Source organism: Rousettus aegyptiacus, unplaced genomic scaffold (genome assembly GCF_014176215.1).
Source record: "Rousettus aegyptiacus isolate mRouAeg1 unplaced genomic scaffold, mRouAeg1.p scaffold_m13_p_3, whole genome shotgun sequence".
Taxonomy (NCBI): domain Eukaryota; kingdom Metazoa; phylum Chordata; class Mammalia; order Chiroptera; family Pteropodidae; genus Rousettus; species Rousettus aegyptiacus.
Genome location: NW_023416306.1, coordinates 169511603 through 169655781, shown reverse-complemented (window position 1 = coordinate 169655781; position 144179 = coordinate 169511603).

Below are 144179 nucleotides of genomic sequence, written 5' to 3'. Positions count from 1 at the left end.
GCACAGTACGACAGAGGCTCGAGACATCGTGGGATTGCTGCTTTCTTGGTTTTTATAGCTACGATAGTTTATTTCTTTATCGTCTTAGGCCTTATATCTTTGGCTTGGAAGGCAGCGTTCGGATTTAAATTAGATCGTCTAAAATCTTGTCAGTAGCAGGAAAAGCAGAAAATAAAGAGGATTCCACAAAACGGTATGACCCAGCCACGCTACTGGGCGTGAATGTGTTTGCGTCGGAGTGTGTGTCTCTGCGCTCGTCAGGGGGCTCCATTTGTGCCGCCTGTGTGTGTGCAAATGTATGTATGCGTGTCACATGCCACACATTTTCGACGCCTTTTATCTCTCCCTTTCCATGAGTGGGGATGATTCAGTGGCTGTGCAGCGCTGCTATCAGCATCGGCGCTTGTCGAACAAAGCACGTTCTGCAACTGCGGCGTGACGTACCCAGAAGGCTGGATCTGCTTACGTACAAACCCGAGCTCCTCTTTCGGCCACAGCCGCTAGGCGCCGTTTACAAAATTAAAAGCATAAATTGCACGACCAACCACAGAGAGCTGCATTTCATAAGTCCTTGGCTGGTACCAGAAATGTGTTCTAACTGATGAATAATAATGAGAAAAAAAAGCAGCTCTGGACTGAAACTCTATGCGGTTGCAGACTTGGGAGCGTCTGTCCCACAAGTGCCCTTTTGCTCCAGTGGACTCTGGTAGCTCTGGGAGAGCCTGATGGTGGCGGGCGTCGCCCTGGGGGCGAGATCTCAGCCTTGGCGTGTTGAGGTCTGTTGTAGGAATGGCTGCCTTTGTGAGATCGGAAGCGGCTTGGGCTCGGACGGCAGGCAGCCCCGAGTCAGATGGCAGCACGCTAGCTCGGTGACTTGGAGTCTTTTTGAGCTTCAGATGTGAAAGAAGGTAAGGCATGGGACTCAATATTGACGATGACGTGTTCAGTGTTAGTGTCTTCAAACGAATGCTTTGCTGACCCGCTCAACCCAGATCTCCTGAGCACCATATGTCAAACGCTGATGACTGGCTGCCCTGCACCCATCCCCCGGCTCCTTTTGCCTCACTTATTCCCAGCCCCGTGCCTCTCCCCTCTGTAGCGAGGAGAAGCCAGGTGTCCAATTATAGATAATAAAACATAAAGGGAAATCTACTTAAGTCTCCTGGGAAGGAGGTTTCTACCCTGATAGAAGGAGAGGGGCTCGTGAGGAGAGGTCTTTTTCGCACTAGTCACACCCTGATTCCCATCCTTGGCTGTGCTCACGTGAGGGTGTGACAATTAGAGCTGTGGCCTGAAGTCCATGCGTGAGAACACTGCTGTGCTAAACAATGTGGAGAAGACAGGTGGAAGGTAGTGGGCTCCTGGCGACCTCAGTAAACTGGCAAACCCATCTCGGCACAGCCTACCTTCGTACTTCCTGATCAATAAAGAGTACATTCCGTTTGGCTCAACTGACTCTCTGTTCCCTGCAGACAGGGGCGTGAACTGACTTAAGCTACTGCACCGCAGGTAGTGCGCTGGGCTTTCAGTGGTAAACGAAGCGTTCGTGTTTCCTGCCCCCATGACGGCTCCAGGCCTGCAGGAGACTCGAACGTCGTGGAGAATGGGGCTGGGTTAAGGTAAGATGGACAGGGGTATCTCCAAGCAGGGCCTGGTGGGTCGCGATGAGAACATGAAAATACATGAACTCGTTAAAAGCAGAGCAGTGGCCTGATTCGATTTTCCACAGGAAGTCAGAGTGTTTTTACGGAAAATGCTACGGCATGTGGACTCCAGTCAGAAAGTGAGTAAACCTCCTCCCCCTAATCGCAGTGCACAGCAAGGGAGAGAGCGCCCCGCCCCCCACGGGCCAGGTCTGCAGGAAGCCAGAGGGTTGTAGCAACATGCGCTCACTCGCAGCACTTCGCCGGAGGGGCCAAAGGTGTCTGAAAAGATCAACGAAACAGGCTCAACACTTAGGGACTGTAAAGAAGCCAGAGCGATCCCTGACACACGCGATCTCAGCTGGGTGATCCAGGTCAGCGTCAACAGTGATGAGTCATGTTGGTGCTGTGCACCCTCCTTTGATATGATGTGATGATAATGACACTTTACCTCTGTGGTCTTCCGCCTCAAACCTGTAACCGATGGTTACAATGAGAAAAACATCAGACGAATCCTTATTTAGGACATTTTACTAAATGGCTGACCAGTACCCTTAAAACTGTCAAAATCATCACAAACAAAGTTTGAGAAACTGTCACCGTTTAGAGAATCCTAAAGAGACATGGAAACTAAACAAACTGTGGTGTTCTGGGCAGGATCCTGGTATATAAAAAGGACATTAGGAAAAATGAGGAAATCTGAATAAAGTATGGACTTTAGTTAATGATAATGTGTCGATATGGGTTCATTAACTGTGATAAATTTACCATTCTAATGTAAGATGTTAATAATAGGAAGAAAAAAACAGGTGTAGGGCATACAGAAGCTCCCTGCACTATCTTTGCAATACTTCTGTAGTTTAAAACTGTTCTAAAATTTTTAAAAAGTCTATTTTAAAGCAGCCTAAGAAAAAGAGCACTTTACATACAAAGAAGCACATTTAAAAATAAGCGTGGAGTTCCTTGTCAGAAATTATTCAAGCCAGAAGACAATTGAATGACATATTTAAATCCTGAAAGGAAAAATAAATCAACCTAAAAATTTAATATCTGTAGAAAAGACCCTTCAAAAATGAAGGCAAAATAAAGATGTACAGATAAACATCTAGGTCAATGGAACAGTACAGACAAACTGAAACTAAACCCATACATACTTTGTCAAATAATTTTTAACAAAGGATGGGGCGGAGAAAGGATCTTCTTTTCAACAGAAGATATTGGAACAACTTTGGAATTGTGAGGGAGAGTAAAACCTCGATGCTTATCTCAGACTATAAATATTAAATTGGAACAGATCACAGAAATTGATGTAAACTACGACACTATAAAACTTCAGAATAAACACAGAAAAAGTATTTGCAAACAAGGTAGGCAAAGATTTGTTGACAAATCAATAGAAAAAACAAGTGATAACTGAAAAAACCCCTGCCCTTTGAAAGAAATCATTAAGAAAATGAAAAGACAAGGTACACACTAGGGGAAAATATATTTATATGAAGAACACCTACATCTAAGTTATAATAAAATGACCAACTCACTTTTAAAATGAGCACAAGTTTTGAACAGATAGTTCACATAAAAAGATATAGAGAAATCCAGTATCCTTATGAAAAAGCATCTCGACAACATGAGTCATCAGGAAAATACAAATTAAAACTACAAGGAGATACTGTGACACATCCATTAATATGTATTTGTTGAAAGCATGAGTTGAGTTAGTGAATGAATTGCTGGAGGAAAGACTGTTGATGCGAGGGTTTTGAACTCTCGTTGCAAATTTAGACCCCTTTTCTAGGGTTGTGGAGTAACATGATCAGATTGTGTTTCCCACGTGGGTCATGGATGGTTATGTGGCAGGTGGATTTTAGTCAGTATCAGTGAAATGGGCAAGACCAGGTAAAGGCTATCAATCATAGCAGTCCAGCTGAGAACATGGGGGCTGTCCACCTTAGTAACACCATGCTATTTTCTCTTTGAAAAAGGATCGTGGAAGTACGGGCTTTTATTATGACAGGGAAAAACAAAACAAAACAACAACTACATGGTCCTTTTATGTCCTGTCTTGTGAGGATGCTTCCTAAAACTGAACGGAAGAGGATGTCAGTGTGGAAGAGAAGGCATGGGAAACTCACTCCTTCAAATTCTAAATGAACTGTAAACATGATCTTCACCTTCAGCCTGGGTCTTGAGTAATGTAATCAGGAGCGTGATGACTGTGGAAGAACATGACCCTTGTAGAGGCGATCATCCATTCTCCATTTCTCTCTCTCTCTCTCTCTCCCTCTCTCTCTCTCTCTCTCTCTCTCTCTCTCTCTCTCTCTCTCTCTCTCTCTCTCTCATTAAACTAAAACATGTTACAGAACTTTCTAACAAATGCAAATTCAGAACTTTGGGCTACTCATCTTCACCTTTAAGAGGAACCGTGTTATTGCATTCATAACCGGAAGCAGCAAATCAGAAATTAGAAAGAAAGTACGTTGACAGTGATTGATGCCCAAGGCTTTCTCCTGATTCGCTGATTAAACTCATCAATCTATATGCGGAAGACACGTCCGAGGCAAATGGACGCAACCAGCCTTAACGGATCTGGTTGTCAGAACTAAGGGGGAAAGGAGAGTCTCGGCTTGGTGGTGTGCAGAAAACACAGGAAAAAAGAGAGGTCTACCAGGAGGCTGTTTACCTCCAAGTGGGAGAAGCTCTAGGGACAGAGGGTGCCCCCAGGAGGAGCCATGAGTGTGCTTGCCGAAGGGGCAGAGAAGTGAGGAATGAATGATACCCCAGAGAGTCCAAGGAGTTGCCGAGTTTCTCATTGGGAACCTGCAAGGTCTCTAGAGAATCTAGAGCCAGGGACAAACCTTTTCCTTCCTCTTTGATGATTAACTCTTTCTTGGCTTATTAGATACAAACTAAGACGTCACCTGAAGGTGCCTTGCTGCTGTCCTTCCCTCGGTCCCGCCACCCCTGTCCCTCACAAGGTGGGATTAGGGGAGCCTTCTCTCTGCTGGCACTGGGACCTGTGTGGCTTCTCCTGCAGCTCTGCCCCCCCTTATGCTGGAGCTTTCTGGTCTCGTGTTTGTCTAACCTCTAGATGCCGAGTTTTGTTCTGTTTCTTACTTCATTGCAAGTACCTATTATGGTGGTTGGCACAATGTGCAAATTTGGTGTTGATGCGGAGAGCGAATTGGTTTTGAGTTGGTGCTCAGTAGTTTGCATCCATTGGTAGGTCTTGAGTGGGTCGTCCCTGAATACTTCTCCAGTGTCCATTACCAATGCGGTCCTCCCTCCCCACATTAGTTTCCCAAGGTTGCTATAATGAGTTACCACAAACCGGGGGGCTTAAACCAACAGAAATTTATTTCCTCACAGAGCTGGAGGCCAGATGCTTGAAATCGAGGAGGCGGCAAGGTCATGCTCCCTCCAGGGGCTCCAGGGCTGAGCCCTTCCCCGCCTGGCGGCTCCAGCGTTCCTCTCAGCTTGTGGCAGTGCCACCCCAATCTCCGCCTCCGTCTTCGCGTGGACTTCTCTTCTGTGGGTCTGTGTCTTCTCTTTTTCCATCTCTTACGAGGACGACTTGTCATTGGATTTAGGGCCCACCCTAACACGAGAGGATCTCATTCAAGATCTGCACCTTAATTACATTTGCAAAGGCCCTTATTTCAAATGAGAGTCACATTCTGGGATGCTGAGGCGACCATTCAACCCGGTACATCGCCTTATCCCCAGTCCGTGAGTGTCACGTTTTTCTCAGCCAAGTGGGTTGGCCAGTCTAGACTCCGCCCTCACTTCCAGAGGTGTGCTCAAGACACCCGGCATGTCTAGTCCTGTGGCCATAGGGTTTAGTCCATTCAGAGAGGGTCACATGACCCTGCTCGGACCAAACCGGGCCATTGAGACTAGATTTCAATTGATCTTGATGGGAAGCAGATTTTTGAGTTTTCTTTGGAAATGTATCGGCCACACAAGGACATGAAGAGAGAAAGCCTGTGGGAGAGCAGACCAGGATGCAGAGCCTCAAAATGGAGGGATGGGGGGGGCGGGGCGGGGCGGGAAGAGAGAAGAAATGGAGGGAGAGAGCGTGAGAGTGAAGAAGCCGGGTACTGGTCACTTCCTTCCCAGAGGCCCAGGTGAAAGCCACATCTGACTGGTCACTAATCGGGTTACCTGAGTTATCTGGCTCGTAATCCCTTTCTGTGCTTAGCCAGTTCTGGCGAAGTGTTCCGTTACTTGCAACGAAAGGTTTTTAATTTATTTGTACCAATGTGTGGGGAAAAGCTAGCTCAACATGTGAACTATGGCAGAAAGTTGTATCGAAATCCGATACGTCCGTACGTTAGCTGTCTTCTTTCACACCCCTGACCGCGGACCTAGTGTTACGAATTAATGCTAACAGCTTTACGTGAGCTGCAAACCCTAAGGTGATGCCACTAATAACTTGTATCTGTGTTTCTTTCATTTTTTTGCCGTTTGTTCCTGGCATTGACAGCAGCTTTAAGACCTACATCATTTGAAAAGTTTCCCCCCCGCCCCCCTGAGGTAAGCGAAACCAACATTTAAGGAGTTTTTACCATGTGTCACGCACATGGCTGGGCATCTTCAATAGACACTCTCAGGTGTTCTCCAAAGCCGCCTTGGGCATCAGGCACAACTGCTCGTGTTGGCAGGTGTAGCAACGGATGCTGAGAATGTGCCTTCTTGACGTGCTCACGACTACCCAGCTGATGTCCGATGGACCTAGGACTCCGAATCAGGTCTACGGCACTTCCAGTCCCATCAGCCAATAGGCCAGGAGCCAAGTAGTAAAAGCCACCTCCTAGTTCCCAGGGAGCCTCACGTTTAATCAAGGCTGTAACACCAACATACACAGCACGGCCTATTCGACGAAAGAGCAGGAGCCTGGAAGTTGGGAAACGTGCTGTCTCGACTCGGTGAAGGATCTGTAGTTGAGATTCTGGGGTCGGTCTTGAAATCTTATAAAATCGTACCTAAATTTTGTGAGTGAGTATAAATGTACATTTTTCTAGGGAGATAGTTTATGGCTTTTCTGTGTACTCATTTTTAAAGTTTCCAGAACTCCGAAATATTACAGACCAATATAGTCTTTAAGGAGTGGCTGAGTTCAAGTACGATTCCAATTGAGAGATGGATTGTGGAGAATGTTCTTATGTGCACTGACATCTCACAGAAGGTGGAATTCAGGTGAGCTGAAACAGGTTAGGGTGGCTTGCATGACACAGGGCTGGCCGGGACGAGGGAGCCTTGAGGGTGGGAGTGAGGGGGTGGCAGCCAAGAGAGTCTTGTCACATGGCTACTCCTGAAGCTCAAGATTAAATTTCCCAGGTCAAACCAAAGAGAAGGAAGGTTTTGAGTTGCTAAGATAGCAAATAATTCCTGTGGGCAAGGGAAGAATCTTTATAATTCACGGAAAGCTGAATTGTTATCACTAGTGGTAAAGGTCCAAAAGAGCATTGGCTTAAACCGCAAGGGAGATTTGGTAGGTGGAAAAGGAAGAGTTAAAATGGTTAAACCTAAAGTAATTTTTTTTTGAGTGAAAATATGTTTTAATAGGAAAGCTTGTTCTCCTTTATTCGTTTTAATGCATAACTGACACGCGTATAAATCACAATGACGCATTGTCATGTCTTCCTCCAAAATGTCTTCTTCATGTGCCCACTGCTGACACAGTCTCTAGACCCTCATCTTCTCTTGTGGAGGCCAGGGGTCCCCAACCCCCGGGCCGAGACTGGTATTGGTCCGTGGCCTGTTAGGAACCGGGCCACACAGCAGGAGGTGAGCGGTGGGTGGGCGAGTGAAGCTTCCTCTGTATCTGCAGCCGCTCCCCAGCTCCGCCTCAGAGCATCAGGCATTAGATTCTCATAGGAGCACTGGTGCTGAAAAGTTTGGGGACCTCTGGAGAGGCTATTTCAACAAGCTTCCTGCCTTTCTCCCCACTTTTTTTCTCTTTCCCCAACTCAAGTGGTGGAACATAGGTGACCTAAGGCCACAAGTGAGTATACAAAGGATTGCAACTTCCACAGACACGGAAGACATAGACTTCCCTGAAGCTTGCGTTTTAGAATCTTCTCTCTGTGTCAATCCTAATTCAAGCAAGCTATTCCCTCCTGGGCCTCGCGTGGCCTGTCCTTGCTGCCCTCAGCTTTCTCCTCTCAGCTCTCTCACACTGAGGGGGACCCTCTGTGCCCTGAGCACTCCCCAAAAGGTTAGGGGCGGATGGAGTGGAATGCCACCTGGAGGGGACGGCATCTGACTCACAGGAGGCACCGGACATGTACTTGCTTCTTTGCTTCCTACCCTCAGAACTCAGGGGACACAAAGGTGACTCCTCTCTGCCCTGGCCATTTATTTGTGTTATTTTATTATTATCACTGTTACAGTTACCAATACTACTACTACTATTATTTTAGGTTTAAGTGATTTATTTTATCTCCTTTTTGTTATTTTCAGCAATTTGTGTCGCACAGCAAAAGAAATAATTGCCTGTCCTATGACTATACCATGACTAAGGTTCAAAGGGTACTTTTTGCCGGCAGTCTCGAGCCACCATTGTCATAGCTGTGCTTACGAAGGCTGGCGATGAATTCGAAGACAATTCAGTAAGCAACGGAAACGACGAAGCTCATGAGAAGACGTTACGGAGAGAATATAAAACACACACTCGGCACTCGGTGAGCAGCTGCTCTCCATTAGGTACAAAACACACACAGTTCATTGTCAGAACCGTGCCCCCAGGTCACAATATCATTATTACACATGTCTCACCGATGATAAGACAGAGGTTTAAAGGTGGGTGGGTGGCTTGGAGGGCCCAAGGGAGAAACGCACAGACAGAAGGCACCCGCGTCGGTCAGCGCTCACGCTCGGACGCGGCATCGCACACGCGGGAGGCGCTCCCGCGCCAGCCTGGGAGGCTGCGTGCCGCAGCCGGAGCCATTAACACGTGCTCCAACCACACGGTCAGGTGACGCCGGCCTCCCCCGCGGTGTCCTAACCTGGCGGCCTGCTGGTCCGTCCTCTGGTTTATGCTCGCCCACGCCCACCGGGGCCCACCCCCTCTCTGCCCTATCGAGCTGCCTTAGAGCCACCGCACTGACAGGAAGATCTTCTGGGGGCCTCGGTTTTACTACCGAACTCATTTCTACCGTCAAGGCTGATCTGTCAAGCTCAAGGGATGGCGGGAAAGCGACTCGGCGACTTCGTGCGGCTGGGGGTGACCGTACTGGACGGGGGGCAACGCAGAGCCTTTCATCGCGGCAGGACGTTCTAGGGGATCAGCGCTGTCCTAAAAAGCGCTTACGGGTTTCTGGCTTCTACTTAGCGGGAGCCTCTGGAACGACAGTGCGGTGCGATCATCAACATTTACAGCTCCAAGTTCGGTTTGCTCGGCATGACCGTGGGAGCTTTGCTCTTGGCTTATGAACTAAATTTCTAGTCTCATTTGAGTTAAAATTATAGACTTTGGAAGGGGCTAATTTGAGGGCACAGTGGGAGACGTGTGGATTCCACAGGTATCTCTCCTGCTCTTCGGGCGCCCACCGCTGGCTCGAGCATCTCTCACACGTCTTCACTCGTGCACCTGCTTCCACAGTTATTTTGAAACCTGGTCAAATCGTACCACCTTCGCTCAGAAAACAGAAAAACAATTTTGTATGACATAGGTTTATTTTTGTTTTTCCTCCCCGATCGGCCATAAGCTCTGCCTCAGCCACTCACCTCCGGTCCCCCAGTTCGCTTTCATTTTCTTTTCCGTGGATGAACCTCTTAGATGATCTCATTCCTGAAGGTGGCCTGTCGTGCCCTCGGAAAATCATATCTATTTATAGATGCGGTATAATTTCATCTCCTCCCCTTCTACGAAAATCATCTGTTCATTCATTTCTGCATTCGTTCAATTCGCCTATCAACAAATAATTATCTCTACTGTGCCATCGACCAAGCAAGTACCTGCGGGGTTTTCTGCACTCACCACAGTCGTCCTCCGGGGAAGAAGACCGTGGATGTTGGATACTTATAAAAATTAGTGTCTTATTCAAGTGTGGTGAGTGCTAAGAATAAGAACAATGAGGGAAATATGTAATAGGGAAACCTACCTGGCTGTGGAAGTTTCACTCCAGAGGCTGCCTGCCCGGAAGGGATACTTCTTGGGGGGGAGGGGAGGGGTAAGCGGGGAAGAACACCGGGGCCAAGAGGGAGCATGTGGCTTCTACCGCCCTTGCAGAAGACCAGGGTGTCTGCGGGACAGAGGCCATAGCGCAGGGAGCAGGGGGAGTGAAGGGTAAGCACAGCAAGGTCATCGAACAGGAACTGGGATGATCATAACATTCATCCTTCCAGCAGGGATGGCGGAAGCAGGTGCTGTTAATGAGCATGCTGAGATGATCCTGGCAAGTGGAGGTGTGTGGTCACCCCACTTTATCTAACGAGAAATAGGAAGCCTGAGTTTTTCAAAGCTAGGAGAGATGGCCTGATCGGATCTGGATTTTTAAATGATCTCTGGCTCTGATGCATTGCTGGATCAGATGGCAGTAAGAATAAACAGAGAGAGAAGACTGGGTTCGGGCTGGGGTGGTGGGCGTGGAGATAGAGGGGGGCTGGTTCAGGGTACAGGAAAGAGGTGGGAGGGCACAATGACGTCTTTGGCATCTGATGGGTAGGGGTCCAAGAGAAGAGATTGATTCAGGAGGCCTCTGCTAGAGCCCTTGGGAGCAGATGGGCCATGCTGGAGGAGAGCCAACAGGTCAAGGAGTTCGAGGTGAATATTTGAGATATCAGTGATCCTGGCACCTCAACCTCGAGGTCGGCCTGCGGCTTTCGGCACCTCCTCTACGCAGGCGACCCCCAGCCTGCGTCTCCAGCACCAGAGACGCTCTCTGACTAGTCCTCCAAGCTTCACTGCCTTCCACATGCACGGTTAGGATTCGTAATATATGTTAAACATGCAACTCCTACCCGAGCCATTTAATAGACTGAACATCTGTTCACATTTTTCGAAATAGGAAAATCAATAATAAATCGATAGAAGAGTAGCTGTTTTTCTCCTGGACAGGGTATTAGATGGCATTAAAGTGGGCAGAATTAACATTCTCGCGATGGCATCTTGAATTATAGAGTACTCAGCAGCCCGTGCAGCGGTACCTTGTAATTTAGAGTTCTTTGTATGTCAGGATTGTGTTTGGTTCTGGTTTCTAGTTTTCTTTTATTCTGAGTTAGTCACCACGTTTACTGTCTTGCCTGGCATTGTTTATAAGGGCACCGGCTTCTCGCCGGGAGCGGATTCGGGCCGCACACTATATTTGGGTCTTAAATCAATCACAGACTGAGAAGCTGCACAGTGTTCCAAGCAATTCATTTAATATTTTATCAAGAAAATGCAATTAGGACTTCCTGAAAACAAGTTTTTAGATGATTGTAGGAGCCAGCCACCACCAATTCGTGAGATTGGTTGTGGGTAGAACTTCTTGGGCAGGGAGGCCAAGACCATAAACCCTTTTTATTTTAATTAAATGTGTCCTATGACTCTCTTCTAGTGACCTGCTCATGTGAACGTGATCTGCTGACATGTGTGAAGGCGATCTGAGAGATAACAAGCAGCAGACGGGCATGCTTTAATGGCCTACCTTTAATTAAATTCAATTTATAAAGCAATCTTATTTCGAGACTTACTATGCACGGTTTGCTGAATGGACGCCTGGTCGAAGGAGATGAAGATGAATAAAGGCGTGTGGCCGCCTTCCCAGTGCACATCGTGGAGGCGGGGGCAGGGGCGAGGCCAAGACGGAGTCCTTCTAGCCGGCGGCCTACATAAGCCACTCGAGAGATGCCCTTTGAGCTTCATCCTCAGGAAGCGGCGTGGCCCCGCCCATGTCCGGGTCGGACAGCGCGCGCGTCCATGGCGTGGTCGTCGGGGGGCGGGGTCCGGACACCATCCCGTATTCATCCACACCTGCGTCCACCTCCGTGTGGGCATCCCGCTGGTCCTCATCTCACTTCCTGCTCTCTCCGTGGTTAGGGTGGCCTTGTGACCGGGGCTAGCCTATGGGATGCGAGCAAAAAGGATGGGTACCACTTCCAGGTGGGGCCCACTGGAGCCTCTTCTCCGTCCTTACCCTCTGCATCAGGGGTAGGCGGACGAAGGCGCCAGGGCCAAATCCAGTCCGCTCCCTGGTTTTGTACGGCCGGAGGCGAAGGATGGGCTTTTCCCTTTTTCAGGAATGAAAGAAACATGAAAAACGGACACATTTTGTGATACATGAACATTGTATGAAATTCAAAATGTGCCGGCTATAAATAAGTTTTCATTGGAACACAGCCAGGTGCATCTGTTCATAAGTCGTCTACTGTTGCTTTCGCATTCCAATGGCAGGGTCGAGTAGTTGCGGGGTGCCGAGCCCTTCCTCCTTAGAAATACGTGTGCATATGTATATACACAAATTAAAAATATGTATTTATGTGATATGTTATTAATAATAATACTTGATACATTATTTGTTTTTATTATATTATAAATATATAATATGTACTTCATTGCATATATTGTCTTATATATTGTATAAAAATATAAACAAAATATATATGGATAGACCTATAATATACAACATATATAATATGTATTATATATGGTATATTATGTTAGAGATATTTTATATATTATCTATTTTAAATTATGTGAAATATAGGTCTATAAACATATAATAAATATGTGCTTATATATTTTTCTGGAATTTCTCGTATTATCACATGTTGTCTTCTGAAAGGATGTGTCTTACGGGCCCCTAGCAGCGTCCGAGGCGCCGAGCCTGCTGTGCGTGGGGAAGCTGCCTCTGGCTGTAGGAGCGTCTCACTCCTGACAAGGGAGCGGTCAGATTCCATATCTTGGACTTCCAACAGTGGAACTCGGGGTGACTATTCTCTCACGCTTCTTTTCTCTTTATTTTCAAGAGTCATCAACACTAACAGTGTGTTCTGATTAAGAAAAGAACAGGCCGGGGCTTTCGCAGACGCAGGCCAGGCCGGCAGCGTGCGGCTCCCCTCCCGGGGACCCCGCTCCTGCCTCTGCACGTCCTCCGGTGTGCTGCAGCGGCCACTGCGTCAGAAACGCTTCGCGTTAGGTCTCGCGGTTACGTTTTTAATCCATTTCAAGTCAATTTCGTGAGCGTTGTAAGACAGGGTCCAATTTCGTCTTTTCGCACGTGGATCTATCTTAACATTTAACAGACTAGATCTTAATTGTTCCTAGTCTAGAAGAAGAAATAATAATTATGTGACATGTTAGAAGAGTTAGCTGAAACTTCCGTGGCAATTGTATCTCAATATATGGATGTATGAAATCAACGGGTGTGCGCCTTAAACTCACGCAATGTCATGTGTCGGTTATAACTGGAGTAACGAATCGAAACAGGGTGCTCAGCAGGCGTGTGAACGGCATACCACAGGGTGGTGGCTTAGTTCCGCTCCTGCGTCTCGGGAGCTGGGACCTCGGAATTTGCATTCGTCACTCCTTGGTGGTTCTTGTTCAGAGAAAAATGGGAGAACGGTGGCCTTCGGGGCAAAGCGCCAAATCTATTAGACTTCAGAGTAGTCTTCAGAACCTGCCCTTGCCTACGCGCACAGGCCGAGGCCGGCCTTCTCCCAACACTTGGCTCCGTCTCCCCCTCACTCCCCAGCCTCTTTCTCCCCTTCACCTCCAGCGAGTAGCGAAAGGGGGGGGGGCAATGGACACTTCACCCCAAGGCAATGGATTTTTAAAAGGGAACACGTAAACTTAAAAATATTGGATTTAAAAGATAGAAGAAATTTAGTTCTTTGCCACAGCCTTGTGACCAGCTCTCCCGTTTCTTGAACTCACCGAAAGACTTGGGGTCTGACTCCTGGATGCGTCTCTGTGCAAGGATGGGGAGACCCTGCCTCTATGTCCCCTTAGTCCCCTTCTATCACCCTGTACTGCCCCACTGATCTGGAGGACGTGTTTCTGTTTCGTGCCTAGAAGGTGCACACCTGTGTCCACAGCCCCCTCACACACACACATGCACACAGACACACACACAGACACACGCAGAGACACACACCCCTTTGTTACACCTCTGTGCTTTCAAGACTTTTCTTTCAACCCGGAATGCTGCTACTTGACCTTCCGGTCCCAACCAGAATGTCTAGTTCTTTGCGCCATAGCGGGACACGTTTCCACGGCTGTCTACAGCTACTTCATCTGTATTATGATTTCGTTTTCACGTAGGTATGTTTATTTTCAAAGGAACCCTAAACAGAAGGTAACCGCAGACACAAACATGAAGCAAACAAAAGCTCCCTGTCAGCATGACGACCTTAGAGATGGGCTAAGGACGACAGCAGGGGCTTTGTCCTTTTTTTTACCACAGGATGAAGGAGGCTGAAAAGCATGCCCCTTGCCCCCAGGTCACTGTTGTTGCTCGACACCGATCCGTGCATCACTGAAGGTCACATTTAGGAAACGTAGGTGCGGTGGAAGGAGCAGAGGACAAGACAGAGTCACATCCCGACATTTCCAGACCTCCAGAATGCAGTTTCTTCATCTGATGAATGGGAACAAAGACATCAGCTTTGCCCGTCTCACTGGGATTTTCCCTAGGGACACAGGACATCAGTGTGTATAAAACTGTTTGTTATATTGAACTTTCAGGGGCTGAGACAGGAATTTCAGAAATCTAGGTGTCCTGTGTTGATTGTCATCTTGTTTGGAGGAAACCGAGCACTCCTAGAAGTTAGTAGACAGGGACCAGAGAGGCCAGACAGTCTGCAAATGAGGTGAGGTGCCGACAAGCAAATGATATATCCTCCTGCAGTCTGCAGACTCTTAATGTCCCCCGACATTTGTTCAGGTGAGTTACCTGTTTATCAGGTGAGTTACCTGTTTGTCAGGTGAGTTACCTGCTTGGCATGTCTTGAGCTTAAACCAGAGCTTCGCTTTATGTATCAACCAAGTCCTTCCTTGCCTCCTTTCTTTCTCCTCCCCTACTCCCCTCCTTCCTTCTTTTTTCCCTTCCTTTCTTTTTTGCTTTCCTCTTCATTTTTTTAAAAAAATATTTTATTTTAAAATAATTTTAGATTCACGTAGAAATTGCAAAAATTGGACAGGTTTCCTCTATACCTTTCACTCCGTTTCCTGCAATGGTGGCATCTTGCATAAACATGGTTTAATGATCAGAACAAGGAAATTGACATTGGCATAATACAAACAGAATTGCAGAGCTTATTCTTATTTTACGAGTTTTTTCCATGCACGCATTTATTTTTGGTGTTTAGTTCTATGAGATTTGACCCCATCTACAGATCCTTGAGTCCTCCACCACAATCTGGGCAGAGAACTGTTCCCTCGCGCCAAACAAATGCCCTCATAATGGTACCACCAAGTCTCATCCACTTTTAAGACATTCTTTTAGCTAGTATATGTTGGTCGAACACATTAACAAAACAACGAATTCACACAGACAAGGCCTCATTTCCTGGATCGTCGGGAAGGTCAATGTCGCCACCTCATAGCCTGAACAAGTGACAGCCAAGGACAGAGCACAGCCTGGCGAACGATGCCAACCCGGCGATGAAAACCAGAGGTCAAATCGAGACGATCGCCACTTCGCACAACGTCCGTGGCTCTCCAATACTAGTTTCGAGTCAAATCAACTTACTTAACTAACAAAGGTAGTCGTTATGGCAACAATGCTACTAATCTTCTTCAGCAAATACTCAGTATATGATTGACCTGTTGCCAGGCAACAGCCAATAGTTCCAACGACAGATGATGACAAATTTCCCTTGGCGCAGATGTTGCTGTCCAGTCACAGATTAGGCCTCTGGTCAAGAAGAACTCGACTGAGAGCATGACTGAGATACTGATACGATAGCATCGCAGGAACACCCATAAAAACGTGGCTTTATAGGTTGAAGTTCCAGCGAAGTAGATGTTATGAAAATTAGGACCGAGATGCATATCTCCAGCATGACTCATTTAAAATAATAGTTATTTTTTATTTTTATAGAACCACTCAATATCTCCCCCAAATAGTCCCTTTATCACTCTGCATAAAAATGAGATATACTCATGTAGAAATATTCCCTATGTATGAAAAATAAATCAGTTTAGTCAGAGTTATTAAGAGTAATGCAAATAAAATTATTTCCTTCACAAATTAAACATCCTTGGAGAGCTCGCCTCACCTTCTCTCTATCTCCCTTTTGATATTCTGTCATTTAAGATAGCCCATTCTTCACAATTTTGAACTTTATTTGCTCTCATTTGGAGTAACAAGTTAACTATTTCTCAGATTGCTAGATAAGAGGCATGTCTTTCATTGTCTGCCTCTTTTAGGCTTTAAATTTAAGGGGTGTAGTCAAATGAGGTCCAGAAGAAATATAAGCGAAGGAATAATTTTTTAAAAACAACACACTGCCCCTTTAACCCATGCATGTTGCACCGAGCCGCCGAAGGGGGCCTGCTTGCCGGCTGGGTGTCCTCGGTGGAGATGTTGAATGTTTGCTGCAAAAGGGAAGCTACATTTTCTAGCATGAAATTCTATCACGCCATGGTGGACACACAGCTTAGGACTCTAATGAATGGGGTCAGGCTTGTTACTGATGCTCTTACCTGCACGGCCCTGGGCAAGTCCCTTCTTCACCTGGGCTCTGGTGGGAAGGCCTCCCCAGGCCTTGAGAACTAACTGTGTGGTTCCGATGAGGCAGTCTGTGTCCCTGGTCCCAGGGGACTTAGTGGGAGAGTTCAAGAAAGACTCTGTGCAGCCCGCTCCGGTCCCCCGCCCCTCACAGGAAGGATGGCGGGAGAGGCCCGCTTTGCAGGCTTTGAACTTCGGTGAGGCTTTCTAGAAAGGCCAGCATGAGAATCACGCGGGTGCTAGTGCTAAATAAATACTTCTGGGATGAGGATTCGTGAGAGTGGTTGTTCTTTAGAACTCTGCCTGGGAGATAAAAGCTGCCTCTCTGATGCAGAAAGTGAGAAGTCCAGACAGTATTGTAATTAAGTCAAAAGAGGAGGGGCATGAGAAAGTGGAGGAGGAGAAAAGGGGAGACCGAGAAGAGAAAGGAAGGGAGGGAGGGAGAAGGAGGGAAAAAAGGAGACTGAGGAAGAAAGGGAAACTCTGTTATTTGTTGGGAGTGTAATTTAGATATATTTAAAACATATATCAAAGTGTCCTCTTTTGATAATGTGTATCCATGCTATTTGTCCAGTATTTGAATATATATACAGATATGTGTGTAGTGTATGTGTGTGTATATATATATATATATATATGTAGTGTCTTTTGCAGCAATTCAATGCCATCAACTAAAAATTATTGCATAAGGGGAAGCTAATTTGGGAGGAGCAATTTTCTCAGAACTGATTGCAGAAACAGCCATACAATTATCTCAACAGAGCACTTAGAACAGGGCTACAAGGGCTGTGCCTTCTGATTTACCCCCATCGCGTGCATCATGGCTTAATTGTGTGCGTCCAATCACTCCTGGAACGAGACAGACGGAAGGTTCCCCTCCTGAGAACGACCGCCGACCAGGAGTGTCCAGGGCGTGGGGTGTGAAGCTCTGCTGGCTTTCCCTTCACATCCTTCGCCTCCGTTTGCAGACCAGTCTCTGAAGCAGGTGCCTGAGTGGAATGCTGATACCGCACAGCCTGTTTTCGTGTAGGGGGAGCTTGGGGCCCCACTTTTCTGAGCTTCCAGGTATTTGACGTTTCCGATGGGAAATATTTGTGAGCCTGCTTTGTACAATGCTGGGTAGATATGAGACGGCAGTAGAAGTCGTGGTAGAAATAACAGGAGAGAGATTTAGACATGCTCTTCTTTGGCTTGAACTTTAGAGACCAGGGGAGTGTGCACGTACATGTTCTAGGCACCAGAGTCTAGGCAAGGCAAAATAATAGATCAGGGCGTGTGCTCTGGGCTCCAATGGCCAGGGCGTGAATGCCAGTCTGGCGAGTCTCTAGCTGTGAGACCTTGGGCAAGATGCTAGATTCCCCTAATCTTCAGGTTACACTCGTGTAAACTGAGGGAAGCAACAGTGCCCCCCCGTACAGGGTCAAGGCCAGCATTCGATGCCGAAGTCCCGGTGGCGTGCCGGGTCACGATTTCTGTCCCAGAACCCTCGGTCATTATTACTGTTAGTGTCATTAAGCTCTCCTGCCAATAATCCCATGAGGCTGGCATCCTTCCCATTTTCCCAGATGAGGAAAATGAGTCTGAAAGACGTGAAATGGCTTTCCCAGTGTTGGCCCCCGATAAGGGAGGTGGGGGCCCAGACCCGGGCTGCTTCCAAAGCCTCCCCTCCAACCCCCCCGCAGCTTAATGAGGGTTTCGGCTTCACGCTTCTCTTCCCTTGATTAGGTGATAAATATTTACCATCTCGCCTTTCTTACCCTCCTTAAAAACGGTTTAATTAAAATCATTCGTTGAGCTCATGATAAAAATATGTAAATGTGATGATTTTTGTGAAATGAATCTATTGTTTCCTTTTCATTCCCAGAGGAATGGGGATCAGAGGGGCTAGATAGCCCAGGCTGCCAGCGAGTTTGAAGAAGCATTCGATAAGACGTCGCATCACCGATTTCAAGGTCTGGTGGCCGCAGGACCCAGCGGTTCACTTACATGAAGCATGACTAAACTCACGGGCAGGGGTGGGGTGTGGGGGGAGCTGCTGCCTCAGTATTTCCGGGAAGACCGAGAGGATGGAGTCGGAAGAGGCAGAGCTGGGAGGAGAGCACGCTTGCTCCTCACTCCTGCAGCAGGGCTGAGCCCTTCTCTTCCTTCAGCCTCTCCCCCAAATCCCCCGCTGGAAGGCAACCTGCTAGTTTTTGCCTCCTTCTTTGAGGCTGATGCCCACCCCACCCCCCCGCCATGGTCCTGCCTGGTACATGCCCTCAGTGAAACTCAATGCATTTTTCGTTGTTGTTGTTGTTATGGTTCGCTGAGCATACGATCTGGGGTTCAAGTTCTTGCATTCGACACATATGCGCCTATTGAGAGAGTCAGTGAGCCAGGCAGCGGGCTGGGTGAGTGCCCCTTCTGTGAAGCTTTCAACCAATCTCGATGTGGTCATCTAGACTTCAGAGCTGTTGTCCTAGTCTGCGTCAGGGAGGGACAGTCTCTTACAGAAGCACCTTAGGCATTTCTGTGCTCCCTGGCCAATCATTTAAAAAAAAAAAAGCCTCCAAAGGTTCCTCCCCAGTCTAGGAGAGCTGGTTTGGGAGCCTTTTTGAGTGACCCCCCTAACCCCCAGTATTAGACAGATCAGGTCACTATGACACACAACCCGCGCATCTCAATGGCTCAGCACAAGGAATTTGACTTCTCACTTACTGATTAAGAACGGAGACTGGGCAACTGTTGGGGGATCTCTGGTTGGTGCAGTTATCCGGGGACCAAGGCCTCTTCCATCTTGTGACTCTACCTTCCTCTGGTTCTCTCAGTTAACAAGGACCGCGTGGGAAGGCCTTTACAGGGCAGGAAGTGGTTCCCACTTCTGGTCCCATTCGGTAGTTCAGCCACATGGCCGCACTGCAAGGGACTCTGGGGAATGGAGTCCAGCCCTGTGCCCAAGAAGAAGCAGGGCATACAGGCTACTCGTGAGGGCCACATCTGCATCTTTCGGTTCCCTTACAAGGTGAGGTCTTCGAGCACAGGGACGATGACACCCAACTGCACACGCTGAGCACATTGCCCAGTGCCGGGTGCTGCTGTGTGAATGTGTAAATGGTAAACACCTCCTTGGATGAAAACAAGTGAATAAGTGAATGAACAACCTGTCACCATAACGTCATGGTCAACGAGGACGTTTAACTCAAACCATTAATAAAACTATAGTGCATTCGCACAGTTTGGTTCTAACATTTGCTTTATTCTCCTTCTCTCTGTCGGACGACGCAGGAGAGAAGCGGGCATAACCTGGGCGTTTCCCACTCTTTCTCGAACTTTTTGATTTTTTTTTTTTTATTGGCATGTCTGTCATCTCACACTCTTCTCTGGACGAAGATTTGAGCGGCGGAAGTTTCAGATCATTAGAAGGTGTTCTCACCGCGGTTTCATTCTCTCCTACTCGCTCCAGCTCTTTCCGACTGCACCAAAGTTTCATCTCCCTACCCAGACTGAGAAAAGATGACCCACGGCCATGCTTCGCCGTCCACCGAACAGCTCCTACTAAATCTCTCCCCTCACACCTCTGAACGTCGTGTTCCATATAGAAACAGACTTTTGTTTTTCTATTTGAATTTATCAGATTCTTTTCTAGCGCAAAACATTCACACATTCAAGGACGTTATTTTTCTTTAAACACGAAATGTCTAATTAGAACCTCAAGGTCGAGCCCGTCGTTCTCACGGTCTCTTTCCTCTGAGGATGGCTGAGGGTCTCCCCGGTGGACAGCGCAGGCCCATGGGATGCACAGGGAATGAGAAGCATGCTGCTTTGACGGCTCGGAGTGCTGTTCTCTGAAAATGAAGGTTGACACACAGCCCTGTTCTTCCGGGTCCCATCCTTCCCGTCTTCCTTGCCCCTCGACTCCACAACACAGGGTCGCCAGGCAACCTCAAAGGGATCCTGTGACGGTTCATTTTATGCGTCGACTTGCCTGGGCCATGGTGCCCAGATATTTGGTCAAACACGATTCTGCATGTTTCTGTGAGGGTGTTTTCAGACGAGATGAACACTTAAATAAATGAACTTTGAGTAAAAGAAACTACCCTTCATCATGGGTGTGGGCATCATCCAATCAGATGAAAGTCTTAAAAGAAAACATATTGAAATTCTCTCTGAAAGAGGGAATTCTGCCTTCAGTCTGAAGACTTGAGAATGCAACATCAGCTCTTCCTTGGGTCTCCAACCAGCTAGCCTGCCCTACAAACTTAGGATTTACCAGCCCAACAATCTCATGAGCCGATTCCATTCTCTCTCTCTCCCTCTTTCCCTATCTCTCTCTCTCTCGATCTCTTTGTGTATATACACATACATATGTATATTTGGGTGTATATGTATACATATGTGTATATATGCACAAATATCTGGTAAAACATTAACTCCAAATATTCCTTTTTTTCCCAATGAAGAGATCCAAATAAAATGTTTCTGTCAACTTGAAAATATAAGCTTTTAAGAATGAATACAAAATAGTCAAATGTCTACTTATATTTATTCCATTAATTCATTTACACATGCATATTTAAAATAACCAAAAAAACACAGTACTTACATTAATACAGTAAATGAAATTTAAAAAAATAAATTAAACATAGACTACTTGGAATTTACCAATCACTTTTCAATTTGCATGTTTTTGGGAGGTTTTAATTTGTTTGTTTTGAATTTTACAAAATCAAGAATTTTTGAAAAGGTATCACATCAATAGTACTTACGTTACTAGTTCAGCTCAAGAATTATCCCCTTGAGAATTCTTAAGGAAAATGAATGTTTTGAGAATCTTGTTTCTTAAGAATTTCTCTCTACTCCCCCCTGATTTTAAGAAACACAACTTTTTGGATAATGAAAGCAATCATTTAAAAACTTGAGAATTCTTGATTTCTGTTTATACCAAGAAAACGATTTTCAGAAAAAGAAACTTTCAGATGCCATAATAATTGCAGTTAAAAATAACTCTTTAGCTTCAGGAAATTTATGGTGATTTTAAGAGATTACTAACCATACTGTTAAGGAGTAAAAAACAAAAGAACCCCTTTGAGACAGTCAAACCAGGGTAGAACATGAGCAAAGTACCTAAAATTTGTCTTAAACTAATTTTTTTTTTGCTCTGCATTAAATAAGGGAGAGATTTTCTAGGTACAAAAGCCCATGAGTGGAGTTATTCATTCTTTTCTGAAGGTCACTTTGGGGAAAACACATCATTTTATACTCGGGCATATGTAAGAGTGACCAGGAGATTTTTCGCCCAGTATGTTGATGGGTTGTGGGGAGAGGGACACATTTGGGGACACTTTAGAACACCTTCCCCTTCTCCCCAGCAATGTTCCCAGTTTCCTTAACCCAGGGTGGTGGGGGGAGAGGGACACATTGTTTTAGATCCTCCAGACATGACATACTCCCATGGGAGCAATTTCTGCCAAGCTGCATGACTAAATTTTTATGTTGGGGAAGGACTTGGTCCAAAGTGACAAGAGCCGTGTTTGGGTCCTGGCCTTTCCCTGCCACTTCTCCATGGCTTTGGGAAAACCACACATTTGGCTTCTTCCTCCCCCGAAAAACGGAACAATGCAGCCCACCTCACATGGGGATTCATTCATGCAGCTTGGGCATCGAAGCAGGCCACAGCTTAATTAAAAGCATGAAAACTAGAAGTAACCTAATTGTTTATTAATAGCAGGATAATGTAAATAAAATAAAAGTGTGTCGCATATTACGACCAGATGATTAAATACTATATAGTCATTAAAAGTCAAGTTTCTAAGGAATATTAAAAGTTTACACTCTGGTTGCAATGTTAAGTAAATTTTTTTAAAGTATGAAAAATAATGTGTACCATGCGATCCTAATTTGCTAATTCGCAGAGGCATACATGAGCTCTTAGGAAAAAAAACAGTGCTGCCAAAAATTACATTTACTGTGGTTATCCTTGGGTTATAATTACAAGTGTTTTTTTTTTATAGAGTGCACTTGTGTACATTCCAAAATTTTTATGATTTCTCTTCTTTAATAAGAAAAAATGTATTTCTAAGTGGCATCTCTAGTTCTTAGGAAAAGTTCACTTTTAATGAAGACCATTTGATTCATCAAATAAAGTTTTCTACCTCCTACACTTAATGAACTATTTTAAGTCTCCTCTTTCCAGAGACACCTACTGTTCCTATTAATTCTAATACACTATCAGCTCTCATTATAACACCCCTGAGAGGCTGTGAGGACAAGTGCATTTTCCAACAGGTATAAAGTGAAGTCATGGGCAAAGTAAGGGAAACCGGTGACCGTCCAGTTCCCCTGTGACCAGAGAGGCTTTTTCTAAGCCAGGCTTTCTTGAGTTCCCATGTATATATCATAACACGGGAACTCGATGAAGAAGTTGATTTTTTTTATATAATAATAATTTTCTGCTTAGTTAGAAAGCTTTCCAGAGGGGGAGATCGATATGCCTAGCAAAACCTGGAGGCTCTCTGAGGTGGAGAGACCCCGACTGTGTTTGTGGAAGGCGTGAGTTTGGTTCTTACATTGCCCCTGTCAATGTCAAACTGAGCTAACCTCCCAGGGACCTTGGTCTGTGAAAGGGCCCTGGGATTTTCCCTCTCATGCAGGTGAAACGGGGCACCTGCTGACACTCTGCCTCAGTGAGGGTGCCTTTGCTCCCCAAATGTTGGCTCCTGACTTCTCTCTCTATGGGGAAGCTCTGCCCACACTTCTTCCAGTCAGAACTAAAAGGACGTCGCTCAAATTGGAACCAAGTATGAAGGTCCCTTGGTGCTTGTAGGGAGGCCGGTGTAGAGCAGAGGATTATGAAGTCAGGAATACCAGCAGGGCAGTAGTCTTGCCCGGAGTCTGACAATCACTGCATCTTGGAGGTTGGGCGATGCTTGTGTGGTTGTGTGTGTGTGTGTGTGTGTGTGTGTGTGTGTGTGTGTTTCTGTTCGAGTGAATAATTGAGCCGAAAAACTATATTCTTAAAGGCGATGTTTCTCTAGGGATGGGGATTACTTATGGAACAGGGGTCAGTATGTAATTGATGGACACTGAATTTCAAGTCAGAAGGATGGGGTTCAAGGTCTGTCTTTTCTATGCACAGGCTGAGGGACCCGTGTCAAGTCCCTTCACCTCTCCAACCTCAAGTCCTCTTCTGGAGAGAAGAAATGAGACCATCTTCCTCGCCCCGTTGTGACAAGGATAAACGGACAGTGGATACATTGCAGATATGCAATGGGTTATGATTATTACACTCTAGTTAATAGACAGACTCTTTTTCTACCTGATACAGCAAAAGATAACATGTTATGTCCACAGTCTTTGAGTGCAGACTCGAGTTTGAAAAGTGTTCTGATACATACTTTCTCATTTATGGTCGGTCACGAGGAGAATTGCTAATGGCGATCGCATTTGAACGTGCGGGATGGATCAGCCTTCGGATCGCGTCTGAGGGTCCCGGGCGCCTGCCTGTCTCCCGGGTGCTCCCTAACTTCTTGCCAGATGCAGGGCGGATGGAACAGCAAGTTCAGATCTGTACTTTCCCTTCAACTTTTTTTCTGACACACTTGCTCCCTCGCTGCAGACGCCTAGAGGAAGTTTTATGAGGGAATTGAGAAATTCTTTTCGTGTCTCAAGAAAGTTTTTTTTTAGGGGGGGGTAAGGGGGAGTCGGGGGAGGAACTTTATAGGCCAACATGAAATAAAAAAGGTCCTTTTATGAAAGCTATCCATCAAATGTCAAGGATAATAATCAATTTTCTGTCACAATGAACTGATAAAAGCTTTCAGTAATAATGTCGTGGGGGGAAAAATTTGTGTTGGAACTTGAAATGCACAGCCCTGATATCAAACGAATTCATAAAAGCTCAGAGCCGCTGTAACCCTCCGAGGCATGACAAAATACAATTTCTCATCCACGGGATATGGAATAATCCACCCCCCCTTTCTTTTTTTTTTTATTTTTTATTTTTATACTGAGAGAAGCAAAAGGGAATCTGAATTTCAAAAAAAAAAAAAATGACACAATCCCGTTTTTGCAGGTGAACATTAGTGATCATTTTGGCCGCTGATATCAGAAACCGTTCTGGTGATTTCTCTCGCATCATGCAAATGGCTGCATAATGCCTGCTCCTCTTGGAATGTAAAATCAAATCAGCATTCTAATGCTACAAGCCGGTGATGAGCTCGGGGATAAACATGCAGGAGCGCGTAAAAAAAATCAAGGCAATCAAGGGGAGCCAGCGTCCTCGCTCGGCCTATAAATCTTTGTCTATTTCAATCGTAGGGCTGGCCACATCAGTGTAAAATTCCAGCGGGGATGTCATCAATTTCTGTTAACCTCTCTATTCCTCTTTGTGTTGGCTCTGGGGTGATGGATTGGTTTTGTCACTTGTGCTCCGTTCACAGTATGTTAACATGGCAGGGTGCAGGCAGGTTATGGGAAAAGGTTATTGTCGTCCCAGCCTTGACCCTCACGTACTCTCTTCTGTGGGACCCTTCCCATCCGGGGGAGCGCGGGGTCTCCTTCTGAGTCCCGGACGCTCGGCGCACAGACCACACGTTGGCGGGTCCCGTGTGCGCTCACGAGGCATGATTGCGAAGCGAAAGCGGGCCTAGCCATTCGACTGACAGAGGCACAGTTGGCAGTGCATTAAGATGAGGAAATCGAAGCGTGAGGAACCGACTCAGACGCTGAGTCACCACACGGGCTGAGGTATCGGTGCGCCTCTGCTGACATCACTTTCCTAAGTTCAACCGGCTTTTTTCCAGACGTAACGCTGAGGGTCCCTCCAATAATTCTCGTGGAGTATTGGATGTCTCTGCCCCCACCCCCAGGAGGTGCATTTTAACACAGGACAAGACTTGCCCTGAACAACATATGAAAAATTGACCGATAAGCCCAGTACACTCAGTCCGTATCATCACAGCACACACAGGCCGTGGCTTCGAGATTGCAGGCCCGGTTCTTTTAAATGTCGTCGCTGCTGTTAACACAGTAGCCGCTAGTCTCATGTGGCTATTTACATTTTAAATTCATTAGAATAAAATTAAATTAAAAATTCTGTTCTTTGGTTTTGTAACCTACATTGCAAGAGCGTCATAGTCACCTGCGACTCACGGCTACTCTATTGGATAGTTGGATGTGGAACGTTTCCATCATCATAGAAAATTCTATAGGATGGAGCTGCCTCGGATTGTATTTATCTAAGTGAATCTGTGCCTTTTAAGGTATTCTCCAAGGGGAGCCTTATACTTATTTCAATAAGGTTGCCATTGTTGAAACGTGGAGCTTAGTTACGCACCTGTTAATCAAAGGTGAGGCATACCCATAAGGTAATGGTTCGAAGGGAAACTGACGATGAAGGAATTCCAAGGACGTTCCAAGCTCGTGTCGAGTGATGGCAAAGGTATTGAAATGAGTATGATAGGGAGAGCCTACGGCTAGGTGTTTCAGACTAATCTAAATCCCAGACACGAATCTGACACTTCCTAGTGCTGAGACCGTGGAAATTTTACTGAACCTCACTGAACCTCCATTTTCTTCTCATGCATAACAGAAGAAATAATATCTACATCATATTTTTTTTCTGAAGTTTAAATGAGATAACATTACAATACCTATCATATGGATGAAGGAACCGTGTTTCAGGGAGGCGAAGTGACCTACCTTCAAGACCACAAAGGCAGGAGCCCGACAGCTCAGTTATTTCAAGTCCACAGCATTTAAATAGTGACTTCGTCTAGACAATTAGGCCTCAAAGGGAAGGTCTGACCCAGAAACCGAAATGAGAGATTAAATCTAAGACCTGAATATAAACCCTGAGACAATAAATTGCATAGAAGAAAACATAGGTACTAAACTCATGGAAATAGAGAAGATTTTATGAATTCGATCTCAAAAGCAAGGGAAGTAAGAGCAAAAATAAATGAATGGGACTATATCAAACTAAAAAGCTTCTGCACAGCAAAAGAAACCAACCATCAACAAGACAAAAAGGCAACCATCTGAACGCGAGAAGATATTTGCAAACGATGCCTCCAAAAAAGGCTTAGTATACAAAATATATAAAGAACTCGTACAACTCCACAATAAAAAACAAACAAACAAACAAGAAGACATACAAATAGCCAACAAACATATGAAAAGACCCTCAACTTCACTAGCTATTAGAGAAATGCAAGTCAAAATCACAATGAGATACCACCTCGCACCTGTTAGAACAGATATAATCAACAGGGCAAGTAAGAACAAATGTTGGAGAGATCGTGGGAAAAAAGGAACCCTCATACACTGCTGGTGGGACTGCAAATTGATACAGCCACTATAGAAAACAGCATGGAGGTTCCTCAGAAAACTAAGAATAGAATTGCCATATGACCCAGAGATCTCTTTTCTGGGTATTTACCCAACAAAACTAGAAAATATTTATCTGCAAAGATATTTGCACACTGACGTTCATAGCAGCATTATTCCTGGTGGCCAGGACATGGAAGCAACCGAAGTGTCCTACAATAGATGATTAGATAAAGAAGATGTGGTGCATATATACAATGAAATATTACTCAGCCATAAGAAGAGATGAAATACTGCCATTTGTGACAACGTGGATGGACTGCGAGATAATCATGCTAAGCGAAATAATCCAGACAGAAAAAGTTGAAAATCACATGATATCACGTACATGTGAGACGTAAAACTGAAAGCCACGAACAAACATGACAAACAACCGGAGACTCTTGGACACGGACAGTGGATTAATGGTTAACTGAGGAAGGGAGAAGGTAGATCACAGTGGGGGAGGGGCATCAAATATTTGGTGACTGAAGGAAATTTAACTTTGGGTGATGAACACACACTGCAGTATATCTATGATGTATTACTGGATTGTACATTTGATATCTATTTGATTTCATTAAACAATCTCCCAATAATTTTAATGGTCTGGTCAAAGTGGCACTTTGACCTGTGTATATACATGTGACTGAATAGTTGTGTGTAGGGATTTAGAAAAAATTGACTTCGAGGTGATGGTAGTGGAGAATAGGGGAAAAGTCAGACGCTGGGGGGAAGGCAAGTGAGAGACACCCCCATCTGAGTATCTGGGGTGAACCTGTTTCCTTCGAAATACGTAGTCGACGTCTGATATGGTTAGTGGATAGAAGAATAGTGAACGAAGGAATGGCACATTGAATGAGTGAAGCCAGAAGGGAAATCACACACTAACTAGTTACTACTTAGTCGTTCTCTATAGAATCATTTGGAGAACGTTTTACACAAGATCCGATGCCTGGACCCCATCCCAGGCCAATAGAGTCAAAACCTCTTGAGCAAGCGAATGTTTCACGGCGCTTTGGTGAGCTAATGTTCAGGCAGGAGTGAGGGCCACCGATCTAGTGCCATGCATTAATTTTGCAGATGAAAAGCTGAGGACCCACCAGCAGGATGGATTCCCCAGAGGGCTTGATGGAAATCAGTGGTTCTTCCGAAGCTAGAGGCTTTGCGTGAGTGTGTGTGTGTGTAGCTGCATCCCATAATTTCTATAACATTACTTCTTCACCTGTGCACATGGACCTTCCGCTCCCTGAAGACCTTTCTCCATTAGTCCTCTTGCGCATCTCCTCCCGTGTCAGCCTTCTTTCTAGGGTTTTTACCTTTTAGAGGCTTCCAGTGGCCTCTCCCATCCACGGGCCAGCTAACCTTCCTTCACTCCGTGCTCTTGGGGTCCCCTGAGTCTCCCAAAGTCACTGGGTTCCAAAGTATCGTTCTTGCAAATCCCTGCACTTGCATCCTTCATAGCAGGATGATTTCAAGGGCAAAAAGAATGTCTTTTTCAGCTACTTGTCTCCAGGGCCTGACACACGAGCTCAATTAATAGATAATGGATAAATGTGGGCCAGTTGCTCAACGTTTATGAAAGTAATTTGTACATGCATACACGTGTCTGTGTGAGTGCAGATCATTCATGCAGAATTTGTTTAAAAATGCGTTATTTTGAATGTAGAAATGATTAAATGTAAATGAGATCATTTAGTCTAACCCGACAGAATTTATTGAGCACCTATTATAACTAAAGTGCTTTATAGAAACAGGACACTAATGGGGGTTTGGACACAAGCCTCGGGCGGGCTAGTGCCTCGGCCTTACGCTTTCTTGAAAACACAGTTCATTCTTCAGAGCGTGTTGACTGTGGTGACAGGTCAACAAGCAAAGCTCTGACGGAGCGAAAAGAAGCAGAAAGAAAACCGCGAATGGAACATTAGCCTGGAGGTTCTTAAACTTCCGTGGGAGGTCCTTCCTGACAAGTCGACGAAAACTTCTGTGGATAGTCTTCCCCAAAATGCGCACGAGACGCCCACTGGCAGATAAATTCAGGACCACCCACGGGCCCTTTAGCTGATGCAGAGTGAGTTGTGGGCTTTGGCGGCTACTCACTGGGGGTCAATGCCACCTCACCCTTGTCTTTAGAATTGGGAAGGAGTCATGTTCGTGCCAGCAGACGCAAGTTTTCCAGAATTCTACTATTCACTAGAAAGCTCTGACTTTATTATTGGCAACAGATACGATCGATTATATTTTTCAAGTGAAAACTTCAAGTTCATTCAGTTCACTAAAAAGAAAAAAAAAATTCTGCCTGACTCTAAGATCTGAATAATCATAGTTTGTCTGTAAGTCATTGCTTCACAGGAACATGGTACTCCATGAAGAAAACACTAGTTTATCTGAAAACTCAAATAATCACGCAAAAAGTATCTTTCCTTAAAACTACCGCTGTATTTCAGTGTGAGCAGAAGCGCTTTGTGCACATTTACCGATTTGCCAGGCAGAATGTTGTAAAGACGTGGGCTGGGTAGAATAACACCCCCTCGGCGTGCCCGTATTCTGATCCCTGGAAGCCGAGCACGTTACCTTCCACGCAGAAGGAACTTGGCAGATTTGGTGAAGACTCGGATCTGTAGCTGAGGAGTTACCCTGGATGATCTGGGAGGGCCCAGTCTAAACATGTTGGTCGTATAAGTGAAGAACTCTTCCTGGCTGTATCCAGAGAGGGAGGCATGACTACGAAAGACAGATTGAGATGCAGTGAGGTTGGCTTTGACCGTGGAAAAAGGAGGCCATGAGCCAAGGAATGTGGGCAGCCCCCGACGCCGGGAAAAGCAGGACGTGAACTCCCCCTTGGGGTTGCCAGGCTGGGATGCACCCCTAAAACCCTTTGATTAAAAAGCACGTGGTCAGATCCATGTCACAGTCTGACCTACAGAATTATAAGACTAATTACAGACCTGTACTCCCAGGGCAAGGCACGACGGAATAATAATTTGTATGATCTCATGAGGACATTCTTAAGTAAATTAGGAAGTAAAGACGATGGCCCCCAGCACTGTTTGGTGTCCCTGCCCTGACCGACGCTAAGATACCCGTGGTTTTACCCATGATTCCCTTGTACCACCGGTGAAAATGTCAGCACGGTGGAAAAAAGTAAAGCACGTCTTGGCATCACAATAAAAAATGTCTTGACGTCACAGGCAGAATCTGCAGACTGTATGTTAGGATCACTGGTTTTAGCTGTGCAGACATTTTTCAAAGCGACTTTCAGATTCGTGTCCGACTCCCACCATGTTCGACTTACGAACTACCCCAAGAATTAAATCAGACTCTTACAGGATTCGGTGAAGTAGTGGCGAGATGGAAGTTTGGGGAACTCGAATCTTACTTACTTTTTGAGAATTCCTTCCACGCCATTCAGATACACGCAGCTGCCTTGCTGAACAATTCTCAGTGCAGCTTCAGATTTTAATACATCAATAACCTAGACACAAGCATTTTCAGTAATTTAATTTTGGTTGCTCGGTATCTATTGTATCCTCGCATTTATTGATTTAAGTAAAATAGAGACATAAATATATACATCCTTCCATTTCAATACGTATTTCCATCCATTTCAATCAAGTTATTCACTTGCATTCTTTCTCAGAGAATAAAATTGGTGAAATTGACGAAGTTTTTCCATGTGGGCAAACTTCTTTGGGGAGTCAACACCAGCCATCCAAACTGGAACACTTAGAGCTAAAAATGTACGCTGTGGGCTTTCAGAACCCTAAGTTGTGCATTTAAAGTGTTTTTAAGTGCTCTCATTAAGAGACATGACTTTGATTGATTGGTCTTCAAAAAAAAAAAATTGCCAGTGAACGAATTCAACAATCTTGAAAGTAAAACGCCATAGAGATGATTGGGCTGAGGAAACCAAGACCCGTCTTGGATGGGACCCAGGAGAGCACGCGACATCCCGCCCATCGGTCCTTTAAGTCTGCTTTCCAGAGCAAGGACCGCCTGGCGTAGATGGGAAAAGGAAAAAGTATTCCATTCGAGATCCATACTTCAGAGAGTTCTGACCTTGGTTCACACGCTGAGTCTCTCCAAGTCACGGCTCCCCGTCATGTGTGCGAGGTGGGACGGTTTTATTCACGGCTCCACTGTCTTCGAAAGGGGCAGCTCACGGGAACTGGTGAGCTCTTTGCTCCCTAAGGAAATGTGGGCACAGCAATATCAAGACGGAGGCAGAGAAGAAGCCGTGTTTCCCGCCACGGCAGAGGCTGGGTCAGCTGGGGTCGCAAGGAGAGCATGCAAACAGGAGCCGGGGACCACCGAAGCTGAGTAAAGTGGGAAGGGAAGGGCAATGATCCTTCTGAGGACGTAGCAGAGAGAGAATGGATTTTGACCAATGGACATGTTGGATGGAAACTTCTTTTTGTAAGTTCATTGTTAAGTGTGAACACTTCTGCAGCATCTCCGGTCCTCATCCATGTCTTTGGTGCACATGGATTCATTCTGGGGGAACAGAAAAGGGTTTTCGAGTTCTGCTTCACGATGGTCATGCGTAACAGCTGGGCTCTGAACGTGCGTGGAAGGCAGCAGCAGGCAAACCTGTTGAGTCAGAAGCACGGTGTGCGTCTTCTGCACTGGGATCGATAAAGGTCATTTGAACACCAGAGGCTAACTCCAGTTCTCGTGACTTGAGACGAGTTGGGACCAGAAGCAGCTCTATTCTCTGCCTCTCTGTAGGCAAAGCTAAGAACAGGCCTCGCCCAGCAAACCCAAGTTCCATCATTCTCGAAGCTCTCACCCTAGCATCAGGGAAAGTGGGAGAGAACAAGCCTTTCTTTCCGTTCTCCTGGTGGACATATAAAACCGTATGAACAACGATCCTACTGCTGGGGGCCTTAATACCTGCCAGGCCCTATTCCAGACACCTCGCAACCTTCTTCTCTCACAGGAATTCTGCTGTCCGAGTGAGTCCAATATGAACAAACTCAAGATCTCGAGGCTAGTAATTTCTTTTGGTAAACGTTTCTCCTATCATTTCCTGATGTTCGACGATGTCACTAAACCGTCCTATTTGGGTGGAGGGACCAACATTCAGCACACGCGGTGGAAGGGCCTCCCCGGGGTGGAAGGGCCACCCCGTGTCCCGGCTCCCTTCCCGCCGAGCCGGCCCTCTCTGCCCAGTTGAATATTTGACCCCCACAGACATTTTGCAAGGCAGTCTGTGTACTGAATTCGGGTGATGTCCCTCGCTCCAGGTGGATGGCGGCCACCAAGACAGCACCGTGTGGTCCCCAGCCCTGTACAGAGCCACGTCCGCAGAGCACTCACGTTGTCCTCACTCCTCGTTTCCTTCCACTGGGGTCCCTGGGTTCATCCCTGGTACTCGACTGCAGACGTCCCCTTCCCGGCTTGACCCGTCATGCCACTTTGTAAGGGTTCGTTTGGCTAATCCTGGCCCTGCCTCCCCCCCCGTTCCCAGCTACCTCTGGATAGCACGGCCTCCACCACGGCCTCTGGAACCCAGTCCGAGTCCCACTCGCCTGGGAAAGAGAATGACCTAAGGCCATGTGGACGAGAACACGGGTCCAGCCTGGCCGCCGACCCCTTGGCCCATGTGGTTGGCTGCCATGGCCCCCCATTTCTAGAACAGCACCTCCCACGTCGTAAGCAGTGAATGCTGAACAGCTGGGTGGAGGGTCGAGCGTGGGGAGGGCGTGCGCTCAGGAAGAGCCGAAACAAAAGACAAGTTCATGAGCAGTCTCTCCGTACAGTCCTTAGGTTGACAACTTGGTAACAGCGTGAAAACAAATTAAGCCAAAGAAACACCTCCCCTGAGACGCTTCATTACTTTCCCCATCTAGGTGTGAATGCCATTAAGGCAAATTATTGCCTCTCAAATATTTTTAGCTCAATGCCCATTTCCGTCTGCATTTGCCTTAGAGGTACATGTTTTCAGCTAAGTAATAGGACATACAAATTAAATGCAATTTCAAATTTAAACCTGAACAAGTGTCACTTACCCAGGCCCCCCTGACAGTCCCAGGGGGCTGCCCACAGCATTGTTGGAAAGTATATTACTGTACCTGGTTTCCATTATTTAGTCCAAGAGCTTCTTATTAAAATAAAAGCCTGCAATAAGGTTAATATTTTATGTACTGCACAGCCACGGTGAGTGTTTGCGCCCTAACAAATAGGTTTATTTCTCATATCTTTCTTCTCGTTTATGTTATTTTTTTATTTTATTTTATTGTGCCCACTGACATATACCCATCAACATCCACCTAGGACATTTCGAAATGAAAAAGTAACGTGTGTTATAAATATTTTGAAAATCGAAACGGTGATTGATAGAAAAGGCCGCCATATTCGGGAGTTCGGAATTCTGGGGCTGGGTGCCGAGCCCCGAGAACCTGGCCCTGCGGCCTCGCACTTGACCTCGGTGGCAGCCCGAGTGGTCGTCAGCCGGGTGAACACAGAGGATTTTCAGCGGCCGACACTGTGGCTTGAGACCATGGCCCCCTGTCCTGCTTTCCTCCCAGCCACGGCCTCCTGGGAGCAGGGCAGGCCCCTCGGCCTCTGGCTCTGGTCGTCAGAATGCTCTAGGTTTACCTCCCCTTTCGCTCAGCACGAGCAAGGCCGACCCGACTTGGTCCCTGGGCCACGAGCACGTCCCAGGGAGGGACCGTGCTGACTCACGCCAACTTCCCCGACTGCAATGCGGTAGGTGCGGAGTAGGCACTAAGCGAATGAAGCATTGCTGGAATCCTCTTGGACTTAGGAACCGTTTTGCTGGCCTGGGGGCTGTCTGGCTGGCCCTGACTCCTTCTTCTCCGCCATCACACAAGAGCTCGACCCACGGCCTCTAGACGCTGTGGCGTTACCCGTGCGTGCTTACTTGGGTATCTACTCCTCTGGTTCCTCTGGTTTCTGACTGCTAAGTGCGCCTCGCTTAAATTTTTTTTTTTCAAATGAACATTGCAAAAGAAGACTTTGGCCCTTTAAGAAGTGGAGATGTGAATGACTCACCAACACGGTATGTTGCTTTAGATAAATCACTTAACATCTTCGGTCTATTTTCTCATCTGGAAAATGAAGGGACTAGATTAAGTAACAGAGCTTGTCTCTTTCATGTCCTTGGGTCTCTATTTATGATCCCACAAGGATCAGGGGCTGTATACTATTAAAGCAAAACTAAATTAAAACAGCAATCTTTATGGACTTTCTATACGACCCCTATGATTATGTAGTGTAATATTGCCATACAAAATTTGGATGGAGTCCTTTAAGAACATAAAATGATTTCCTTGAAAAGGATCTGTTTTCCAGCTGGAGAAGACATGCCACAGTCTTGGAAGGCAAAGCATTCGTTTACTGAACTGCGGAGGAGGCTCAGAAAATGTTTGCAGGGAGATCAGAAGGCCACCGGGCTCCACATTTACCAGGTAACATAGTAAGAGCTCAATGACTTAAAAAAAAGAAAAAAAAAGGCAAGCAACCCATTCATCTATTTATTCATTCAAAAATGCTTGCTCAAAACTTACTCTATGCTGTGGATGCTTGAGCCATCGAGCTCAGCTTGGAACTTGTAGAAAACTGGACAGAATAAAGAAAGGATGAGGCCGCTTCGTGTGTTGGAGGGCGTATGCGGTGGGGAGGGGCAAGGGCGTTCTGTAAACTTTTTCTCTCTGCACATACAACTTACTTTTAGATACTTTCAAAGATGGCGGGCAAATGATTAGGCGTTCTGTTCTTCTCATTTTACGTTGATTATACAAGCATTTTCCCATGTCGTAGCACCGTTGTCTTAATTATCATCTAATTCTACCAGAATTTAATGATTCTTTGTTCCGGATTGGTTGTTTAGATGTTCCTTATTCTCTTCGCTTTTGTTACTAACAATACTTCCCTAAAAATCGTTGTGAACTTAACTTTTGTTTGTTTTCAGATAATCTCCTTCGAAAAGATCTACCAAAATATTAAAATATTAGAGCCACCTTTTCCTACTTACCTACTTATCAATTTTAGGGAATATCGATCGGCTCTTCTCTGTAGAAGACAAAATTAATCATGTTAAGCTCTCTCAGCTCTTTTTCTTCTGTTAGGTTTTGTTACATAAGTTGTAATTTGTATTTTGCTGGGGGTTAGCTGCTATGTGTTGTGTTCCTGTGTTGTGTTCCGTTGTCATGCTTCCTCCAGGTGTTTGGGTGGATTTTCTTATTTAAATGGGTTCACAGCTCACTTCTAGTTTTGTTTTGTTTTTTGGGTTTTTGTTTGTTTGTTTGTTTGTTTTTAAAGTTTCTCCTTTCCAGAATATATCATTTGGATTTCTTTTTTGCCTCAGTGGGTTTCATCATTGAGTTTTTCAAAGGCACACTCCATTTCTACTTTCCCTGAAGTCTTTCGTGTTTGAGAATGTGTTACACGTTTAATGCTGTGCATATGGCTAAAGCCACCGCAGTAACTAGCATGAAGTGTTCCTGGATTCTCATTCACAAATCACGTTGCTAGGAGATGCTAAGGAAGATGGCAGTCAGGAACGGCATGATGATTAAGGCAAGGACGTCGGACCTTGAATCCTACATGTGCCACTTAACGGGCTGCGTGGACTTGGGCAGACAAGCTGACACCTCTGAGCCTGAATGTCTTCGACCGGAAGAAGATGCTGATCGCTTGGAAAGGTGGCCGTGAGGGTTGGAGGAGCTGATGTATACACAGCATCCAGTGTTTAGCGCACAATGTGAACAGGTGACAATGGTTATCACTAGCACAGGTGACAATGGTCATCACTAGCATTTCCAAATACATTTTGTTTAAAAAGTTATCTAGCGTTGTTGGTTTGGTTAGTATTATTGCCATCTGATTCAAACGACATTTCTTGAGTGTGTTTTATATACAAGACTAGAGGCTAGAAATTCAAAGAAAAATAAGATATGATCTCTGACTCCTGCCCTCGGGGGTTGTTATTCAGAGCAGATAAAATATTGCATTTGTAAGTTTGAAAATGGGGGCATGGGAGGCACATAAACGGCCACATTTTTGTTTTTTTTTAAACTTTTGACCACATGCTTTTATGTTCCGGTGATGAGAAAAGGAAATTAATCGTAATATGGCCCCCAGCGGGGACATTGCCATGCCTCTCTCAGTGCTGTGGCACTTAGATAAGATTGGAACTTACAAACAGGTGAGAGTTTAGAGGCGATGTTTTCACACAAAACAAAAACAAACAACAATTAAAAAAAATCTTCCTGAAGAAGATTTCGGCCCCAGTATTTGCGCAAAATGCCACACTCAAACGCCTTAAGCTTTGGGGAACACTTGGAAGTAAACGGAAACAGGCTTGAAAAGCTCATGCACTCAACATCCCTTTCTGGAGACAGTGTGAAAATGGTTCATTCTATGATGGAGCGGGTCGAATTTTATAAATTTAGACTTTGCTACAGTATCACATGTAACGTACTGACCTTTGTGAAAGAAGGAACCTGGGTGAAAGTCGCACCACTGGCGGGGAGAGGGAGCACCCCTCGGTCGGTGTGCGAGCTGGGGGAGACGGCAGGGACAGTGTCCCATCAGCAAAGTGAAGAAAGAACTGGGTTTCTGGGGTTTCGACGTCATTAGCTTGAGCCCTGTCATGAGGGGGATCATAAGAGAGAGACTCAGAGGAGACACATCACCTGGAAGCTGTGCGTGGCCTTCTTGACACCTGAAAGCATGTCCTCAGTCCCAAGAGGATGGAGTCTGCTGCAAAGTGGGCTTGCGCTGTTGCGAGGCTTTCTTTTCTCCAGAAGAGCAATGCTGTTGGTAAAAGTTTTACATCATTTCCAAGAAATTCTGGAAGTCCCATTCTTAACCTGCCACTTGCAGTTGGCCGGGGGTTTTGATAATATCAGTGGGGTCTTACAGCCCCAAACACAAAGCACGGTCCACATCCTAAGTCAGCTCAGCTCGCGAGTCTGACCAGTGTCTTAAGACGGACATTTGTGTCTTGAGAAATAACACACGTTGACCTCTGCATCTCATCAATCTTCAAGGCCTGAGTGATTAAAGCAGCTGGAGATGAACACCGTAATCTCGTTTCCCACATCACAAATAAACCGGATACTCCACATGAAGCTGGCAGTGTGCCCAAAACAGCGAAGTACGGCAAATGTTTACTGGGTACGAAGGGGCGAATTGAAGATCTAGCTGAAACGTTTGGTTTAAATAGTCAAGATGTGATCATACTTTCCTGATGTGCTATGTCAGTGAGTCATTTATCCAATGGGACATTTAAGAAATCTGGAACTCGTTCTCGAACGTTTCTGTTTCGAGATCCGGCCGATCTTCTCCATTTCCATCGCCTTCCTACTTCTGCCAGTTTCACACACTAACCGCTATTTTGAATTGACCTGCTTCTCTCCGTTTTGCCAGTGTTGCGGTAGACCCCCGTTACCCTGGTCTCCGCAAAGCCAACGGTTGTGTTATCGGTCTTTTCCGTTGAGTTATTTTTTCACCTGGGTACCTCATCTTGCAATCTATGATCCACGTATATCTGATTCCTTCAAATCTTTCAGTAGCTGACCCTTCGCGAGACTCGAGGCCTTGTGTGATCTGGCCACCTCCCACCTTCCCAGCCTCATTTTGTTCCTCTTTCTCTGTCTCTCCTTCTGCCCCAACTAATTGGCTTCCTTTCAGCTCCTCGAGTTTAGCATATCCCTGCTCACCTCAGGGCCTGAGACCATGGCGCTTCCTCTGCCTCAGGCACTGGACCCGTCTGCTCTCCTCCCGTTCATCAAGCATGCGCCGAGTCACGCCGAAATCTCAGCTGGACTGCTGTTTCTTCAAAGCGTCCTTCACAGTCAGGCTAGATAAGGTCTCAGGGGACTTGCACGGCAAATCTTGTTTCTTCCTGCCAGCTCTCATCACAGTGCGCACTTGTGAGTTTGTGTGACTATTGTCGTAGTGTCTCTTTTCTTCGCTGGGCAGCAAGCTTCCTGGGGGCTGGGACCGTGCCTGCCTTGTTGATGGACATGTCCCCACCTCTCAACTTAGAGCATGTCAAGCAGTAATTGTTCAACGAAGGTGGGTGGAGGAAAAAGAAGGATGATCGAGCTAGGCTGATGCTTAAAGCTTCAGAACATCGAATCCCATGATCTAGCATCACTTTTAAAAATTATCGTAAAACCAGCTGACTGTCCTAAAATCAGCCAGTTTATGACTCTTCTTGGTGTCTGGGGTAGGACTGGGGAGGCTGGGCATGATCGGTTCACTGCAAGGATTGACAAGCTGAACGAAGAGGCAAGATAGACAAACGCGTCCTTGATGGGAAGGGGAGCTGCTCTGCCCAGCGGTCATGGGGCCGCTACTGAAGCTGGTATCTTGCTGTCTGGGAGGCCTCGTGTGACCCACGGGTGTCTTCCCCATTAGGCTGCCGGTTCCTCAGGGGCTAGGACTACCTGGCATTATCCTTATGGTCCAAAAACTTTGCACGCGGCCTGGTACACCATGAGTGGTCAACGACTATTTCGCACCCCAATGATTGAATAAACGGACGCGTGAACATGAAATGATACTAAGCGTTATCTGGAATATTCTTGCTCACACGACGCATATGTGTTTAATGTGAAGAAGGGCTGCCAACTGCAAAGTCGAGCGGACGGACCTTCAGTTCTGAGCTTGTAAACCTATAATCAACAAACACCTCTTAAATGGAATCCAACTCTCATAGCCGGGTATGAGTAGCCGGCATAAAATTAGCATATTTAAAAATATGCATTCCTATGGGTGCGTGTATGCTATGCACGTATTATGTATATAATTATGTATATTGCATATGTAATGATAAGCAGTACCATCGTGGATATCATTATGTATATGTGTTGTATATATCACAATGTATGTGTCTACACCTCTTATTAGCTTATGAGTTCAGAACCTGTCCGTTTCTCCCCTTTAGGTGCTGCCCTTGAAAGCAAGGCACAGCCAAGGTGCATGATGAAGCCAAATGCTTTTCTGATCCGAACAAAAGGCAGTTGGAAGACGTCTGGTGGCGTCCAGGGAGGAGCTGGATCCGCGGAGGGACACGCCACATCCTCCCCTCTCCCTCTTTTTTTTTTCTGTTTTCCTTCTTGCTGGGCGAGCTGAGCTATGTGTGTTCATGATGGGGAAGTGATTTCTTGGAGGATTTTTTTTTTCCTTCCCAAGGACCAGGGTCAGGAAGAATCCACCCCAAGGGTAGTTGGAGGGAAAAAAAAATAACAAGGCGCACGAGCGTCTGGGGAGCACAACACCGCTCGCGCCCCCTGTAATCATCAGCGCATGGCTTGGCTGTCTCGGTGATTTACATAATGCCATCCTGACGCCTTCACTTCAGCTATCCATCACGGCGGCCGTGGAGCTTCCTTCCCGGCGCGCGCGTGCGCGCCCCCACCCCTTGGCTTCCTCTCTCCCGTCCCCCACTGTTCCCCTTCTTCTCCTCCCCTCGCTCCCTCTCGCAGGTCTACGCCTCTTGCCCTGCCCCTCCCTCTGCTTGTGCTTTTTTTTTTTTTTTAAAATTGGGCCAAGCAAGAAGAAGAAGAAAAGACAGATTTCACATCTTTTTTTTTTTTGTCCTAGTTCAACTTGCAGACATTTGGTAAATGATGAAGCACCAAGTCAATGAGGATGGGAAATATGCAGAAGAGAGCTCCCTTTTCATGGAATAAATAGTATCGCTGGGGTGGGGGAAGGGAGCCACTTTAATAAATTTATATACATGAGCACTCTGGGGGAAATGAGGTCTTCAGTTTATACATTGTTTTGAACATAAATCAGTTTATACTTTGTATTGAACATAAATTTGCAAATAGAGAAAAATTGGACACTGAGTATTCAATTCATCTTTCAGTATAATCTAAAGAGTCCATAAATAAATAAATCCAAGACTCACATGCACCTATAAATATGATCAAGGCACTGGGCTGATAATTTTCTGAAACAGGTTTAGTTGATTTTATTTATATAATTAGGCCACAAGAAAATGCAAAAATAATTGAGGAATTAATAGTTTTTCCCCCCTTATACTACATTTTTGGGATAATAAATGGCTGGAAAATTACATAAAAGTACATAGAAAACCTGTTGCATAGAATGCATATTTTGTAGTCTTATTAATATACAATGAAAGTTATTACAAAATGTTTGACAAAGACTAAAGAATGCCAAGGTCACTAAAGATGGATGTTTTGAATGAAAATTTATACATATCTGAGTTTTAAAGAAGAAAATTAATTGAATCGACTCTAATAATTTTTTATGAACTTTATTTTCTTTCTCCTTCCTTCCTTCCTTCCTTCCTTCCTTCCTTCCTTCCTTCCTTCCTCTCTCTCTCTCTCTCTCTCTCTCTCTCGGCCAATTTTATGCTGCCACTCTCATATATATATAAATATATATTTTTTCTCTGTTGTTTTATTCTAGAATAGAAAAATGTAGACAAATGGGGCACATAGATAAACAGTACAAGCTTTCAATACTTGTTTCTTGAAAGGCAGACCCAATGTTTGGGCTCTGCCTGTAGAGCTTTTTTTTTTTTTTTTTTTTTTTTAAATACTGATACTTTGACCCCTACCAGGGCAGAGAATTGAAATTTTCAAATGCACAGCAGCTTCTAAATTCCTACATATTCTAATAGTAAACTATCCTATTCTCTCCTCTCTTCCCCATTTAAATGTTCTCCAGGTCCTTCTGGAATTTTTAGAATCTTCTCTGTTGATAGTGCGGTGCTTTTAACGCAGTCTCTGATAGCTTTGAATGTGGTGTGTGTGTGTGTGTGTGTGTGTGTGTGTGTGTAAGATGAATCATTAACAAGGGCCTTGAGCTCTTTTACAGGAACTCGTGACTACCTGCCCAGCCATTGTGCTAAGAATTTCATTTATATTATCTCATTTGTCTTCGCAATTCTACACGGTAGAAACTAGTGTTCTCTCAATTATACGGATCAATAAATTAAGGCTTGGGTCATAGCGAGTAACTTGCCCAGGGTCAGGCAGCCAGGAAAGTACAGAGCAAAGATTATAAGTTGGAAAATGCAAAGATAAGGCACATTGTGGGCACCAAGAAATGATGGCTGTTTGAGATCATCATTGCTGTTTTATTCTCTGGGATCTTGCTACGAGGCACTAGTGAAAATAAAATAAAAAATGGGATCTTGAAAGCCTCAAGGAGTAAGTTTACTTGTGGTCGGTTCACGGACTGGCTTGGGCACTTCTTGAGGTCAGGGTTGAATTTACTTCCTTTGTGTATCCTCAGCGTCTGGGACCAGGTTCAGACAACCTCTGCTAATGTGAACCCTACCCTAGTCACAGAGAATCCTTTTAATGGGCATGCTGTGCTGGGAGGGGTCACACGGGTGTTCTGCAGGGACAGCAGAGGTGTCCGGCTCACCAGCTCTGTTGACCCGACATCCGGCTCTTGTGTATCCCTGTGCACAAATCATCCTCGTTTCCCCCCGATGCCTTTTGTTATAATGATGGAAAAGAACCCATCCAGTTCTATGTCTTCCTAGCCAACTTGGCCACTTCTCCTGGCAAGAGACAAACCAGGACTTGTGGCAAGAATTGTAGTCATCTTTATGTACTAAACCTGGTTGCTGATGCCTCTGTCTCTGGACAAGACCCTCCTACCAGCAGAGACTGTGTCCTTGTCCACTTAGCATTTCCCTGCTGAGCAGAGGGTCAGCTACTCAGGCTGCAGAATGGTACTGGCCAAGGGGAGCAAGGGACACATTCTGTTTCCCATACCACATAATGCAGGAGCTAGCACAGAGCTTGGCACGTGGAAAGACACAATTATTACTGCAGAATCAGTGAGTGAATGAATGGAGGCAATGAATGTGTTAGTATTTCCAAGGATTACCTCGCCTGCAGGATTCCCCTGGGCAGGTCTCTCAAGAGCTCCCTCCGGGGCAAACTGTATGGCTCCACCCTAAAGGATAATATCTAGACCCTTAATTCCTGCCTCCTCAAAGGCAGGGCTTCACGTTTCTGCCAGCACATAGAGTTTGCAACGCAAGAAGGGGGAATTAGGAGTTCAAAAGGCTAGAGCAAACACAGCCTCGCTGAAGGGAAGTTGTCACTGGAAGCCCCATGTACCAACTTAATGGAAAGTTCCCACGCTTCATCGTTTCCTCTAGAAGCTTCCATCACCTTGACATGAATCCACACCTCCCTGTTATAAAGTCTCATAGCATCCCATGTCTGTTCTGCATGTCACTGTCTACCTGATCTGACTTTATGCGTGTAGAGGGTCTGACTGTTACCTGTGGTCCTGAGTAGAGCACTAGGCCTACGGGCTCAGGGGTCGTACAAATGCTTTGTTCATCATTGAATCCTCACCAGCATCTGCTACACGGTAGGTCCTCGATCAACATGTTGTTGAAGGAACACATGAATGAATGCGCCAGGCCCGTCCTGGACACGGGGTGCAGAAGTGATTCAGATATGGCTCCCGCCTTGCCCTAAAGGGTCACACTCTTTGAGGTGGCATTTCTCCCTAAACCACAGCACACAGGACCGAAGCAGCTCGCTGAGCGTTGATGCGGAGATGAGCTAGGCACGCCTAACTGCTGGGGTTGGCGAACGTCCCTCCTCCCCGAGTGCCAGTGAGCTCCTGGGAGCCCCGGATCATGCCAAACCCGCCACTGAATTCCCCGCACTGCCTTCCACAAGGTGCTGCCCTAGTAGGCACCTCGTATGTACTGGCGAATTTGACATTGGAGTGGAGCCTTCCGGTCTACTCCACCAGAGCTGAATGTGACAATGTTGACCAAAGATTGCAAAAGGAGAACTGAGTAAGAACGGAGTTGCCTTGTACCGATTCTTACTCTGTACCAGGCACAAACTATACACTCTTCAGATGTGTCGAGAGCTGTCCTTTAATGCGGACAGCGTACTGGGGCGGGGCGCTACATTCTCTATAGGGTCAGACACTTGCTCCAGTTCAGGCACGTTTGCCAGGGTTGCCCAGCATGGGGGGAGGGGCAGACTCCAGATGCTAAACCAAGTCAGTCTATTTTCAGAGCCCGTGACCTGAACCACGCGAAGACATTGGTCCTCCACACACATGTCGGTGGGTCATCACTCCAGCGGTGACACACTGCTGTCCAGCCTCCTTTCTGGCCAGGACCCTCCCAAGCCTCACTGATTGTAAGGATTTCAAAATGGGCCTCATGCCTTCCTTCCACATAATATCTATGTGATGCTTTTTAAATGCCTTTCAAAATTGTTTGGCATTTGCTATAAAACTCCTAGCTCCCTGCCGAAATCTTCCTGATCTAATTGTGCACCGATATGTTCTTTCTTTCTTCCCTAATAAATCAACAAAGCTGGGCAGAATCCACCTGGAATTTACGTGCAGAAAAGAATTTGCATCAAACAACTAACATTGTGCTTCTGCTGGTGGCAATACTCCTGGATTCTATTAGCACTTGATTAAACTACATTGGTAAAAACAACCCCTTTCCCCACTAACACGCCCATGAAAAGGAAAAAGACAGAAAGAACAGAAGAAAGCCAGAAATCATTTGAGCATTTGTGGCAGGTGACTTGTGTTTCTACAAGGTTATGTTTGGATACTGTTTTTTTTTTTTTTTTTTTTTTCCAAACCGACAGAATCTACAAATCCAGAAAAAATTGGAGACCCCTAACTTTCACACCGGCTCTTTTTGTTATATCTAATGTTATAAAGTTACTTTATTAAGATTGGAGTTTATGTTACAAATTGAATTAAGGCACAAATATATACAGTTCATTTTATCTTTTAGCAATGCTCCAGCTCTTACTTTCTCTTGTGATAAAGAAAACCATTAGCTCCTGTCAGAACCGCAAGGAAGGAGATCATTTTTATTGAAATAAGAAGGAAATGATAGTGTCAGGCACTGAGTCCAAGAGATAAAATATTACATCTAATAAACATGCTACATATGGGATTCGACAAGGGGTCCTTGAATTACTGAACAACAGAAGCTACAGAAAAACAATAACATTAATATTGAAAAATAATGACTAACACTCCCATCTTGGAGAAACCTGCATTTTAATAAGCAGGATGGAAATTCAGGAATCTCTCAGAAAGCGGCTGAATGTTCTCCAATGCATGGAAAGACTCTTGAAGGTGGACCAAGGGAATGACGGGTATGGATGTCCAGGGCAATCCTGAATTCAGAAAATTCAGGAGACTGTATTGAGAGGTAGAGGGAATTTAAAATACGGCAGAGAAGCAAGGCGTAGACAGGAGAGTCTAAATTAGGCTGGGCGGGACTTTCGAAAGGCTAGATCGCCGTGGCTGGCTGGCACGTCGGGTGGAAGAGGCTTCTGGGTCTGCGCTCAGCGGCACGGGGACCACGGTTGATGAGTGACATGTGCGTGACGGGTGGATTGAAGATGGAGAGTGGGTGGGGGGCGTCGCTGGAATGCTGCTCTGGGTTTGCCATCATGGGTCCAAATCGTTTGTTTTCAGGTATCAACCAGGGACATTTGGCAATGTCTGGAGATAGTTTTGGTTGTCCTCACTAGGGGTGGGGTGGGGTGGAGGGGGGTGCCCCTGGCACCTAGTGGGTAGGAGCCAGGGATGCTGCTAAATGCCCTACAGTGTCCCGAGCAGCCCACCAAATAGTGAGCAATTACCTGGCACCAAGTATCAATAGTGCCGTGGTTGACGAAAGTTTCGTCTTTTTCCATTTTCCAATAAAGAGTCCCATAACTGACCCTGCACCCATTGCTCTGTGAGCAGTTCCCCTTGGCAGTCTTCCCTTCATGCCCAGCTGCCAGGGCAGGATGGTGCGCCCCCCCAAAACCATCTTTGTTTCTTCCCAGGATCCAGCTCTTTACTTGTCCCATCCATCCATCTATCTATCTATCTATCTATCTATCTATCTATCTATCTATCTATCTATCTATCTATTTTAAATGGAACGTTATGCAGCAGTCGGTGGATAATTACAGCAGCCACCTCTAAAACCGAGGGCTTGAGTGTGTCTGGCACAAGAGTCGACACTCTCCGCAGACCATCTTGGCTTCGGCAGACGTACCTGTGACGAAGGTATCATCGCCCTCAAATGACAGATGGCGGCATTTGCAGGAAGGTGTCCAGCTGCCGGCCGCAGAGCTGAGACGCAGCGCGAGGCCGTCTGACCGCAACCCGTGGTCTGCTTTGGGCTCGCTCGGGATTTCTCAGGCTAGGAACTCGCGGCGCCTGGGGCTGTGCAGTACTTTGCTGAGGGTGTTGACAGGGCCGTGCTCTACTCACCAGATGCCGGCTCCCTCATGACAGCCACGCATGTCTTTACGTTGCCAAGGGGTCACGCTTGCCCTCGATTGAGAACCGTTTGCCTGGGTAGTACGTATTTTAAGGTCCCCGCACTGAAACGGCACAGACACCACAGGAGTAATAATAACTGAATGGTTAACTGGTTGCTATAAAACTAGTCAAAACGAAAAGAAAACCAATTCTTCACAGCCCTCCTCTTGCCCTGCCATTCAAAACGCATCCGCTTTATCTGTAACGTGCGTGAACTTGAAGCTTGTACCATTGATAACTCGTTTCCAAGTAAACACATTGGGAAAATCCCACGTATGTGAGATTCAGGGCTCTGCCCCAACCTGGCCTGAGTCAGTTTCCTGCCTGTCCTCCCGGCTCGATTGTCTGATTCATTTGAAGACAGTAACCATAGCAACACTTCACCTTTTACTGAGCACCTACTGTGTGACTAGTTCTGCGCTTCCCTCTGATTCCTCTCTGGCCCTGCCATGCAGACACCTTCATCCAGATTTTGCAGAGAGTCAAGTCTGACCAGAAGTTACAGAACCGGCTCTTGGTTTGTGCACTCACTACAGGTGGGACAAAGGGACTTGAGCCAAAGCCAGAGGTGGCTCCGCCCACATCACCCAGCACCCCCTCCCCCACTACTCCCGATGCCCATCACACGTGTCCGTACACTTTGCCGTTTTCTCTAGAATGAAAAAAAGTAACATTTGGATCATTGCCGAAACTAAGTGATGGATGAATGAGGGTTTTATCCTTTCCTTTCTACTTTCGTGTGTGCTTAAATATTTCCATAATAAAAAAAAATCAAATGTTCTCCTTTCTACCTCCCCACGGAAAGTGTTAAGCACTCATGCCACGCTTCACGTGGGTCTACGTGGGTGGGGACTGTTTCCTGGTGGCCTTGCTTTCATTTTCCAATCCAAACGTATAAATTCCTTTTTTCTTTACTGGAAAAGTTTGAGTCTTGGGGCGAGCTCAGTGCACAGATGCCGCCATGAGCTATGCATTTGCCAGAGAAGAGTGTCCTCTGGCCTCCATCCTTTGCCTCCCTGGTGACCCTGATCCAGGAGAACCAGCTTGGTACTCATGTCCTGGGGTTCCATCTTCCTCATGCTCCATGGCCGAGCGGTCACTGCAATGGCGTAAGGTCAAAGGAGACTCGTCTACATGCCGTGTATACCTTTCTCACCTGCTCATCTTTTAAATGCCGAGACAAAGAAATGGTGTGTAGGGATGGGGGAGGGATGGGGTGGGGAGGGAGTCATCATCTGCTCCGAGATATTCCACAGTGTGTCCAGAGTCACCCCACAGAGAAAAGGGAAGGCAGTGAGCGCTGCGACCTCACTGGGTAAACGGGCCCCTCAAATTCCCCATTTCTTCTCCCCATCAGAATGGAAGCCATAACGCAGGCTTTGTATACTAAATTAAAGTTTTGCTATCGATCACATAAGCATAGCATTCATCACCACCAGTGGGCTAAAAATAGACACTTTGAATATAAGCAGCATCTTTCTAACCTGACAGCTGTTGGGAGAATTAGAAAGCATCGTTTGTTCTAAGCTCAGAAAGGCAGAGGCTGCCTCGCTCACCTTCCTGCCCTCTTCCAACCCCTCCCATCTTTCCCTGCCCCTCATGAATGACGACCTCGAGATTAGCTTGATCCGTGATGCTATTCAGAAGAGTAGCCTGTCCTGTCAGGGGCTCTGCAAGGATCTAAGCAGGATCTCGTCACCAGCGGATGGGAGGTTTTCTGGGGTCGGACAACGTCTGAGTCCATTTGGGCTGTTTTCACAAAGTGCCACAGATTGGGAGGCTTATATGCAACAGATATTCACCTCTCACAGTGCTGGAGGCTGGGACATCGAAGATCAAGGTGTCGGTGTGGTCAGTTCTGGCGACGGCCCTTGTCCAAGAAGGCGGCGGCTGACTCCTCGTGGTCTTACATGGCAGAAAGAGGGCCAGAGAGCTCCCCGGGGTCCCTTTTATTAGGGCACTGATCCTATTCACAAGGGCATCATGCTCATGACCCCTGATGACCTGATCACCTCCCAAAGGCGCCACCTCCTTCCTATGCCAACAAAGTGGGGGTGGGACAGGGGGAGGATCACGACATATGAATTGAGGGGGGGTGCAGAAACATTTAGTTTATTGCAGACACACACACACACACACACACACACACACACACACTCTCTGGGCGAAATCTCCAAGTCATCCTGATCATGTTTCATTTCAAAAATGTCCCTTGCTCCAACCGTTGATGACAATGAGACTAGTGAGTAAAAGGCCTTGCTCTGGTCACCGTGGAGAGGGCACACGGACGCTGTGAAGGCAGCATGGTCCAGACTCGAGGCGGGCGCGGACTAGTTCTCGAAGCGAAGCTGGAAGCGAGAGGTAACTGGGTGGGGGCTTGGGGCGGGTGGACGACGATGACCCAGAAACGACGGCTTGGGACTGGCAGTGAGCTTCACATCGAACGAATGGGGGTAAGGTGAGGAGCAGCTGAGACAGCAACGAGGGAGTCAGGCGGCTCCCCAAAGCTTAGACTTCACCCCGAGGGCTACCGGAAGCCACCCGAAAAACAAGCTTGGAAGGAACAGTGTGGTTTTTGTTTTTGACGACTCGATCGAGGTTTAATTGACATGCAGTGACGCTGTACATTTATAAAACGTTTATTTTTTAATTATGGTTGACATACAACATTAGATGCGTTTTAGGTGTGCAGCACAGAGGTCGGACATTTGTACACTGTTAAGTGTATGATTCAAAGAGTTTCAACGTCCTCCAGGAAGCCATCACCACAGTCAAGATGGTGGGCCGCTGGACGGCTCACCCACACAGCGTCCCCGAGGTGCGTTCCTCTCTCCCTCCTATTGCCCCTGGGCTCCGCCCCCAGGAAACCCCTGATGCCCTCTCATCACTGTTAGATCACTTTACTCTTTCCGTCACTCGGCACGCTTTCCAGGAGATCCATCCATGTCGCCGAACATATAGTACCTCGTTTCTGCTCCTGAGTTAGGTCTCGTCGCACGGACGTGATGCGCTGTGTGATGGGTGTGGGCGTTCCCAGCAACTCCCGGCGGTGACAGAGAAGGCTGTGTAAACGTCGCGTTCACCTTTTCTTTCTCCTGGGCGACTATTGTCTGTGTGGGTCATGTGACAGGTATTTATTTAAATTCTGTGAGGAGCCACTGAACTCTTTTCCAGAATGGGTGCACCATCGCACGGTCTGGCTGGCAGAGTGATGAAGGTCCGGGCGCTCCGCATTTTCTAGAAGACCGGTCTTATAAATTTTAGCCACTCTAGTTGAGCTTAGTGGAGTCTCTCTGGCTGCTTTGAAGACTTTTCTCTTTGTACATGGTTTTAAGTGATGTGTTTATGATGAGCCTTGTGTGTGTGTGTGTGTGTGTGTGTGTGTGTGTGTGTGTGTGTGAGAGATACTCCATGTGCTTAGAGTTTGTTGAGCCTTTCGGGTCTGTGGGTTTATAGTTTTCATCCAATTTGACATTTTGGGGCCACTTTTTTCGAGTGTTTTTCCGTACGCTTGTGGTAAGCAGCCTCTGCGATGGCCCCCCAAAGGCCACTGTCCCCTGATCGTCACGTTCCCGGACAGTCTCTCCCCGCACTCTGCCGTGGACTGCCACGCTATGTCAGAAGCGCCACTTGCAGGGTTAACTTACACGGGTCACTGTGGGCTCGGTTCTGCTCACTGTCTCTCTCCGAGCCGGAAGAACTCAGGCCACGCCTGGAGGATGCTGGAGCAGCCGTGGGCAGAGGCCTGCAGGACAGGCGCTGAGGCTGCTGCTAATGACGAGGAAGCTCCGGGCGGCGCCTCCCTGGAGGAGGCTCCGCAGGCCTCCCGCCTGGGCCGAGAGCGCGCGGACGGCTCAGCCTCGTGAGGGGCCCCGCACCTCAACTGCCTCGTTAAAGTGCACCTGGATTCCCGGCCCCCAGAAACCGTACGAGACGATGAATGCTGTTTGAAGCTAAGTGTCGGAGATGCTGCTTATGCAGCTGTAAAGGAACGCGGCCACTCCACAGTCCACACCCCCCCCCCAAATGCCCCGCCTGGTGGCCAACACCCCGCAGCTCGCCGATGCTGGCTCCGGTGGTCCCCCGTCTCGTTTCTCTCCGTGTCGTTTCGGAAATTATCTGTTACGTTGACTTCGCACTCAGTAACACGTCCTTTTGCTAATCCCATTCAGAGTATTTTCTAGTTTAGACATTGTTGTTTGTATATCTTCTTTAAAAGGAAAGTAAGTCACCTTATCGAGGTGTGCCCGCCATCCTAAAAGCTGTAACACTTAACACATACCGCTGGATGAGTTTGGAGTAAGCGGCGTCTGTGAGACGATCACCACGACCCACGCCGTAAACATGCTATTACCTCCAAAATTTATTTTTTATTCTTATTACTATAATAATCATTATGATTTGTGATAAGAACACTTAACGTAAGACCTACCCTTGAAGCAAGTTTCTGGGTGTACGACACAGCGTTATCAGACCTGTGCTGAGTGGTGGGACCCTAAGACATTCATCTTACGTAACACGAACTTCAGACCCAAGTCAACGGGCACACGGACATTGTCGTTTTCGTCCCTCGAAGTCTGGTTTAGCATTTTTTATATCTTCTGTGTCTCTGCGTAACTTTTCGAACGTAAGGAATCCAGTTCTAATAACCGCATGGATATCCTCGCCCACCAAATCTATTAGGTATAGAATTTCCAGGTCGACGTGGATGAATCGATTTTGTCCTCATCGTCACTTCTATTTTTCTTCTCCTTTTCATGCCTGGTCATTTTTTACTGGATGCCAGACACTGAATTTAGCATTGTGGGATGTTGGGTGTTTTTGTCTTTGAGTATAGCTATGTTTGAACTTCGTTCCAGGACCTGGTTCAGTGGGAAGAGTTTGAGTCTTCGTACCTCGCTGCTAAGCTTTGTTAGGTAGGTTCAGAGCAGTGTTTAGTCCAGAGCTAATTTCCCCCACTACGGAGGGAAAATCGCTGTGTCTCCCCGATACTCTGTGACTTAATGTTTACAGCCTGGCTGGTGGGAACCGAAAGTAGCCCTGGGAAGCAGCGAGGACCGTCCCCTCAGTCCTTCCCGGTGGTCCCCGCAGCCTTGGACAGCTTCCTCACCTGGGTACATCGATCGGCGCTGAGCTCACGACTTGGGGGAGACCCTTCTCGAATCTTTCCCTCCGTGTGGTTCTCTCCCACCTGCTCGTGGCCTGCAAACTCCAGCGGTCCTGGCCTCCCTGGCCTCCTGGCACTGTCATTTCAACTCGGCGAGGCCACCGGGCTCTGCTTCGGAGGGCCATGTTCTGAGAACTCCACGCGGTAACCCGGGAAATTGCTGGGTTCACATGGTGCGTCGCCCCTAATTCAGGAATGCCTGCTTTCCCCCCCTCTCATGTCCATGTGATTAAAACCTTTTTTTTTTATATATATAGATTTTGTCCATTTTTTTTTTCAGTTACTTTGCATGGAAGAATAAATGTGGTCTCCGTCCTTTCGCGTTGGCCGGAAGTGGCAGTCTTTCCACGTGGGTTTAGGAGGACCTCCCTGCCTGCTGCAGAGGCTGGGCTGGGTCTGCTGGAGGCCGGATCTTCTTGTGGACCCCACTGAAATGTCTTCACAGGGATGCGAGGGTCTGCATGAGGTTGGGAAGCTAGGATTGGGGAAGAGGGAAGGGAATCAGGAGATACTAGAAATTTCGAACTCTTTCTGTGACTGAAAGTAAACAGCGAATGAGGAGAAGTAAAAGGTTAATCCTAGGCTTTCAGCCTGGGTGACCCGCTGAGCTGTCTCCAGCGTACACAAGACTCTCATGGAACTTTCTGGGACAAGCCATTTATTTCACTGTCCCTCCATTTGCTTCTTGATTATGTCATGGAAAGTGATGGGAACATATTTATAAAAATGCACTGGAATATGAAAAAGACAAAGTCCCAATAGGAATATAAAAATAAGTGTGTATTATCTAAAGTGGGGGAAAAAATGCACTCTTAACAATAGAGCTAATCAGTGAAGTCCCCTCCAAGAATTTAACAAGAAGCTTTCTATTTACAGATAACCACTTCATCTTGACCATTGTCGGGTGTTTTTTTAATTACATAATTCATGTTCTGCTGCTATTATTCTTTCCAAAGTCTTAATCTTATTTAAATTAAAAAATCACACACCTTATTAATTAAAACACCAGATGAGAGCAATTGATAATTCATGCAAGAGAAAGCAAACATCTTTTCTATAAATATTTCTCCTCTTGATTCACAGAAATCTGCGCTTTTATTTGTTATTTAATTTAATCTTTTTAAACCATCCTATGAAGTGGGAAGGGCAAGGATAATCAGCACTACAGAGGAAGAAACCAAGGCTGTAAAATATGAAATGATTCACCCAAGGTCACACAGTTGGCAGCTCTCAGAGTTGGACCCCAAACTCAGTGGTCTTTCTTTCTTTCTTTCTTTTCTTAGCTTCTTTCTTTCTTTCTTCTTTTGTCTTTATTTTTTATTTCGTTTTCTTGCGGTGGATTCGGGCGTTCTTGAGTCTTTCGGCGTTGTAGCAGGTAGTGAGGATCCTTCAGTCCTTCCTTCCTTCCTTCCTTCCTTCCTTCCTTCCTTCCTTCCTTTTCTTTTTCTTTCTTCTTTCCTTTCTTTTTCCTTTCCTTTCCTTTCTTTTCCTTTCCTTTCCTTTCCTTTCCTGTCCTGTCCTGTCCTGTCCTGTCCTTTCCTTTCCTTTCCTTCCTTTTCTTTTTAATCATCCTATCATTTCTTGGGCTTATCTCACAACTGAAGAATGAAGAAATTTCATTTTTTTCTTTAAGTGAGAGCCAGCTCTGAGCTGTTGAGTCAGGTGAGCAGAATCCCTGACCCCAGGAGCGAAGGGCAGCATTGCTTCTTTCTGACTCTGTGGATGACGGCTTGGTGGCTACACCACCGCAGCTCCACACCAAAGAGAGGGGAGTCGAGCCAAACTGTCTCACCAGCTTCTTGGTGTCACACGAGGCAAATACGAATGAATAAGTCTCGGCAGTTCTTGAAATGAATTAATTTTTCAGCATAGAGGTCAGTCAATCTGGCGGGTCAGCAACAAAAATGTCGTTTTACATGAAATAGCTGGGCAAAGCTTTTTTCTTGCTTTCAACATCCTTCTTGAGTTTACTCTTTACCACGTGGTCCCAGACAGTTTCTGAAACCAGCCGGGCCAGATGGAGACTTTGGATTCAGACTCCGGGCCCAGCTCAAGCCCTTTCCTTTCATCTCAGAGAACCTTCTCTGCTCTGGGCCAGCAAAGCCGAGTGCTGGAGACGGTGACCCTGAAGTCCATCGGGTTTTCCTCCAAGCACGCCTTCCTGGGTGGCTTCAGCTTTGTCCCTTGTCGACCCTGTGCAGCACAGTGACCAGCATGTGGAATTAGGACCTGATGTCTTGGAAGTCTTGTTGATCCTGAAATCACCAGTTGCCACCTGTGTGGCTTTGGGCTCATGATTTAACCTCTCTGAGCCTTCCTCACTTCACCACTAAAATTAGCTTAATAGCCATTCAAAGAAATGTTATGTAAATAACTCAGACGAACGCCAGGGCTTCCTGTGATGCTATCTCAGCATAGTCTGCCATTGAAACAAACGCATTTCAGCAGCTCAAAGGCAGCTCGGAGTGCCTCATGCTCTATTTATCCTCTTAAGGAAATGTCAAAGAGGAAGGAAGAGTATGTTATTAATGTACATCAGATATCTAAAAACTCCACTTTTCCCATCACTGTCACATTTAAAATCCCCCAATAGTTAATTCTCGACATTTTCACTCTTCCTCCTCGCAATTCCAAACAGAACCCGCACGGCTCGTCTGTCTCTGACTTCTCCCTCCATCTCTCTCCTCTGTGTGACATGAAAAATGTGGTCCTTCTGGTTTTATGTTTTTTGTTTTTTCCTTTTTCTCTCCTTCTTCCTTCATTCCCAAACTCTTCACAGCAGAAGAGAGTTCCTAGCACGCAGGGATCTTTCTTTTTTGGATATCAGGGGCATGCGTAAGCCTGTCGCCATTCATTCATTAATGATTTTGGTCGAAGAACATACCGATGGTTCTGAGCATCCCGTGTGGCGAGCACCTGATGCAGTGCCTGGCCCGTCGTTGAAACTCAGCGCCGTGAGTGTCATGCTTTCAACGCAGCCTCCGACAGGGCTTCGGTGGCTGCTCTCGGCATGTGCACTGCCCCTGTCCCCGAGTGGACAGCGAGCTTCTGGAAGTGCAGGACCATTAAGTTCTTAGAACCTGGTGCCATTCTCTGACGAGCACAGGGAGCCCATCGATGGGTCATCCATTCAAAAAAGAAAATGTAATCTTCCTACTATGTGTCAAAAAACACTGAGCAGGAATTTTGGGATTTCATATGAAAAAGACATCATTTGGTACCTTCAAGGGTCTGACAGGCTAATGGAAAGAATCTATGTCAAAAGCAAGCAATGCGTCGAAGCACAGTTTGTAACAACCCTAGGGGACTGTGACCAGACAGGGACAGCCACCCCTCGGCTGCCATGCATGCTGGCTTTTATGGCTCACATCTTCTCGAATGTCCAGGAAATGGGCAAGGCCCATGGCGCCGCCTTCCTCAGCGACGCTGTGAGGGGGCGGCTCCCCTCACCTATTATTCACCAGGACTCGGCCCGTAGTTAGCACATCGCTGATTAAAGCCCAGCCCCTGATTTCATGGAACGATGGCCCATGTTCCAGAGCCCCCTGTGGAATCAGGCGGAGGCTGGACTTCAGCCGAAACGCGTCTTTCCCCCCACAACTATCTTGCTGCTCACTTTTCTTATAGGTGTCACCTGCGAGGTCTGTCACACAACACTATCTGCGAAAGAATCCCCATTCGGGTTCTTCGGCTGGGAAACTTGATTTAAGCGACAGTCCTATAATACGGCTCAAGGTCTGGTGGGCAGGGAGGAGAGAGGACGACTTCTTAAGACACCTAGGAAGGCTTTATCGAACAAGGGTACTTGCGTTTCAATTTGAAGGATGCGCTGGAGTGAGGATGGCAGGGAATGGGTGATGTATGCAAAGTACCCACCAGGACCACGCTCAGGGCATTTGCTCGAAAGCTAATTTGCACTCCTCCCTTCTCAATGCAGGCAAACAGACTATAACGTTCAAGCCATTAAAGAGTGAAAGAACACGGCATTCTCAAAGCATATTGAAAGGTTTCGTCGCCTGGAGCTCAAGGAGCCTAGTGGGGCCTTGAAGGAGCGTCAGGTCCCTACGGGATCGTGTGCCGTGCTTTTTCGTGCACAGCGTGGAGAACCAAAAGAGAGTTTAAATCAGGAGGATGGTATTAGATCTGTGCTCGGGAAGATAATGCTGCTGGCAGTGGGGGTGGGGTGGGGACGGCCTGGAGTCACAAGACGCGGGTATGAGACAGTCATCAAAACCATCAAGACAAAAGAAGCTTGAGTTAGAGATGTTCACTTAGCAGATTGAGGTTTTAGAGTTTGGGATATATTCAAGTGGTTTTTCAAAGAATGACTCTTCAGCGTGAAGTGACCGGTAGAGAGCGAGCGAGGAGCCACGATAATAGCAAATGACAATATTCTGGCCCCTCGCGGTGATACTGTGTGAATCTCGAACGAGGATCATTCCATTAACTCTACTGGTAAAAAAGACAATTCTAATGAATGGTGCCACCGAAGTAAAACATACATTATCCTCTCATTTGCAACCTCCGTGCAATTTAAAAGGCTGCATTATTGTGAGCGCTGGTAGAAGGTCAGCATTCATTAGCAACCCTACAATAATAGCCAACGAGTGTGAAGAGTGAGCCCAAGACGGAGGAAAACAATTCCGGTTAGAAAACAGACTCTCGTTTCTAACTCTCGCCAGGTTATCACGGCAACAAGAACGTGGAAACGCTTTTATTTTCCAAATTTATGAAAAAGCCCTCACACCGCTGTCGCTTCTCTGAACTCGAATAAAGACAAACAAGTATCGAGTAATAAGGAGGAAAAAGAGAGTTGGAATTTTGATAACTTCGTTGTGAAACGCAATGAAAAATAAGTGGTTAGAGAGGATTTGATTTTTAATAGAGACTTCGAAGTAGACTTAGGTGCATGCTGTAGATGGGCGAATGTGCTCGTTTGTGTCGTCTGAGCCGGGTGTGTAAATGTGTGTATTTGTGCTTTCCGAACAGAACGTGCGTGTTGTCTGAACTCTGTGTGTGTGCATGCGTGTGAAACTCCTGGGGTCAACTGTGATATTCAGGTGCAAGGGACTTTTAAAAGAATGCCTTTTTTTTTTAGCATACTTCTTTTTTTGAGCAACTATTATGCCCCCATAAACATAGTCTGAAAGCAGAATTTTCATGCTTTGCCCTTCTTAAGAAGCCTGTTGACTAGGGAACCGAAAGCCATTTTAAAGATGGGAAAAGTGAGCCTTTGAAATATTAGACAACTTATTCAAGATCTCTGAGCTGATAGGGTAGCAAAGAGAGGGCTGGGGCAGCGTGGGAGCCGGAGACCCGGGGCCAGCGAGTCGGTTCCTTGGAAGGCTCGCTCATCCAGCAGGTGACGGAGACTGAAGGGAAGTCAGCTCTGCGGATTCCAAAAGCGCGTCCCGGTCCGCTGCTTGGTAACGTCATCACGCACGAGGGCGGGACGCCAGGGCAGGCGGAGACGCTCTAGGACGTGCGGCGTCCCCACACTCGTCTGCACGTCGGGGTCCTGGGGGGCTTCCCCCGCCACCGATGCCTGTGTCCCGCCCCGAGACGTGGCGAACCAACTGGTCCAGGGCATGGCCTTAGCGTCGGGGATTTTCGGAGACGCCCCAGGCGATGCGCATGTGCAGATAAGCGTGGGAACCACTGATACCAGAAGTAAAGAGCCAGGTCTCTGATGCCCTACAGACCTGGGTTCAAATCCCAGATTCCAGACGTCCGAGCTGTGTGACGCCTGACTGTTCCATGCCTCAATCTCTCTGCAGTGCCGGTATCATAAGATCGTCGCGGAGATGAAATGAGTTAACATATTTAACGCATTTGGAAGTGTTTGCTACTATTATTTAATTAAAAAACAGCAATTAACTAAACAAGAAATTAAAAATTGATCCTTGTCTTCTATGGATACCCAGGAAAAAGAATGTCAAAGAAGTTCACCAGATAAGCGGTGGGAGGAAGGGGGTCCTTCCGCCAGGGCTTGAAGCTGGGAAGAGGTCAGGGGAATTTAAGGCTAGAGGGGGTCTTAGACAGCATGCTCCCTCCTCTCTCCGCCACGTGCAGCCTTTACTGAAAGCGACATAGGGGTCCAGAGAGGTTAAGTGATTCTCCCCGAGCATCACAATGGTTATGGCGCTTTGGGCGGCTCCCTCCCTCGGTCTCTGGAGCCAGTTCTGTGTTGAGGGGGCTGCTCTTGGCGGGCAGTGGGGTGGGGCTCATGCAGGCAGAGGTGGTTGATTCCACGCCGACTCTCACAGGCTGTGCCGCCCCCTCCGACTGGCGGGGACCTGGGGTCGTATGGTCTCGAGGGACAGGTCTCGACTGAGCAGCTGGGCTGGCACTTGCCATTTCTTCTCTGTGTGTCCCTTCAACGTGCCCTGGCTGGTAGAGGGAAACTCTTTCTAAAGAGTCTCTGAATTGGAGTCATCTCCAAAGGGCTCGGTCTCCCGGTCAGACGTGTTGCTTGGGTCCCTCTGTGTCTGCGTGTGTGGAGTCCGCTGGCTCTGTGCAGTCACAGACTGTCCTCGTGGTGACGGCTCGACTCGTTCTTTCTACGTTTGCATTTTCAAAGCTCTTTTACCTGGAACACATCATTTCAAACAAAATCCTTGGGAACATGTTGGCTTCGGTGCGGGCACGAGGTCGCGGGAGGGAAATGCGCTTTTGAATGAAGCAGACACGGGCAGTGTGCTGACGCGTGGCGCACAAATGACTCTGCTGTGCCTCAGTTTCTTTATCTTCCGCACGCAGACCATGTCCGCCCTGCAGCGACGCCGTGGGACCACATCAGTGAGTGCACGGATCAGGTCATTAATTCCAAGACGCGCCCCCGGCAGGTCGTGAGGAAATGGCTGTTCTCTGCTCCGACATCTCACGTGGAGGGAAGGAGGTCGATCAGAGAGCATCGCAAAGAACTGTCATGGCTCGGTGTGTGGAAGCCACTCTGTGGGCTTTGTCACCGTGTCGGGCAGCATCCGGCCCACAGCTGCGTGGGGGAGAAGCCCTTCCTGTTCCAGGGGTGTAAGACATGTCTTTGTCCAAATGAGGGACCCCAGAGGCCAGGGGCAGGGTAGGGGCTTGGTAAATACTCATCAAATAAATGGATGGATGAATGAATGAATGAATGAATCTGCCCCTCTCGATGATGCACCATCTGTGAGGCGGAAAAAAGAAAATTAATGTATGCTGGCTAGTTTTTTTTTCTTTAATTAGCTTTTTTAAAAAGTAAAAGTAAATTTTATTTTATTTACTCAAGTGAAGTGCCGTTAATCCCTCTGACAGTAAGGTAGCAAGGACGGGACAGAGCGTTCCGTGCTGGCCCCTTTCCCGGGCGCCTCATCTCCCTGCCGTCCTTCCGTTGAGACCTGTTTCTCTGCGTCCGCCCACGTGTGGCTGTGACTCCGTGTGGCTGTTCGTTTGCAAACGCGTCTCCAGGTGCGGTCAGGAGATTAACTTATTCTCATTTAAGAGATGAGGAAACTGAGGCTCAGAGAAGCAGCGTTGCCTGTCGAAGGTCCCTCAGAGTCCAGGTCTGAACCCAGCCCTGGCGGCCCGGGGGACGCCCTGCCCTGCCGGCCGCCCTCAGGGGGACGTCCTCGTGTGGTTTCCGCCGACGCTGTGAGCTCAGCTTTGATCGGAGAGATGCACGAACGCTGTGTGTTCGTTCGGGAAAGGGGCACCATGAGGAGGAGATGTCAGGGTGACAGAGGCAGGAAGGGGCGCACCTCCGCCGTGCACCGCGATAGCCGCCCGCCTGATTAAGCAAAGTTAGAAATAATTTAAGATTACGCGTAGTTAGAGATTCAGTTCCTCTGCCGCCCCGGCCACGCTCCCAGGGCTGAGCAGCCACATGCAGTGACCGGACTGAGCAGTGCTGATGACATGCATTTCCATCATCACGGGAGGTTCAGCGGGATGGGGCGGTGGGTGGACCCGGGCCCCGGGCCGGAGCGAGGGCCGCCGACGCTACGCTCCCCTTTTTACATACTGAGCTCGAAGCCTCGGGGGGCTTCCTCTCAGGGCTTCCTCGACGCGGTAAGTTTCGCCCTCGCCATGAATCGCTTTTGCCTTTTCTGAGAATTCTGGGTGGCTGGTCTACAAACACATTCGGGGCCCCAACTTTATTCTAGATCAGACCACTGGCCCGCCCAGGATCCTGTGGCTGTCACGCCTCACGGACGGCTGTTAGTGGGCTTGAACTTTGGTGTTGTGACCTCCATTTTGGGTAGGGATGTTGAAAAATAAGCTCGTCGTGTGTGATTGCCGCTGGGAAGACTGTCTTTTTACGAGGCCATCTGGAGAAATTCTTCTTAGGCTTGAGTTCGGCGTGATTTGTCTTAGGTTTTCCCTTTCTGGATGCTACAGACCTTCTAACAACTGGGTTTCCTTCTTTGCTTTTGCTCAGAGCGAAACTTCCATCTTCACTGTAACAGTCGTGAAGGACGATGTAAGGTGGCCGTGCGTTAATTTCCCCCTGGACTTATTTTACGGATCTGCTCTTGGTCCTCTCTCCCTGAGGTTTCGTTACGCTCTTTCTCTTAGTCTCCTTTTGCTTGTTTTAGATGCCTCCCGCTACACCTCTGGCCAGCACACACGAACAAAGAGATGAACGCTCAGATGTGGAAGGCTAAGCCGCCGAGGGCCTGGGGCGCAGAAGGGGAGGCCGTGTGTGGGGACAGCTCAGCTCATGTCTCGTCCCCTGGGAGGCCGCAGAAAGCGGAGGCCACTCCTTCAGAGTCATGCTGCCTTTTGCCACTGAGATTGGCCCCGCTGCGCGCCCAGGTCGCAGCAGGAAGGGAAAGGCGAGCGGCCTGTCCGGGCAGATCCGGGCTTCTGGGCTCTGAGTTGGAATGCCCCACCTGCCCCTACTCCTCCTGATGGCAATTGGGAACGTGGGAAGTGAGTCACTTGAGCCCTTGGCCTGGCTCCTTGCAGGGAGAGGCTTTCTCAGAGCTCTTGGGTCCCTTTCTCTGACCCCTCCTCCCGGTGAGTGAGGGCCATAATTATGGGTCAGAGCAGGGTGTCACCTCTCTTTCTGGCCTTCCCTATTTCAAGAACTGAGTTACTCCTAGGGCCAATGGTTCACTTTCCTTGAGGAGCAAGCTTTTAGGAGCCCTGGGTCAGCAGCACCGAGCAGCTGGGGGGTGTGCCGTGCCCGCGTGCACGCCGAGCCCGGCACCTCGGTCCCTCTGGAAAACAGTCCCGGCCCAGTGGGGACAGGGCCTTGCAACCTCCGTGTTCTTATTTTTACCTGATGCTTCACCTATTACAATGAGACGTAAAAAGGGAATTTGCAGCTGCCTGCTTATCAGAAAAGATCAACTGTTTCTGTAATTAATATGGAAGATAACAATTTAAAATAATGAAACACCCATAATATGCTTAGGGGAAGCAGCTTGTTGCTATAATTAGAATGAGAATCAAATTGTTCTGATGGCAAACACATCATTTATTGAACTGAAGCTACTCTGTGAATGGAAGTAAATAGCACAGCAGGAAAAAAACGCATAAGAGACACATTTTGTGCAGCTCCGGGTCTGAGGAGGATCTCAGGGAACGGAGCATCCGGGAACGGAGCCGCGAGGGCCGGCCGTTCCCACGCTCCGTGCGGCGGCCCGGCCGGGCCACCTGTATGATGTCTGTTCAGTGCCCTTCGACCCCTTGAGGTTTTTGCTAAAGAACAGCTCTGATTACGTCACCCCCGGCTCAACACCCCCCCCCACCAGAAGGTTAATTATAAAAAGACGGATAGCTCCGAGCACACGTGTGCGCGCGCGCGCACACACACATATCGTATCATACTTTCCATTTATGCATCTTTTCACTTTCCTGTTTAAAAACAATTTCCCAAGTGCGCATTACTTTTGTCATTAATAAACAAGTTTTTGTTGTTGTTCTCTTTGCTCCCGAGGATCTTTATGATTTAAAAGCCGGAGTTCGCGTTCTCTGGGCGGCCTTGGCCAGCCGAGCTTGTCCGTCCCATCTCCCGCCCCAGCGCCAGCGCCCTGGACCCCGCCTGCACCCTGAGCTCCCTGCGTTTCCTGAGCCAACATTTCTGGTGCCTCTGTTCTTGACCTGAAATTTTCTCCCCTTCCCTTTCTTGTCCGGAAGATGCCCACTTCCCCGCAAAGGCCTGGCACAGATGTCACCTCCCCTGAGCTGCTTTCTCACACCAACCCTCTACTGTGGGCGCACGATTGGCTGACATTTCCCAAAACTACATATCAATGCATCATCTTGCATCAGATACTTACTTACTTACTTACATTCATGGCTTCTCTCGTTCAACGTGTGTGTGTGTGTGTGTGTGTGTGTGTGTGTGTGTGTGTGTGTGTGTTTATATGCCTGGCACATAGTAGGTATAAATGTTTACTACAATGGTGTTAGATTAATTTGGGCGAGCAAGGACACATTTTGGGTTCATTAGACATGTTAAGATATTTTTAAAGTTTTGTGGTTTGAGTGAAATTTGAAAAATGTTTTGCCAAGTATGTTTCTCCCTATTTTGTAAAGCCCATATGTCTATTAAGGGGGAAAAGCCATATGGTTCTGATTTCTTTACTCATAGATCAGCATTTCGGTTTTCAGGATGTCTGATGTTCAAGATGCTGCCTGTGTGGTGTGTGCCGGTCCCTTTTCCCGAGTAGGGTTTTCTCTGAGCTGAGGAGATCAGCTTCCCCCCAAACAGAAACTTCTCTCAAGAGTACAGAGGGAGCTTTTGGTTCGCCTCTTCAAAGGCTGGGAAATGATTTCTCAAATGAAAAACACTTTCTGCGTTTTTGTGCAAAAATCTGGTCACCCTTAAATCTAAACCCTTGGGCCAAGGGAAGCCAAGGCAGGTGACAATTCAAATTGGGTCATATAGGTTTATCTTTGGTGTGACTAAAAGTAATCCATGAGCATGGAGGAGATATTAATCAGATACACTAATGAATTAATAAATACATAAACGAGTGAACACAGTCTGCAGAAGAGTGATGTCACCAACACCAGTTTTAAAATTAGAAAACCCAGATTTGATTATCATCTCCCTTGATTGTGTGCCTTAATGATACCGTCTTGGGCAGTTAGTTGTCTCTCTAAATATGGTCCCCTAATTAAAATATGGGGTTCATAATATCTATATCTTCAAGTTCTAATGGAGATTTAATGAAGATCTTTTTAAGCAGGTTTGCCAAACTTTTAGCCATGCATCTGGTGCCTCTGGAATTTTGGTTATATTGGTGTGTTTTATGTGCTATTGCTTCATGTTGTTTTCTGAACTAATTTTTCTTCATTTGGTAAAGTGGATAAACAAAGACATTTACAAAAGGAACTTGTATCACCATTGTCTACAGAAAAACAATAGCCCTTACTGTAAATAACTCCTTACTGTGGGGGAAAAAAAGATAATTATTTTTTATTTCTAAATCTTAGTCTGTGTATTAACTAAAATCATCTCGCTCATCACCTGTGGTACCCATAACGCTCTTTGCAGAGTACATCTGGGAATGTTTTCTAAAATGAATGGTTCTAGAAATATTCTAAACAACTATTACTGTTGTTACTGAAAAATTAATATAGGAGCTGTCAGACACCACAGCTCACACCTTGCTAAGGCATTTAATGGAGAAGGGACTTAACCGTTTAGACCTTCAATGTCCTTGTCTGAAAAGCAGAGTTGTTTCAGAGTGTGGAGCAAAGACATGAACGGGGTCATTCCCTTGTCCGATCATTTGCCCTTTCCCACTCATACCTCTGTGGGCTACAAACCTGGCTGACAAGTGAAAACTGAAGTCAGCTGTGTCAAAGTAGCTAATTCTCTGGGCACCTGTCACCACGCTTGTCATCACAGACGTTACTACACCGTGACTCATCAGGTAATTGTAGCATCTCCATGGGGCATGCACAGCCTTGGTGAGGAGTCTTATTTTAAGAGCAAAGAAATCAAGGCTTCAAGGGGACGAGCTGTTCCCAGGGATTCAGTGCTCACGAAAGACCAAACCAGTTCTAGAAGGAGCTGGGCCCTTCTGATTCCTACAGGCCATGGCTGCTTGTTTTTCTGCCACTGAATAGTCACGTATGATGGAAGAGGAGGTCAATGAAACATGAGAGGTGGATCTGTGCTGAGAAGGTACAATGTATACAAAATCCTTAAAAGAGTCCCGCCCCCTCCGACTAAAGCTCTGAGAGGACACAGAGCTTTATAAATAGTCCCTTAAGGCCTACTTACGATTTAACAGGCATCTCTTGAACTTGGGAAATTTTACGAATCTAATACTAAAACAGAGCATGTCAGATCCTAAGAAGATTGCTGAAGAAACAGAAATCATTCAATTTTATGTCTTCTTGAAAACGTTCACAATCTGGTGGGAGAGACCAACCGATGAGAAAATGCACCCAAACAAATAAAAACAAACAAACAAATGAATAAAACAAAAGTTGCATAACATTTTTAAAATGAAGGTATTTGAAATGTCACCTGGGAGATGAGAAAAGGTGGCAATTGTTTGCATCAAAATCTATGTGTGTGACGCATTTTTTTTTTGTAGGTTAATGGCGTCCAATCTCCCAGACTCTACTTTCCTTTCACCTTTAAAAACAGACATTTATGAAGAAATCTATCTTGTTTTTTTGTTTCCTCCTGTTGGTAATGAGCTAGTCATTTGCTCCAACAAAATCCCTTCCCATGAGTTCCTAAGGGTTTCACAGTGCCGATGTTCACAACCATCTCCAGGTGCAACAGGAGCCCCAGGCTTGCAGGCCGTGAGTCGGAGGAGGAGGCCCCAGCATCCTCCAGCAGCAGTCAGAGTGACTGCGAAGCCGAGGCTTAAACTTGGCAATGAGAAGCAGAAGAATTCGTTTTTAGATTTTAAAAATAAAAATGTCCATCTTCGAGTCAACACATTTCTCTGTTTTGGCATCTCGAACCATCTTTAATAAGAGAGAGAGAGGGAGAGAGAGAGGTGGAGAGAGATTTTCAACTTACTTTTGCATCTAAACATGAGATAGTTTTTAAAATTCCCGTTACTAACCGCTTGCACGATTTGCTTCCAGAGACGGGACTCTGGCTTCTGCGCACACAGACTTGCCAGCTGTAGGGGGTCCGCCAGCCATGACGAGGTCAGAGACGGACTGGGCAAGGTCAGAGAGAGGGCGATGGAGAGCCAGAGTAGCTGGTTTGCGATTGCACCAGCCCCCATCGGGCCCGCTTTGCTGATACCGTGTTGGGGATTTTTCACCCATGTTCGTGAACGTACTGGCCTATGATTTCCTTTTTAAAAATTTCATTGTTGAGTTTGGGTGTCAGAGTCAGTCGGACATTATAAATGAAGATGGGACCTACTTCTTTCTTTTATATTTTCTCCAAGAGTGTAAGCCTTGGGTTTTCCTTGCGAATTTTGGAATTCACCAGTGAAGCCGTCATGGCCTGGAGTTTTATTGCTTTGTTTTGTGTGCAGGTGTGGCAGGCACCGTAGTGGCCTCCCGGAGAAGCCCAGAACTGTGAGAAAATCAATTCTGTCATTTAAGCACCCAGTCTGGTATGTTGTTACAGCAGCCTGAGTTGACTCAGACAGCATCTCATTCTTTTCCTGTGTTTTTAGTTTGTTTTGAATCTCTTTAATCTGTTACAATGTACAATCCAAGTTTAATCTCTGCGCTCTAGATTTTCCATTAGGTAAATTTCCAGGTGATTAGATTTATCCATCTTTTGGTGTGTTTCCCTTAACTCATGACGAATTGTTACTTCGTTCATGTTATAGTTTTAGATCGTGAACTATTTTTTTTTTTTTTTTTGGGGAATCTGTTGAGAACACTGCCTGGCCCAGGATTGGGGCAAAAAGCCCTCCAGGGAAGTGCTAATTTTGCTTTCACTATACCCTCAGGGATATCGACAACTGTTATGTACATAAATATCCCTTATATGGTTTTATGTTTACGAACTTTCGAAACCGCCATTCCCCACCCTCCTTTGAAACAGACAGAACTCACTATTGACTCATTGTAACTAGGTAAATTTATTTCTAGCTTTTCTTTGAAAAGACTAAGTTATTTTGTTTTTCTGACACCTGAGTCTCAATTACTTTTATTTTAAATCCCCAATATTTTGTCCCCGGTGTTTACATGGTCCTTCGACTGTATTTAAATTATGCAGACAGGAATTTTGTTGGTAGCTTGGAGTCAGCCTTTCTTACCATCTGGAGTTTTGTGCTATTTTGTTTTCCGTTGTTGATTTTTTTTGATGCTATTGAGCATTTATCTATGCATATAAGAGATGCCTGTTATACTGCATTACTGCATTTTTCATTTTATGTGCTTCTGCAGTGGGAGGAGCTTAGATTACATGTCGTCTGCTGCAGTACTGGACACCGCAATCGACACTCGCTTTACAATGTCACTATTACCCGATGTCAAAAATGGAAAGTAATGTAAAAGAAAATCATAGAGTAATGTTGGTAATAATTATAAAACACAAGCGCTAAATAAAATTTAACACGTTTATTCCAGAAATATTTGAAGTGATTATATTTCATAACCAGATAGGGTTTATTTAAAGAATGTAGGAATGAATCACTATTGAAAATCTGTACAAATAATTACAATATTAATAGTCTAAGATATAAAAGTCATTTTGTTATTTCAATGGACAGTAAAAATCACTTAATAAAACAACACGTAATGCTGGATAAAGAAAAAAAAATCTACCGTATTAGATAGAATCAAAAGTTTCCTCAATCACAATTATTGGAAATCTACATCAGTCATAAAACTGTTAAAACTGTTAAAAAAGTGTATTTTACAACTCATATAGCAAATAGTTATTAATCACCTACTACACAATATGGTATGGAGATACAGCAGAGTATATAACAAAATCTTAGACTTTGAAATTAAATTTTATTAAAAAGCAAAAATACTGCTATAATTTGTGAATAATGGTTTTAAGGAAACAGTTGTCTAACTATAAGTATGAGAGGAGTTCAGTTTAATAGTCAAATGTTATATTTCCCTATAAAATGTCATTACCAAGTAGGAAAGATAACCAAAATATTTCCTAGTAGCCGTAATATTTATGATGTGCCTAATACTAAACTTAGAAGGAAATGTACTCAACTTTTTAAAGACATTCATGAAATTTTAAGAAGAAACATAAAAGGGATCTGAATAAATTCAGAAACTACTAAGGTTATGAGAGAGAAGATATCAATAGCAAAAATATCAACTTTCCCCCAAATTAATCTATCATTTGGATACAACACACTTAAATTTAAATGGAATTTTTTCTCCCATGGACCTTAGCAAATTACTTCTAAATTTGTCATGGTAGCTGTATAAATTTTGTCAAAACAATTTTGAAAAAAATTTAGAACAATTTTGAAAAAATTGTTCCCTACTAGTATATGCATTGTAAACCTAACAAAGAGTATAGAAACAGACTAATGGAGATGAGAGAATTTAGCATGTCTTAAGGTAGCATTGTAAATGACAGGGAAGATGCTGGCCTATTTCATCTGTAGTGGTACTTTTATGGCTATAGTACAGAATATTTTCTGTTCATGTCCTCCACACAAAAGTTTAATGTTGTTTCCATCTTGACTAAGCACTTGTCAAGTACTGTGGCCATAACTTTCTCAGCTTGAAGTTCAACAGCAAAACTAGCACGGATTTCTTTTTCCTTCTTCACGATTTCACGAATAGATTAGTTCTTACCATAGACCTTCTTTCCTTTTCCCCAGTTTTTTTAGTACTCACTATGTATCAATGCTAAATCCTGGTAATATGTAAATAAATAATGGTTACTTTCTGCCTTTTAGTTGCCCTCCATCTCTCATATAACTGTTGTATAGGTTTAGAAAAGCAGGAAGAGTCACCCCTACAAACTAGAAGCAAAAGCCCTGCAGAAATCATTAGCAGGTGTCTTTCTATATTTCAAGAGCCGGAACTTGGTCACCTGATAGACTCTAGCTGCAAGGGAGTCTGAAAAATGTAAGTTTTAAGTTTTCCTATGTCTTTAATAAAGGCAGGTCAGCAAAAGGAAGGTGGGAATGGATGTTAAGTGAGGCACAGCTTTGAAAGCCATGGACATACAAAGAGTAATTATGATATTAATTTTTGGTAGACCTTGACAGAATACTGTAGGAGCCTACTTTGAGAACTTCGCAGTAGGGCTGACTAGCTCATGGTAGTGAAGTCATAGCAACACAATGGTTGACATCATCATCATCGATATCATCTTCATCACCGACTTCCAGTGCCTGGAACAATGGTTGGAGCAGTTAAGCACTCATAGAGTAGGCATGCGGTATGTGCCGAATGAATGCAGCAACGTAACATAAATAACCTTATCAACCCAGCTGCCAATTACTTAGTGACTACTTTATGTCAGGCTATAAATGACCTGCATAATAGATCATGCCATCTACACTATTTAGTTTAATCTCCCAACAATGTTTTTTTGACTAGCAGACATTGAGTTTTAGAGCTGTTTATATAATGTGCAAAAGATCAAATAGCTATTAAGTTTGAGACTCAGAACTCAAATCCAGGTGTCTGGGATCTTTGTCTCTACCATCCTTGCGCACATCATATGTTTATGAATTATTGGTATTTTGATGGCTGCATTCACTTTGTGTTGGTGTGGCTCTCAAGAAATATATTTCTTTAAAATAAATACAAAAAAAATAGATAAATTCTTTGAAGGCGGCAGCCAATGCAATTTTAGTAAATACAATATTTATAGGACTCTGCAATTAATTTACAAATTTTTTACATCAAAATCCGCCTTGATGATCTTATTCTTTGGGGACAGCGATTGTCTCCTCCGTGATGTTTTCCTACACTAAAGGCAATTATTGTTGCTTCTAGCTGTAATAAAAAAATAACCGAAACAGATAGAAGTGTCTTCCTCGAAATTGAGCTGAAACTCCCACTGTGGAAATAATCAGAAAATTAAAAGCTCTGCAATCTTGCAAATAACATTGCAACTTAATATTATTGGAACATAACATTATTATCTCTTTTTATAGGGAAAACAAACATAAATATATTTTCAAATGACACCACAATATTAGTTTTATTTTATTGGATGGGGAGGGGGCGGTGCAAAGAACAATAAGGTTTTAGGATTGAGCAAATGAAACAATTGGAATCTATAAAAAATGATCAACAGCACAAGGATATTCTGTAAGTCTCAATCTCAGGCAGAATATTCCATATGTGATGGTGCCCAGACCCTCTTGTGTGATTTTCTGGGTGGCTTCATCAACAGTTCTCCACGGTGGTAACCAGGCACAGTATCTTCTGCTAGCTAGGCATTCAATCATTGTGAGTTAAACATGTTTTTAATTAATATTAAAAGAGATCAAATCAATTTCTTTTTTTTACACTTTCTTTTCCTTCTCCCTCCCTCCCTCTCTTTCCTTCCTTCCTTTTTTCCTTCCTTCCTTCCTTCCTTCCTTCCTTCCTTCCTTTTCTTCCCCCTCTCTTCTTTTATATGAATTTGAGTTACGAGAGGATATGAAATGGGATAGTTCATCTCTACTAATAAAATACATAATTAGAACTCAGATAATCAATTAAACATGAACTCACTGAAGACTCATCCCATAGGAGAGATTTTGCTGGATGTTTAGGATAAGACAAGAGACATAGCTTAATGTCTGGCTTCAAGAAAAGTCCAGGAGTCCCTGACTTTGTTCCTGTTCTTTAAAGGATCTGGGGGCTACTGAGATCAGCCAGTCGTGGAAATGCTTCACATGGCGTGTGGTCCAAACACAAGTGAACTGGAGGTCACATTGCCACTAGCCGAAATGTTGAAGTTGGTGTAAGAGACTGCTTACTCATGGTAGGGCAGGATGTTGATGAGTTCAATTTTAGGCAAGTTGCGTGAACATCAGAGCAGTGACTTTGTTCTCAGAATATTCCCACCTTCCTTGAAGTAACTGGAAACACTCTTCTGTCTTAGGCGTGAGTAATCAGAGGTAGGAGAACAGAATTCAGCTCATCTGGCTGCTTCACGGCCATCAGGCCAGCTTTCACTCATTCCAAGTCTTCAGCATTAAACCTACTCTCTGACTGCTTCATCGAGAGAACTAACTGGGATGGCTTCTGGCCACTGTGTTGGGTCCAACACTTTTACAGGGTAATAAAGTGGAAAGGGGGTAGAATTGGACTTGAGTTTGACTCCTATATGAGCATCTCTCACCTCTAAGATGCCATGAAATTATCTGAATGTCTTTTCTCCTTGGTCTCTTCATCCGTAAGAAGGGAACAAATTCAGGGTCTGGTGAATGTGGAATAATATATAATGCCTGACTCAGGGCTTAATTTAGAACACAGGCTCTATATGGCTTGTCCTAAGTGATCTGAGTTTTCTGCATTATAGTTTTGGGTCCAAGCTCAGTCATCAGTCAAATGGCACTTTTTTCGCCTTCTTTATCACAATCCTTTGTGCATATTTCTCTCTCTCCAGAAAGCTGCAATCGAATATTCTTGGGTCCCTCTGCTGAATTTTTTCTAATGTCACCCTATTCTGAATATAATGTCAAATTTGATTTAACCAATTTATAGTAAGATCAAGACAAGGGCCGACCCATCAATGGCTTGTTTCGCGAGGACAAAAGGGATTTAGAAATTGTAGGCTGTTTCCTCCTGCCTGGAGCCTCGCCTTCTCAGAGACGTCTTCCCTCCTCCTCCAGTCCGAGTAACCTTCCTCAATAGTCCTGATCACTCTCTGATATTGTTTGTGTTTATTTATTTATCAGAATAGAAACTCCATCGAGATGGGATTGTGTCTGATTTCTTACGGCTCTTCTCCTAGCACTTAGAAAGGCTCAATAGATATTTGTTAGCGGAACGCATACCTTCCAGATGTGTCTAGGCAGGTCAGGATCCAAAGTGTTGGCATCAGAGTGATATGAGGGGAGAAGCAGTGTTCAAGGAAAGACGCACATGCATATGGCCACCCAGGAAGGTCGATGGATGGGCAGGTGACACTTTACGAGGTGACGTTCCTTGGTAAAATGTCCCACAGTGTGGTCCTCAGAAATCTAATTTATAGGCATGACAAAAGTCACTCCTTCGGGAGTCAACTTGCTCATGAGAGTAATCTATAAGCCTGGATGAATATATATCAATTTTGAATGAGAAATACCGCTGCTAATGAATAGCCCTGGTGACAAACGAACGCTTCTAACCTGAGTAGAGTTAGCGACGTCCTTCTCAGGGTTCTCAGAGGACCGGGGACCTCTCATTCCACACCGGCGTCTTTCTTCCCTGACAGAACCGCATTGTAATCACCATCGCATAATGAGCTCTGTGTGTCTGTGTGTGTGTGTCCGCCTGTCTCTCTCCCTGAGAGACTGAGTACACAAACAGACGGTGGTGACATCATGTAAGAGAACAGAACTCTGACCCATCCCAGGAAGACAAACCACAGCCTCTGCAGTGACCGGGCCAGAGCTCGGTTAGAACATGGTTATCGACTGCTGGTGTCCCCGTTTCCCCCCACTTCCAACTGAGGACCAACTGCAGAAACCAAATGTGCTCCCTGCAAATCACATAAGACGCCTGCTCTCGGCCAGCCACTGTCGCCGCCCCAGGCCACAGCGTCCGGTCAGGGCACACCTGAAGCCTTCCTCTGTAGTGTCTATCACGCTGCCCCATCTCCTGCCTGCCTTCGAGTCTCCACACGCGCGCCGTGGGAGCTGACTCCTGTCTAGGATGCTCTAAACTGGGGGTCTCTGTTCTCGTTTGAGTGGTCTTTATATCTTTCCATATTCCCAAGACCCTGAACAACAGATATTACCATTCTCATTTTACTTAGGGGGAAACCGAGGCCAAGGGCAGCTATTCAACTTGGCTGAATCAAATCAACAACGCTGAGATTCGAATTCTCATCTTTCTGATCCCAAAGCTATTGCTCCTTCTGCTTTGGGGCGATGCCTCTCCGAGCCCCTGCGAAGCGCTTGCTGAAGGCAAGGCCTGTGCCCTATTTATCTTAGCGTCACCTGTGCCCTGTATGGGGACCAGTGTAGAGCGAGTGCTCACCAAATAGCTGAGCGTCACTTTTCCCAGGAACCTAGTCTATATCTTCCATGGCAGACGACGGAGGTACGTTCTGGTGAGCATTTGTGTTCTCGGAATAAACGGGAAGTATTATTTATTGCAACAAAAATACCAAGACTCATTTTTAATATATCCGCTTAACGTTATAATTCCTGGAAATGGTTCCCCTGTGGTGAAGTAATGAAAAGTAAGTGAAAAGAACTGCGAATGTCGCCTCTGAGTAAAGATCAAAGTGCTCCTCTCCTTGGGTTTGCCTCGCGCGTTTTGAGTAACAGCATCAGTTGGTCGGCCTCGTGTTGTAAATGACAAACTGGACCACTGTGGCCCTCCCAAGTGGGCGCCTCAGGCTGTGTGGTGGGGTGTACACAGGCCACACGGTCGGGGCTGGACATTCTTGGGACAAATCCATTCCAAAGCACCCCTTTGGTCAAGATTTGAAGTCTCTGATTTGTTAATAAAGCTATTTATAAAATAGTTTTTTGATCATTTTATTTTTCCTCTGGTTTGATTTCTTTCTATGAAAGTTTAGTAGTTTGGGGGTACTTTTCAAGTAGGAGCCTAACGCAGAAGAAACTCATGTTGTGACAAACACACATTGGTGGCAATTCTTTTACAAGATTACAGAGGTTGCTCAGGCAATCATTATTCAGGCTACATATTTTTTAATTTTTATTTTTTAAGGCGAGGCAACCCTTGATTCACCTCACAGATTGCAAGGACCTTGTCAGTTTACAATCCCTTATTTTTTATGTTTTGTGCCTAGAGCATCTGGTCTTCCTAGGTGGTCTCCCATCCAAGTACTTACCTGGCCTGACCCTGCTGAACTTCCGAGATCAGCCGGGATCCGTCTTGTTTGGGGTGGCATGGCCATAGTCTATACAGAATATTTTTAAGACGTGGATTTTCTTGCAGTGCCTCAGAACTAAGAACAGTCTGGATTCAACTGGGACTCGCTGTTTTGAGCGGGAAGCTTGCGTCGTGTTTTAGAATCCTTGATTTCCTGGCCTATAAAGTAGATATAAGTGATAACTGCCCTATCTGCGGATCCAATGAGATAGCGCCAAAGGCAAAAGCCCTTTACAACATCAGAAAGGCCATAAAGGTTTCATCGCTATGAGAAGCAAGCCACCCCTGATTGCTGGTTTTCTGCAGAATAGCCTAACAGATGACGTATTCGTCTCCGAGAGGTGAAACTTGTCGTCATCATTTGTGTAATGCGTAGAATTCCGAATCAGCATCAGGAATCACGAGATTGTTGGTATCGATGAAGTCTTAAATGATCCTGAGATCACTGACTCGCCTTCTCTGTTCCGAAGGCCAGAGAGGACGCTCCTAATTGCCAAAGGTGATCGTTTCCAGGGAAGACCAAGTGGGAGGGCCCTAAGGGCACGGGCATGTCTGAAAAGAGTTTGAGCCTTAATGAGTGAGTATGTTTTAATGGTCCCCCTCACCTGCTCCCCCCCCCAGGATAGAAAATAAAATTTCATTAGCTTATCACTTATGAAGCCAGAAAAAGAAGATGGTGGCTGGAGGCCATGGGGATGGGGCTGAGGGAAGTGACGGCGGAGACAGGGCCCTGGAACCTTCTATGGTTTTAGCCTTTTGCAGTTGAAATAGAGTCTTTATAGCTCAAGATTGGTTAATTGTCAGTGGCAATATTTGTGTCCAGCTTATTGGATAGACCATTAGTGCCTTGGCGTTTTGCCATGGATCTTTGGCCCAACTTCACTTAGAAAATGCTGGCACGTCTCAGTTGCACAGAGGGAACCAGGGGGAGATGCCATGTCTGCTCGAGCCGGCATCCTCCCACGCGGCTGAGTCTTCTTCCCTGACAGGCTGCTGTTGGGGTGGAGCGGAAATCAGTGGCCCAGGAGCGCGACTCCTTGGGACTTTTCGATCCATTTGCCTTCTACGATGCACAATCTTCTTCCAGCATTTTTTTTTGTTGTCGTTGCCCAAACCGCAAAGCTCTGTGATTTCTTTGAACAGGGCTGGAGGGGAGGGCTGAATCCGCCGCTCACGGTTAACTTTGGAGGGGCTATTTCTCGGTGACCTGGCACACACAATAACCTGTCCTTTGACTGGCTGATGGGGCTCCCTGATAAGCGCCACCCGATATGTCTTAATGGGTGCTCTCCTCCTCGCGGGGCACTCACATTCCTCAGATGTCTGGCTCCAACCTGACAGCCTTTTGAACTTCCTATATTCCTGAAAGCCCATCACTTGACTTAATAATTTGGGGGAGATTTAAGGGCTGTTCTTGCCAAGGTTTTTCAGACATGTCTACAGGGGAATATGTGGTTTGTAAGAAAAGATTTTTAAAAATTATCTCTGCAAATGATCAACATTCTCGGGTCTCTCATGACCCCGTGATCCCCCCGCCCTCCGTTCAGCATTCTTGCCTCAAAAGAAGGGTTCTAACTAGCTGTCTCCTGTTGTCATACCCCAATGACTTATCAGATATCTACCCCAAAGCTTTCCTATTGGTCCTGTGAAACTGTGGTTTCCCTGGGCCCTATGGACTAGCCCTTAGCCTACTGCACCACCTCTGCCCGTATCTTGAACCTTCTGCTGTATGTGATCCTGATAACCACCCCACCCTCTTAAGACTTTCTCATACTCTCCTACTCTCCTCTAATTTTCTATTGCCCTTGTTTATTTTCTCTTGCAGGTCAAGTTCACCAGAAGCAGACTCTAACATGAAGTCCAGAGTGCCAAACGTTTACTAAGAATCAACGCTTGTGAGAAGGCAGGGGGAGAACGTGGGCACTGAGGTGGGTACAATGATGCCTCAGGTAACCGGCGGGCTCTCTGGAGGGAGGATTGCTTAGCAGAGCGCCCCAAATCGAGAAGAAACGGGCAGGTCTTTATTCCCACCGAGCTCAGCCACATGATGCAGTGTCCCTAGGAAGCACACGACCTCAGGCAGAGCAGCTCTTTGCGGTGGGGGATACCCCGAAGGAGCTGACAGCTGGATGCGGTTTATAGACCACACTCCTTGCAGCTGAGTGGCGAGTCCAACTTAAGGGGACACTGAGGGAGGCAACCTGGTGACTGCCACTTCGTCCCTCACGTGTCTCTGTGCACCAAGTGATCATACACATCTCTGAAAACGATAAACCATTCCCCTCAGAAGAAAATTACATGTGTACTCACTGACGAATACATTGCCAATAATTTGAAGGAGTCCTTAAATGTTCTGATGCCCCACCCAAGAGTCCTTACAGAGGATAAACCTAATTATAACCAACCTGCCATTAAATATGATTCTCCTCATTGTAATTAAATTTACACCTAGCGTATTCCAATGACGTCTCAAAAGCAAAATGCTTCTGGGTCCTTTCTCCTGTACAGTTTTGTTTAATCCTCACCGCCCACCTCTTAGCTGAGGACTGATGATCTTATTTCTACGAAGAAACCGAGGGCCCGGGAGGACTCATGGCTTGCCCTGGATCGCACTTCTGTTCAGTGGCCGAGTTGGACAAAACCAAGTTCTCTTCACTTGTACAGCTCGCGTCTCTTCCACTTTATCTCCCCTCCTCAAAGAGGTTCTCAGCTCTCAAGGAGCGTAGAAATTCGAAGGGGCGTGGGAGACAAGAAACGTATACAAACAAACGCAGAGCAAGGACAGAGAGATAAACGTTAGAATACAGGCAGGAGCAAAATTCGTGTGAAGAGCGACGTCCCATCAGGTTTGTTAGACACGTGATCGTTTTCCCCGTCAGAATCCATGCGAGACAAAGATAATTAAATAGTCTCTTTGCTTATTTACTGTCGACATTTCCACAACAGATGTTTCTAGGCTTTAGCTGGACCTTTTAAAAGGTGTTTATTAGGCATTTATTCAGCCCCGATGATATCGATAATTCTCTCGATATACCAAAAAGTTGTAAATCCTGCATATATATGCTTACATGTCCTCTAAGAAACCACATATCCCGGATGAGGAAGGTAAACGCACTGCGTTACGATGCCGCAGAGATGCGGCACATTGTCGTAACACAGAGGGCACCTCACGGCTTGTCGTTTCTCCCTCCCTTGGTGCAGGGTCGTTTACAGTGGCCTCTGCTATAAAGGTATATTACGTAGATAGCATAAGTGCTTGTTCTACACATTAATGTATATGAGCTTATGCGTTCTTAACGACAATCAACATTTCCTTTACTAACATCCTAATCTATTAAATAAAGTCCTATACTCTGGTCTGAGACTGCAGTACTAGGCCCACGAGAGGTATCCAATCGATAATCTAAATGACTTAGTATGAGAATGAGTGAGCAGACTCCTTCTTGACAAATTCTTGGGCCTTATCCAAAATCTCACCCTATTGGGTGTCTCCTCTACATTTACAATTGTCGAAAAGCACACAAACCCGTGTACTTGCCTCTTTTTTTGTCCTGAACTTGGTACATTCAACCTAGTAGACTATTGAGAATCACTCTTGATATGTCCACGAAGCTCTTGAAACCCAACAGGTACAAAGCTAAGCTAGGTAGCAGTGATATCATGATGGTTACGAGCATATCTTTGAAACGCCGATTGCCTGGGTTTGAATTTTAGCCACTTACCAGCTGTGAGGCCTCAGGCAAGTTACCTAACCCTTCCATTATTGTGGGTATTAAACAGGCAAGTTGCATGCAAAAAGCTCCTGGCTCACAATAAAGCTCAGTATATTCCAGGTGGACTTCCTGGAATCGACTCTGGTTTTTATTATAAGGCAGATACTCACCTGACACCCATCTATACCTGATCTGCACCCATCATCTTTGATGCCCCAGGCTCTCCTGTCACTGCATTCAAAGCCACCTCAAAAGCATTTCTCGAACAACAACAACAACAACAATAACAACATCAAACAATCCCATTAAAAAATGGAAAGAGACCCAAACAGACACTTTTCCCAAGAAGACATCCAAATGGCCAACAGACATATGAAAAGATGCTTAACTTTACTAGCTATTAGGAAAATGCAAATCAAAGCCACGATGAGACATCACCTATACCTCTTAGAATGGCTATCGTCAACCAGAAAAAAATCACGAGTATTGGAGAGGTTGAGAGAAAAAGGAACCCTCATACACTACTGATGGAAATGCAAATTGGTACTGCCACCATGGAAAACAAGATGAAGCTTCCTCAAGAAATGGATAACGAAGTTACCAGATGACCCGGCAACCCCTCTTTTGGATATCTTCCCATGGATTCAGTTTTGCCGACCTCCTTTCTCGCTCAAAAATCTTCAGTGATTCCCGTCACCCTCAGAGTCGAGTTCAAACTCCTCATCGTCATGGCACCCAATGTCCTTCATTGCTTGGTGCTGCTCAGGGTCTTCCTTCCTCATTCCCTTTCTGCCATTTCCTGAGCTTTAACTTTTAACTATTTTGAACCTTTGCGCTTCCCAAATGTGTTTACATTTTCCTTTTCCTTTAGGCCTTCTTTCCTCCCTCTTCAGGACACCCTGCAGTACCCCCGCTTAATGCTCATGCACATTCTATTTTTGGAAGCTGTTCATGACCCCTCAGAGATCCATTAGGTGTCTCTCCGAGCCCCATCCCTGCATTTTGGTATTGTCCTTAAAACCCCATACACGGAGAGAAGGGACATAGGACTTGCTCATGCTCCAGACAGATTAAGGAGAAGACATGCATCAATGGGGGCTCCCCAGAACACCTGTGTAGTTCACCTGGCCTTAACCGTCCAGAGATCTGGGAGTTGCCCAGTCTCTCTGCCAGGCGAGCATCTCTTGATTCTCCTCTTTCTCTAACAGTTCCAGAATAAAGGCCAAGATTTTATAAAATGCTAGGGTTCGCTGGGCTTACTGGTCTACTAAGAAGAAGTAAAATCGGTGTCTTCCTGAACCCCGAGAGAAGGAATGCAGTGAATGCTCAGCTCTAGGACCCAGCAGCTCAGAGGACATCTCCTGGGCCACCCTTCGGTGTGGATATCCTCTTCATCTCTCCCCGCCACTCTGAGAGCTTTCCAAATGCATATAAATGACAATGTGGAGGACACCGACCCTTATCCAGCAGAGTGCAGAGCGCTGTTGGGACCTGGGCTCTGACCCATGGTTCCTTACTGCGGCAGAAGAGGGACTGTGTAGGAAGATGGCAACAAGGTGGACTCGATGCTCAGATGTCTTGGGTTTGCCCTGTTCACTCTGGGGCCCCCAGAAGCTAGCCTCTCTGAGTCTCAGCGTCCCTATTTCTCAGTGAGGATGCTAGGAGGGCCGACCTTCCACACATTAGCGAGGGTTCAGGGCATCAGCACATAGATGCCCGTGCGCAATCCTGGCAGAGTCAGCACATGCTTCCCGCTGAAGAGGAGAAATCCATGCAGAGAGGGGCTTTAAGACACTAATCGATCAGGCTCTTCTGTTTGAAGTCTGGTTCTATCATCCAGAGGGCGCGAGGCCCGCCCCCATCTCTTCACCTCTGAACATGAATGATACAGCTAATAGAGTTGTCGGGGGGTTCAGAAATAATCACAGGGCAAGGGGGTGCAAAACAACCTTCTGGGTCTGTGGGCCCCTCTTCTCCATGAGTCCTATAAAGGCTGAATGCCAGTGATGAGTGTTTAGTGTCAGGGGAGCTGAGGGATTAGAAGTGGGTCACCGATCTGAGTTGTGAAAGGGCCACAGGATCAAGGAAAGAGCTTACAGAAGCCTGTCATTGTCACGGAGACGAGCCGGGATGGAGAAGAGAGGGGGCCTCGAACGCAAGGAGGAAAGCCTTACACGTTCTCGTGGTGAAAATCACAGAAGGCGAAGCCAGGAGTTTGGGGAGCTGGCTGAGGCTGCTGTTGATGGACCAGAGGGAGGGACCTCCGAGAGGGCTCCCCGGAGCTCAGAGGCAAGACCAGAGATGTGGGTCTGCCGTGTGCCTGGCAGGATGGCACCTGGTAGCTTTTCTGTTCCAGAAAATACTCCGTGCCCAGAGAGGATGGATTAGGAGGATTTAAAGTACAAAAAAAAAATAAATAAATAAAACAAGCTGGGTTTTGTTTTGTTTTGTTTTGTTTTTTGACAGTCATTCTCAAAGACAGTGAGCGAAATTCCTGTCCCTTCAAATAAGGGTTGTATCAGCAGGAAAAATCAAGAGGCAGAAGAAAGATTGTTGCTGCCTCTCACAGTCCAGCAAGGCAACAAATAGGTCAGCGTGCCAGACGCAGCCACACCCACCACCTCCCGGCAGCGGCTCTCCTGCCTGCATTTTTTCTAAGATTCGTTCCCACTCCCTAAAGTAGTTATCCGCTTCCTCAGGAGTCCTTTAGTTTTCTTCCTCCTGTGGGTGAAGCCAGCAGATCCCTGCCAATGATTTCTCTCTATCACCATGTGTGTGGGTGGCCCGACCAAAGTTCATCGATTGACACACAGGGTGTTCAAGAGGCAAGTGCGAAATTCTGTACAAAGGTAGACAGTTGATTTTATTCTGGAAAAAAAAAATCTCCTTTCTGGGGCTTAAAAAACAAACAAAAAACGCCTCTCCGAAAGCATTAAAACACATTGGAATATAAAATAGCACCACCACCACATAAACGTCTCTTTAGGGGTCATTTATAATCATTACCTCACAGCAAACGAGCCCTGCAGACGGGAAGTTAGGCGTTACTTAACCTGCGGCATGGAGGAGGAGAGTCTAACGGTGAGAGGAGGGGCATGACTTCTTCAGGACCACGCAGCCTTTTAATGATGGAGAGAGGAAGAGCTTATAGTCACGGTCACGGAGGGCGAAGCCATCTTCAGGGTGCTGCCCAAGCCCACCTCCTCTGCGAATCACTGACCCTCTGGCCATACTCAGGAGTCCCGCTCTCTGTCCGGTGGTGCGTGAACCAGATGTGCACCCTGGAGAGGACCACTGCCCGTGAGGTGCGCAGCGTGAAGGTCAAGGGTTAGAAGGGATGTACGGGACGTCGACCTTCGAAGATCTCAGGGCTGCTACGGTTACCCTTAAATTTGAATTTACGTCTTTAGACAAAGTCTGAAGCAAATCGGTGCCTTTATTCTTTCCCCAAACAAGGCAAAAACTTCAAAGTTTTTAATTCACTGTGAATCCCACTCATTCCACCAAATTACCAGTTATTATCCAATATCTTAGTTCTAACTCATTCTGTGCATATAAGATGAACAGGAACAGTAATCTTGATTATTATTCGATCAAGTCATTCCTGACTTAGCATTTCCAACATGTGTCACCAGCTTGTTTCATAATCATTACTTCTCACTTCCTACTTCTTCTGACTTAATTTAACTTATTAACGTATCTCCTATAGCGGCTCTTTCAATGGAAGTCTGTGGTTAGAATTCTTAGCCTTTAAATACCTGAAAATCTGTTTTGTTTTGTGTTTTTTTTCCAATCTGGTAATGTTTTGTAAACTACATTTAGTAGAGAGCCCCTCAAAAAATAGTAGCTTAAACTAATCAGGGTTTAATTTTTCTCCCCCCCTCCTTATTTGATAATATAATCAGACTCAGGCTGATCGCAGCTGGAGTGACGGCGCTCGGAATAAGATCTGGCTTCCTCTCGTATTTCTACTTCGGTGGCCTGCAAGTCACTTCCTATTCACGGCATGGTGACGGGAGCTTCGGCCTCCTCTCGAGTTCCAGGGAAATTCGATGCAAATTGTAGGAAGCAAAAAAGGACGCATCCGTCGCCTCCCAAATTACAGCATTGCGTCCATCTCTAGACACACTCCAGCCATCGACTCTTCGGAAACCGTTTCCACGGCTCTGTGTTCTTTCCCGCGACCTCTCCTGATCGAGAAGTCTGAGCGTCTATGTTTTTAAACTCGCGTTTCATGTTTTCTTTTCTCTTAATTCTTCCCAAAGACACAGTTTCGGCATTCTTCTACCTCCCAATTTACCAGTTCTCTCGTTTTCTGCTAAGCCTACTATTCTATTCAGTTATTAAAATCGAAATACATCTTTTCAGTGATCGTATTTTTGGATATTTAGGCTTTATAATTGATCGTTTTCCCTCGTGTTTTCCATCGTTATCTCCTGCATTGTGAACGAGGATCTTTCATATCTTTGAATATGTTAAATGCTCTTATCATATGTATCTTTCAGACATCCCGACTGGACATGGTTTCATAGGTGTAAGTTCTCCCGTTTTTTAATCCATAAATTGTCATTTATGTGTTCATATGCTTTGCAATTCTTGTGTTCTAGGTCATTTCCCGTGGACATTATCTACAGTGGACCTTCTTTTCCCTGCATGGCCTGAGGCATGGAGGTGATTTTGTGGAACATTTCGGGTTTGCCTTTGCCCAGCTCCTGCAAGGTTCATGGCTGTATTCCATTCCTGCACCCAGTGCTACGCACCTTTGGGTTCTCGTCGTCCATCAGTTATTTTGCTCGCTGTGGGCTTCTACCCAGTGGGTTGAGATATTCTAGTCCCAGTTCGCAGAAAAGGCGATTCTTTACTTTATGCTTTTGTGTTTTTGTCTTGCTGCTTTTGAGCTGGTGTCCTAGACCCTCGTACCTGGAAGAAGGGTGGTGTCCAGGAAGCCAGCTTGTCTAGCTGGGGTCTGGTCCACATCCATTAGTGACTCTGGATTTCTTCTTCAGTTCTGGGCCCTGTGTATTTCCCTTCCGGCTTCAGAGCTCAGCTAAATATCTGTTAGATAATTTATATGTTTCATCTAGTTATTTCCATGTGTTCAGAGCAGAAAGGACTACGTTAATGTGCTTCATAAGCCATCTTGCCCTGAAATCGCAGCCTGCAGTCTGCAAGGGGGAGGTTATAAGTGGGCTTGAAAAGCACTGTTTGCTCAGGGCTGGTCGCTTGGCTTGGGACCGTGTGCTTTGGAGTTTTTGCAACTTCCCTGTGTGTCATGTGCTGGATGGAAGACGGAGCTGTGGAGAAAGTGGGGAGGATGGAGCGTACGTGCTGAGGGGGGCCGGGTCAAGAAGAGGAGCCTGCTGTGTTCCCAGCGGCTGTCTGAATTCTGTATCCGGTCTCTCGGGTGGGCGTACTATACTCCCTGTCCTTGATTCTACAAGATTACTCATTATCCTTCTTGTGAGTGTGCGTGCATATGTGCATGTGTGAGTGTGTGCGTGTGTGTGTGTGTGTGTGTGTGTAGGTATGTGTGAGTATAGAAATGTGTTCAAGTAGTTTTCTATACTGATTACATTCTGGCCAAAATGGGGATTTCAAGTTCAAACCCACCAAAAGCCCGACTTAGATTTTCTGAGTGCCTCTGAGAAAGAATTGGCCGGTCTCATCAACAGCAGAGGCCCGTGTAGGTCCTTTCAAGAAACGCAGCGAAAATCAGGATATTCCAATAAGCCGTGCACCAGAGTCGTCCACGCCATGTCTCCGCGTCATCGCGGTGTCTGACGCCAGCAGATGTCAGTGGAGTGGACAGTGTTCCCATCGTGCCTTCGCTGCCGAGCGAGCCCCAGCCAGTAAGCTAAAGTTTCAAACTCTCCGATTTGTAATATGTGATCAGTTGGGCTGTTTGGAAGGCTGAAGGCATCAATATAGTTGAATAAAACAAAGCAGACCTTTGCCGAACGAGTTATTCTCTCATCCTATTACGAGCAGGTGTCTGAGGAAGAAAGAACCAGTGTCGCCGTGGGAGGGACGTCTTAGAAGAGGGATCTGGTGTCACCTTTGGGCAGGCGGCCAAGGGGCATGTGCGCACTCGGAAGGGAGGTCCACGTCCAGCCTTCGGCTGTTCTTGGACGAGGTCGCGCCACGGCCTGAGTCGTGGAGGCGGAGGCCTGCCGTGCCCGACGAGTGTCAGGAGCAGTACGCGGATACTGCGCGCCTTTCTCCCCCGAGGTCGAACGCCTCACGAGGGGGGCAGGCAAGTGCGTGCCAGGGGTCCGGCAGGTGCCCGTGGATTGCGCCGTCACCGCTTCCCCGGCTCACCCCACGGTGCGGCTCGCTGGTGTTCTCAGCGCACGGTGCTGGGTCGGCACCACTGGGCACGCGACCGACACAGGGGCCGAAGGACGCGGCCCCCGTCCTGGTCCTCAAAGGAAGCACGTGGTGGTTTCCCAATAGTCTGCTGCTTGTTTACCAATCGTTCATTTTCGAAAATCCCCTTATTTATTTATTTACTTACTTACTCACTCACTCACTCACTGGGGCAGGATACTTAAGAACTTCAGCAGAACAAAGGATGGGGTTAGATCAGGGGATTTCTTTTTCATCACGGGGTAGGGCTGGGAGGGGAAGTAGCCTCATTCAGAAGGCAATCGTGGAAGCCTTACATAGGAGCCAGAGAAGAGCAGGACTCTGTCCCTTGAAGCAGAGGACGTGTGTGGGTGTGTCCGAGGGACAGCTGCTCAGCTGCTCAGCCGCCCACCCCACTGCACCTCCATCACACGTACCCTTGGGATCTTCGAGGACCTCTGAGAAACCCAGCGGTTCCTAGTAGCCTGGCTTGGGAGAACCAAAACAAAACTGTGGACTAAATTACTACCAAGGCTCCTTCCAACGCGAATATTGCATAAGCCCGTAGACTAAATCAAAGGCTGGTGCTCCTCTTATTAGAGTCGACTCCTCCGGGACAAGCTCCTGGCTGTGCGGATGGTGCCTGTCAGAAGCAAATAGGACAGGCAGGGCGTGTTGACCTGGTGTGCTTCAAGTGCAAATCACAAGCCATGGCGGAGACCTGATACCTCAACACCTGAAACAGTCGTCAGCACACAGTAGGTGCCCATACATTAACATTAAATATATGACTAAAGAATGCATTTTGGACCTAAGCCTTAACTCTGGCTTGGCTCTCTCACCTGTAGAATGGGGATGATAATACCTTTTCATGGAGTTCGTTAGGAGGATTTCATGGTAAAGCATCTGTGGAATTCTTGGCTCACAGTAGGCGCCCGATAAACAGAGTTACCGTCATCCTGTTTAGTGGGACTAAGGGTTCCCACACGATTGGGTCATGTTTAACAAAACATAGCGTCCGAGGGGGCAGGAAGGAGACACTCGCGGTTTGGGCCGCACTGAGCAGCCAGGGTGAAGGAGGTCGGGGTCTCCGGCAGTGGCGGGAGTGGAGACAGGCAGCCCGGTCAGGTCCCCAGGCCGCCGGTGGTCCTCGCTCTCCATGACTCTGGGCGCGTGCTCCCCGCAGCCTCGCCGTCCTCCACGGAGACCAGCTCCCCTTCGGCACAGCCTTCGATCTGGGCTCTCTCGTCTTGGGGTCAGAGCTGCAGCGGCAGGAGGGATTCGCCGTGGCCCTCGTCACGTGGGACGTGGTACGGACGCGGACTCGAGTCTCCGTGGATGACGCTCCGTGCCCCATCGTGGCACTGCGCTGCCATGTCTGCGCCTGCTCGATGGTGTTCGCTGTGATGAGAACAAGAGTCTCTTCGCGTGCACACGTGTCCCTGTCCCTCGCAAAGAGCAGCACCACACACCGACGGGGGACGGCGCTCCGTGCCAGCACGCACCGTCAGGCCGGGGGAAACGGCGAATGCCCAGACGCCGCGATGCTGGCTAACCGCGCCCCCCGGTCCCCAGGCCACAGTCGGGTCACTCTGCATGATGGTGGTTACGTCGCCCTGATGCTCACTTCCAGTTTTGTGAAGGGCGCCCCAAAACAAGACACAGGGGGACACAGGGGGACACAGACGGCGTGTTTCCACTTCTATACAAGTCTGAATCGGGCAACCTTAAGTGGCAGCGTTAAGACAACCATCCCCTCCAAGACTGAGAACTAAGCCTTCATTTAGGGGATCCCAGGGCATCCCGAGGCTGCATTGCTTCCCCCACAAACCAAGGTCACAGTGTCGGGGGGGGAGGTTCACGCTGATCGTTTTCAGCTCTACGGTCAGGAGAGCTGCACCCTGGCGGGCCGTTTCCACGGGGTAGATGAAGACAGAACGTGGGGTGGGGGCGGGGGGCTGACTAACGATGTTCGGTGCTCGCTGTGCTCGGGTTCCAAGCGTCGAGCGTCGGCGTAGCCCATGGGAGCCGCGGCTTAGGTGCCGTTCTGCTGTGCGTCTCTGCCAAGGGCCCATTTCCCACATCGTCTCCTACACTCGGAACCTTGGAAGAAGAAAGGTGTGATATGTGCATTCTGTTCGATTTTTATTGCACTGATTTTTATTTTTATTGATTTTATTGACGCTTTGAACATTTACAACATACCCCCCTGCCCCCCGCCCGCCCTTTCAATTGGGTTTTGGGCTCCAGCAAAGCGGAAGTACTGACTACCTTTTGCGAATCCCGAATCTAACAATGCGAGGGCACAGGAGAAAGTACTTCGCCCTCGGGGGACTCTAATCATGAGGGCGAAGGTTACAGAACAGAGCGTGGGCTTCAGGACAGACAGAAGGACCTGGCTGACATCAAACCCCATCATCTTCCCGCTGTGCGGTTTTATGAAAGTTACCTGACTTGTACAACGCATCAGCCTCTTCATCTTTCAAATATCTCCCTGCCATGACGTGATCTATGTGCTCCCGAAGAAGCTTGCATCCTGCGAAATCGCACTCTAAAAATAGCAGGGCTCAGGGCAGAAATAGCGCAGAGAAGAGCTAACAGCTCAGTAGGTGTGCAACTTTGCACCTAGACCCCTGAAAATATGCGGATGAAAGGTCCGGCTCGCTTAGCGAAGGTGCGTTGAATTCTCACAGATAAAAGCATGCAACCATCGCTGCCGCGCTCCGCCTGTCATTTAAGGTAAAAGGTTCCGATGGAAGGGGGTGTCGGGGAAGGTTAAAGGCAAAATGTATCGAGCCTGGGGGGAGCCACAAAAATAAGCACTTCCCAGAAGGAACTTGTGGTAAAACTCAGCCGAGACAAACAGAACGGTTATCACTGATACAGGGCTGTTTCCTTCCTCAGCCTGCTGGGATCCACTGGGCTCGTGCGCTTGAAGTTTAGCTACTGTTTCTGGAGGGCGAATCGAACCCCTTTTCTGCATGATACAGACGATATTCCCTATTTTCCTGCTGGATGCCAGCTACTTCCTACGTCAGGAACATGTTTTGCTGCAGAACAGACAGGCGTATCTCCTCGCCGGTTTGTTTTGATGCTTACAAGTAAAAAACTCGCAGTTTCACCGCACCCGACACTTGGTAGGGCCTTTATGAACGCTGGCCCTCGTGCCTGCTCTCTCATTATTAAATTTAGGACGGCAGCTGTAGCCGCGTGATGATGAGTGGTTTGACTTTTAGTTCAACCATTTTCCCAGGCGCGCTGCTCCTCATTTTTTTTTTTTTTAAAGACTATTAATCTGTGCAGAGGGGCAGAGAAAGTAACATCTAACTTCTTCAGAAAGCTTGTGTAAGCTGATATTCTTATAGAGGGTTGTCTGGAGAGAATGAACCAGGCAGGAAGCCTGCAGGAAAGGCAAACACAAACTTTTACATGTAAATCTTGTTCAAATAGCATCTTTTGGAAAAGTAAATTTAGGTCCTGGTGATTGATTCTGCGGTATTTGGCAAGATTGTAAATAGAATCTCTGTTAGACATGACCAGGGGGTGGATGCAACATAAATAAAATATTAACCTAATTAAAGAATATCTTTTTCTATCTTGATGAGCCTTGTGAGGTCTGGTACGTAAGTGCAAAAAAACCACCAAAATAGTCGTCCTGAGCGCACAGGGTCGATGCCGGGACCCACGCTACACGGGCTGTTTAAATAGAGCAGACTGTGTACTTGTGAGGCTACAGAGAGAGGGATGCAGAGATTCGTAAGTGCATCGTGGGTTCATCAAAGGTACACGCCTCGTTCATGCCCCAGAACGTGAACTCGGGCCCGTGTGTTAATGCTCAACTCTCTCACTTGTTTCATAAGTCGCCGAAGGCCAAATGGGAGCAGCAGAGGAGAGGTCCAGGCAGTCGGTATGGCGTAGACGAGTGAAGAACTCTCTAACGCCGGAATGCACTGAGTCTGGGAGGCTGCGTGGCCAGAAGCAAGTGTGCCGTGTCTAGACGCGTTTGCTCACGAAGCGTGTGACCACCGTGCGAGCGGGCTGCCTGGCCTGGCCCTGCTGCCCACTACGACGCACATATGTGGTGTGTTCTCAGCATGGAGGGAGCCTTCGCACTCAGAGCAGTCAGCGGGAAGACAGGTGTCTACGGTGCGTCCATTACACGCTGCGTTCTCCGGGACGGGGCTGTAGGTCGGGGGTCACATTCTTCGGCTGGTCTCCCACTGCGAAGCGCCACACGTGGTGGATGCGGGGTCGGGGGACCTAAACGGCAGCAATGTGTTTCCTCACAGTTCTGGGGGCCGGAGGTCCAAGGTCGAGGTGCCAGCGGAGCTGGTTCCTTCCGAGGCCTCTCTCCTCGCTTGCAGACTGCCGTCTCCTTGCTGCGTCTTCTCGGGGTCTTCCTTCTGCGCCTGTCTGCTCTCTGATCCCTGTTTCTTATGAAGACACTGGTCCTACTGGATAAGGGCCCGACTTCGCAGCCTCGTTTTAACTTAATTGCCTCTTGAAAGGTCCGCCTGCAAATGCAGTGACATTTTGAGGTTTCAGGAGTTAGAACTTTGACGTAGAAATTCTGGGGACACACGGTTCGGCCTATCCCAAGTGTCATGACGCCCATTTCAACAATGAGGAAACTGAGGCCCAGAGATGCCCCTGACTCACATAGCGAGCCCGTGTGGAGTTGGACCTTTCTGAAGCCAGAACTCACACCCCCATCCTCCAAGCTGTATCGTCCCATCAGAATGAGGCCGTGTCGGGCTGCCATCCAGCATGGCACCTTTCGGGGAAAGGGAGATGACCCCAGAGGAGCCCCAAGGTTCAGGAACTAAAGGTCCCCCAGAGCAAGCTGGGAGCCAGCAGGGGACGGCATGCAGTGGGAACAGGACGGGCATCAACCGGGTGCGTCTGTGGACAGCCCGCACCATGTCAGACCAGCTTGGGCCCGGGGCTGGCGTGTGTCTCATTTCCCGAAATGTCCCGCGTGGAGAGAGGCCTGCACGGAGACCGCACGCCCCGTGTCCCCACGGGAGGAAGCCACTTCCTCGCAGCAGAGACGAGGGATCCCGTGAAGGGGGAGCATTTTCTCCTCCGCATCGGAGATCCTACTCTGGTAGGAACAATGGGAGGCCGGCCCGCCGCCGATGGCTCTGGGGGAAGAAGCCGTGGTCATCGTGCGTGTGTGCGGGCACACCGGAGGTGTCATAAACACCGTCCACGATGTCACCGGCTCTGGCGCGGGGCTGATTTGCAATTGTAAATCCATGAGGCGCGTGCACGGAGGCCGAGGGTGGGGGTCTGCTGGCCCGTGAATTTGCCAGGGAAACTGACGGGCTTTCCTGTGCGAGAAGAGCCACACGCCCTGCGGAAAATTCTTTTCTTCCTGTGCGATTGGGTCTGTCTCCCAATGTAAACCATTTTTAAAAAATTCTCCTAATGAGTAGTGTATTGTTAAGGGTGAATAATATAACCCTTATGTTTACACTAAACACGGACCTTTAGACTAAGAAGTGCTTTATACACCTGCAATGCCCCCCACTCCCGCCACCTCCTCGAGGAATGACTGCACATTCATGCACTCAAGGCGGTCTAACAGAGCTACGGTCCTTGGAGAGGTAGGGACACATGGTTGACCCTATAGAGCAGCCATTGGTGATCTATGTCCTGTGAGCCCGCCGTTTTTGTGAATACGGTTTTATTGCAAAGAGGTGTCGTCCAGTGGGTTACGGATTGTCTGCACTGGCTGCCGTGCTGTGATAGTGGAATGAGGAGGTACGGCTCGCAAAGGCTAAAATCTTTTCCAGCTGGGCCTGCATGGGGAGTCTGGCGACCCCTGTCCACAAGGCCCCTTCTCCCTTGTGGGCAGCTCGTCCTCCAGCAACATGAGAGGAGGCTGTCTTGAATCTGCTCCAGGTTTCGGATGGCTGAGGCGAGGGAGAAGTGGTGTTAGTGGCCGCCAGGCTGTTTCCTGGCGGCGTAGTTTAGTCATCTGTCAACGGCGGTTTCTAACTCTCGAAAGCCAGCAGAAGGGCCATACAAAGGAGCAGCCCCTGCAACAGCTCACCACGCTCTTGGGTGTGGCTGGGCCCTGGCCCAGCTCGCTCAGACCCGAGCCTCACTGCAGCCTCATCCTCCCTCTCTCGAGGCCCCTCCGCTGTCGGCCGGCTTCTGTCTGTGTGGACCACTGGGCGCCCAAGCCAGAGACCTGGATGCAGGCGCGAGAGAGAAGCCAGGGAGGTTCTCTCTCTCTCTCTCTCTCCCCTCTCTCTCTCTCTCTTCTCTCTCTCTCTCTCTCTCTCTCTCTCTCTCTCTCTCTCTCTCTCTCTCTTTCTCTCCCTCTCTCTCATCTCTGCTAGCAACTTCATTTACCCTTAAAAGGGTGAAACATTCGCCACAGACTCTACACCTAGGAGACCCCAGAGCCAAGACTCTCTTTGCTGTGCCTATTTCCAAGGGCCCTTCTCTCTGCCTCGCGCGGTTTTCTCCCAGAGAACCCGTGACCTCAGGGCGCGCCCTCCCCTTCCACGGGGAGCACCTATCCGAGGTGGGGGCGAAGAGGGTCCTTCAGTTGCATGGCCATGGAGCGGGGGGATGGAGCAAACAAGTGCACAGTGCAGGCTGGGACGACGGGAGGGAGAGCAAGGTACTCGAGAGAAACTTCTGGAACAAAGCCAGGATGATAAAGTCAACCCAGTCATAACTGTTGTTATATACTCTACTCTTCCTTTCGGCTTCGTGCCAAAATTACCTTCAATGAGTGGTTATTAATGGCAGGGGGAAGGGGGTAGGGAACCGTGATTTTGTCCCTGGGTTGTATTTGGCAATATTTGGGAACATTTTGGTTGTTATAACTGGATGAGAAGGGGCTCCTGAAGTCTAGAGTGAAGGCCAAGGGTCCTGCTAAACATCTCGTGATGTACATAACAACCCTGGAGCCCAGGACTCCAGTGTCTGGGTCCCCAAAGATCAACAGTGCTGAGCTTGCGAAACCTTCGAATTCAGTGTATTTACCTGACGACACAGAGAAACTGTGGCCCAGCAAGATTAATACAATAAAGGTCCGTGGCGGATCCCAGGAAAATGCATCTCTTATGGAAGATATATTTTCTCAGTAGTTGACATTGCCTGCCAGACCCTCCTCCAGCTTAGTCACATATAAATTATTCGAATCCCCTCTTTTGCAGGAACTTCATGGGGCTAACCACATTTCACTGCAATTTCAGCTCCAGTTTACCTAAGGAAATGTGTTCCAGATACATCAAAAGAAGCCGGATAAGAAGCATCGTGTGTACCCTTTTATTTTTAAAGGCAAATCACAGTGTATCAGAAATAGATACAATACTTGAGACTTCTCTTTTTGGTCAAATCATGTTTGATTTGGTTAATCTCAGTGGAACAGGAGTTTAACACTATAGGCCTTTATAAGTGAGATCATTTCTCTATTAATGAGATCCAGACTGATTCAAGTAAAAAAAAAAAATGATTAAAAAACTAAAACGTCCCTTTGCTGTTATTCAAATGAATGGAAGGACAGAGGTGGTATTTCTGAGGCTCGCTTGCTCTCTCTCCCCCTCCCGCTTTTTTCCCAGCCTAATTGACTTGGATCTGGTTCATCTTGAGTAGGTTATGTTTTCTTATTGTAACAGCCTTTCCCCAGCAAAATCATTCCCCTCGCTAATGAGCTCCATCCTCCTATGATAAGGAGAGAGTTTTAAAAACACCCACTGTTCTCTCCCGTTCATCTGAATAGCACCAAAGGGGCACCTTTTCCCATCATTTCTATCACAGAGATGGGGCTGGATCTCATTAATAAAGAGATGATTTTATTCCAAAGAGCCCTCGGCACTGAGCCCTAACCTAGATTAGAACTTCGTCAAACACAGAGTCCCTGCCATCGAAACCACCCCCTGAGCTGTGCCCCGGTGCCGTGTCCCTGCGGTCAGGGTTTCGGCGAGGGAAGGGATGGTCAGTGGGGGGCTGGCTGTGCCCTCAGCTCCCAAGCCTGCTGGTCTACTGTGGGGTGCTCCACATGAAAGCTTTTCAACCGCTCTGTATTTCACAGTGGCCGTGCTGGACTTGACCCTTGAAATGCAAGGGCCCTGCCACAAGTCGTGTGGGTCAGAGTGAGCCGTGGGGTCGCGGGCTCCAACTAAAGCATTTTCTCAGCTCTGCCCTCGCTCCCATGCTCTCTTGTCAAAACACCTCGCATTCATTTTCTTGGGCCTGTCTCTATTTCTTCATATTCCAGCTCACTTGTATGCTCCCTTCTCTGGTCTGCTCACTCCCTGCCCCTGCTTACTCCCCAGAGGGTACTATGTTCCAGGTTAGACACATGGCCCAAGACACCCACCATCTTAAAGAACCTTCCCCTGGATCCTCAAAGTTCTTCCCCTGCCCACTCAACCACCCACATCAGTCAGATGCTCTGATGACATAGGGAGGGAACGGGGCCTGTGGTTAGGCATGAGGGCTCTGGAGCAGTGGTCCCCAATCCCTGGGCTGTGGACTGGTACCAATCTGCGGCCTCTTAGGAGCCGGGCCGCACAGCAGGAGGTGAGCAGTGAGCGAGCAAGAGAAGCGTCGTTTGAATTTGCAGCCGCTCCCCAATGCCGTCATCACCATCTCAGGTCCACCTCAGGTCATCGGGCATCACGTTCTTACAGGGGCACCAATCCCTGGTGAAAAAAGGTTGGGCCCGCTGCTCTAGAGTGCCCTAGTTTAAATCCAAGCTCCGCCACTCATGACCTTGGGTCAGTGCCTGACGCTGGGAGACAATTCTCCATAACGTTCTTGTGTTTCTGCGTATCTCAGCAAGGCACGGGCTGCTCTTTGTTCTGGATGAGCCAACAGTCTTGGAAGATAGTGATAATATCTCCCTCGAGAGGAAAGGCTGGCAGGCTTGCTGCCCATGACAAGAACTTCAGGCTCCTGAGCTCGCTCTTGTAACACAACCCTTGTGCACATGTCGTGTGCCTTTTCCGCGTCACATGGTGGGAATCGAGACTCAGAGAGTAGGTTCGAGAAGTCCTGATACTCAAGGTATTACTATAACTGTGATTGAGAAACGGGCCTTTATCTCTGAGCCAGGACTCTCATGTCTTTTACCAGCCCACGTGGGACTGTGACAGCCTTAGCTTGCGGGCCACATAAAATCTCAGCTGCCTCACAATCCCTGACACCACTATTCGTTCTGAGCCTCGGTTTCCTCATCTATCAAATGGGAGAATAAGAGCTCCTCCCGCGTAAGGCGGTTGTGAAGATTAAATGCGTAAATCGATGCTAATGCTGAGAAACACTGACCAGAAAGAGTAAGCGTTCAATTAATGCTAGATAATTTCCATATGCCGCCTCTACCTACCACCTCGGTCTCATCGCAGCAGAGGGGACGAGCTGAGGGCACGACAGACCAGTCTGGTCTAGAACCACCCACCCCAGTAAAAGAATCTAGTTCTGTTGTCAATTACAATGATCATTAGAGACGGGAACAATTCACGACCGGCCCCCCTGTTGGGAAGTGGTGCGCGGTCCTTCCCCTCTCATTCCAGTCACCACTTCTAACCGCAGCGGAGCATGTTTTTCTATCCTAGTCTCGTGCCAGGTGTAGGTAGTTACTCAATAGGTCCTTATGGAATAAGGTCGCATATATAAATATAATTATTTCAATTAAGAACTTATTGTTGTAGATCGGTTTGAGGTCCGCCGCAAAATGAAGGGGAAAGTATTGATATTTCCTTATATCTTCTGCCTCCACACATGCATAGCCTTCCCCCCCCCCATTATCAACACCCCCCATCCGAATGGTGCATTTCTTGCAATTGATAAACCTACTTTGATCCGTAACAATCACCCAAAGTCCACAGTAAACCATAGGGCTCACTCTGGGTGTCGTACGTTCTATGGAGTTAGACAAATGTAATACGGCAGGCATCTATCATTATGGTATCACACAGAGCCGTTTCACTGCCTGAAAAATTGTCTGTGCTCCACCTATTAATTCCTCTCTACCCACTGCTAATTGCGGACAACCAAGGATCATTTCACTGTCTGCCTTTTTCCAGGATATGCTTAGAACCCCACAGTGAGTAACCTTTCCAGGTAGGATTCTTTCACTTATTAATATGCATTTAAGTTTCCTCAATGTCTTTTCATGGCTTGAAAACTCATTTCTTTTTAGCTCGGAATGACAATCCTTCGACTGCATATATATCACAGTTTGTTTATCATCTACTGAGGGGCATCTCGGTTGCTTCCTAGTTTTGTCAATTATGATTAAGCCGATAGAAACATCTGTATGCAGGCTTTTGGGTGGACATAAGTGTTCAACTCCTTTGGGTAAATATCGAGGAGTGAAATTGCTGAGTAGTATGACAAACGTACGTCCAGTTTGTAGGGAACAGCCGGACTGTGGTCCACAGTGGCTGCACCACGCGGCGCTCCCAGCGGCGACGAGTGGGAGTCTTGCTGCCCCACGTCCTCGCCGGCATTTAGTGCTGTCAGTCAGTGTTCTGGATTTTGGCGATTCTAATTGGTGTGTGATGACGGCTTGTTCCTTTAGTTTGAATTTCCCTGATGACATGAGACATGAAGTATCTTTTCGTATATTTATTTAGCATCTGGATAGTGTCTTTGGTGAAATGTCTGTTCAGGTCTTCGGCCCATTTTTAAATTGGGTTAAATATATGGTGACGGAAGGAGATTGGACTTCGAGTGGTGAGCACACAACGCGATATACAGATGATGTATTATTGAATTGCACATTGAAACCTATATAATTTGATTAACTAATGTCACCCCAATAAATTTAATAAAAAATAGTAAACAGAGTTACTTGTTTTCTTACTGTTCAGTTTTAAGGAACAGTCCTTTATCAGACATATCTTCTGCAAATATGTTCTTCTAGTCTATAGCTTCTCATTCGCTTGACGCTGTCTTTTAGAGAGCATAAGCTTTTATACCTTAAAGAACTCTAGCTTATCAATCATTTCTTTCATGGATTGCGTCTTTGGTGTTGTATCTAAAAGTCGTTGCTATACCCAAGGTCATCTAGGTTTTCTCCTATGTTATCTTTTAGGAATTTTATAGTTTTGTGTTTTACATGACGTCTGTGATCCATTTTGAGTTCGTTTTTGTGAGGCGTGTAACGTCTGTGTCTGGATTCATTTTTTGCACGTGGATGCCCAGTTGTTTCAGCATCATTTGCTGAAAAGACTATCTTTGCTTCATCATATTGTCTTTGTTCTTTGTTAAAGATCAGTAGACTATATTTCTGTGGGTCTGTTTCTGGGCTCCCGATTCTGTTTCAATGAATATGAGTTAAATTCCTGTGACCAGCAGGAAATAACACACATGCGCATTTTCCTGGCATTTGGAATCACATTTCTCCTCTCTTAAAATCCCTCCATCTCCTTCCTATTTCCAAGATATAATTCAAATACTTTATTGAGGTTTATAAGGCACAACGACTCTCTGATTTCCCTAGTGAAACTCTGATCTCCTGCCATTCACACACACACACACACACACACACACACACACACACACACACAAACACACACACACAAACTTTGTCCAGGTAAACTGATCACATATTTTATAGAATGTCCTTCAAATGAGATTGATCTGATATTTTTCTTATGAATATAAACTGGGGTTGTGAATTTTGGGGGAAGAAACCCGTAGAAGTAAAATGCCATTTTCACCGCATCATTTTGGGGGATACATATTATCAGCATGCCTAATCATGGTTGACGTTGACCTTTATCATCTGGCCGGAGTCGTGTTTGACAGATCTCTCCATTGACAAATTTCTCTTTTTTCCTCCTTTTTAACTGTCATCTTTGGAAGGAAATCCCTATGCACGGCCTACGCTTTAGGAGAGGGCGTTGCATTCCACTTACTTGTGGGTAGAACATTTCCATAAATTATTTGGAATTCACCTACATGGAGTACCTGCCTTTTCTCCTCCCACTTATTTGTTATTTGATCGTATATATATATATTAGTATAATCCAATAGTACTTTATTTTGTTGGTCATATTGTTATAGCTCTGACCACTGGGAGATTTTTCGGTCGGCTCTTGTTTCTTCAGCTTTTTTCCATCACTGTGTAAATTTTTTAGTGCACTTTTACTTTCTGGAACAAAAAGTTGTCACTGATTCATTTTATATATTTTCTGCACCAGCCCCATTTTTCCTAGGAGCACAGAAAATTCTAATACAACTTTAAAAGGTGAATAGCTTCCATGTTACTTAAACCGTTCCACATAATGTTAAAGGGAGTATAACATACTAACTATATTCGAAAATAACTATAAAATCACTGACAAAATCTGACACACATTGCACAAGATATAAATTAATAATCTTCCTTATCAAATTCAGCACATCGATCTTATATAAAAAATGGCAAACTGATTCCAGAAGCACATTATGTGGTATTTATTCCAGGAATTAAAAGCTCTTTTATTATTAGAAAATTTATCACATTAGTAGATCTAAGAGGCACAAATTAATTGGTCATCTCTACAACTGCTAGAAGACATTTGAAAAAAATTAATATATATATATATATCTTGTTAAAACTCTTAACAAACTTAATAATGAGAAGACTAACAACCCAATTAAAAATATGCAAAAGACTTGAACAGATATTTCACCAAAGAAAACACATAAGTATAAGAAAATACATGGGAAAGGGCGTCAGCACATATCACCAAGGAAATGCAAATTAAAGTCACGCCGAGATACCGCCATACACCCACTAGACAGGTTCGAATGGAAAGACTGACAGACTTCTAGGCGTTGATGAGGATGCAGAGAAACTGCAACACTTATTCACTGCTGAGAGGAACTTAAAACAGCACAACCACTTTAGAAGATTCGCCGGCAGTTTCTTAAGATACTAGATGACCCAGTCATTCCACTTTTAGATATTTACCTAAGAGAAATGGAGCAGATGTCAACACGGACACTTGTGCAAAAATATTCAAAGCTACTTTATTTGTAAAAAGCCCAAACAACCTGACTGCTCTTCAAGAGTTAGGGGTAAACAAGAAATGCCACATCCGCGCAATGGAATACTATTCAGCGATAAAAAAGGAATCAACTGTAGATGAACACAACACAGCATACGTATAGATAGTTATAAGGATGTAAACATATTTACCCACCCAAAGGGCAGCATCAACTGAATGGGGAGACACTAAAGCCACGTGGCTAAAATCTGGAATAAGACAAGAATACCCACTGTCACTGCTAGTGTTAAACCTTGTACTGGAGTAAAACTTAAAGGTACAGAAAGATGAAAGGGAACAAAATACTTTCATTATAACTGCCAGAGGAGATCATTAAAAACTGGAAAATCTAAGACAGTTAAGAAAATAAATAAATAAAACTATAAAAGAAAAAAGGAAAAGGAAGCAGTTTCCTTTATAATCTTGATGTCTGGAAAATCTACCTGTGACTCAAAATCCCCAAACCAAGCACAGACATGAAAAATTAATAAACTCGAGCACACTAGAGGTAGAATACTTGCCTATGCCCTAAAACATCAGAAGAAAATCGGAAGGTAAGTAATAAAATTAGAAAAATTCTTAAAACTCACATTAGAGATAAACGAATAACTTCTCGCAACCCCGAATTTTGTGAGTTAGAGTAACAACACAATCAAAGAAAAGAGGCGAGGTGGCAATAAACGATACGAATAGAAATTTCTTAGCAAAAACAAAAAAAAATACAATAGGTCCTAAATATATGAAAAAAATCCTCAAATCCTTCATAATTTAAGAAATAGAAATGTCAACAATACTGTGATACAATTTTTTGCCTACCAGATTGGCAAAAATTCTGAATTTATGCTAACATACTCTCATGCATAGCTAGTAAGAAGGGTAAATGGGTAAAATCCCTTTGGAGGGATTTTAGCAATGCCAATCACATGTAACAATGCATATGTCCTTTTTGATTCACCAACAAAGTTTTCTATTTGCATAAGAATGTCCCAAATATTTCATTCTACTCATCATTTATCTGAATTTAAATTTAACAGGGTGTCCTGTAGTTTATCTGGCAACCACCACCGTAAGTATCTGTATGTTCAGAATCCTATTTCAAACGCTCTGCTCATGTTGGGGGCATTATTCCAAGACTAATGAGGAGTAGCCTGGTGTCACAAAGTTCGTGGTCTTAGCAAGTCGTAATGTATCCCCCTCGCGAAAAATGACACCAGTAGCCTACATGATCTCTAAGGCTCTTTCCAGCTCTAATTTTCAGAATTAATTGTCACACTGGTTTCTATGACCAATTTCTTTCCATTACACCATCTGCCTCGCCCTCAAACACAGGACTTTCACAGTTTAAGTTTTTTTTTTTTTTAAATATAAAATTATGGTTTGGGGATCACCAGGGACATGGATTCTGGAAGTAGCTATCAAATACATTTTCTTGACTTGTACTATCTACATGAAACTAGTAGACAATCCAACTCGCAATTGCGCAAGCCAGGTGTGTGCTTGTATTTGGGTCCGCTCATTTGAGATGAAAATTTTACAGGCAGAATTCTAAACTCTAGATGCGGCATTTCAGTCACATGGGAACAGTCAAGCGAGATCGAGACCTTGAGAGCAGAAATAAGAAGAACCAGGTAAAACTCGAGGGGCTCCTTCAGGAATCTCAAGAACTGTATTGAAAAGAAAGTGATGATACCAATAATCTCGCCAATTTAAAAGTGATTTTCACATACCTTACTCTCTATAATATGACTATTATAACTTCCTTGGAGGCAATGACAGAGAGTTATTATGTTCCCAGCGCAAATTTTCCCATCGAGGAAAGTAAACCCCAAAGGTCGTAGCATTTTTATGTGATGAAACTGAGACTCACATGCGGCTTTATGCACCCCAAGCTCGTTTTCACTGATCCACATTAGAAAATCGATCAAACCTCTTGAGACTGACATTAGAACCACAGAAACTATCAAAAGAGACAATTTCTGAATCAACAGAGAGAAGAATCTTGCAAGGATCAGAATTGCCAAAGTAGGCATGGGCTGTGTTCTGGAAGTGGGGTGCTTTGTGCCCCTGGAGGATTTTCATCAGAAGCCAGGAGAGTTGTGGTTAAGAAGGGATTTGTGAAAAGAGTAAAAATTTGGATCAAATAATTTGCGCTATCATTTCTCACTCTGACCTATAAATAAGGCCATATTTTTCTGCTCATCTAACTTCCTCCCCTCAACTATATGCAAAGAAGGATAACGGAAGAATGAATTCTTGTCTTATATATTCTCCTAAATCAGGTGCACACTCTCCTCATGTCCCCCAACCCCTGCAGGTACATCTTCTGTTAAAGTGGACCATACTTCACGTAATTATCTGTTTAAATGTTTGTCTCTCACACTAGATTATAAGATCCCAGATTTCAGGGGCCTCCTCTTGTGCATCTTGATTCTTTAACATGCCACATGGAAGGTGTCCTCTCTAAGGAAATAAACTTCTTGACTGAGCTAACAATGTGCAGATTAACTCTGCCTCTTTTTAACATTCTTTTGCTTATTTTTTCCAAATATTCCTTTCAAATTCTTCTCATCATATTTTATCCTGCATATTTTATCCCTTGGAATACAATGTTTGTTTGTTTGTTTGTCTTCTTCCAGGCTTCTCCTTTACAAACAGGAAGTGACAGAGTGTTGACTTCCTTTCTCCCCCTGGGAAAGTCCTTCAACTTAGAGGAGGTAACAACTGGTATCATTCATTTACTGAAGGTAAATTTCAGATCATGTTTCTGAGATAGGGATGAAAATTGTGATTAGCAAATGCTTGGTTAACAGAGAAAAAAAAAGGGTTGGCCTGGGTCTAATGGGAGTTCACAGAGCTGTTTTATTAATGTTTCTAATTGATTCTTGATTTAAGTGGCAGCCATCTTAGTTTAAAAGATAGCCCCTAACAGGAATGGACGACTGGTAATAAAGACCTTCCAATTAACATGTCAGATACTTTCAAGTATAAATCTGTCCTTGTTCAGAAAAATTATTCAAACTACAGTATTGATTTGAACAGACCTACTTAAGACAAAGAGCAAAGCAATTGTCTCTCATGATTAGTTTGCATTCACATTTTTTCCATGATGACTTTTACATCCTTAGCCTCACTGATATCTTTGTGCCGTATTGCTCATACGTGTGTACAAAACAGAACAAAAATGACTACACGAAGTACTGAACTCCAGCATGATTTACTTTAAAGAAGATTTTGCCTGGGCAGTTAGAGACTTACATTCTACAACTGAGTGTTTAAAAGAACATTTTATTTATTTATTAAATGCACATACAGAGCTCATTCTGCAGCAGCACTGTCGTAAATGTTGTACAAATGGTAGCTGAATTTGTCCTTCTAATGCAGCCGTGAGATGGGTGCATTTCCTTATCTCATTTGTAGCTTGGGAGGCCGAGGCTCAGAGAGATTAAGCAGCTTGCCTAAGGTCACACTGCAGGGAAGCAATTGTCTTGGGGTTCGTTTCCAGGGAGTCTGGCTCTAGAGCCTGCAGCTCTTACTGCTTCGGGGTGTCACATCTCGTATTGTCACCAATGCTTTTTCATTATATGCCTTTCCTTAGGGGATAGACATTATCGATAGCTTCACTTTGGAGATGAGAAAAATGAAGGTTCTTAGAATGAGGTCTTCCAGATTGGACCTTAAATGATGAAATTATGGTCTCTTAGACCTGAACGATGGTAGTGGTCATTCCAATGAATTCCATCTTCTTTATTTCCATTAAATAATAGAGCTTTTATTTTTTCCTTTTGTTGTTTTCCGAATATAAAACGAATGCATATTTACTTTAAAAATCAAATACATAGAAAAATACAAAGTAAATTCACCTGACAACCCACAAACCGAAGGTATCCTTTTGACCATTTGAACATATTTTCAGGTACATATTGGTCTCTGTTTTATATAAGTAAAATTACAGTATACTTTAAAATAAAATGTCATTTTATAACCTGCTTTAATCCTCAAAAATGAATCATTGAAATCTTCATTGTCAATGTACAGCTATATCTCCCCTCTCAATAACGGCATATTAGGCTACTGAATAGATATACCACGATTTATTTAACCGACATCTTTCAATAGTCACTTGATCACCTTATTTCAAATCACAGGAAGCAGTTCTCCAGTGTTTATGTTTTTTTAAAAATCTCCGTGACATCAATTTTTACATCTAGATACCCCTGTGATAAAACCTCCGGTAGGAAGAGCCCCAGCACCTGTCTTCAAGAATAAAGGGGAAAGAGATGAATTTCCCACCATTTCTTCTGAAGATGAAAAGGTAATGCTAACTGTGTCCAGAGACCAGGCTGACCTTTATCATTACCCAGTAGGTCAACCACTGGGTCCCTCAGTGGACATGAGAGAGAATTGTCAGAGAGGGGAGGTGGAATGGAGCACGAAGCAGTCCATGATCCCGCAGACAGGCCTCTGCCAGCTCTGTGTTCACATGCCCTGTCTGACCGCATTCCTATGACTTGTCACTTGATGCCACCGTGAGGATTTCCTTCACGTTAACAAAGGCTGCTGCATTTGAAACTGGTCCCAAAGCTGGGAGGCAAATGTACTCCATACCTGTCATCTAACAATAGTTGTCAAAATAAATTTCCTCATAGGGACACGTGATCATTATTGCTGTTCACACTGGCACACACCATGCCCAGCGACTTAAATAAAATGTGAGGTAGTTATTATTCTAGGCTGAAACTTTTTATTAAAGCAGCACAGAAACACCATCTTCTAATGAAATCAGTGCACCCGTAGACCTCTATTATACAGACAGAGGATCAGGTGATGAAATTGGGGCAGATAGATTTTTTTTCCCGGTAGAGAATAAAAAGAATAATTTCTGTTTTGAATGCATTTATAATGTTTATTCTATATCTCTCCATAGATTTCATTTTATCTCTAAATCTACATTCATCTACTTAAATTTTGCATTATATGTGTGTATGAGAGAGAGAGAGAGAAAGAGAGAGAGAGAGAGCGAGAGAGAGAGAGAGAGAGAGAGAGAGAGACCTTGCTCTAAGTGTATATTAAAAAGACTATGTTGGTTTAAAAAAAATGTCAGAATGACCAGATTAGGTGTTTGGAACACTGTTGCTTCCTTTATAATCAAATATAAGTTTTGAATTGACCACCCACTTAAAAAAAATACTGGTTTTCCATTAGAAAAATGCCTTAGCTAAGCAGGGCTTCTGGTTACCATTAGATTATGAATTAATAAAATAAAAAATTGATAAGAAGTTCACTAAGACGAATTGAAACAGCGACTTAAAATGGAGCTTGGAAACTCACGCATGTGTGAGCATCCCCAAAGAAAAAAAGGAGGTCGTTGAGGAAGAAAGATGCTTAGAAGTTTGCTCCACTGTTAGCAAGGCCTTGGTAGTGGACTCTGTTGTCAGCGGCCTTCCGTGGCCAAGGACTAAATGTATGCCAAAGAAATAGCCACTCTGTTCGGCGTCAGTAAAAGACACCTAAGTGGGCTTGTTCAACGTCCACTGGTCACCTTTTTAATAGAACTTCCACATGAGTGGTGAGGTATGGAATGCCTTAATGTGTTGGACGTGGAGATTCACAACTTAACTGAGTAATTGCACGTTGCTATAAATCTTCTGCCCCCTCGGGACTAACTTCCAGGAAGCAGAATAGAAGCATGGATTTGATCGAATTACCTATTTTTTATATTTCCTTTCTATAGGAGAAGCAGAAAATATATATAAATATAAATATGCATACATTTTTTATACAAGTGCATATATTAACACACACGCACACACACACATATAGGTGCATGCACACCACAGACAGAGGGATGGATGGAGATAGATACGTACATACCTAGGCACACTCACTACTCTTTGCCAGCTAGTACCGCTACATGGTAACCGAGATGATTCATGGTAACAAAGTAAAAGGACCCAACAGAGCCTGAGAAATGAGGTGCATTTCTTCATTTTTAACACAGCTCAGATAATGCTGCAGTAAACATCCTTATCTCTGACACCTTACAGGCTTCAAAAACTTATTTGGGCTAGAATCTGTTGATTAGGTTTGTTAAGCACTTACTATGCGCTGGTCACCGTGTGAAACACTGAACATCTCTTTTAAGCACTTATTTTCCATCTGTACTCACCATACATGTAATTAGGGGGTAGAGAGGTTCAACATCATGACAGAAACACCATTACCAACAAACAGAACTGAGTCTCAAACCTGGTCTTTCCGACCCATAAAACAAAAATTGTTCTTTGAACTTTGCATCTTTAAATAGAATTCTTTAACTTTGAATCATGGGAACTCTACATCCAGTGGGTTTCTGTGTTGATGACTGGGTAATAATAGTTTCTTAAATTTATAAATGAGGTATAGTTTACAGAGAGCATACACATGATCTCGTTAACTATTTCCATTTCGTCGAAGAGACTAGAGAGATGAAATGGCATGCCGAGAGACAAACAGCTGCTGGTGGGATTCAAACTCAAGGCTGAGTCCTCCGACCCTCATTCATCATTCATTTATCCACAAGATAACAGCAGAAAGTACCTTCGCCTTTGGAGAGGATGCCGATTTCGGATCACGAAGAGCGAACGCGGGAGCCTGTGATTGACACACGCCACCATGATGCGATGGCAATTCACTGAGAGGCACTGCATCCACGGAAGGCCAGTGCGCCGGTCCTCAGCCTCCCAGCCAAGGAGGAGGATGGACTCCTCCCTGGAAGATCCTTCCATCTGCGTCTTCTCATGCTGATTCATAAGCCAAGCGAGACCTCATTACTGTGCCCTTCTCTCATGCGAAAATTGGGATAAATAGACTGGAAGCTGAAGCCATAGCTTCTCTAAACAAATTAGTTGTATAAACAATTTTCTGGGGAAATATTCCAACTACTTAAGAGCACACACTGTTTTCAAGCATGCTCAAGCACTTCCCAAGCACCCTTTGCCATACAAACAAATGATGGACTAATTACAACCCATTCTTATCTATTCATTAAACCTCACCCTCCGAGGGCCGCTACTGAACTGTATGCTAGCCTCCTTCTGGGTAGCGCTTGTCCTTGAAGAAAATAAAATGAGATTTCTTTAAAAATGTTTTCTAGGTTCGGTCTCTCGCCATACAGTCTGACGGTCCTCCAGATTATTCCTCGGAATTAGGGGGGTTTTGTGGTCACTGTGCTTTAATGTCTTATTCACATTGCCCAGAACTTAAAAATCAAAGAAATGTGAATCCCATGATGGCATTTTCACAAATTGTGCATCACTTAAGGATTATTTGGAAGGACTTAAATTGTAGCCTTGACTGAGGTTTTATTTGAAAGTGAATATAATAAGGGGGAAAAAAAACAAGGAATGGCCAAATACTTAGAAAGGAAAATGCCAAGGAGGAATTTGAGTTTTAGGCAATTTTAGGATTCTCTCTGCCTCATCTTTGGCCCATTAACCAAGGCTACTCCACCCATGTCTTATGCCCAGCCAATAACTATAAGAGTCCAAACCCGAAGCTGTCCAAGGCACACAGGAACCCCTCCTGTCCAGCCGCTGCCCCTGGAGTTCAGCCAGCATGACGTCAGCCTCTTCCCGGGGTCCTCATCTTGTCGCCTGGGACCTAAGCTTTGGCCCCAAGCCTGTCTCCTTCACACTTTCCGTTACGTGTATTGCCTTTCTCCTGCCTTTCTGTCCTTCTTGGGGTGGGGAATCAGATGTTGAGGCCACTGAGAAGCTCCATGGCTCCCTGGCTTCCTGCCAAGGGCAACTCACTTCAGTTTGGAGTTCTCGGTGAAAGCCCAGACAGACAGAGTCAGCCTCTTCTCTGCGAGAAAGGTGTTGGCCGGGCCGTGCTCCTGAAGGCTCCGAGGAGGGCTTTCTTCTTGCATCTTCCTTGCTTCGAGTGCTCACTGGCAATTCTTGGGGTTCCCTGGCTGTAGTCTCTGCCTCCATATTCACATGGCATTCGCCCTCCTTGTGTACGTCCGTTACTCTTTTTAGAAGGACACTGGTCATATTAAACATGGGGCCCACTCTATTCCAGTGTGACCTCATTTTAACGAATCACATCTGCAAAAATCCTGTTTCCAAATTAGGTTGCGTTGTGAGGTTCCAGATGCACGCGACTTTCGAGGGGTCACCTTTCAGCCCAGTACAGACAGTTAACGACATTCATATCAGCTCGGGCTACAATTCTGGGATTTTGGTATAAATGTAGGAGGACAAAAGATAAAAGGTTTTATTTATCCATTTATCTATCTATCCATCCATCCATCTATCCATCTACCCATCCACCCATCTAATAAATATTCGCTAAGTAAGAATTATGGATAAGTCTAATGTTGTAACAAAACAAAACAAGACAAAGCAAATGAGCAAAACCTGGACCTCTATTTCCAGAACAAATGTCAGGAAAGGTAAAAAAGGAAAACCACTTTAAGAGAGGACAACCCCAAGTCAGGTGCAGTGGGAATTCCAAGGAGGAAGAGACCAGGTCCAGCAAAAGAAAATTATGTAAGACTTCGTGGAAGAGACAGCTTTCGAACAGAACCTCGAGATGTAAACACATATGACAAAGGGCTCAGGAAAAAGGAATTGTCTATGGAGGTCTCTGCAAACTTGGATGCGAAAACATTCCACTGTTGCATCTGAACTTTTATTTCTTAGGGAAACCCTGTGTGGAATTGGACATCTCTATTCCCCCTGACTCGTCAGTCTTTTCAGGAGAGCAACCGTTGCTTGGATTGTCGGCCAGGGCTTAGAAAGGCAGAGTGTCTGCCCTTGTAAATTTCCCCAGGATGATGGATCCGTCAAGACATTTCCACGTGTGTAATAAACTACAGAGGACAAAGTTCAAGACTGAGAATAACTGGGGCTATAAGGGACTTCCTTCCCTGCAATCAATTATTAAGATGATTACACCATGCCTCGAGAAGACATCGCTAAATGACAGAATCACTCAGAGGACACACAAACTTGATTTTCTCTAAAACGAAGTGAAAATCCGACACGCAGAAATCCTACCCATTAGAAATGAGCAGTACAGGCTGGATGTCAAGTAATTAGAAACAGCAGTCTTTATACGAGGCTCAAAGATATTCCGATGGCCCAAAAATAGCTTGCTTAAATATGCGCGCACACACCCACCGACACACGCACTCAGACACACACAGGAAACCTCTGGATCCGCGCCAGACCTGGTGAAACTACCCATCCATTTCAGAGCAGAGTGCTCAGGCGGGGAGTAAAAGACCTCGCTGCTGGGAGGGCTTCAGATGGATTATCTATGTGCTTACAGCTCAAGTTCTACTCCCCAGTCTTCTAAACAAATAAATAATGGAAGCCTATTACCACTTCTTGGGCTCTCTCACACGCTTCTTAGGCTCCCATCAAAGCTGAGCTCTGTGTCCCAGGCAGCAGCCACGTCGAGCGGGGTCTCAGGGAGACGACTGATGGATTGCTTTTGCGTTTGGAAGTGCATCCAAGGCTGTTGTAAAATAGTGTTTGTTTTCGCCATTGCCAGGCCTCGTTTAGGAGGGCTCTGGAGGATGACAGTGATGTACTCAAGATGGTGAGAGAGGCTCCCGCCATCAGGCCGGCTGTGCTTGCCAGCTCTCCTCCAGGAAAAGCCCCCGAAACAGGTACCGGGAAGCGGAGGGTCTCCAGGCCAGGGGAAGGCGCTGAAATCCACACCGCTAGTACCGGCCTCGGCCACTCCACGCCTCCTCTCCCTGGCCTGCCTCGTAACTCAGCGTAAATAAAGGCGACCGATTAGAGTTCTGAGAAAGCCTTCACTTGCTGGCAATCGGGAGGCAGAAATAGGAAACCGAGGCGAGGCTTGCCCGCCTCGGCGTCGCGGGTGCCAGAGACCTTACTGAAATTCGGTAATAGATGATGGCGAGCACGGACTCATTTTGTTCCGGCAAATTCTGTCAACATCAGCAGGCCTCACGCTGCGATCTGCCTTTCTGCCTCTCGCTCTATCAACTCCACATGTTGCCCTGGTGGCCGTCTTTATACTTAATAGAACTTGTCAAAACATATCTATCAGTCGCACAGCGAGCAGACTTGGGTGGTCAGGGGAGGGCTGGCCGGCCGAGCGCGGACTCGGATTTCTGGTGGCCACAGAAATCCCCTGCCCAGTTCTCCCATAAATTAAGGGGAGACACTGTTGAGTCACTGGGTTTTGAAATAATTCTCACACCAGCATCTGCATTACCAGCACATTTGTGTTTATTTGAATTCCCCAATCTCTTCTTTCATGTGGATTCTTGGTGGCTTTCGAAACTGTGAGAGAAACAAGATGTGTTTCCATTTGCTTGGAGGGGTTTTTAATACCTTGGATGTCTGTTTATAGATACACGCATACACCCAAAGGCATAAGGATGTGTGGATATACATTATTTTCTAAATTTGCATACGTCTACATTAAGCAGCATGGCCACGCTATGTATGTGGGTGTGTATATACTCACACACAACACAGTGTTCTGTGCACAAACTGAGGTGGATGTACTTACGCACACATTCATAAACGAATGCGTAATGATGTTTATAAGCTGGGCTGATTGCATGTGTGAGTGTGTATGTATATATACATATGTACACCCATACAAATGCACACGGCATCTACACACTTATTGCACAGGTATGCACATGCATGCATATATACCCGCCCCCGGCCAATGTCGCATACGCAAATAACCTTTTCTGTCCCTGGAATAACAACACAGTTTGTCCTTCCAAGAAATTGGTCTGTGTGGTTCCCGGCGACAGCTCCCTGCCAGGCCTTCGACTTTCCCTGATCCGCGTCCAATGCCACTGGAACACTCTGTGGCTGGCATTCAGCTGGGACTCACCGATCCTCTACCTGGCCCAGAAGACAGGAAAAGGAGATTCGGGTGACAGAATCACTCCAAATACTTCTCAGCCAATAGGAATCCAGCACCCTTTCCCTCAGCGCCTGCCCTTTGTGCCACTGAGAATTCCAGGAGAGCCCCAGGTGGGAGGGCAATTATTTTGATAGCACGACCCTGTCATTTTACCTGAAAGATGGAGGTGACGCAGGTGTGTGGTGGTGTAGCTTGATGAGCTCGGGTGTGGAGCTTACATTCAGCAAGGACTGGTGTGAGGGCTTGTGCAGATCAGCGTCTTCACTGGCAAAATGAGGGTCGTTTTCCTAATATCTGTGAAGACCAGATCACAGCTGGTGGGTCTTCATGCCCCATGTCTTTGCAGTAGTTGGGAATGAGCATAAATGAATGTCTAATCCTTCTCTTCCGGCTCAGTTGACACATGTTTATGTCCCGAGCTTACCATGCTTCGGGAAGTCGTCTGAGCTCTTCATTTACTCATGACGGCCCTACGCAAATGCCCCCCACCCTGGCAGATACCCGAGGGCCGTTAGGTGGCGAGGGTCTGCCTTAGGCCTGGAGGAAAGAGAGTCTCATACCCAAAGTTGGGAGATGTCAAGTCAAGAGAACCTGTTGAGCCCAGGACCGAGGAGGAAGCTGAAGATCATGTGTCAGCTTGACAAATACAAAGGCCAAAATCAGTCACCAAGTCTTGAACATTAAACTAGGGGATTTAGAGCAATGAGAGTTGAGAAAATGAGCATAAAGTTCTGAACAGGGTCCTGTGCGAGTCCCTGGCCCTGGGTGGGAGTTCTGCCTCTGATGTTGACTAGCCATATCACGAAGGGGCCGCCATCATTGCCCGGCTGGGTGTTCTTGTCTGTAAAGTGTGAGGCAGTGGAACCAGGCATTAAAGGGATAATTCCATGGATTAAATAAGCTCGTCAGCATACAACTCAGCGCATAAAAAAAAAAGGTTCGATTTAAAAATTGTGACGAACAAACAAGTACAATGTAACCAACCGCTCCGGCCTCAGAGGAGGCCCGCAGAGGGGCCCGGGAACACGCAGGACTATAGAGCAACACTATACACTTCAACGCAAATTCCGCCTCGCCTGCCCGGCTCACCCCATATCAACATCAGAGGCTGCCTGATGTCTGGGCTGACTCCCCGCCCTCGACGCTTCTTAAGGGCGAGGCCTGCTGGTGTGGAAGGGACGCTCTGTCCCCTTCGCAGACGCTGGGGACTTGCACCGCAGGTTTGCTTACGGGGCTGTGACCCAGGGAAGAGCTCGTAAGTCTTCTGTGTCTCTCACGCTCTCCATTTTCACATGCTGCGATGCCACCACTGGGAGCACGAAAGGATAGGGCACCTCCCACTCGCTCCCGCAGAAGCCGTGCTTTTCGGTATTCTGTGCATACGGATTCCACGCTGCCAGTTAACCTCTCGTTCTCCTGCTCTAAATGATTCCTAGACCCCTCCGTGTGCAGAGAACAGGGGCACGAGGAAGGGTGGACAGAATTTTCGTGGAACGTGAGAACGAATGAACCGCACGTCAGGAGGCGCTTTTTCTAAAGCATCGGGGGAGGGGGTCATTTCTTCCATGTGGCACTTCGTTAAACACTTTTCGTTCGTCCCTCCTGAGTGGCATCCCGGCTGTCCGGTTCATAGGTCAAGCAGCCCAGACCACGGAGCGCACCGCTCTGTTGGAGAAGGAACATGGCTCTGAGCTGGACACCTCAGGTTAGAGGCCCGGATGTGACACGGAGCATCGACACGGACAGTCGACACAAAGGAACGGTCAGGGACTGAGTGTTTGTGTCGCCCCAAATCCGTGCGGCCAAGCCCTACGCCCAAAGGTGATGGCTTCAGAGCGTGGGGCCTTGAGGAGGGGGTTCGATGAGATTGCGAGGACGGGTCCTCAAGGTGGGGTGAGCGCCTGCGCCGGAGTCGTGCGCCTCGCCACCTGCTGCCCGCCCTGTGAGGGGACGGGGACGAGCCTCGCGGAGGGCTTCCGCCAGGCCCCACCCGCACTGGCGCCCTGACCTTGGCCTTCCAGCCTCCAGAGCCGTGACCCGCACAGTCCTGTAGTGCACAAGCCTCCCCGTCGGCGGTATTCGTGTTTCATTGGCTCGAACCTCAGCCTCCGTAGATAGTACCTTTGTCTCGACGTCCTCTTCTGTGCAGCGAGGAAGCGTCACAGTCTTGACGGCTGCACAGTCTTTCGGATCATTTAAACATCCCCTGCTGTTCCCAGGTGGGTCCCGGTGTCCACCTGGACGCAGGTCCCGGGCCTGCCTCCCACATTCCGCGTCAGAAGCTCTGTGGGCAGAGCCTGCACTTTCAACAGGCACCCGAAGTGACTGGCCCACGTGCTCTGTCCTGAAGCTCTCTTCGGAAACATCGATGCTGCCCGGCAGGACACTGGTCTTGCAAAGGGATGGTCCGTGCGCGCGTGACCGCTCGGTACTTCACACGGCCGCGTAAATAGCATTGACCTGTCCCTTTTACAAAAGCCTTCCGTGTGGTTTCGGTTAGTATCAGCAGATCGAATCTTAGGCCGCGTTCTACGCGAAGACTTCTCACCTTACTCCTTCCAGTGCCTTCTCCGCCTCCTCTGTACCCCATCGGGCTGGCCTGAACGACCTATTTTTATATTCCCAAGGTGCAAACCTCGATCAGCAAGTAGTCATTGAATAAGCAAATTAACTCGATTTGATTTTAAGCTCATTCCAGATCATCTTGTTAGAGCCGTTTTCAGCTTTTTATTCCAGAAAAGGGATGGCTCCACCTGTCCAGGAGCCCTGCCCGCGCCCTTCGTCCATCCTTTCCTTAAACATCACCGCCACCGCCTGCCTGCCACACACGCAGTGGTTCTGACGGAAACAGTGACGGCAGAAAAAGCTCTGTCCCCCACCACCCCCCAGCCCACCCCCGTGAGCTGAGGGACAGAGGTGGGAACAGGCTTGGGAGACGGGGACCCAGGGGGGCCCGCCTGCTGAGAGGTCGGGGAGCGCAGGTCTTTAACCCCACCTGGAGGAGCATGGGGATCCCCAGATGCGGCGGCACCTAAACCGAGACCTGAAGAACTGGATACGCCAGGCGGAGACAGCGTGGCAGGGGGCGTTAACACCCAGTGTGAGGCGCTCACACGTTGAGCGTGGGTAAGCGCACAGCTCGTCCTTGATTTATTTTTGACATGTGCAGATTTTCTCTCCTGGCCCGAACGGTGGAGTCCCCATGGGTGCCGGCTCCCTAGGCCAAGCTTGGGCATCGCACTGCTGCGATTCTTACTGAATTTATGATGGTCACACTTTTGGTAAGTTGCTAGGTTCCTGCTGCTTCTTTTCCTTTCCTTCCTTTTTTTATTTTTTTCTTTTCTTCTTTTTACTGCATTTGCTCTCTTTTTTTTCCTGCTCACACACAGCGGCCTGTTTTTCTTTCTATGTGAATACTCACCAATCCAGGGTCACAGACTCGAACGCCTCCCTGGACCGGGGAGGTGAGAAACCCTTGTCATCAATCTGGGAAAGGCTAAGACAACAGAGAGTGGGCCCGCGGGAATCCAGAGAGCACACGCCCTGTGAGAGGAACTCAGATTCACTGTTTCGCTTTTGTAAAACACAGAGCCAGCCAAACTGAACACCTCCGCTTGGCAGACTTGGCCCGCTAGCCTGCCATTTGTGACCTCTGTCTGTGAGGTCTCCAGCGCAGAGCCGATGTGTTATTTATTTCCCAATGCCTGGAGCTTCTGCAGAGTAGGTGTTCGGGAACTGTTTATGGCTGAGTCAAAACGAACTCTCCCAGTGGGGCTTTAGAAAACACTGGCTCTGCAAGTTCTGAACCATCCTGGATGATTATTGGTTCAATCAGATCAAGGTAAACTGGTAATTTGATGAGTAAGAAAAATAAGGCTCCGAAATTCTAGGAAATCTCGCTCCGATCATTCTCCTAGCAAGAGCCCGAGTTAAGATGCAGGTAGAGCAGTGTCTGGTCCCATAGGCCGTGATGTTCAGTGCAACACAGGGAGAAACAAAAATCACGTATCTTAATAATAAGACCTGAGTGTTTCTTTCTCTTCCGTTGGAAAGATATCTGTTCAAAGGCCATTCTTATCACCCTCTAGCTTAAACGCTTCTCATTGTTCAAGTACAAAGATCAAGATTCTTAATGTGGCCCACGGGGCCCTGTGGGACCTGGACCACATGGCCTTCTTATATCCTGATCCAACCACGCTGGCCTTCCACGTTTTCCCCATTCACCCTGAACTTGCACTTAGATTTCTTCTACTGAGCATCCCGTGCCCGCCAACCTTTTTCTCAAGTCCAGTTTAACCTCCAGCTCCTAGGCTTAGAATCTCTTCCCCGAGGAAGCCTCTCCTAACACTCCAGGCGAAGGACGGTCCCTGTAAAGCTGTGAGAACGCAACCACGTGATTAACTACCTCGGACGTGGCTGGCGCCGGCAGGGACAACGTCCACCTTATCCTGCCAGGGCGCCAATACCTAAGGCAAGGTTTGGCACAGAGCCACTGTTGCCAAAGTAAGTATTTGTTGAGTGGGTGAACAGAAGTTGTTCATTATCGGGAATGAATCAGTGCTGGCCAGCTGGCCGCTCGCCACCGATTAGGGCAGCGGAGGGCTATGCGTAGGAGCTGGGGAAGGAGCAGGAGTAGGGTAGCTGATCCTGAAGGTCCCCTCTGGGACTCTCGAGTCCACGCTGTCTCTAACCAGAGGTCCGGCGGACATGTACGGGGCCGTGCTGCTTGCACTGCAGTCTGAGACCTGTACAAAGTAGGTCAGGTACCATAATATAACTCGACAGGTCACTCAGGAGAGACCCGGCTGTCCCAAACAATTCAAGTCAGAGAACCAGGCCACGGCTGAGTGAGCAGAGGACGAGGGCATTTATTAAGGTGATAGAGCATAACGAACCCAGGGCAACCCAGGAATGTCTGAGTTGCTATTAGATCAGTTATCAAACATTGCGACAATGTTCCCTCTTCGCAGAAGAAGTGGCATTAGCCGGTGACATGTTAGGTCGATCAAGGAATGCAGTTCCAGTCCCTGTAAACACGAGCTCTAAAATCTCTTTTCAAGTCTCATTTAGTGCTTGGATTTCTACCGGAGCCTTCTGATTAGCCTGTGAAAAATCCGACGACTCTGGGCCACCTTCGTCTCGGCTTCTTTTGACCGACCCTGGACCACTTCGTCCCTTCCTAATTTTGTGCCACGCTGCTTCACAACCTGTCGAACGTCTGCGGGAGTTAAGCGCTAAGTGATTTTAATAAAAGACATGAATGTCGGTCTCGCCAAAGAGGTTTTAGCAGGCGAATGACCAAAGGGAAGTCGAAATCATGGGTTGCTCAAAAGTAAATCGATTTTGATGATTCCCTGATTAAAACTTCTGTTGGATCGCTGTTGACAAGAAAATGTCCAAACTTCTAGCACGGTATTTGGTATCCTACTCAATCCTGTGCCATCCTGCCTCTCTAAGTCACCCCATCGCCTTACCCTCCAGACACAGAGGCGCTTGCTGCCTGAGCCCTCCGCCAGTGTCAGTCTCTGCAGAGAAAACGTCCCAAACTGCTCTCTCCTCACTTCTACCACAGCCGAATGCATAAACATACCTTAGAGTGACGGTCCCCACGCTTTTTGGCAGCAAGGACCGGAGCTCCTATGAGAGTCTAATGCCTGATGATCTGAGGCGGAGCTGAGGCGGTGATGCTGGCGCTGGGGGGCGGCTGCAGATACAGGTGAAGCTTCGCTCTCTTGCCTGCCGCTCACCTCCTGCTGTGCGGCCCGGTTCTTAACAGGCCATGGACCGGAACTGGTCCGTGGGCCGGGGACTGAGGACCCCCGCCTAAGAGCATTTGTTAAATGATTACACTCTTACCTCTCTGAGGGTCCGTATAACTATCAAGGGCAGGAGCTTTATTTAAGTGTTTCCTCACATGAGCTTCAGTGACTGGTATAGTTTCCGACAAACAGGCAGTATCTCGCACATCCCGGTTGAGCTCATCAAAGAGTGTGCAGATGACTGAATGAATGCATGAATGAATGCAGGACTGGAAGGCAAGGGGTTGCTGATCCTGCAAGAACGCGAACCTTTTCCAAGGCCGAGGTGAAGCCACTAAACAGTTTACAGGAGAAAGTTATAGATTAGCTTTGGGAAGAGCCGTCTAGCCACAGGGAGAGGTGACTGGCGGGAGAGGCCCCAACAGAGGGACCCGTGGGGAGGTCGCGGGAGTCCACGGGCTGTCCAGGTGAGGTGACAGTGGGCATGGAGAGAAGTTAATAGATAAGGAAGATAATTAGGACCTCATATAAGCACGAGTGGATGAATATTTGGACAGGGGTGGTGGCGATGACTTCTGGACCTTCGCCACAAACAAGTGGGTGGAGAGAAAGCCATTTAAGGAGATGGAAAATTGTTTTAAAGTGCATAAAAACTCTTTCCAAAATTATTTTTGACATGTTTATTAAATTCTGTAATCATATTAATAAATTATTAATTGGCTCTAGAGTATTATTTTTAATAATAAAGGATCTGTAAGCCATTGTGTTGACTGTAAGTGTCTGCTTTAAATCAGTTGATTTCATTTGTCATAATCCGAAGTTCTTTACATGTTGATTAGGTTGAGGTTTATTTTTGTTCTGAGATCTCGTATATCTGACAATATATTTATTTTGTTTCACAGATGAAATAAAGTTGTTACATAAAATTCTTTGGGCAAAATATATTTTTTCAACATCAGAATTTCATGTAGATTCATATTTAGGGTTCTTAAGGAAAATTCTGTTTCCTCACCAGTATTAACGTATAACTAGAAGATTCGTAATTCAAATCAATCAATAAATACGTAAAAATAGCTATACATGTACACACACATTGTATCATGTTTGATAGGACATAACCTTCCTTTATCTATGGGAAAGTCTTCGAAATCAGTAATGTCAGTTCTATCCACGCCATAACAATATTACATCAAATTACAGCCTATTGCTTCCAGCAAGCTATTTGGTAAAAGTGAGCAATCAATTCGAGCAGTTTTTTTTTTTAATGGAAATTTATAAACAATATCTATAAATACAAAAGACTTCCTCTTTCTTAGGCATTTCTTCATCACGTGTCACACTTTTATTGCATTTTATAAACATTTCATCATCAAACACTTTACCATTTGAGAAAAAGGGCAAGGTGAATTTATAGTTAATCCATACACAAACGTTAACTACTTCTGTGTGCGCCCAAACCAACAAACAAACATCAAAATGCTGTTTATTGGTGCATTTAATAATCAAGCATTTCTCAAGTCAAATTGCAAAACATTTATAGGCACCCGGACTATTCTTGGTACTGGGGACACAGGTATGCAATTGGCCCAGGTCCCTGACTTAAAGACCTGACGGTCTGGAGTGAAGCTCAGGGCCGCAAACGACGAATCGCAGCACTGAGTGAGTGTGTCATAGGAAAGAGGAAAGTAATCACAGGGCAGGAAATGATCCGAGCTCTTCAGAGTGCTTGGAATGATGTAGGAGAGAGGCTTCCAGGAAGGAGCGGTCTCTGAACCGAAACGTCAAAGAGGCATGGTGTTTTAAGGTACGCTGGTAAAACTGAGAGTCCTTCTCGATTCCTGGAGGATAACTTTTAAGGAGGAAGCAAGAAAAGGTGAGGCTCCATCAGAAATGCCCGTGAGTCACATGAAATGTTCTAGAATTTATTCTGAGACATTGCCAGGAGACAATCAATCATTTAAGGCAGAACAGGAGGAAAATATCAATTCTCTGTGAAAGGGCAGAAGCCAGAATCCGAGGTGATTTCTGAGACACGAGGCTCCCCCACGCTTTTGGGGGGCAGAATCCCTAGATCATATACGATAGCATAGGGATCAGATCCTCCGAGGACACTTTGTTCTGAACTAAAGGAAGGTCGCTGGAGGCACTGCGGAGTCTCGGGAGGCGGCAGGCGCCTCCTGCACCGACTCCCGCAGGCCTCAGGTCAACGCCAGGCCCCTGCGGGCCGGGCCTGCGCCAGGCGCTACCCAGCCCCACTCTGCCTCTGCTCTTCACAGAGACAATGCGACTCCCAGCGAATCGCCCGGGGCGGGAGGGAGCAGCAGCTCTTTTCAAGCTGCGGCCCTGAGCTCAGGCCTTGACAATGGCTTGGAGGACGCAACAGGCTGTGGAAGACGCATTGTCTCTCCGAGTTTTGCCGTGCGTACTTTCTCTTTTCTGTGCAAAGAAAAGCGACCATTCTCTCCGGAATCCGGCACAGTTTTTCTCCTCCACACAGTCAGTCGCTCGGCAACCTTGAAGTCTGCGGCGGTTGTAGAAACAACTCTGCCCCCTCGCTCTGCCCTTCCGGGGGCCAAGGCTTGTTTTTTTCGGGGACAATAGGTTGAAAATTGCCCCAGCCATCAATTGTTCCTGTGAGAAATAATGACGAACTCCATTTGCCGAGCTCCTTTTTATATGCCAAACACTGAGCTAGATTTTCCTTTTTAATTAAAAATCTTAAACTTTTTTTTTTTATTTTGAAAGAATTTAGATTGATAAAAGAGTTGCAACAAGAGGACAGATTTTCGTATACCTTTTACCTAGACAGGAAATTAATATTTGCATAACGCGATTAACAAACAGCTCACAATTTCGCTCTGCCTGATGTTTTCTCATTTCCATTTAAGTTATACTTTTTTTTTTTTTTTTTTGCAAGAACACCTCAGAAGTGATGTCCTGCTCTCTCAGTATCCCGGCTCCTAAGATGCATCTGTCTCGGTGCTGCCGATGGTCACCTCGCTCACGGAGCCCAGGGCCCAGGGGGTGTCTGCCGAGTTTCTCCTCTACGGAGTTACTATTGTCTCCTTTATAATCAAAGCAGGTCTTATGGCATCAGCTTTCGAAACTGTATCAATACCCTGTTTCTCATCGTTTTTTCACCCACTAATTTTAGCAGCCATCGAGGATTCCTGACCCAAACGATTTTTACTGTGGTGTTTGCCGAAAGGTGATTTAAATTTTTTTTCGCGTTATTTTTTTTTTATACCTTTCCAAGTCGATACTCTCATAAGGAAGAGCTTTCTCTTCTCCTTCGTTTGTTTATTTATTCAACTAAGTTTATCACTATGGACGCCTGGATTCTGATTTTATCCTGTGCGTTAAGAGTCCGTCGTTATCATTACGTATCTCACTGGTCACTTTATCCCAGATTCAGTCCTTAGAACGAAGCCGGAGTTGGCTCCGGTGTCCATTCCACAAGCTCCCCTCGCCTCTCGAGCACGTCCTTATTTCTAGGCACTACAAGACGATCCAGGTTCGTCTAGTACTTTCCTCAAACCAGTCCTGAAATCGGCCATTCCTTCAGACGGATCCCTTCGGCTGGCAAATGCGTTCTCAGAACCAGGGTCTCGGTGCTCGGCGCACTCACCGCCTCTGGGCACCACTGCTTCTGGTCCGCTGAGCAGACAGGGCGAAGCTAGATTTTACATACGGCGCCTCAGGTAACCTTCTCGGCAAGCTTCTGGGAGGGAAACAATGGTGGTCATCTTATGGACGATAAAAACGAGAACAATTAGCATGAAATAATTGAGGCCTCACAGCTAAAATGTGGAGAAATGAGGAATCAAACTCAAATGCTTGGGTGTGAAAAGGCAGTGACCCCTTGTCGTGTGGTCCTAACACTCACAGGTGAGAGCCAAGCCGGCCCCTCCCACCGCTGGCCAGGCCCAGGCTCTTCTGGGCCTGCCCCCGGGGCTCTTCTCCAGTGACTCAACCAGGGCCTCTGGCCTCCCCCTCTACAGCCCAGCCCCTACCCCACTGAGGCCGACGTGGGCTGCTTTTAGGAATCTCACCTTGGACCCTCAAGCAATCTTTGACGTGCCCACGAGTTCCCCTCTTTTCTGATAAACTGCTTTCCACGTATCCAGCTCTTTATGCCCCCAGCACCCCCTCTTTGATAACTGCATTCACGGGTTTCGGGAGAGTCTCCTCCAGGCTAGAAGGAAACATGTGCCCCCTCCCATCTCTCCCCAGCAGCAGAAAGGCGATTCCTACGTCATCAGCAGACACCCCCTTCTGCTTAATTTGTTAATTAAGCTTAATCGTTTAATTGCATGAGTCCCTTCTTCCCCCAAGGAGCACAGAGGACAAGCTCACTCCCCAGTGGGGTATGGGGTTGCTGCAGAACCCTGCGAGGGGGGCCTGGGTCTACTTTCTGGCCCCTTCTATGTGGAACCTCTGCAGGGAGGCGAGGGGTTTGCAGACAAGCAAGGCTTCAAGGGAAGGTTCCTGTATGGGCCTTCGGAGCGGTTAGTGAGGTCGAGACTAAGTGCCTGCAGGTGAGAGCGAAGATTCTGGCTCCAGTGCCAGTCTCCCCAGATCTTCCCGTGGCACTCCAACAGAAGATGTCACATCCAAACCCAGTGCTGGGGGAAACGAAGGGTCAGCAGCAAAGAGAGCAGCCCGACCATGGGACGGGGCGCTGCGCGGGCGGCCTGCTCCCCGCCTTCGCTTCTCCTCCTCTCTCTGTAAAGCAAACTCACGCCATCTCCTCGTGGGGCCAGCCCGAGCGCCCCACAGGGCTGCAGCCCGCCTCGTCCAAGTAGGTGACAGTTCAGAACATCTAGCTCAGTCAGTGGATGGAACTTTGAGTGAACATTCCAAAAAGTGAGGTTCTTCCTCAATTTGGAGACCAGCCTCACCCTCGCTCTGATAAGAGACCCCTATCTCGTCCAGTGACATGTCTTGGAATAAGTGAATGATTAAATTCTTTTTGTCTGTGACTTTGTCCCTAGGGCCACACCCAGGGTCTGGTACATGGCAGGGGCTCAAGAAGTAGTTAGTGGATAAATGAATCAAACTGCTGTTGTCTTTGTGACACACACACACACATTATATATGTGTACATATATGTATAATATATCTGTTATACATATAATATATATATTATTGTATTATATTAATTATGTTATGTTATATTATATTATATTATACATACACATATATAATGTGTGTGTGTATGGTTTATTTGGATCCAGAACGTGATGATGGTTCAGCAGTCAGCTGTCTTAGAGTCAAGGTGGTGTCTCTAACCCCAGAGGACCCTGAGCAGACTTTAAGCACAGAGACACTAGGAGGGGAGTTTTGGAGGATTGGACCAGGAAAGTTGTGTGATGTGCCCTCTATGATTCAAGGACACCGCTATGGCATGGAGATTAGCACACAGAGCTTTGCGCCGTGGACAACCGGGCTTGTAAACTGTAATTTAATTTTATTCCTGATTTTATCATTTTTCACCGTTGAGACCGAGCAAGTCCTCATCTCTTAAACTGTCCAGTGAACATTCCAAAAAGTGAGGTTCTTCCTCAATTTGGAGACCAGCCTCACCCTCGCTCTGATAAGAGACCCCTATCTCGTCCAGTGACATGTCTTGGAATACGTGAATGATTAAGAGGCGAGGATTACGTCTGCTCGAAAATTTCTACTGCACACTTTGCGTTTACACCATTGCCAGTGTTCTTCCTTGTTATACACATGCACACGTACGCACGCGCGCACACACACACACACACACACACGCACGCACGCACACCCCCCGAATTGGACTGGGACTGTTTTTCTCATTTGGACTTAAAAAAACGACACGAAAATCCATCATTTGAATTACTTTCCTCACGGACGAGGCCCAGGGGAGAGCGTTGTGTTAACGAAGCCAGAGGAGGCGACCTGACACACGCTTCCTGGAGCCTGTTTCCAGGTCGACTGCCAACACGTTGCAGGCTTTACATCGCCTGGTCCCCAGCTCCGAATGAGACAGGAGCCGGCCTGGCCGTGTTCCTGCAGGGTGAGGAGTATTGGGGAGCACGAGCAGAGACCTGCCGACTTCTGTGCGGAGGAGCTGGGGGCCCGCGGCGGAGCCTTCACGGTTACCTGCCTCCGCGCTATTTTTAGAATGTCCCGGTGCCAGAGGCCCCATGAAAGCGTTACTTTTCTGACAGTGAATTTCATGTTTCAGCACATAAAAATTTCGAAGGAGAAAAAACTGGCTTTTAACGTTTCCCCCTCCACAACTTCTCCAGCCTTTACTGTAATTTTCTGGGAATTATATTTCTATCAGCGAAGCGAAGGTGGTTACTTGGGGCCTGGGATCAGATAGTAGGAATCAGTGCCGCCAAAGGCCAGTAAGGGCTGGGGACAAACACCCCGAGGGCAGAGGGGTTCCCTAAGCCCACCCCCAGGGCCTTCAGGCTGTCTTAGCTCAGGGCTTTGGGGAGTCCGGGGCTGGGTGCAAATTCACTTCTGTTTCAGATGACTTAGATAGAGACACTTTGCAAAATCACTTGAACATTTCGTGCTGTGTTTCCTCAACTGAATAATATTAAAAACACAGATACATGTTAATCTATAATAGTGATTCTCGTGCATAAAAAAACAAAAAAACAAGAAAGCATTTAATTCGAATTAGGCCTCTGAGGCTATGGAAAAGTAAACATTTAGCAGTCTAGTGTCTAAAGTCACCTCTAATACTAGATAAAAAAGAAAAAACTATGTGCCAGGAACCATTTAAAGTATTTTTTATGCTTCTTTTTCATACTTTTTGACCACCTTCACTCGTTTCGGCTCCCCATCCCCCAACTCCTGCTTTAGGTGATTACCAATTTGTTCTCTGTAACTATGAGTTTTTTTTTTTTATATTCCACATGTGATATCATTCTTTCTCGGTCTAACTTATTTCTCTCAATATGATGCCTTCAAGTTCCATCCATGTTGTCACAAATGGCAGAATTTCCTTCTTTTTTATGGTCGAATAATATTCCACTAGATAGATAGATAGATAGATAGATAGATAGATAGATAGATATATGTATATCTTCTTTATTCATTCACCTTGATTGAAACTTAGGCTGTTTTCATGGCTTGGCTATTATAAATAACGGCGCAAAGAATATGGGGTGCAGAATCTCTTCAAGTAAACGATTTCATTTCCTTCGAGCACATACCCAGGAGTGTATTGCTGGATCACGTGGGATTCTGATTTTAATTATTGGAAGAATCTTCGTGCAGTTTTCTGTGGTGGCTGCACCAATTTACATTCCCACCAAGAGGACGCAAGGCTTCCCTTTCTTCCACGTTCCGTGCTTTTCAATCTTCACTGGAGGGGGGTAAGTGAAGCTCATGGGGGTCTAAAAAATCTAAAAAAGTAACCATGGAAAAGGGCAAAAGAGGAATTCAAACTGTGCGCCTAACTCTAAATCTCATGTTCTTAGACATCGCAAAAGGACTCTCAGTTAAAAACAGCTCTTTTATGTCCTCTGTTATAGTCTAAAAAGAGTTGGAGGCGATCACACTAGATTGAGCTGAGCTTCGCTTTAGTTGAGAGGTAGGAGGTGATTGAGCATCTCTGGGGTCTTGTCACGTGAGATAGAGGAGTTTGGAGGCCCACAGCCCTGCTGGGACCTCCACGACAGAACAGTAAAGACTGCATCATGGCAATAGCTCATTTTCAGTCAAGTGTTCCCTTTTGGTCCTGGAAGAGAAAGATGTAAATTTCAAAGGCAGAAAGATGTGAGATAAAGCGTGTCTGTCATTGCTAGGTGTGTGACTTTGGAAAGCTGGACAAATTCATTGAGCTTCGTCACCTTCTTACAACAGTGCTGCAAGAACTGAAATGAAGTCAATCACGTGTTCAACGTGTGGTCCCCCTTGATGTCCAGCTTCTCCGTGTCCTAGCTCTGAGCACGAAGTCTGCTGCTCACACACCTTTACTCGGGAGATACTCCAGTGGCTCAGTCTCACATCAAAGGTGGCTGAGATTCAATTTGGCTGTGTGAGACAAGCCGAGCCTCTCTGGTGCTGGGCTGGGGATAACCAAATGCTTTCCATTTTTCATTGATCAAGTTGGTGCTCAAGTTTGAACTTCTGTGATCTTTATTTTATTCCTTGAAAAATGAGATTTAAATTTTTAGCTGCTCCTCATGAGCATTAAGTCACGGAAATGATCACTTGCACGTTGTAAAAGTCATATGGTCCAGCTTGTGCCACAGACAAGGTAGAAGTCATGATTATCTTCATGTGATGGTGAGTAAACCGAGTCCTGTAGACGCAAAGCAATGGTCCCAAAGTCACATGACCACTAAGAAGTAAAGGTTTTTACTATATAAAACTTAAGTCTTCTGAGCTTAAGTCCTATGTACTTTCTTGGACCCTTATGGGAACGACGATCTACTAAGAGCTTAACATTTTATTGATGCTTTAATTCTGCGCAGACTCTAGCTGCCTGACAGTCATGTTCGTTAATGTGTTTCTCTGTTGCTGCTCAACATGACAGCCCACGGGTCACATGATGACTTTCGCAGGCAAGTTCGTGGGCCTCGGAGGACCTGAAGCAAGGCCAGTGGGAGCTGATTGTTTAAACAGCAATGTTCAGTCATGTAAATCAGCATGGAGACATTTCCCCATCTACTTGGGTCAGTTTGACGTTCAATAAATCAGCTTCGGTGCTTTGTTTATCTACCTTTCTCCCACTCTCATGAGGTTTCAACATTTTTGCTTCCAAACAAACAGTTCTTCAACTGGTCAGTGCGCAACTTTAGTTTGACTTTGAAAAATGTGAAATTCCCATGTTCGACGAAACCAAACAAACAAAAGGTATGTGCGCCCTATGTGTGCCATCATGATGGCTGACCTTGGGAGAGGTACTTGACTGTAAGTTGACCTTATGACTTTCACTTGGTTCTTGAGGGAGGGACCTGGGATTCTGGGTGTGGGATTGTACTTACTAGGACTAAGTAGACTCTCAAGACCACTGTGATGAGACGCCGGGAGGCAAACCAGGAGTGACATTGAGCCAGGATGACCTTCCCCACATCAGGACAGGGACATGGCTGAACTGCGAAGTCGCGGGAACCGAAGTCCGTAGCAGGGGACAAGAACTTTCAGTTTCCTTCTACCAAATTACAGAGGCTAACCTCAAGTAAAGGGACCCAATATTTAATCGTAGTAAAGGAAATGGGAGGAAAATAATAAAATATCCAACTGAAGTTCCAATCATTTAAACGCTTTAGTTGAATTAACATATATTTGGAATATAAATGCCAATGAACTCATAGACACATATACTCTTGCAATTTTAATGCCAATTTTTCTTTTTCTATCCTTTATATATTTTTTTGTATTTATGTCACAAATTAAGTATCTACTCTATTGCAGGCACTTGGTCTGTGCATTTGGTTTTAATCCATGTGCATAAATATTCTAAGTGCACATTTTTGTTACCCTCTTTAACCATTTAACGTCATTTCTAAGAATCCGACTGTTTTTACAGCGTTCGTATGTTATATTTTTAACGTGGCTCGATAGTCATTGCCATCTGTCTACACAGTTCTATTGTCAGAAAGTAGAAAGTTTTCCCTAAATTATCCAGCCATGGGCGTGTTCATTGAATTTAAGCATCCTCCTGCTCAAACATTACTGAAGATGACGAGCGGAACACGTACCCGCTGAGTCTTCACGAGACACCCACATCACTCCACAAACCTTTCCCCACAATCCTTAGTCTCCGCTTGGTGCCGGGGAGTCAGGGAGGGTCAAGCAGCTAGTCCTATGACCTGTGTTCAGTCACAACCCAAGGTTGAGAGTCACACTGATCCAACAGGGATGCAAATACATATCAAATCGAGTTCAACAGGCATTAGAAGGGTGGGCCGTGGCCCTGGAGGAGGACGAGGTGTTCCCCAGAGAGCATGCTAGACAAAGTTGCAGCCTTGGATGTCGGGTCCTAGTACTTCTTTGAATTAATTCTGGAACCAAAAAAGCGAAATAAGATGACAGGGGTTAAACGCTTGGAATCTTTGGGTTTCAGATGGTCGTCGCCAAACCCTGCTCCTGCCTGCCTGCAAGTGTAGGTGACACGTGGTGTAGCCGCTTTCCTTTCCAAAGCTCTCACCGTGTTATTCTCCAACGAAGGTGCCTCAAAGCGCAATTTTGCTGGATGCTTTATTGGTCGAGTTAGCACAATAAACAAATAGCATAAATCCAGTAATTACTAATTGTCTCCTCCCTTATCAAGGAAGAAATGAATCATAAACCCTGTATTGCTTTCACGGTGGACTCCAGGAAGGATGAACCTCCTCAAGAGGCATTTTTCATCCGTACCTGGTGTTGGCTCCTGCCCCGCACTCGCCCTACCTTCCTGAGCTTCCTGCCCACAGCTTTGTAGTGGCCTCTGTTCAGATCAGGATGTCGTGAACTCGTCAGCAAGCTTTGGCAACTGGTGATAAATCTCTGCAGCCTTCGGTGACTTAACAATTACTCTCGTTCCTGCCTCGGGAAGAGGATAAAAGAGAGACCGTGTTAACACGGAGCCCTTCCTCGCCATGAGCCCTGCTGCCCTGTTAGCCAGAAGGGTCGGCTGTCGTTCTGGGCACCCGAGGGCAAGAGCAAGGCTTTAGAAATGCCGCCGTGTGGGCTGCACACTGTGCTTGGGAAGACCGGCTTCTCCCTAGCAAGCTACTGCTCTGACCTGGGTATTGATTTTCCGTGTGCAATGCCTCGGGTTTATTCTCTCCTACAGATTAACTAAGGCAGCCAAATACCAAGCGTCTGTGTGAGAAGAGCTGCTGGTGTAAGGGAGGGGCCCGCGGCCGTGGTCAGAGGCCGTGAGCCTTGCACTGTTTTTAAAGCGTTTTCCCACTGATCACTCAGGTGGGTCTCAGGTCACCATTCGTCCTTCCCTCTTCTCCTCTGCGGTCTGCTCGCTGTCACCATTTCAACGACACTCAAGACAACATGGCATGCATAGTCTACGACCTGGGTCACGGCCGACTGGATAGACCTGGACACACCTTTTAGTTTCTTTCTGATTCTCAGTTGTATCCACCATCACATTGAGGCTCAGCAGTATCTATGTGAACGTGGTGAGGCAGGTAAGTATCATCAGTTCTTACCAAAGGAGCTTCGAGAGCTTTTGAAATAACTTGCTCACAGCCCTTCTCCGCTCCGGCCTTGGCTCACTCGTCTCGCGTGCCCAGCTCGAAGCCTCTGCGAGGTAACTGCCCACTCCACGTGTGATGCTAAGTCTTTGGACAGGTCAGCTCAGCTCAGCACACATCTTCAAGCTCCTCCTACAGGCCAGCTCTTTTGTCGACCAGGGAGATATGCCAACGCACAGAACAGACAGAGGCCGCTGCCTCTCGGAAGAATGTGCTCACGGGAGGTACAGATAACAAACGGCAGACGTAATAATGAACTGAATGATACAGTATGTTAAAAGGTGATAAGAACTGTGATTTTTTAAAAAAATCAGAGCAGCACAGAGGGCTGGATATGCCTGGGGTGGGGTGTGGAGGGGTCGCAATTTTGAGCTAGGAGGTTGAAGAGGCCTCGTTAAGGAGACCTTTGCTTACTGCACATGAGGCACACGGTAGGCACTCTCCCCGAAACCCTGTTAGACTTACATTTTTACCCACATTTTACAGAGGTGGAAATTGAGACTCCAAGGAATTAAATAATGCAGCCGACACAGCTAGTGAGTGGCAACGCCATTATTCATGCCTGCGCTCTTCATGTTACGTAGTTTGCTTTTTGTAGAGCTCCCATGATAAACACCGAGGAGTTGAGCAGGTGTGGGCAGGTAGTCACACGGCCTCGAAGAGGTTAAAATCTCAGGAACTGCTAAAGAGTAGAAATAATTGACCTGAACGCCTGTCGATGTTTTGGGATGGAAATTCATCGAAGAAGCAGAGCGAAAGGCACTTAGAACAGAAACCAGAAGTCAGCCAGTGTGTGATGACATGTTCAGGGTCACTGCCCTGTTGGGGACTTTTGCTGGTTGGGGCGCTGGGTCTGCTGCAGTCACCATTTAATCCCGGTTCCACACATAATACGTATTTGTTAAACAAATTTAACACCAAAAAATGTACCTGAAAAATCTGTAATGCATGTCAGTTTATTAAAAGCTTTCTGAAAGCCAGCAGAAAGATGACTAACTTTGCTTAAGCAGCATGTCCCGAACTTGTCCGAAGGACCTCTCCTCGTGAATTCATCACAAAACTAACATTCTGCAGAGAAAAGTTTAGGAAAACACTGTCCTAGAGAAATAGGAGTTCCCATGTCTAGACTTTCAAAAAGAAACATGTTCAAGTTCTCTTTATGACCTACGTCTCCATAAATATGCCATTGGTTAGGGGGACCTTAAATAGAGTCAGGAATACATTTGGACTCAGAAAACTCTGTTGAATCTCAGCTTTACCATTTCCCTCATGTGACCTTGAGCTTGTCATTGAACTTTTCCTGAGACCCAGATTTCTCACTTGCACAATTATGTGCAGAAATTGAACGCTATAATGGATAAGATGCTTCTGAAAAAGTGCTTTGAGTGGAGAGGCGCTTGATAAATTCAATTTGCATGTGAATTTATGATCTCTCTCTGATTAAAAAAAAGTTGCCAGTGACATTCAAGGATGCAACTTTTCGAGGCCGAGCATCGAGGGAGCTGGAAGATAACTTTTTTTAATGCCAAAAGAAATCATTTTCCAGCCCCAGCAGTAAGTACCCCTGCAGGTGGCCCCCCCATCAATTACCCAAAATAGCACCTTCACTTCTCAGAAGATGTGTCAATGTCCCAGGGTGGGTAGAGATGGGAAAGAGAAGAGCCTGAGGTTGTTGAAAACCTGATAAAACACGGCATACGGTAGAATATGGCCCCGTTTACAAACCTGGTGAAACCTGGCTCTCTGCTATTGTTTCAAGCTGTGAAAAAGTGGCTTATTTTAAATCAGAACAGATACAAAAGCAGGCGTGGAAATATGTGCACCTAAGTCTTTGGCTCCTGTTATGAATTTAATTTTCCTTTTGCACTGCAGAAGCGATGAATTTTTTTTTTCCAGCACTCTTTTCTGCAGGGAGAGTGCCCTGACTCTTGAAAAAAAATTAAGTGATTTCTGATAGTAACACTATGTAAATTGGGTAGTATCTTAGTCTGTCTGGGTTGCTATAACCAAATACCATAGACTGGGTAGTTATAAATTGCAGAAATTTATTTCTTATAGTTCTGGAGGCTGGAAGCTCAAGATCAAGGCACCAAAAGATTCCGTGTCTGGTGAGGACCTGCCTCTTGGTTCAGCTGTCTTCTCACTGTGTTTTCGCGCGGTGAAAGTGGACAGGGGGGCTTTGGAGTCTTGAATAAAGGGCACTAATCCTATTCATTGGGGCTCCACCCTCAGGACCTAATTACCTCCCAAAGGCCCCATTGGGACTTAAGTTTCAACATATGAATTGTCACAGGCAGTGGAGGAAAAAACACAATAAATCTATAGAAGATAGTAAAAGTGTTCCGCTGGTCAAAAGGAACACATGTAAAGCATCTTCCAATACCCTCCGATTCTGGGCTTTCAGAACACAGTACTAGAACCTTGATCTAAAATGGAAAAGAGAGTTTGACTGAAACTTTTTACCCTTCTCCTTCTGAAGTGATTTGAAAAGGATAAATAAGAACCATTCAGAAGATGGAAGAGCTAGCTGGTCCCCAGGCTCATCCTCAAGCAAACATCCACACAATTTTTTAGCACCAGTTCACACTTTTTTTTTTTTTTATGAAGCTTTCTGGACACATCCACACAGAGCTGGCCACTTGCTCTTCTGCTCAGACATTTTTCTTCCATTGACCTTCATCATGTGCTTAGGAATCTCTTCCCTTCTGTTCTGAGCCTCCTGCAGGAGCAAGGACCATTTCCGTTCATTTGTTTATCTCCCTTCCCTGGAATGGTACCTGCCCTCATAGGAGATCCAACATCCACCAGCTCTGTGCCTTGAGCAAATGACGTAAGCCCTTTGAGTCTCGGCTTCTCGACTACAAGAATCCAGATAATACCAGTAGCTTCCACATAGAGTTATTTTGAGAATTAAAGACAATAGTGCATAAAATGTTGGAGTAATTGCTCTGACTGTGGTCTATAAAAAGGAAGTTCCATTTCTGTTAGCGAGCCTCAAAAACTTTCTTCCGCATCCCAAAATGGCTTCAGTGAATTTGTGGTCTAAGGATTTGTGTTTAAAAAGAAATACATTTCCCCGGAGTGTTCGGAAACAAACGGGGAAACAGCCACCTCACCACGTGGCATCTGCCTGTCTGGGGGTCTGGGAGCGGAGAGCAGACAAGCCCTGCGGCAAGGCAGTGGTCATGAACAAACACTGATACAGGCCTAGCGACTGTCACAGCTGCACCCCAAAAAAAGTTAATTAAAGAATTTTTTTTTCCCCTTGGAATCAAAGAGGCCATGGATGAAGAAATCTGCAGAAATTATCTAAGGCCGCCTCAACCTTAGCATTTATTATTCAACACCTCGCTCATTGCCCTGATTATAAATATTTAATCATGCAACAACTGTAAGTGGTGGAGTCTTCCAGGAGGACCCGCGAGCATTCAGGGGGAGAAAGACGGGGCTGGCGGGCAGGGAGACGCGAGGGAGGGACGCGAAGACGAGGAGACACCAAGCTGCGTCTGGGGGGTGGAGGGCCAAGTGCGGGGTGCGAAGGGCACTGCCGAACCTGGCCTTCGAAAGCGGCGTGCTGAGCGCTTGAACACTCTTTGTTCGCTCTGTATCTGCTGGAGTTCGAAGGCACCTCCACCCTCCCCTGCTTCACAGCCAATGTCAAGGGTATCCTTGGAGAACAGGCAAACACGTTCTTAATGAAAGGAGAACCCTCACCAGGGAGAGGTGCCATCCTTTCCACACCTTTTGTCTCAAACATACACACACACACACACACACATACACACGCACGCGCACAGAGCCTGCGAGCTTGGCGAGCGTGAGGCCTATCAATAATGTATGTGCCGCATTGCATCTACACCCAGTCCAGGAAAAAGAATGTGGAGAAGGGTCTGTGTCACGTCCAGGCCTTGCCGAGGTCATGGCTGGAGTTGGCAAGTCGACGGGAGAGTCCCTAAGGGCAAAGGGGGGGTGAATGTCTTCAGACAGCTGAGTGTCACGTACTCAGAAACAAAACTCACCAAGGCATTATGAGTTGAATGATGTTCCCTAAAAATCTTTTCTTTGGAGTCCTAACCCCTGATACCTCAGAGAGGAACATAGGTTGGGGTAATGTTTTTACAAGTCAAGGAAGATGTAAGATGGCCAGCAAACTTCCAGAAGCCCGGAGAGAGGCACGGAGCAGTTTTTCCCTCATGGCCTCAGAAGGAACCAACCCTGATGATATCTCAGATCTCTGGCCCTACCGAACTCGCTAGTGCTGTCGCCAGGAAGTCACTTGCACACCAGACACCCACCCTTGGCGCAGCTGTCCTCTTTGAAAGCCTAGCCTCAGCCAGCCGCCTTGCTGACGAAATGCAGGGGGTACAATCCTCCTTCTGTGTCTCTCTCACTCCATCTCAGCATTTCCTAGAGAAACAGAAATGATACGTTTTATCGTATGACTAGGAAGACATTTATTACAAAGAATTGGCTTATGCAATTGTGGAGGCTGAGATGTCTCAGCACCTGTTGTCTGAGCACTGAGGACGACAGCCTGAGTGTGTGGCTGGAGCTCCAGCAATGCCAAGGGCGAGGGAAGATCAACGTCGCAGTTTGGACAACCAGGCGGGAAGAGGCAGAACTCTTCCTTCCCCTCCGTTTGTTCTGCTCGGGCCCTCGACAGGCTGGATGAAGCCACCACACACGGGGGAAGGCAAAGTTCTTCACCGACCCCACTCATTCAAACTAGAATTTCATCTGGAAACAGCCTCACAGACACGCCCAGAAAAAATAAGGTTTCGTCAAATATCTGGGCGTCCCGTGATCCAGTCAAGTTGATACAGATGATTAACCATCGCGGCATCCCAAGGGCACGTGGAAGAACCAGTGGGCAAGTCTGGGCTCTGGCTGCAGCAGTGGGAGCTGCAAGAAGGAGGGTAAAGGAAGGCCAGGCACCCCCTTCAAACAGCGAGAGTGTCCACAAGGTATCGTGTTGTCACAAACACCATGCCCACACGTTGATTGTCAGGTGGCCAACCCAGCGCCCGCCATGGAGAAGCCCAGCAGTGCCAGAGAGCAACTGTTTTTATCATTGTTGTAATAACATTATGATCGCTTTTATTACTAGTGTAATAGAGGCCATTCTAGTAGATCTTAATGGTTGTTAATAAAATATTAATGTGTTTAATTTATCTTCTCATATATTTCACTGCAAAAACAAGGCACGCATTGGTTCTTCTTATGTGGCCGATCTCCAGGCTGATGATGGACCGCCCGGGGGAGCAGCCTTTAGTCTGTGACGAGGTACAGGTATCCGGGGCGAGAACGGAGGCTGGGAAAGTTCTGGCACCGGGAGATCCCTGTCACCGCCAAAGACAGGGAAACCGTCTTCTTTACAGTATGAGTGGCGGGCGCGTTCGTGTCACATGGAATGAGACACACGTGTGCCCGTGGACTCCGAGGGCGCGGTCTTACCGCTTCTCTTCCAAGTCATGGTCTTCCACGTCGATGCCTTTTGCCGATTCCTGGCATTCGGCCTGCGTGCCTGACGGGTGCTCTGGTATTTCCCTCTTCTTGCTGCCCGAATCCCTTCTCTTTCTTCCTCGCTCTCCGCCCGCTCTTTCCCGAACCCTCGCCCTAACGTGTTGGCGGCGTCTTTCTCCCACGTCGCTTCCGAGTCACGATGCGCAGTACGGTCTGTGAGGGAGCGGACGCTGTGTTGTCAGACGGTCGTCTTCGTGGTCAGTACCTCTCGTCTCTGGCCACCGCCAACGTTGGTAAATTAACTGGGCTTTTTTTTCCCTCTTGATCTCGGGGAGTCGACGCATTTACTTGCTGAAGCTACCGTGTAACTATCATCCCCTGCTGGACTTTGGCGTGTGTGGAAAGAGAACCAGAGTGAAGTTTGGCTCCCCCTGACAGACGCGGGGCCTGTCTTTTCTGGGGGAGCATCAGCCCTGCCCGCCCGAGGGGCTCTCTCTGAGGGGAGCTCTGGTGTTTGTGTGTAGCTGCCGTGCTGTGGCTTTGACTTCCTCGTGTCAATGAGAAGAGCCACCTCTTTATTGGAGTCCAAGATAGAAAAGGGTTTCCATCTCTCGCTGAGGGGACGTGTGGCCGAGGGAACACCTTGACGAAGCCATCTTGTCTGTGGCTGCTCTTGGATTCGAAACAGAACGTCAGGCCCATATGCATAAGGCTGTCAGCATCGCTGTTCGTAGGGGGACCACATTCTAAAGCAGGACGTCCGAAGCTTGCTGATTCCTTTTTTGTGTACAGGCTGAGAAAATAAAATCCATTTGAAATGCTGCGGTTAGCACTAGACTTGTTTATTTTAAAAGCAGACACTTCCATAAAAAATTATTTCGTGGCAAAATTGTAGTAAGCACTATTGTACATAGACCTTCCACCAACCTTCCTGTGAGATTTGAACTATTAGTCTCTGCATGTTACAGAGGAGGAAGTGGACGGACAGAGAGTTTCGGTAAATTTTCCCAAGGTCGCCAAGTCAAGGCTGGAGCGGGGGTGGGAAGGCAGCGGTTAGTCCCCAAACCCGGGCCCTTCCGCGGTCACCGGGCTTCCCTCTTAATCCACACAAAGCACCGCGGAAGCGCGGAGGAGACCTCCGTAGAAAGTTTTAGATGACAAAGGGTAAAGAAACTGACATCAACGCCGTAACATTTGATGGGACCAGGAAGAAAGAACAGGGCCGGGAGAAGAGAATTATGAAAAGAGTTACGAGCTTAAGGGCACGCGGACGGAGGCATGCACATTCCAGACACTTCCGGACACTTACAGAAACCAGACGATCGGGTTGGCCACGGCTAGGGCACAGAGCGAAGGACAGGGAGGGGCTGGTCGTGAAGGTGCCATCCGAGAACGTCGGGCAGGATTCTGTTTAGAAAGGACTCAGGGCAACTAAAACTTGTCTAAAGAGCTTAACTAAGAGTGAAAACAAACAAACAAACAAATACTTGTGTATAAAGTGTTAATTTTATAATTTTTTTAAACATAAAGATAACAGAGTTTGAGTTTGAGGGTATTCTAATTTTTCTTACTGTCTAGGACTCCATTTAAAACATCAGATGATGTTTACTATCTTAATCCCTGGAAGAAAAATCCATACCTTAAAATAGCAGGAAGATGCAAAAACAACCCTCTAAGGCTTAATGGACATGTCCAAATCTCTCCCTGGAAGACGCATGGAAACATATCCATCAGTGCACTGTTTGAAGGCACCGAATCCCAGCTCAATCCTTTCTCCTGTTGAGCATGCTGCCTTTTGAAGAGGTAACTTAGATATCGTCCTACCTAGGAAATAGGGGTCTTTTTAACCATTTGAACTCCCTTTTCAGGAGATTGTAAAGTTAGTCTGTCTTCAACAAATTGAAATTCCTTGAAGCAAACCGACAGGTGTTGGGGCGCTTCCTTGAAGCACAGAGAGATATATTTTTTTTTTAATTTATCTGCCACCGAATGTCTCAAACGTGTAAGGTGCATCGATGGTGCGAGACCAAAGCCACGTGGGGCACCATTTTCCTTAGTCTTTTCACGCTTGAGGTGCGCACACACTCGGAACATCCTCACAAGAGCATTTGTAACGTTAGATGCCACGACTCCCAGGTGGCCCCAGAAAGCAAAACCATCCCTACATGCAAACGTTTAACTAGTGGAGTGATTGCTCATCAAAGAATAACATCACTCAAGCGTGTCTCCCATTTAAGAGCTTGACCGTGGCCCGTCATGGGCCCCGTTGGTCAGTCTCACACTGAATCATCAACTGACGTGTTCGGAAAGAACTTATCGGTTCAGAGCAAAGAGGATACACGCCATTCGTAAAGTGAATTTCCAGGTCTTGCAAAAGTCGTGGGCTTTCATAAGGTCGATGAGAGTGTTGTTGAATTGCTCAGATCATGTGTGCAGTCCGGGAGGCCAAGGCTGGGCAAACAAATTTAATCTTTCCTCCACTGTTCAGTGGCTACCCGGTTGTAATGTCTTTTCTATGAAGTTCTGCTGACATAATCGTTGCCAGTTGAGGCAACCCAGACTAAAATCCTGGCTTTTTCACTGAATATCGGCTTGATACTGGGTGTCGTTTAAGCTCTCTGCTCGTCCGTTTCCTCGTCTGTTAAGTGGAGAAGCGCACTGTGAACAGGGAATCTGGTTCTTTCCTCTGTCTGATAGATGTGTTACCCACGAATTAAGAGTCCAGCTCGCTGAAGGGTGAAATGCCCCTCACGAGCTGCCCTCAGCTTAGATCTCTGGAGCCGTCACCGGAGACGCCCCTTCCCAGTGTGCTGCTCACAGTTCTCAGAAGAGGGTGGCTTCGCCTTCCCACGCAGGCGGCCCCCTCTCTGGACCACCCCACCATGCCCTCCCCCACCTTTCTTTGCTTAGATTACTTCTCTTCATTCTTAAATTCCCGTGAGGCTCTCTCTCCTCCTGGATGCCTCTTCTGCATTTTCCATCCCAGGTTAGATGTCTCATCTCTCTGTTCCTCCAGGCCCTTTTGCAAAAACCTACACTCCCTATCGTTCAGGTGGTCCGGAGACCTTTGTGGCTTCTATCGCTGGCCAGGAATGCAGAGCTCCCAGAGAGTTAGAGGTTGCCTCAGTCTGAGTCCTATATCTTGGAGAAGGCACTCGATATATTTTGCAATAAGCAAATAGGTTGGTTGAGTCTCTTATCAGCCGATTCAGAGGAGATTATAAGATACAACAGAAAATCCAGGCTCTGAATCCTTAATGAGAAGGAGATTACGACACTGCAGAGTACTTTTTGTCACTCAAGGACCAAACCCCTCTATCGTGGGCCTGCTTGCCTCCCCGTCTGGGAAGCTTTTGTGAGCCGGGTCCCCTGGACTCGGTTCTGAGCTGGGGAAGCCCCACGCTGCCAAGAGGAGGCACGTACGCAAGCCTAGGACACACGTCCTGCCAACAGAGCTGATTGTACGGTGACATTCTCTGGCAGCCCCACAAAGAGCATCATGACCGACAGGGTGCGGACAGAGGCATTGCCTACGTGCCCTCCGGGGGGCGGGTGTTTCACCCTCGAGGTGCCAGGAGGCGCGGCCCTGGCAGGGTGCACCTTGGCCTTGTTTTTCTCATCAGACGCGTACACTGCACCCTGCACAAATAATTCTTGGGCACGTCTCATGAGCCAGAGCATTTGAAACCGGGCTGGCTGGCGATGTCTCGGAGCCACAACCTGAGCTGTTCCTTTGGGGCGAATTCTTTGCATTGGCTCAAGCTTGGTTGGACTTTGCACCATGAAAACCGTGCTCTGTTCTAAGGAAGAAAGGCATTTTACATAGAGCATCCAAGCCCCTGGGGCTCGAAACCTGGAGAGCAGCCTGCAGAAGGAAGAGGTGGGGTAGCTGGTTCTCAGGCTGGCTTGGCCGCGAGGCGAGAATGCCCAGAAGGAGGTCCTGTGAAGGTACGCCACGGCCCACAGAGGCGCCTCACCTCACCGTGTGCTGATACAGACTGACTGGAAAAAATGGCACTCGAATACTATCTCCTGCTCTCCGCCTCCAGTGTAGGAAAAGCCCCGCTGCTCAGCTCCAGGCACTGCCATTCGTGTATTCTCGTTTAATCTCACAACATCCCTTCCACGTGGCCGCCGTTCAGTTATTGCAAAAGAACAACCTGAGGTCTCGTCAGCAACAGGCATTTCTCTGGTCGCTCTGTGGGCTCATTCTAGAGCTTGATTCCATTTGGATCCAGAGGAATCAGATACGCCCTCTACGACCAGGCACCCCACTACCGAGCACTGGCTCCGGGGAGCAGCAGCGGCACCCCACTGCCCCAGGCCGGATGGAGCCTCAGCCAAGCTACCCCGGATCAGCCCCCCCTTAGCCAATCCGTAGACCCTCGAGAATAAATGCTAATTATTTTTGCTAAGGTGGTAATAATAATAATAATAACAATAATAGAAATTCAATCTGCGAACTTTGCTTAACCCAAAATTCAAACAAATCAACCATCCAATATAAATTTCGAGACATGGGAGAAAGCTGAACATAGATTAGGAATTGCATGAATTAACTCCTTGATGATATTAAATAATTATTGTTACTTTGTTACTATTGCATGCGTGTGTATGTGAATGCTTTGTTCTTACCTGTAAGAAATAGACATTGCTGAAATATTTCAGATGGAGTGACATAATAGCTGAGATTTGCTTTAAAATTTTCCAGCATAAGAGAAAAAGGGAGGAATGATAAATTGTCTATAATTGTTGAAGCTAAGCTGGGTAGGTGATTTTGTGCAGGTTTGGGAATTTTCATGATTAAAAAATATGTTTGCATCCTTATCTCTGAGAAATAGGAACTGGGGTGTTTTTTATTTTCTTCTTTGCGCCTCTTAAGGAATGTTCAAATTTAATACAAAATATATTCATTACTTTGGTTATATAAATAAATTGACTTTCTTGTTTCACGTCTTAAATTTTCTAGACAGTTCATGCTTAGATGCTGACCTTTCTCTGATTAATTTGTATAAAAAGCTCATAAAATATTTTACATACCTCCTTGCTTTCCACAAAGGATGTAATAAAGAACACAAGCTAAACTTTTCTTCGTGACTGCGGTAGAGCGTGAAAATGCCCCGCTTCTCCACCTGGCTTCATCCTACACCCTCTGCAAGACGACTTTGCGTCTCTTCCCATCACGAGATGGAGTCTGTTTCCTGTTTCCTTGCCCTGGACCGAGGTGTGACTTGCCGTTAAAACGTAGCGGAAGCGATTACGGCCGAGTTCAGAGCCTCGTCTTTAAGCGTCTTTGCAGACTTCCTTACTCCACAGACCCCTCCTGTTACCAGGAGAGCAAGCTCAGGTGATGCACGAGAAGCCACAACAAGTACAGACGCTGTCCTAGCTGCGTCCTAGCCGAGGCTGCCTAAAACAGCCGGTCCGTGACTTATCCACGAGATGACCAAAGATCTGTACTTAAACCCCGCTGAGAGGAACCAGCCCAGCCCAGCGCCCAGAACACCACAATACCCACGGACGCCTGAAAAATGCTCAGTGCTCGTGATTGCATGCCACTGAGACTTTGTGGAATTACTACGGCGGTAGATAGCTGATACGGTGTCTCTGAGTCATGTTTTATAAAAATGCATTATGGCACTAGCCGCAGTGAGTCGGCAGCCTTTGAGCAGTGGCGGACTATTTGTTTCTACCCCAAAGGACCCCACTGTCCAGTGCTTTGTGCTTCTTATTTATTTTAACACATATGTGGTAAGATTTTACGGTGCTGAGAGGGTTCGGGCTGACATTCCCACTGTCAGGGACCCACATTTATCTAGAGTCATTTGCTCATTTTGTCCCTTTTCCCCAAGCAGAACCACAGGTTGCTGGGGACGCGCTGAGACCTCACACAGGCACTCACTCCTGGGAGAAACACAAACCGAGTTTAGGACCAGTGGACGTTATTTCAAGGACATGTTTTTCACAGACAGAGCAATCCCTTACCACCCTAAACCCATTAATGATGCTAAAGGTCCACCCCCTTTCCAACAGGTCCCTGGGGTCCCAGGCAGGAACTATCTCATGCAATTAAGGAGATATAATCAAACAAGATATTTACCACAGATTTTTTTGTCACACTCAGACATAATGAATTACAAACTCAGAAAAATAGAAATGCCAGAGCAGCTATCTGTAAATCTTTTCTAGAGAAATAAAAGTACAAGCTATACAATTTAATCGTAAGTGCTTTTTGTAATTAATGAAATGAAGCAAACTAAAACATTCGTGTATATTAAATTACTTATAATTAAAATAGTGGCATATATTTAAAAATATTCAAAAGAAGTGAGTAGATCTGCGATGTCTATTCAAAGTGACTACGTTCTCGTTCCTGGTTTGCAGTAGACCACCGATTTGAGTATGTGCTGTAGTTTTTGAAAGTATATACATATAAAGGTTTTCTAAGTTGAGCTTGGTTTGATTGAACAAACGTATTTCATACCTATTCTATGCCAGGGATACTAAGCTGAAGACACTGTACAGCTATCAAAAATTTATATGGATAATATCCTCATAATGAAGTTAAGTGCTATCCTGATAATAACTCAGGAGAGGAGACTTAGCCCGGCCTGGGAATGACAGTAAATTTCGGAGGGAGGGGACAAAGGCAGGGAGAGGGTGGTATAGGAGTTTCTTTGAGTCCAGTCTTAAAAGATGAGTAGGGATTAGTCAAGTGAAGGGATGGAGGAGAAATCTGGCCTAATAAGAAAGTTCTGTCTCATTTCGCAAATGGGCACAGCAAGGATTGGGGTCAGTTTGTGAGTTTACATCACGAAGGCAGGAGCTCGGGGTCCGAGTCCAGGCCCACCTGCCCCTGACGTCCGTGACCTCCGTGACCTCCTAACATGGCTGCCGTCTTTCCTCTAGGGAGCATCTTCCTCCTCGCTGAGGGGGCGAGTGCTCGGGTTCCTGACAGCGCACTCTGGCGTGCACATGGAAACACATCCCTCCAGGTGAACGAAAACGTGGACTGCGGAACGACGCGGCTGACGGCTTTGATCCAGGGTCAAACACGGTTTTAAAACATATTTGATGCACTCAGGCTAAGTGGCTTGGCGAGATGAGCTACATATGAGCATTATCCCATCCAGCAGAGTCTGGCTGAAGCCGTATCTCACGCATGGAGCTATCCACCCATCCTGAGATTGCCTTTGACTTTGAATAACCCTAGCAAAATCACGTTGGTAACCATACGTGATGGCGACTGCTTGCTAAATGGGGCCCTAACTCAACTGGTTCCTTCCAGTCTCCTCGATAACCATTTTCCCCTTGTGGCCGCTCACTTCCTAAGCTCCAACCGAGCTGTGCTTTCATTTCTTCCAACGTGCCCACCTCGTTACCACACAAGAGCCCTCCCCTGATCCCCATCTGTGGGTTCCTGTTGCTTCTCCTGATGGAGGCTTCAGCTTTGACGTCGCCTCCTTAACAAGGCCTCTTCCGATCACGCAGCCTAAACTGTCCACTCGCTTTACCGAAAGAGCCGTCGGCCTCTACCTCTGGCCCACATGCTCGGTGACATTCCTTTAGGCTTATTTATATGCACGTTTGTTGATTTTCTGTCCCTGGATACAGGAAAGCATGGAGTTCGACCTATTGTTACTGCTTCTTTAGGGCCTAGAACAGTCTGTAGTATATCCTGGGTCTTTAATAAATATCGATCGCGTGAAAGAATGAAAGAGTAATGGTTACCCCCTGGAGCTGGTCGGGTGGGACCGTCCTATCGGACCCTTTTCCTCCTGGTAAACTACTGGTGGGCAGCGACAGCCTCTCATTACCACTGATACCCAACTAGGACTTAACGGAGCCGGGTTTGCGATCAAGGACGTAACGACGTCTCGGTTTGGGCATCTGCCTTCAAAGCAGCCGCCTCTTGCTGCCGGAGATTAGTTTCTTATTTTTCAGTAGAATAAATGCTCTTACTCCAATTATTTTTCATCCCAGTGCATAGGAGAGAACACTGAGCTTCACCAAGTTCAATCCTTTTTTTTATTTTTTATTTTGAAAAAATAAGGTATGTTGGAAGTAGAGACAGAACTGTGTTTGCTGGTCGTTCTGTTAGAGTTTATTTTTTATAGCCTTAGTCCCATTGGGGACAGAGTCCACAGGAAGCGAAGAAATCATTGCCTTAAGAAAACTTACAGTCACAGCCCAGGTTCGATGTCAGTAGCCGAGCAGGGCACCTGGAACTGAGTATAAATCCAGTAAATACTTAATAAATGACTGCAAAGAAAGTGGCAAAGTAACATAAAACTGAATTATCTGCTACGTTTCTGCAAATCTCTAAAATGACAATATAAAGGGACAATGAAAACACAAGGTCCAGGTTCTCAGAGGCTTTAATAAAGAACGAAAGGTAATGTGGTGGCTTTAGATACCTTGGCGGAGGTAATTCCAATGACATCAAAACAGTGAGCGCTTACTGAATGGCACTGCGCGCACACGTGCAGTTGGCCTTCACGTGCTTGCCATTCCGACAACGTCGGCGCCATCCCATGGCGGAGGTTTCGTACCCGAATTCGGCTCCAATAGGAGATGCGCGGACGTCGAGAGTCACGCTTCGCGTCCGGGATGTTTCAGCAGATCATGCCAAAGCTTCCTGGCCCTCTCTGCAGCTCTGAGAGATCAAAGTGCCTCATCGCCTTGTGTCACCTGAGCAGTCAAGATGTAGGAAAAGACGGGAACGGCGGTGAGCGGCTGAGGACGCGGAGGGCTCTGCCGCGGAAACGGAAAGACGACTGGGGTCGGATGCGCAGAAAGCTGACGAGCCGTTCCGGAAAATGAGCCAGGTTCCACTCTGATTTGAGAGGCAGGAGCCAGGCCGTTTTCTATTCGCTTAATTAATCAGAGACGATCTTTGGAATAAATTATAGGCATTTTTTTGATCCTGAATGAGTTATTATAATAGCTTGCCAAAAAATGAGCGCAGATACGAAAGCCACAGTGCATTGAATACTGAAAACGGCAAAGAGGTGGAGGAGGTCATTCACAGTCGATATCTTCTTTAGGCTTTAGAGAACCTGGGGAAAGACGTGTATTTCCACCCCATGATCACACACACCTCTCTGTTTGGAAAGTTTATCAAACAAGCCGGTCCAGGTCACGCTGGCTCACCAGACCCGAGCTCGCAGGGACGATCCGGGGTCCCCTGGGTCCGTTAATTCATTATCTGCCGGCAGCACCAAATGCACGCTCCATCTGAATTTATTCACGTGTTGCAAGACATCATATAAAAACCCTTTTAACATAGATTATTGAAAATCTCTATTATAATCCCCCAACTTAGTGAATTTGATTAAATCTCCGCGACAGAAAATAAGGCATTGTAACACATGCACTCCTGTTACAAAGGTCCCTGTACAGCGCAGGCATGCCCGCCTTACTAGGTTAAAAGCGGATGGTCCTGGGAAAATAATGTAGTGAGAGATGAACTTGGAAGAACCAAAAGCATTTAGTGCTGAGCAAATTACCAAGTGAAATTGCTTTGCTATGAAACTTCGGGCTCATTGTCAGAGATGTTTAGTCTGCTCAGGATGTCTGATCCCGGAGAATGCCTGTGTTCAGAGAGAAATTCAATTTCCACAGTGTGGACGGGGACTGGAGACCCTCCCCAAGATTGCTGTGAGGGGCTGGATCTGGGCCCTGGAGCAGAGGGACCAGACACTCCTCTGCAAAGCCTGGCTCCGAGTCCGGGTCTTAGATGGGCACCATTGCGTCTTCACCCTCGGCCACCCACGTGGCCCAGCAAGCAGCGGGGAATGTACACGTCGCAGTTAACCGACCCATGCGAGCAGCTCAGCGTGTGGACAGAGGGTGTCCCGGCAGCTGGGTGTTCGGGACAGCCTTCTAGTGCCATGCCTAGTGTTGGCCGTGAGAAACCAACAACTAACTGGAGGTAGGGCCATCGGCACGCACAGGTCAGGTGGCACGAGGATGGACGGTTTCTCTCGTGTTTGTACACTTCCAAAAGATTTCATGCCACTTATGCCGACAAGGTGTCAGCCCTTGATGGCAAAGAAATGGAGAGACTCGCACAGTTCCCCGGTAAGCTGTGGGGACCGACAACCAAGCCAGACTGGATGTATTTTCAGATGGGAAATAGAGGCCCAGAGAGCTGAGACGGAGTTACGGGGACCCTTGGGAGCCTTGACCGGGGCTCAGTCTCATGACGTAACAGTTGAGCCTCTTGGTTTATACTGAGCTCTCTAGGCCACCCCAAAGAACGCTGTGCACCGAAGACTCCACGTTGCCTCTCTGACATTTGCTCCCAGCAGGCAGCCAGACCAGGGTGTGCCAGCTCCAGTGTACACGCAGGGAAAAGGAGCCTGGCCCAATGACGTAAGCGGCAGAGCACAGTGTTGATAGGAAACCTCTGACTCCGTAAGCTGGGGCTCGCCCCCCGCGCACCCCCCAGAATATAAACATTTGAAACCACGTGGACCAGGCCGATTGGCGTGCACTTCAGGTGATGCTGCCGACACCTGAAATAGGTGAGCCCACCTCCAATGCGCTGTCACGTATCATTGTGATTTCTGGTGTGAGACGACATCGAAAAGTCAGCCGAAAACCAGAGGTCCTCGACCAGCAGAAAGGCCAGACGGGGGTGTCGTTCTGCAGGCCGATGTGCATCCTTGAGCATTTTGGAGGAGTGACGTGGCTTAATGGGCGCTGTGGTTTAAGAGGATAACAGGTGGAAGTAATCGATAGTCATACACCTTGGGAGAGCTCCAGGAAGTTTTATCCCAGCCAACAGGAAAGCATTAGATACTTCCTGCTTCAGCATGGGTCACTTAAAGGTCGAGAAACTGTAGTATTCAAATCGCCTCGCGACGAGGCAGCAATGGGGTCACCCGCCCCTCACCCTCCTGCCTTTCACAGGCCTTTCTGACTGGCCCCAAGGCTGGGGTGGGTGCTGTCACTCCTCAGAGCTAGGACAGCCTCTAGCCCTCACCTCGATCGCAGGACACGTGACCCTGCGCTGCGGCCTCTCGTCCATTCCTCCGAGGGACCCTGAGCCCCGCGAGGCGGATCCGGCGTCTTGCTCATGGCCTCTCTCCAGCGCCTGGACCCAGCGCCTGGCGCGGGAGGCCGAGACTGAGGCCTCCACATGTTTGTTGAGTGAAGGAAGCTAAACACAGGCTGCGTTACCATTTTTGTCTCAGTAAATATTGACAGAGTCACTTTCCCTCGCCGCAGTCTGGTGTCACTGTGTCTGCTGTTGCTGTATAAATGTGTGTGGAGCTGGCAAAGGTTCACTTGCTGCTATTGTGTATAATGTGGGTGCGTGCGTGAGTGTGTGTGTGTGCGCGCGCGTTTCCTTTTGAGCTGTATAAAAAGCAAGCATCTCCATAAATCTCCATACTGATCATATGCATAAAATAAAAAAAAAAATTTAAAAAACACAAATCCACACTTTAGTCCTGCCCAAATTCCAAGGGGAGCGTGTGCGGGGAATCGTGGTGCGGGAGGAGTTCGAGAGATAAGCCAGACCAACCCCTGCTCTCTGCAGATGAAGAAGGGGAGCCCACGGAAGAGCAGGGTCTCGCCAGATCTCCTACGGCTAATTAGAAGCAGAGCTTTTCCTACAGCCTCGGCATCCTTATCCCAGCCCATTACCCACCCTCCAGGAGCTCTCGGCTTAATTGATTTAATTTGTCACTGAGATGTCATACTTAGGATGGGACCAAAAACCGAAGCTGGCTCTGTCCACAGCAAGGAAGAGTGATTAGCACACTCACGGGCTGGGATGATCTTCATCCTTCTCCTCTCAGGGCCAATTACGGCTCTAAGCAAAGCCATGCGGTGGGGGGAGAGGGACAGAGACCGGAAAACTTTCCCTGAGCCTTACAAGGTGGGACCCAGACCTTTTCCCAGAAGCCGTCTGGGTGAGCGAGGCCGCGGGAAAAGCTCAGAATCAGCTCCTTCTTTCCTTTTTTCCCTTTCGGACGCTGCGCTTGATTGTACGAGGTAGAGTGTAATGTCTTTTACGAATTTCTTACATTATTAACCATGAAATCATATCTCCCGCTAGAATATCGATGCCTTCCGGTGGGTTGAATTGTATCTCCCCCTCCAAAAATAATAATAAAAAAAAGATAGATAGATACAAGTCTTAACTCTGATACCTGTAAATGTGACCTTATTTTATAAACAGGCTCTCGCGGATGTAACTCGGGATCCCATCCTGGATTGAGAGTGGGCACTAAATCCAATGACAGATGCCCTTACAAGAGAAAAGAGAAAGATTCGAGACACGGAGACACAGAGGGGAAGGCCATGAGACGATGAAGGCAGAGGTTGGAGTGATACGTCTACAAACCAAGAAATGCCGCAGGGCACTGGCAGCCAGCGGGGGCTAGAAGGGGCGTTTGGTGCTGGCGGGGTCAGGCCCTTCTGCGGGCGGTGAGGGCGAGTCTGTCCAGGCGCCTCCCCTAGCCTCTGTCAGACGGATGTTCCTTGGCTTCCACATGGCACAGTCCTTGGTCTTCACATTTTTGTCCCTCTATGTGTGTCTATCTCTGTGTTCGAATTTTCCCCTTTTACAAGGACATAGTTATATTGGATTAGGGCTTACCCTACCAACCTCATTTTATCGCGACCATTTGCAAAAGTCCTATTAGCAAATAAGGTCACCTTCTTAGGAGCTGGGGGTCAGAACTTTAACAACTCTGGGCAGGAATATGACTCAACCCGTAACGACAGGCATGGGACATGTTCTTTCCTGGAGCCTTCAGAAGGGAGCGGCCTCCTGACATCTTGATTGTGTAGATCTGGCTTCCAGAACCGAGAGAGAACCCATTTCTGTTGTTTCACGCTACCTGGTGGGTGGCAATTCATCACAGCACCCTAAGAAACGCATAGACACCTTTACGAAGCCCAGTGTTATACTTTGCTTCCTTCCATCTTCTCCTTTTGCTGCATAATCATTGCCTCTACATAACAGCATTCGATCTGTGAGTTAATTTGATTTTACTTTAATACGAGTTATGAGAAATTTATACTCCATTTTATTATGTCATGGTTATTCATGGTTATCACGGGGGAAAAACTTCTCAGCGAAATGTTAACTTTGATGGTAGATATGTGTCCGGAAGCATAATGGCTGTTCTTCCCTTTCGAGGATACACTGATGAAGTTTAGTGTTTCGATAGTGCTGCTATTCTGGGCTGGCATCTCGATGGTTCTCTTGACTTTCTCCTCTTGGTTGCGAGATGACTATAGATCCTCACGCACTGCATTCAAATTCAGGGACAGAAAGAAGTTGACACAGACACGAAGTTTGTCCTCATGTGCCTTTTCCTGAGCAGGAAAGAAATCTCTTTCCCAAACTCTCAGTAGATCTCCGCTGGTGAGAATTTAGTTTTGTGGCCGCTGTCTTTCACTGCAAGACCAGCAAAGAGAATGAATACCCGACTGCCTAATTCTGTCCTAGAGAAAAGATAAGGGAGAAGGGAATAAGTAATCAGTCAACAACCCCTGCCATAGTCCCTAGCCGTACCGCTCAGGGCTGTGGCTACATTTACATGCATCAGGCACCTAATTGCCTTGGTCCAGATGACTTGTCTTCAAAATGCGGCACACATCAGAACTACCCGGAGAATTCGTTAAAATACAGAGACTCCTAGATTCCACCCCCAGAAAGTCCGATAGTCCAAACACTGTGCCCTAAGTTGCACTGACCCGGCCTCATTCTTGCTACCATTGATGTCATTATTTCTCGAGTACTGTAACAAAATTAAGAGAGGTCAAAAAGGCTACACTTTGAATGCTATTATTGCTACTACTATTACACATGCAACATTAACAAGAGAGAGACAGGAGGATTTCTAATTGTCCTTTCATGAGCGTCAGTTTTGTCCACTGACCTGTAGTTGAAAGACATTGACCTAGGATCTCAGAGACCTTGCTCTAGTGTTTAGTCTGCCATGACATGGCCATGTGACCTGGGGCCAGCTCCTGCCCCTGTGCGAGTCTCATTATTCACTGGGAAAGAGGGAGTGCTGAGATGTATTTATTATTACTTCCTTCTGAGCTCTCACTTCTATGATTCATTGTTTTGTTCGCTTAGCAAAACTTACTCTTTCCTTCAACAAATGCTTTTGAGCAGCTACGCACGGTCACGTCTTGTGCTGGGAACATCCAGCTTCCCTGTGTTTGCCCCGTGAATAGGATTTTTAATTCTTCTTTTGCAGATGTTGGAATCAAGGTTAAATGATCAGTCTGTGTGTGTTCAGTGGCGGAAAAATGATCGAATAGAACCATGGGGACAATGAACACTCCTTTTGCCTTGAAAGCCGATTAGATCACCCTTCAACTCGATGTACCTTGAAGGACCCGAAAGAGAAGACTCAGTGTTCCCGAACTCGGATGCAAGAAGAGACACGCTTTCCCTGCCCAGAGGATATGTTTGTTGTCTTTTGCAAATCAAAGCGTAAATTGTTTAATGGATTTGGCTTTCCCGTTTTAGTCTCTTAAAGAAAGAGGCAGAGAGAGGCAGCGAGCGAAAGGATCGCAAACCCATTTAGTTTGGGAGTTGTCCATCGATTGTCTCCCATGTCGACACAAGTGATTTCGGCACTTAGCACGTCCGTTGGGCCTGGCTCCGGCTCCGACCGGAATGAGTCAGCTTTTCTCCACAGGACTTTCGGCCCCTTTGTGCGACTTCGGGTAGGTAGACGTCTTGTGGGAGAGAGGAGAGAGCGGGCTTGCTGCGGACTGCCAGGCCCGAGCCTCACGCCGGCTCCACATTCCAGAAGAATTAAATAATCACAGGGGCGGAGGCTCCGCTGTCACAAACAATTTCGAATGCATTCTGCACTAGAAAGCAGAGGTCCCTTAACGACATCAGATCGGGGTGCCGGAGGCTCCTTCCGAACCCCGGCTGTCGGCCGGTCGGAGCGGGGCCCCGATCACGGCGGCCATGAACGCCGCGCTCCGCTGCTCCATGTGCACGCGCCGGCATTCGCCGCGGTTGGAAGAGAGGCGCCCTGGAAAGCCCACGGTGCCGAGTGACTCGAGGACCGTCCTTGCTTTCGTTTCTCTCTCGCTCTCTGTCCCGAGGCTTTCGCATGCTCGCACTTGACCGGGGATTAGTGAGATCGCTCACATGAGCCAAGCTGGAGAGGCAGAAGGAGCGGCAGGGGCTGCAGACGCCACCGAGGTCTGCGCGCGCTCGCGTCCAGCTCTGCGGATAAAGCGAGGCCCCCACGGGACAGCCGCTGTCTCGGTTATTCGCCGTGTCCGAACTCGCGCCGCTGCCGCAAGCCGGCCAGCGCTCCTGCAGCTGCCCCGGCTCGTCCTCAGATAGGACATTTGGTTTCTCACACCAGGGGCCCTGCTTAGGTATTTCCTAGAACCTCTCGGGAGAGAGCCCTGTGAATCTGTTGTGATTTTAGGCTTGACTATTTTTTAGCTGGCATTAACCAATGGAAGCACCTTTTAAAAAGTTACTTTTTTTTTTTTTTTTTTTTTTTTTACCAGCTGATCTGATTGTCTCACCATTTTTTCCTGAGACGTCAAAACTATGGTTGTGTCTAGGGCTGGAAATAGTCAAACAAGTTGGAAGAATATGTGAGGTTTCTGAACCATTGACTCAATAACCACCGTTATTAACATTAGGCATTACTGTTACCTATATAATGCTATTATTATTATTACTATTATTATCATCATTAATATTTCCATGACCACTACTACTGCTGCCGCTATAACTCCGTGCTAAAAGATGGCAGGTGTGGCTTCATTTACCTGTTATACTAACTCCTCCATTTTGCAGGTATGGTTTAAACCCGTTAAATGACTAAGAGTCTCAGCTAGTTAGTAGTCAAACAGGGTTTCATTCCAGTCATATTTGATACCAAAAGCTGTGTTTTTAATGATGCCGTTATGTTGCCTCTGATCTCGGTGGCGGGAAAGAAACAGAAAAGGATGGCAAGGTCCAGCTGGAGCTTCCCACGCCCCAGAGTCTCGACGGCCATTACAGGCGTTCACTCATTCATGCATTACTTCATGCAAAAATATCTATGGACCAGGATCCCGTGCCAGGCTCTGGGCCGGGGCCACAGCGGTGACAAGGACACCGCCTGGAGGCTACAGGTGCTTGGAAACACCCCGAGATTGGGACAGGCGCCGTCACAGAGGCCACGCAAAGCAGACATGGAGGGACAGGTAACACAGCCGGCCCTCCGGCCCCAGGCGGGCTTCTGGGGGAGCACTGTGCGAGCTGGATGGCGAAGCAGGAAGAGAAAGAGCTGGCGAGGGGGGCGGAAGGGCAAGGACTTCCAGAGGGGGGAGCAGCATGAGCAGCGACGCAGAGGTACCCGAGCCAGGAGCACTTCAGACGCTTCCAGAAAGTTAGTGCAGAGAACCCCGCACTCCAGGCTCTCAAGAGGGTGTGCGTCTGGCCTTTAGGCCGGGGAGCTGGGCTGCTGCCACGCGGGGGCCTGGCGGTGCACAGGGCCCCCTTCCAGGGCGCCATCCCCATCGTCCTAAAAGGTGATGCCACCATGTCGCCCGAGCAGTGTTAGCCGCCTCCCCAGCCGTCTCTGGTGAGGCGCCTTGGTTTAGCCGCTCAAATTCACCTTTCCTCCTGGGGTAGACAGGTCTTCCACACACCGCTTCTCCAGAAACGGTATTTGGCACAAGCGCTGTTGAGACCTCATCTGGCCTCACGCCGAAGCCAGGGTGCGACATGCGCCCAGAGCCTGAGCTGGGCTGCGGTGGGACAGCACAGGCCACTCAGGGG